The following is a 122,519-nucleotide window of genomic DNA, read 5'->3' as shown; positions in this document are numbered from 1 at the left end:
TGTCTTCCTTCTTTTTTTCCCAAATTGGTTATATATTTGATGTTTGTATGATAATTCAATTTAATTTAAAAAAATTTAATAGAAGATTATTGAATGGCTGGAAATAATACTGAGACTAGGAGATTTGATTAATCGAGATTTTGAAGCTGAATTTTCAATTGGTTTAGCTAGGGCCTCACTTCCAGGTATTTGAGGAATTCATTATATTGCTTTTACATTCCAAATGCAAAGCAATGACTATAATATTGATTTAGTATGTTAGTGATTTGGCCATTTTGCATCGACACTACTCTTTAGTTTTCTTTTATTAAGTGGAGATGGATCTAGTTAGTAGATATAACAGCTTAATAGTATTGTTGCTCTATGTTTAGTCTTGAAACTTCAAACGTGGTTGTGTTTGGTTTTGAAACTTTCCACTTTTGTCTATAACAGTTGTTATAGAGTTGTGAATGAGGTTGTTGATTAGAAGTCTCCTTCAGTGTGAATTTGACTTGTGAATGAAATTTGTGTCCTATTAAATTCGTAAAATCAATTGTTTCCCTAATTCATATGCTATTTTAGAACTATGAGTGTTAAGTTCATAGATAAAGAAAAAATTGAATAATAATCAACAAAATTAATTCTGAGCCACTGTGACTCCAATGTTTCCATTCATTACCCTTTTTTTAGATCTGTTTGTCCGCTGTTCATTTCGAGTTTTGCTGGATTGAGAAAGATAGATAGTCAAGTTTTTTTTTTTCTCTCATAGTGTAGAAGCCTAAGCAAATCCCAATAAGATATCAAATCAAGTATCAAAAATAAAATACCAAAAACATAAATAAGGATCAAAGATAAACGAACTACAACAATTCATTACTTTTGTTTTGTGACAAAGTTAATGTTATTGAAAGAACGAATATGCTTTAACGCTGAATGTTATGGTCCAATACCAATGTTATTAAAATAATATTTTGTTTCAATGATTCTATTTTTACTTCATGATGATAAATAAAGTCAATATACAAAAACTAAACCAAAAATAGAGTATGTGGTAGAAACTAACCAAAAAACAAAGCAAGTTTACCTGTTGGAAGGGCAAACCATAATTAGTTCATTCAACTTGTCTTGGTGGCTGAATTTATTGGTAGCGTAACTTTGATAAAAAAAAAAGGTAGAGATTCAAAATGACACCATTCTCTGTTTTGCTGGATTTTTTTTTCTAATACAACACTCTTGTTGCACTTCATGCATGATGCATAACACCATCCATGATTCTCCACGATTATTCTTCCGATAGTGCCAATAGTAACACAATTTGTTACCTATTCAACCATGTAATTATAATAGTCGTTGGCTAGATCAATTAATCATGTCAAATTAAGCAATGGAGAATACATATAATAGAGTACCGTGGTAATGTCATTGATTTCAGAGAGACTCTTCACCTCTGCTTTATAAAAGAATTTTTCTTTCTTTGAATATTGTGATGATCCAGAAGATTGTGACAGACTACAATCTTTTTGTGAAGAGCTTTGCGTTAGAACCCCAATAGGCAAGCTAACACAAAGTAGGATAAACACATATTCATGATAACTACATGCAAAGAAAAGATAGCCCACAAAGTAACTAATCTTTCTTTAAATTATTGTATTTCAGGTAATGATTCATAAATCAACAACTTTGAGCTTTGCCATGTGTTAGTTATTGTAATTAGGTAAACTCTTGTCAATTTAATAATAAGAAATAAGTTAAAAAATTAAGTAAAAGAAAAAATATGACCAAGCCACCATTTTAATATAAAAAAAACAAATCAAAAGTGCAAAACCTTGCGCCTCTTTGATGCGAGCGTGTCTTAACATAATAACTAGTGTCTCCATACCATCAGTCTCTTCCAAATAATTAACCAATTGTAAACAAAGGTCATCCTAAAGAGTACAGGTAACAATTTGACCACTATGATCAAATAAAAAATTTAATTTTGTAAATCTCATACTAAGCACGTAAAGGATAATAAATAGATAGAGATATTTTTTGTACCTTAGATCTTTCATTTTAATTTTGTCAATTTCCATGTCTTTAACCCCTATTTTCTTATAAGGACATGAATCTTGTCAATCTGCGAGAACAAAAATCATAGTCCAAAGGTAATAATCCGAAAACAAATTATTATAACACCATACAATATCTATTAACAACATAAGAAAGTTAAATAAGACAACATTTTCATCCATGATAATCATTTCAGCTTGTTCAGATTTATCTTTAGTTTCAACAAACCACATGTTTATGATTCTAATGGCAAGCTTCAAGGTATCATTTGTGTTATCGATGTCCCTTATGAAATCCCTACAACGTGCCATGCCTGGAGAAAATAAATAAAAAATAATCAACAACTAATAACAATCATCTATCTGGCACAATCTGGCAAGATGATAAAACACAAAATCAGCTCGTAAATTAGTCTTTTGTGCAATACCAAAACATATACAAAAAATGCTCACCTTTTGTTTTGTAACTATTTTTTTTGCAGAAAACCAAAATCACCTTTCCCACCCAAAGCACGATCACCAAATGCAAAACGTATCTAAACAGAGAAGTGAAACCAATCATGTACATCAATCAAAAGAAAAAGAGAGAGAAAAATATCTAAGGAAATGAGAGAGGAAAAATCTAAAACTATGTATTAATCTATTTTTTATCAAAATCCAGAGGTCAGGGCAAAAAACCTGTTTTTACCACTAAATTTAGTGGTTGTTTCATTAAGTTTCTATATAATGTTGTGCATTAAAATTTTCAAGATTAAAAAATTATAAACGGTTGAAGATTATGCAGATCAAAGACATATGTAGGAAGAAGAATCTAGAAGATAAGAAAGTGAATTAACTGATCATGCAACCAGCGAAAAGCTACTACTGGTTCTGCTTCTTTAATGAAAGTTTTTGTATAATGTTGTCCATTAAAATTTTTAAGATTAAAAAATCATAAACAATTGAAGATTATGCATATCAAAGAAGACATGTGTAGGAAGAAGAATCTAGAAGATAAGAAAGTAAACTAACTGATCGTGCAACTAACAAAGAGCTACTGTTGTTTCTATTTCTTTACTGGGACTAATAAAACCCTCGATCCGCAAGAAGAAAATGGATGTGAATACCTAACTGAGCTAAGAGAGAAAATGCATAATAGAGAGGGTAAAATATCTAAGAAAATGAGAGGAAAAAAATGTAGAACCACACCAAATACTAGATATTGACATAGGAAAAATCTAGAACTATAGGAAGACACTCCTTGAATACTAGTGATATGTACTTTGAGTGCTACTTAGGATATAATATGAAAGGAATCAAGTGATGTGTACTTCCAGTACTGTACTATACATGATATGCACTTTCACTTTTCTTGAGAAAGAGGTAAGAAGATCAATAAGCCAAAAAGACAAAAAAACCAAAAAAGTTGACACGTGTCAAGTGAGGGCAGAAATATATTTTCATTCGTCTACAACTTTCATATATATTTAATAGATAATAGAAAAAAATTAATCAAACAATACTCGAAAAAAAACAAACGAATGCTGTGTCGATTAAAAATGTACTGTATTTTTTCCTGTTAGAAAAAAAAAGTGGAGTATTTTAAAGCAAAAAACATGCTAGTAGTTGAGCGACACATGCATGCATGCGGTGCAGTGAATGATCATTCAATTCAATAGTAGCAGTTACAGTATCATCATCATATCATAACGCAGACAAACTAACAAACCGACGTGCCTCGTAACCGTTCCTCTCCACCACCTTCCACGTGGCACCCACCTTCATCTTTTCTCACGCCTTCTCCTTTCCCTTCCCAATTAAAAAAAAAAAGCACTCTGAAAATCCCAACATCAACATCGCCATCGCCAACTCCAAACTCTTTTCATAAACTTCCCAAACAACACATCATTCATTCTCCCATGGCGGAAGCAAACACTCGTCACCACCGCGCAACCTCTTCTTCCAGTGACATCTCAGTCTATTTGGACGCCGACCACTCTTCTGTTCCCGCTGCTTCTTTCGGTAACCCCTTCCTCCTTTCGTTTCTCGAGATCGCGTGTTATTATTTTTATACTATATATGGTACGATATGATATGATGATGCAATTGGATAAATGTGGAATGATATTACTTGATAGTGTAGAATAAGAATGGAAAAAAAAATAATTCATGTGGTTATGTGGATTGGTTTCGTGTTTGGATTGTTCTTACGCAGGTCCTATTGACAGGAATCCATCATCCTCTACGCCGCCGTCGTCGTCGCGGAACGCCGCCGCTGCACCGGCTAATCAAGTTAACGATAAGAACGCTGCTGCTGCTGTTGCTAAAGTTGTTGGTAGGAGCAAGGGAAGCAGTGCAATGGCGCTTGCCAAGTTCCTTGACGAGAAAGTTCCCTTCAGGGAAAAGGTTTCACCAAAATCACTGTGTTGTATATCTATATATATATATATTCTTCGAATTTTATGCAATTGAGAACTCGCAGTAGGAATGTTGTTGTTGTTGGAAAGTTAGGTTTATGCATCTATTAACTTGGACAGTAGCATGCTGAAGTGTAATTTTATAGGTTTTTTTTTTTTTTGTTTTTAGTCCTTGTAAGAAATTTCTTTGAGCTTTTTATTCTTGCAATGTTTGCAATCACTTGCTTTGGTTACCAGCGCAACTTGTCATTAAAAGAAATTAATATGTTTTACATCCATGCTAGTATGGTGGCTTTCTTTGTTTTTAATTTTTGTTAGATATAGCGGGTTTCAGGCTGCTGTAATGATGAAGACCAAAATAAGTGCTGATGAATTTGTTGTATTCTTAAAAATGTGCGTGATTGAAAGTACCTTGATGAGAAAGTTACCTTCAAGAAAAAGGTTTGACTAGATCACCTAGTCGTATTCTTAAAGTTCTATGTGATTGAAAACTCTCCATTTTTGTTGTTGTTGGGAAGTTAGATTTATGCATCAATCAAATTGGAGGGTCTTAACAGTGGCATGCTAAGTGCAGTTTTGTGTTAAATGGGGTCTCAGTTGTACATATCTCTATACATATGTAGGTTGCTTAGTATGCCAACAATCATTCTGTATGCCTTGCATCACCTGATGCTACTTCGGATGATTTCTATGACTTCAAAATATTTAATTTAATGTTCCTAAATTCTCTGCAAGTATTTTTTTTAATCCTTGAAAACGGTTTGCAAATGTGGTAGATGCAATGGATAAAACAGGCTTCCATACTTAAGGATGACGGTACAGTTGGAATTAAAGTTCCAGGAGCAGGAAGTAATATTGAGCATGATGTTAAATGCAATGAATCTTATGATGAAATTTACAATGCAATACACAGTCAGGATATTCAGCCTATTGAGCCACTTCAAATCGTAATGCTTATAGTTGGCACACGGGGAGATGTCCAGCCATTTGTTGCCATGGGGAAGCGTCTTCAGGTGTTTTGTATTCCTGGTCTCTGAATTATTTGTTTTATACAATGAATATAGGAGTATATAATAGAATATGAAAATATTTGGTGTATAATTTTATTGCAGACTCTCTATAGAGGATAGAAGAATGCGTTGCACATCATTACTTTTTTTTTAGCTTTGGGATATAATTAGGGTTTGAAATGTTTAATTTTACTCTCGCAACATCTCAGAATAATAGAAATTATGTTATTAGTTCTTTGTGCTGAGGTTATATATTCAAGGTTTCAAATTGTGGTTAGGCTTGCAGTGTTTTAGAGTGATACAGAGTGATGAAGTCTGCAATTTTAAACCTAGCTTATATTAATGGCAGGTGCTTTTCAGAAACATTTAAAACCATGATATTCTGGACACATTTTATCAGTCTTGATCACTCCCTGATGCAGTCTTGATATTTAAAACAATTTATTTATAGTGAGCCCCATGATGCAGTCTCGATATTTCTTTATTTTTTTAATCATTTTCATTCTCTCCTCCTTTATAAGCATAGTTTTTTCAACTTAACTACTTAAGTTAATTTTAATCCTATGTAATGCAACCTAATTGAGGCTGGTGTCTTTTGCAGGAAGATGGCCACAGGGTTAGGCTAGCTACTCATAAAAACTTTGAAGATTTTGTCATGAATGCAGGCTTGTAGTTTTACCCTTTGGGTGGAGATCCCAAAGTTCTCGCTGGTTGTAAGTGTTCCTTGTCTTATCTAGAAGATGATCTTTCTAGATCCAACTTGCTTTAATGACATCACCTGGTAATGATCAGTGACCACTGGAACTATCTTTTATTAGTAGCTTGACCCAGCAGTCTAACTTGAACTGCAGATAGTAGGACTCCATTTGTAATTTTCTTTATAAATCAAATCAAACATAATTAATTAGATGAAATATACAGTCTGCTTAACCAGTGAGCTAGGTCTCATGGCACCCCATCCCTCCTTAAAAAGAAATGTCATTTATGCTGTAGATATTTGTCAAAGAGGCATTCCCAAAAAATTTATTTAAAAGGAAATGAAGATATCTATAACTTGAATAGAAGGTAAATGGAAGAATTAATGTAAAATCAAGAAATCAGATTTACTCCTCAGAATGAATGATATAGTTTTGCACATATGCAGGTGAGGGGATGCTAGTACCAGTTTTTAAATATAAATATTTGTAGGCTTCTGATGAATAGTGTTTCTTCTCTGTTCATGCTTTCAAACTATTTAAATACATGATTTCTTCAGATATGGTCAAGAATAAAGGCTTCTTGCCATCGGGACCTTCAGAAATACATATACAAAGATATCAAATCAAGGATATTATTAATAGTTTGCTCAATGCATGCGACAGTCGTTACCCAGAGTCTAATGCCCCATTTCAAGCAGAAGCGATAATTGCCAATCCTCCAGCATATGGTTAGATTTTACTTAAATTTAGTTTTCCTTTCAATTTCATCATGTTATGCCTCATAATAATTATAAATAACATTGAAAGAGAAGTCTTTTTTCATTGTAATTAGAATGTAATTCAAATATTTTATCAAGAAATAAGAGATTGCATAGTAAAAAAAAGTTCAACATCAAACTTGATGTCCCTTAAACTTTAAGGATTTGTATCCTCTGAAGTGCTTGGTATGTACAGAATGGTAATCTAACAATTCATTATAACTGTGCCTATATTGTATCTGTTAATCCACCAATAGTTATTAATTCAACACTTCATAGAATAAAAGTATGCCATTCATTTTAGAGGATCACAATCTAAAGTTTAAATTGTATTTGTCATTAGAAATAAAAAATCAATGAGAAAGAGAAAATGAGAAAAAGCTTGAGAGAGAAAATCAGGAAACTTTTTTTTCCTGAAACTATCAACTGAAAGAACTAACTGAATCATACGGGTTCTGTTACATTTACTCTGACTACTTAACAGATAAGGACAATTAGACTGACAAGATCAGCATATTGGAACTGAGTATTACCCTAACATTTTCTAATTGTAGTTTGGGTAGACCCTAGGAAAAAATAAATATAGAAACATTTCTGGAAGTTTTTTTTTTCTTTTTCTAGTGTGGTTTGGCAGCTTGTGATACTGATGAACACCTTACAAGGAAGCCTCTCTAGAGTGGCTTTTTAGTTGGTGTCAGTTTCCCACATCAGGGTCTTGTGAGACCATAAAGAGCAAGGTTTCTGGAGCTTTATGTTGATTGAGTTCGAAAGTATTAAATTTGAAGAGTGGGCCAAGTCAAAGGCATAGTGCGCAAGAGTGTATTGGCAGCAGCAATTTTCAGGTTTTATTGATTTGTTATTCTAGGGAAATTTGATGGCTAAACAGCTAGATTAGCTATGGTTTTGAGGATTACATCATTTCATTTGATTATTATACTGAAAAGGGTGCACTAGTTCAGCAAAGAAATGGGAAATAAACTTATGGGACTCTTTAGTGGTTGTGAAAAGTGACTCATGTCAGAGAGGGGAAGAACAATATCCTAGTTTTCTCAAGCTGACATACATGATTTAACACATTTTAGACTGAACAAGAATTTCCTCCTTTATGTTACTAAGTCCCAAAACATGGAAACTACTGATAGCAAATAGAAATAAATTTCACTGCAGAGGAATAGAAATGACTACAAGTCTAGAAAACTATCTGTGGGATTATTTGCAGCTATTATGTATTACTAAGAAATATTTTATGTTCTTTTAACATATATGAACTTATGCAGGGCATACTCATGTAGCTGAATATCTAAATGTTCCACTTCACATATTCTTCACAATGCCATGGACGTAAGTCTTGTTTCGAGATATGGGCTAATCCTGCCCTTAATTATCTATATTTCTATTGAGTTTTGTCCTATGTGTATCAAGCTTTGACTTGGGAATTAGGATAGTTCTCAGTATTGCATAAAGAACAGATAAGTAGATAAATTATAGGATATTTTTTATACTTTGATTTTGCATGATGATGTTTTACTATATTTGCAGGCCTACTAGTGAATTTCCTCATCCTCTTTCCCATGTTAAGCAACCAATTGGCTACAGAGTGAGTTCTACAGTCTCTGTTAATCTGAAATTAGTCTATCTATTAAGAGGAATGTTAGTGACACTGTCTAACACAGTCTCTATGTTTGACTGAAATTAATTGGAAATCACCAATTTTGGTGGGTCCCACCACTAAATCAAGAGAGAGAGAGAGACATTAAATGAGAAGTGTGACCCACCAAAGTTCATGATTTCCCATAAAGAGTGTAGCTAGCATTCTTCATCTATTAATTTCCCTTAAGATGTCTAAGTTATTGTTTTGCTTTGTGTTTTGTCTTTTGAGTCATTCAGCTCTCATATCAAATAGTTGATGCTTTAATCTGGCTTGGAATGCGAGACTTGATAAATGAGTTTAGGAAGAAAAAGCTGAAGCTAAAGCCTATTACTTATCTAAGTGGATCTTACACTCACCCTTTTGATGTGCCCCATGGTTATATATGGAGCCCTCACTTGGTCCCTAAACCAAAAGGTAGATGTGTATTTATAGTGTGCTCTCACATTGTAGTCCTTGCTTTTCCATTACTGATATACCACTATAGTTGTATGCAATTGTTATTACAATATGTAGGGTTGATGCATACTGCTACAGTGCCACATAATCATTATCATCTCTCATCAGCATCTCTTTCCTTTCCAGTTTTTTCTCTCTCTTTCTGACCTGGGTTTTCCTGGACTCTAGTTGTTTTTTGAAGGATGTTGTGACAATCTAATTGTGTTTTACTTGATCTGCAGACTGGGGACCTAAGATTGATGTCGTTGGATTTTGTTTCCTTGACCTTGCTTCAAATTATGTACCACCAAAATCGCTAGTAGATTGGCTTGAAGAGGGAGAAAAACCTATTTATGTTGGATTTGGTAGCCTTGTGAGTTTCTACGTTCATGTGTTTAGGTCATCTGATTACCCTTTGATGAATCTGCAGAATACACTATCTAAATATAACTTTTCCAATTATGTGAGACTCAGTGGTTTGTTCCCTACTCAGACATTGAATCAAATGTGCCTTACCTTTTGATATTTAATTTTGTTTTGAAAGCTGTCTATGAGAAGGAAACTTGAGGCATCATTTTTTTCAGAGTTGTTCCAAGAAGAGCCCATAACTTCATATTAGTTGTTCCAAACTAACTCCACTTAACGCACGCTCTAGAAGTGAAAATAAAGACTTGCATTTCATGTATTTGCCAAAAGCAGAGAAATGAAACTGGAGAAACAAACCTCTATTTTTATTGAGCTATAATTCTGCATTTGATTGTATTAATCATCAAAATAGATGTGTGCCATTATTAAACTCTGCAACCTCTATTCTAATGTAATTTTTTGGTTGGAGTATGGAACAGCCTTTACAAGAACCAGAGAAAATAACACGAATTATAATTCAAGCACTGGAAGAAACAGGGCAGAGAGGTATCATCAACAAAGGCTGGGGTGGTCTTGGGTCTTGTGAGTCATGATTTCTACTTTAAACATGCCGTTGGTATACTATTTTTTTTTTGCTTTGATTGTGAAACATGTAGTAATTTTTGTTTCTCAGTGGCAGAACAAAACAAATCTGTGTATTTATTGGACAACTGTCCACATGATTGGCCGTTTCCCCGATGCACTGCAGTGGTACCTGCTAAATTTTTCTCAGTAGAAATACTATTTTTTTTTTTTATTTAAATTGAATTTTGCTTTGAAAGTTGCAAATCTCAGGTACATCATGGGGGTGCCGGAACAACTGCCACGGGTCTTAGAGCTGAAGTAATGTATCGTGAAATTTGAAAATTTGAAACTTTATTGTTATATGCATCTCACAATATGATCATACCTATTCTACATTTTTGTAGTGTCCGACAACTATTGTACCATTCTTTGGGGACCAGCCATTTTGGGGAGATCGGGTGCATGCTAGAGGAGTAGGTCCTGCACCCATCCCGGTGGATGAGTTTACATTTGATAGGCTGGTTGATGCCATACGCCTTATGCTGAAACCAGAGGTAATACTTAACTGTGACTACGGATCAGAGCAGTTAGTATTATGAATGTAGTATATAAAATGTGTTTCGTTTATACATTTAAAAAAATATTTAATACCATAATTAAACAGGAAAAAGCATTTTTAATAGTTTATGCTTATCGAACTTCCATTTATTTACTGGTATGAAGTCGGAGATTAACAACTGGAAGTGGTCTTAACGACTTTAGTTTCAGTTAGTTATTTGTAATTGTGGTAATAGGTGCTGTGCATTCATTTGCCAACACTTTTTCATTGTCATCCTGGAAGGTTTTTCGTTTGTTTTTTTACTCTTGCTGATATATGCAGGTGAAAAAGCGTGCTGTTGAACTTGCTAATGCCATGAAAAATGAAGATGGGGTGCTAGGAGCGGTTAAAGCCTTCTATAAACATTATCCGCCCGAAAAATCAAAGTTCGATGACGCCAAGTCCAAGCAATTAGCCTCCACAGCCGAACCCAAACCAGTTCATAAATATTTCTCTATACGAGGATGCTTTGGTTGCTCTAAATCTTCTGGATATAAATAGCTTTCTTCATGCATCGACCATAAAAAAAATGCATACAAAAAAAAGCTGTCTTCATACAGCATACTTGTCCATGTAACCATGTTCGTTCTTTTGGTCTAATTCTGATATATCAGCAATTGTGAAAAGTAAATTGCCCCGGTGATTTTGTTGAGTTTGAGCTTCACCAGAAGCATTTCTGAAGGTTCCAGTATGTCAAGAGCTTGCTACTTTACTTTTTTTCTTCTTTTAGTGTAAGGTTTGTATGATAATACCCCTCAACATTAACCAGTGTTTTGTAGAATATAACTAATCATCTTCTTTGCAATATTTTATGGACAAGAAGTGTGCAAACTTGTTGGGTTATTTGTGTACTGGCCTTTTCCAAGAATTATATCCAAACCATAAAGTATTGGTTTGTTAATTTCCTCCACCGGTGTGTATATGTGAAATATCCCAACTCTGATAACAAGTTGAGAAAATCAACATGAAAATATTATCCCTTGATGAACAAGAAACAGAAATTTCCCGTTCTATGTATATGTCAAGAAAAGAACAAGATTAATGTTACACTTATTTGTAGACGATAAAAAGTTATTTATGGTGAAAATGGTTTATAATTGTTATTTTGTTCATAGTTACGTGTGCTTAGTTAGAATTTACATAAATGAAATTATATAATTATGTTTTATTATTTATATACATATCTAAATAAATTTTTAAAATAGTTATATCATTAGATACACATCATATCGTTGAATTGGAAACATAAGTTATAATAAATCCTTTGACAAAGTCTTTAAGTTTTACAAATAAAATTTTTAACATATCTATTACCTGTGGATCATAGTATTCAAATAATAACTCCCCCCCAAATCCAAATGATTAAACTAACGTACATACTACAATTTTTTAGTAGCTATTTCATTAACAGAGTAGAAAATCAAAATTATTTTGTGCAGCCTCTTCTCATATGTATTTAAAGTTGTATTTATATATTTATAATTTGTGTATTTCAACCTTTTCAATAAGAACTGTAAAGGCGTGAAGGATTTGAAGTTTAGTTCTCTTCCTTGCGAAAGGAGCGGGGTTGGGGGGATTGTTGGGGACATCAAGCCTCACCTTACTACATATTTCACAGAAGCAGCTAAAAGAATGTAAAGAATACTACTTTTTTTCCCCCTTTGCACTCATTGTATGGTTTATGATTTGTTTATACACCAGCAATTAGGACTGAGCCTGATAAATTTCTCCTTTCTGACTTACTTCATCCTGATCAGAAAGGCTTATGGATGGATCCACTTCCATAGTTGACATCTGTAATGAGGGCACAATAGGAGGTTTTATTCTGTGTGTTACAGTCATCTTCAACCCTTGTGTTGTATGAATTGTAGCTCCAGTGGTCATCTCAACCTATGAGAAACAATGATTCAGTCAGATTCTAGTAACGTCATGGCAAGCCAAGTTGCAAACCAATAAATGGGGATGTGTAGTTCATTCTAATATCATGTTTGATCATCGTTAACCTAAAGCTTTATTAAGAAAAGTTCAGGCAATCTTTAAGAACATCGTTCTGGAGCTTAAAGGTTTTGCTAAAAAATTTAAAACAATATCCTCAGACTTCATCAACGCTTGAAAATATAACAACAAACTAATAAACTTACTGGAGGAGCTCCAACTGCTATTTGAAAGTTGAACCGTCTCATAAGCATTGCAAGTGCTACTACCGTCTTTACAATAAGCATCACAGAAGCATACAAACATAAATAATCATTAGTATGCGCCATAGCATTTGCTCATTGTAAGTCTAAAGAAAACTGAATCTACTCGTAATTATAAGATTCTCCTACTTGATCATCGGCAAATATCATATAACCAAAATATTTAACAACATAGCAATGAACATTACCTCGTATGAAGCAAACAAATCACCTACACATTTCCGTGGTCCGCCACCAAACGGAAGATATCTGAAAGAAAGAGAATAACAGTATTACTTGCTTGTAAATTACATTAAAAGATAAACTCTTGGTCTAATGTAAGACAGCATCCCCCTTAACATGAGAGGATAGAAGTCATACAAATAGATTAAATCTAAACAATATACTTGAAGTTTTGATTTGTCTCATTAGGACTTGGTCCATCTAATGCCCATCTTTCAGGTTTAAACTTGTCAGCATCATCCCATAGTTTTGGACTGCGATGCAGGTTCCATACAGATATAAAGATATCTTCACCTCTGCAAATAATTAATGATACAAAAATCACCATGGATCAGAAAGGAAGATGTATTGAGAGAAAACAATTATACTATATCTCTTGAGGATTCCCTAAATTACACTGACATCTTCATCAGAAAAGTTTGCCTTTGGTTTTTCACCTGTAGAGAAGCCTGTATAGCTTAATACGTGTGTGGATAAATTTTAAAAGAGTTTAGCTATGAAAATTGAAAATAGGGAGGTCAGTTTTTTTCTCAAGTTGAAGTGATTTAATCAAATCTTTAGGAGGTTAGTGTAATTTACTCTATAACCAGGAGCTTTGAGTTTACAGTTGTGATTAATGCTAAAAGAAAATTGAAGATGAAACAAAAAGAGTAAGACTTTTAAACAAGACAAGAAAATTGGCAAAACTATTAACCAGCCAATCAAGACCAAATTTTTATTGTAATTACCTCTTTATAGGGTACTCTCCAAGAACATCATCCTCAAGAGAGCGGCGAATTAACACAGGTGGTTGTGGGTAAAGCCTCAATGACTAACAATTGAATATATTTATAAAAGTCAATTAGTAGCGCTATAGAATATCGAGATGAAACATCATGAGAAGTGTGCCATCTTTATACCTCATTGATCACTCGGGTTGTATATTTGAGTTTCTTCATGTCTTCAATAGTTGGATATCGATCTCCAAGTACAGAGTCAACCTATGAAAAATCATGTATTATTAGATTCTTCTGATCTGGAAACCCAATATGATATTTTATACTAGGTTGAAAGTTAAGGGCCTGTTTGGTTTCAAAAAATGTCTTTGTTTGCATTTTTAATTACAAAAATGCACCCTATCTTCAGTTTGTTTTCTGTTTTCAAATATTTGAATATGAATCAGTAAAACAACTTTTTATTGTTTTTACTGTTTTCTACACAAATCTTTGAAAACAAACAACAAAGTGACATTACCATAATTAAAAGTGAAATAGAAATCACTTTCTCAAATGAAACAGTCCCTAAGAATCTCATGAAACCTCTTCTTGGAGCTTGGACACAACTCTAGGCTCCTGCAGGGAACAAAAAAGGAGAAGAAAAAATTCTTGTATTAGTCATTACTGCATTATAAATTGATTATTCACTTTACTGACTACAAACAAACAATTTTTAAGTGTATTCATCTCAATCCGGGGTTGATGAGAAGAAATAACTGCAATGTTCTATTGAACCGTAGCCACGTCTTTATTACCTTGGATAGAAGATAAAAGGTCCAAGTTAAAACAGCAGCTGATGTTTCATGTCCAGCAATGAGCATAGTCATTAAGTCATCACGAAGTTGCTTACTTGACACCTACAAAGAGTCACTATTTCATACTTTGCAGTCATCCAGTTTTTTTATTAAATAAAATCATTTGAGATACGGCTAACATACATCATCTCCTGATGCCAACAAGAAGTGTAGAATACTTGGATCTTTTTCATTCATGTACTCCTCATGAAACTGTAACTCTTCTTCATCCACCATTTTCTGAAAATGATAATGGAAAAATATATCAAACAAAGAAGAGTTATGATGAATCACAGAACTGTATTTTGATGTAAGACTGGCCAAGAGCAATAATATATAAGCACATCCATATTCTGGGTAAACTACCAAAGATTCCAACCTATGCTCTAAATATCTAAACCATAGAAGTTTTCCTAACTAACTCATGAACAGAAATGAAAGAATAATCAGATGTCAAGTGCTTCAATTTGGATGAAACTTAAATAATGGAAAATAGAAGAACAAACATGTGATTCATTTTAATGATGGTCATGTTAATCACCAAGTGATTCCTCGGAATTTGACTAGTGCTAACAGTTTAGGAATCAAGCTCTAGTACCAAACTTTAGAATAGAAGATAGTGCCAAAGATCGTGAAAAGATTTTATTATGATGAACATAAATTTATAATCATAGGAGGTGCAAGAATGTAGACAGCATATCAATATTTACAAGTGCCTTTCTGCAGTGGCATCACATACTGCATACCATCTTATGTGAACCTATTTTGAGAATACAAGCCTGTGTCCCACGAATGACAAAATTACCTTGCATATTGCTATCAAATCATCAAGAGTATCATTGATGAATTTGAGAGCTGCATTAACCTTCCTTAGACGTGGTGATATGTCTTTCCATATTGGGATCTCCCAGACTGGAATTGGAGCAACACTTCGATCTTCTGCTTCTCTCAGTACAGTATAAACAGCCTGATATAATTAAATTAAGTGCAACAATATGAAGCTTGTACATAAATAACTTCCTTGGTATGAGCCAATTGTAAACTGAAACTGTGGACTTAGTAAAATACACAAGGATAAGGGAATATTCCAAAAACTATACCTCAACTATACCAGTGTCATTTGATAAACTATCAAAATCATAATTGAATACTGCCTTGCCAATGATGTCCAAGGTCAATCGAGAGAAAAGTGATTCCATCTCAACATCTTCTCCATCGGATGCAGCAGCATCTAGCTTCTGGCAGAGCCTATCTGAAGCTTGTCCGAAAAGGCCAATCATAGCTGCTACATACTATAAGCACAATTGGGAAATGAAATCAAAAACAAGATAGAGATGCTGTGGCAGAGATTTAAGCAAAAGTGAGAATGATGTAGTAAGTAGTAACAAACATCTCTCAAAACCATAAAATGAATATATCAAAATATGATGCTCTATGCTGACTATGCATATCATGTCATAAATGACATTCTCCAACTTAAGAAGGGAACCCTTTAAATCATGACTTTAGCAGCCAAGAAATCTATCTAGGATATGATTCAAAGTGACTATAAATAAATCAGTCCAAAAACACTAGAATACCTTCTGGTGCAATGCTGGAACTATGGCACGACGTCTAACTCGCCATATTTCACCATCGGCTGGGATGAGCCCTTTCCCCATTACAAAGTCTAGGATCTCAGCCAAGATACCCTGCACATGAAGAAGTACTAAAAATAACATGCAAGTACAATGTACAAAAGAAGGCCAAGAACAGAAAAGCAATTGTACAGCAGCAGTCATTGTTGAATGTTGAGTTGATTACCTTTGAATAAGACTTTGAATTGTCTCTCAATATGTGTTTTGCAATAGAGGGATCTGATACTATTAGAAAGGACTGCAAGACAACCAAGAGCAAAACTCAGTTATCCCCTATACGGTGCCCTTCTGTTCATTGATAAAGTTTGGGGTTAAGGGAGTTTCTCCCTTTTCCAATGCCATGGAAAACCATAAACATAAGATCAAGCAAGTCAAAGTGTCAAACCCCATTGGTATCACACAAGGTTTTAAAAAAGGGTCTACAACCGCAATTTCGACCTCAACATCAAGGTTCATGGGGTCTCCATAACCACAAGGTGACTGCAATTGTGGCCACATCTACCCCATTTGCTTGCTATTTCCCTCAATATCAAGGAACATAATGAAGCCACGACCGCAATTTAAAACCTTGCTATCCCACATAAGGCATTGTTTCCAAAGAGAAATAAACTACATTTCAGCTGAACAACAAATAAGAAAAACAGAACTAACCTTTGGTCCAAAGGTCAACCTAAAAATCCCACCATATGTGAGGTAAAGTTCATACAAGGGAATGAAGAAGGCCACACTTCGAATAGCTTTGATTGACCCTTTTGCCTCAGGAATTTTGGGTTGCAAGCCACCCCCTTCAACCCAACCAGACAAAAACTCCAGAACTTCATTGGGCGCCCCCACCTTTGCCAAGCCCTCCATTATTGAAAGTAAACTATATCAAACCCAACAGAAAACCAAACAAATAAATAAACAAAAACCACTCTTTCACTATACCCAATTCAAATTACTCACCACACTAGAGTTAGACCGAAATTGAAGATACATGGGGATGCTAACAACCACCCCATCATAGTATTAACACAAAAGTGAAGAAAAATTCCTACGAAAAAATAAAATTTTGAAACTTTTAAAGGGTTTTTTTTATGCATACACAGATTTCTGCCTCACGGTGAATTCCCCTGAGGCAATCTTAGCAGACAATGCAGCTCGTCGTTTGTCTTCGAGAATGCGCTCCACTTGTTTTACATCTTCATCATCCACCGAATTCGGGTCTCTGTCATTCGAAGATGAACATGTAATCACAGAGGAACAAGACCCTCTCTGTGTTGTTATGGAACATGGAAAACAAGAAGAAGAAGAAGTGAATTTGAGTCCGTTAATGGAAATCTGTTTGGCATGGAAGCGTTGAGTGGAGATTGAAAGAGGAGGAGGAGCACGAAGAAGAGCAACGTGGGAAGCCATGGATGGCACCAAAAAGTGTTGCTGTTGTTGCTGAAGGAGCAGTGGACAACAGATAAGTGTATAAGTATAAGTGGTTAATGCACTAACGCAACATAACACAACACTTGATACTGTGTCTGTGTACCGTGTGTAAGCTTCTTTTCTCCGTGTAATCTTGAGTAACCAACGATGAACAACTTGATTAGATGCTATTTCCGGACTCTTGTCTTGTTCTTTATCTTCATTTTTTCCCCGTCAATAACTACGGTTATTTTCGTACGAGAGTATCGTGACAAGAAAATTCGTATCCGTGATTACCTGTTCAAATCCGTTTCCACTTTGACGAATAATATTCAAGTTGATTAGGTATAGGTTTGGGTTCGAGTTTTTCCCGTCGGGTACGGATACAAGATGACTAGATCCGTTTTGACCCCGAACCCGAACCTGTCCCGCCACTTAGAATCTTTAAAATTTTTGCATAATTTAATCAAAAGGCATAAAATTTTTATTACTAGTTAATTTTATTTTAGAATTTTTACATAATTTAATATTATTTTCTTAACAATTTTTGTAGACAAATATGCTATGATAAATTTATAGATATATAAGTGATTAAAAATAAATGTTTAACAATTAATTTATTTTTTCTAAAATTAAATTTTTAATATTTTTTTACAAAAAAATATTATTTTTCTAATTTGAATTAGGTATGGGATGGGGTCGGGAATACCCGATACCCGACGGGTATGGGGATGAGATAATAAACTTTAACCCGTCGAGTATCAGGTACGGATACGAGAATATGTTGGGGAGTCAGGTAAGGGATTAGGGAGACAATACCCAAACCCGCCCTGCCCCTCCCCTCATATATATTATCAATCCGTGTGAGACTTACCGATATGGATCACTAAGAGAGTTATGGATTACCAATCCCTAAGCTCCATACGAATTGACGGGACTTATAAGTTACGACTTTCGTGTTATTAGCACATTCAAATCAACTTAATTAATAGGTCAATTATCTTAAAAAATAATTAACGTCAATATATATACTACTAAAATTTCTAATGTATATTTAATACACATATAAGTTTACATAATAAATTTTGTAACAATTAATCTTGATCTAATAATGTATTTTTTTTTACATATAAATTTTTATTAAATCTATATGTAAACTTATGTTTAAAATTTATATATCTAAAAAAAATATTATTAGATCAAAATTAATTATTATAAAACTTATTATGTAAACTTATATGTGTATTAAATATATATTAAAAATTTTAGTGTTATATATATATCAAAGTTAATTATTTTTTAATATAATTGATCTATTAGTTTAGTTGGTTAGAGTGTCATGCTAATAATGCAAAAGTTATATGTTTAAAACATGATTTGAGTCTTAAATATGTAGTTACATTAAATATTTAGAGAAAGAGTTTTATCACCATAGTGATCTTAATTAATTCAAACAGAATTGACTCTGATGGAGGGTATCTATGGTCTAAACAAAAAAAAAAATTAATGTAACTTGATTTATGTTGAAACTTGTTACGTTTAACAGAAAACAGAGAAATAGTTTTCAACTCAACTTCAATTTGCATGAAAGTCATGTTAAATTCAAATATGAAAATGATTTGTCGAACATGTACGCACAACTTTCTATGAAGCTTAAGCCTAAGTTTGGTTGGTCAAATGTAAAACCAGATACATCTTAAGTGTTGCATCAAGTTTATTACTTGAAATATTAGTACTTTGACAAGTTAGTCAATGAAAATAGTGGATATCATGATTCAAATAGGATTAACATTATATTCTTATAAGAGAATAAAAAAACTATTTGATAGAGTATAATGAAATACAATAAAAGTGAATTGAGATAAAAGTTTTAAATTAAAATACATGGTAAAAGCGCATCATCTCGTTTTACTATTCATTTCACTTATTTTTAACTAATTTTCACTACAAACAAATGGGGATAAATGGGTTGGAAAAAGAGTTAAGGAGATAAATACTACATGTTCGGGAAGTTAGAAGAAAATGGTGTGTATTATTACAACAGATCTAAAATAAAGTGATGAATGTAAAAAATGCAAACAATCAATTTGGTTTTATGTCACAAACGTGTACAATAACATTTATTTTGGTTATCTTTGGCAAAATTATACGAAAAATTAGTTGAAAGTTGAAAAATTAGCTGAAAGTTAAAAAGATATCCAATATCTTTTAAGTTAACTTATTAAATCATAAGTGTTTAGTAAAACTAGTTGTTGAAATAGTTAAAAAATGTAAAAAGACACACATAACATATTTTAAAAAAAAAGTAATAAGAAAATTAAATAAATACTTTAAAGATAAAAAATATAAAAAAGCTAGAAATTAGAAGTTAGTATTTCAAAAAATGATACTTCAAGTAATATTTCAAAAAATGTTAAAAGTTACTAAAAATATTAAAAATAACATAAATAAGTTTTTCAATTAATAAAAAAAGATAAGAACTAACGGTCGGATATATCATTTATCTTTTACAAAGATGGATTGAAAGGTACCAAAGTAAAAAGAAAAAAAAAGGCCTTCTTGCATATGATTTTTATTGACTTAAAAAAAAGCTTATGAGGAAGTGTCAAAAGAAATACGGTGAATTAATAACAAGAATCTATATTTATGTAGTGAAAAAACAAGAATCTATATTTATAAATAACAATTCAGTTTAGGATTCTTTAAAAAAAATCAGTTTAAGATTTTCTCACCTTCTAATAAGAGAAATCATCGACCTGGTAGAATATGTAAGAGAAGACAAAGAATAAAAAATTAAGAAAATAACATTTTTGTCAATAAAGGTGAAAATAACATTTTTGTCATTAAAATAGAAAATAAAGAAGGAAAAGGAACAAATCTTTGAAAATAAAATAACATTTCCCAATTAAAAGGAAAATAAAAAATAATAATATTTTCTCTAACCAAATACAGTAATTTCTTAATTTTCTAAATAAAAATACTAAATATTAAAATTTAACATTCCCTATTTAACTTTTTCCTAAAAACTTAAAAGCATTCTCTATCAAACATTGCCTGAATGCCTGAAAGGGTTTTGTAGGGTATGGATTAAAACTGAATCTTATTATTAAAAGTGCATTTACATATAATCCTTCACGTTCTTGTGGAGTGAGTGTAATGGATTTGCGTTAAGAGGGATTGGTCCCTGTGATTCTTTCACAGATATCGTGAAGGTGACATGATTGTTGATCACTATTGCTTTTCATTTTCGGATTCTTCCCTTTGATGTCGTCTAGTATTGCTATAGTTTTTCTTGGGGCCCTTTAATTTGCCTCTCATGTGCACCAAAATGAAATATAATCCATTACTTTTATGAGTTTAATTTTTATGTATTAATGTTAAATTTTTATACTGTTAATGAGTAAAAATTATATGGTAAATATGACTTTGACGGTATTTTTTTAAGTTACGGTAATTATTGTTACTTAATATATAAATTTATTATACCTAATAATTTGTGATAATAATTTATGATTGAATAATAAATTATATTATAAAAATTATTTATAGTACGTGCGAGTCTATATTTACGTTATATTTATTTAACTGTTGTTATAGGCTTATAGCCTGTTCATTTTGATTGTCAGGCATAACATTATAAACTCCTTCCCTCCCCTCACACCCCGTGTTCTCTATGAATTTTCTTTTAATCTATCATTTTAGATATCTTTAATTATAACTTAAATTTTAGTATTTTTAAATAGAAATGACCAATTATTATTTATTATAAATCTAAAATATAATTTATTTGCTCAAAAATATTTATTTATTATAGATTTTAATCAATCCTACGCCATTATTAGTAATATATATATATATATATATATATATATATATATATATATATATCTTACAGGACAATATTGTTATATTATTTAATAATGTAATATTTTATATTTTAAATCAAAATTGATTTTAAATATATATCATTATTAGCGCGGTAATAAACTTTTCATATGTCAAAAACCAAATATTATTAAATTTAATTAATTAATTATTGAAATTTCACTTTAAGATTAAGAAATAGATTAAAACAAAGTAAAAAAATTTAAAAACAAATATTATCACTCTAATGTACTTTAACAAATAGACATTTTTCAAGACAGAGAACAAGAGAATGAAATGCTTAAATATTTATTGATATAATTGAAACAAAATGAGTTTTTGTTGCAAATCAATGGCACATGGGAAGAGAGACATATCGATCTTCTCCATATTTGATGTCATGCATAACAAAATGATATTAGTATATAAAAAAAATTAAGGTGCCTAAATGGGTACCCATGAAATATGATGGAGGTGGCAAATATGATTAAGTGGTGCTTAAATCAGTTCTTTGAGTTCATGTTCTGCTTCACTGTCTCTGCATTATCTTTGACGTATTCAGCTGATTCTTTAGTCTTTCCTACGACATTGTCTGCAGCTCTATTGGCTGTGTTCTTAGTGGATTCCCATGCCTCTTGCATTGTCTGCTTTGCTTTATCAGCCATGTTTTGAGCACTTGCTGACATCTGACCAGCCATCTTATTTGTCTTGTTAGCCATCTCGTTTTTCTTGTTAGCCACCTATTTAAATATTAAAGATCAATCATAATAACATTTAATGATACGATACATATATGAATTAACTTTTTAGTATAAGTGTGAAACATTTAACAAATTAAGTTTTAGTATTGTAGTGTATTCCTTCTTTCAATTTGACTTTATTTTTTTTCAACCACATTATCATAATGCAAAATATTCATCCACTTTGCCGATGAGTGAAAAATTTGACTAATTAATTTTATTGAAATTTATATTTTTTTTATTATTTTTATATGCACAATTGAACTCAAGAGTCAAGAACTTATTGAAGAAATCCGAGTTTAGTTTCACCCTCATCAATCACTTGTTGATTAATTAGACTTTCATTGATTTAATGAGTTAGATATCCTATAAATATTTTCTAGCTCTACCCATATATAAGGGTGACCATGAATTAATATATTGTCAGTGGTAATATTACATGTTCCGCTGTGGAGTAAGCCTTGTCTTGAGCTTCGTTCAAACTGTTAATGACTGTTTCACTAGCTCCTTGTGTGGTGCCTTCAGCAGTTGCTGGGCCTTCTCTAGGAACCTACAAATTAAGATAGTAGAATTGTTCAATACAAAAGATTTTGGAAAGAATAATATATAAGCTGGAAAATATAATAATATTAGACTATAAGTCATATTCAACTTTCTTTTCCCATTTTCTTCCTCAAATTAATTAATCACAGAGACATATAGCGCGCGCACATATGTATATATAAACACACAAAATTGAATTATTTAATTACTTGGATAGGTCTAGGGGTAGCAGCTGCGAAAACCCTAGGATTCCAGGCACGAGACCTAGCAATTCTTGCTCCAGCATGGCCAAACTTAGGGAGGGATGTGACTAGGGTGAAGCTTGCCATTGTCTTGTCTCTTGAAATTAGTTTCTTTCTTTTCTTTGTCAGGGAATTGTATAAGATTTTGTTGTATTGCAAATCATTATGAATATGTATATATAGTGCTCCTCAGCGGTTAGTTCGGGTGACAAGAGTAATTCACGCCCACTAGTGGTAGAAAAAGAGACTCATGATCAATGGTCTTAAAGACCCAGTCTTATAGCCAGGACAGTTAATTAATTAGCTACTTGTAAGGAAAATACATTACCAAAAAGACAAACTTTTTTCTTTTACTTCTTGGAAAAAAAGAAGTAAAATCAACTAGTTCGTATATATTTTTGTATGGCGTGACTGCTGGCGGTATAATTTATTAATTTAACGGTAGGATTAATTAATTTATTTTGTATTGCCTCGACAATTTTTCATGCAATTGGTTTTGCACCAAATGGACATGTTATATAGCTAGTAGTAACCTTTGGGTGCTTATGAATCACTCAAAATCGTGAAAAAGATAAAGGTGGATATATAGCTAGTAGTTAACAGATAAGATTAAATGCCATGTAAAGTGTGGTGTTTATGGATTTCTCAAAATCGAATAGTTGTTCCCAATTGTCCATAAATTAACACAAACCTTTTTAATATATTTTTTTCTTTCTCATTCACGATTTTTAAAATTTTTTCTTAGAAGTCATCCTTTTTAACACTTTGAAGTCAACCATGTTTAATTTTAGATTTTTTAAGTTGTGATCACATAAAAGACGTATCCTTTTGATTATATAGGACATAGTATTAATTATTTCATTTAAACTATTCTCAACTATCTAGCCTCAAACATGCATGATATTTGGAGCTCTCTCATTCCTATATTTTGATTTATTTGTGTCTCTCCTTTCATCATTATCACCCGAGATGTTACAATCCTTATCAATCTTTTTGAGGAATGTTTGATACGACTTGCTTTGAAATATGGGCAAATGGTATACATTCACTTTCACCATTCTAAGAATTCATGTTAGAATGCCCTAATAGACATGGGTCAATTGGTTCAACATAGATGTGGCTCCAATTTGGGAACAATTAAGAAGAATCAATTTAATTAATGCAGAAAAGCAATGTGGAAGCTTTAGGAAAATCCGCACAAGGTGGAGAGAACTGGTGACGCAAGTCCAACCACATGATTTAAACTTCTCTAAACTATATTTGTTCATACTTATTCTTAGGTACATTGGAGAGTCCTTGTGTTAGGTTGGGGCCTCATATGGAAACTAGCTTCATCGATTTGATCACAACGAGAAAGGATTGAGGGCAACAATGAAGACATGAAATTTATCAGTAAATAATGAAGATGATGGCTTTAAGAAAAGTTTGGCACCTAAGAAAAAGGTATGAGAAGTAATATATTTACAAAGCTAAAGATCTTCCCAAGACAGCAATATTCAAGTACCAAAGACTTATGCACCTATACATGTTCAAACTATAATTAAGTAATTAGTAATTACTACTCTTCAGAATCGTCACAAAATTGCCTAACCAACCAGCAACCATGATCTAATATGGGTTGCTCTTTGGATCTTTCATTAATGTTACAAGTGGGCTTTGTTAGACTTTAGACAATCATTAGTTTTACAAGTGAGTCTAATTGAACTTAATCAAACATCATTGTAACATTTCATATTGTATTTTTAAGATTGTATTCTTATTCTTATTTATTATTTATAATATATGTTAAATATTTATTATATTTTTAGGTTTATTTTGTACCAAAAATATTACAGATCTATTATATTTATAATCTTAATTACGTAAAATATTTTATCCTATATTTTAGTCCTTCTAATTTGAAATTGCATCACCTTTTGGTCCTCAAAGTGGTTTAAATAGATTTTTTTAACCATTATTAATGTGTCAACATGTAAAAGTGTCTTTATTTTAATAAAAAAAATCAAATTATATTAAATTGCACCACCGTTAGTTTTTAAAAAAAATGTAAAAACATAAAATTAATTATAAACAAATTGCATCCTAAATAATTTTGTGATTATTATGTTATTATTTATATTTTAAATTATATTAAATATTCATAATATTTATAATAATAATAATGTTAATAATAAAATATTAGCAAAATATCAAAATAGCGACTATGATTATGACACTGTTTTTTTTTTTTTTTCAGATTTCATTTTTCTATAATAGAGAGTTCTATTATAGAAATTTCGATTCTACAATAAAATTGGATTCGATACTATACATAAAATAAATATCTATATAGATAGATAATTTGAAACAAAATCAATTTAAATATATTACATAATAAACAATTGGTATTTAGCCACCGAAATTTACTCTGCCGTTGTTTTTCCCATTGTTAACTCTTTCAAAGATGGAAAAATAGTTGGTTGCTGAGAAAATAATGCTCGGTCACCAAATCGATTGCTAGAATGTCAAAACTACTTTAAATAATAAACCAGTTTGCGACTGAAATAGTGACTATCGTTTAACCACCGAAAGTTTTGATGTCAAGAGTAGTCGTTCTTAAGTGCAAATGATGTTTTTTCATTCTGAGTGGCTAAACCGGCCGTGATTTGTAACTACAAATTTTCTGTCGCTAATTTTGATGACTAATCCAGAATTTTATGCTCATGTTCTTGAAATCGGTCTAATATAATTAGCAACTCATGAACTTGCCTGGGACAACCCTAATATGACTTGCCAATTCTCACATATGGATGTTCTTGCGTATTCTATTGAAGACTTTGAAGCATTTGTGGTGAAGAGGTTAATTGCTAATGGAAAGTCGGCATTCAAGAGGGCTTTCTAGTTATAGGTTATGGTAATACCTCCCAAGGTGTACACAAGAAGAAAAAACCTGACGAATAAAATGCACAATATTGTGAAAATAAAGATATACAACGTGACATTAAGCCAAAAAATGTTCTAGGATGAGATAACATTTTTTTTTTAATCTTTACACTTCAAAAGATTACTCTTTAATTATCAATTAGAAAACAACCTTTTAATGCATAAAAAAGGATACAAAACATTTCAGGTAAAATTACAATTTGAATATCCGAAGTCTAATTTTGTTTCAATCTTTAATTTTGTATATATTTATTTCTTTTTTTTAGCTCAATTATACCCTAAATCTAACATTATTTAAGATACTATCAAGAAACAATTTAATTAATTGAAATATAAAAAAATAAAGATATATAAAATTAACAATTGGACTAAAATTGTAAATTTTTTAAAATATAAAACTAAAATTGTAAAAAATAATAAAAGATTAAAATTGCAGATGAAGAAATAAAAGAGGACCAAAATTGTAATTTATCCAGCTTAATTTTTTCATATCAAACATTATCCGCTGGCTTAAGCTTGGTTCTATCTTTTAATTTTTGTTGATTTAGATGATGTGTGGATTTGAGTTCAAGATAGTGATGATTAATTATGTCTTTACTATGATTATTAGGTGTCTAAAATGAATAATAAAGCAGGGATGAGTTGGCTACAAAGGAGCATATTACAACAGGGCGTATGGACTGATAATTGCTTGATTTGTGTGCTTATATGTATTTAACTATTTATTAATGCATCAGGTAATCGCGAGAAGTTGGATTCAGATTGATCGCATAAATGACTGAACCTTGGCAGAGGAGCTTCCATTCATATATATTTTAGGTCATGAAAAATTAGATGATTATGAGAAATTTCTAAGAATTCATAAGCTTTTCAAAGCACACTTGTTAGTTAATAATTTTGGACTTGGTACTCTAATGTGTGTTCAGCGATTACCTTTGGTTTTAAAATTCGTAGAACGATTTCATGGTTAGCTTTGTTTTGATTATTGAATTTATTTGGAACCCTAGGCATCATTTGATTAAATAGATTAGTCAAGCTCTTTTTCCATAATTTTTTTTATTAGATTAAAGTTTATTCGTGAACATGATTGTGCATCATATGAAATAAGATAGAAGAGTTTGTTTTCGTCTATGATTATAAATGCTTTTGTGGAAAATAATCTAATTCTATTTGGAAATATCTATAACTCGAAACATTAGTTATTAAATGCATAGTAAAATAAGTTGTCATATTTCCATTATCCTAAGGATAATAGTTAAATAATCAACAAAGAATTTTTTTTTTTATTTGAAATCATGATAGATGTAAGTTTGATTAATAAAATTAAATGCTACATTTTCTAATAAAATCTGTTCATTTTTTATTTCTTAACTATTGTATGAAGGGACAACGATTAGAAAAAAAGGTACATTTATAAGGTTATGATTGACTAATTTTTTTAATTAGAAATTGCTTTGAAGTTAAAGTTTAAAATAAAAGCTTTAATATAATAAAGTGGAACCTATTTGAAGTTAAATGTCTTTTTATTAATATGGATATGCACCACGCCCAGTTTACAGATAGGTAAAGGAAAAACTCATTTAAATTACCTATGGGTAATTGGGTACCCATATATGCATTCGTCTTCTATCCGTGGCAAGATTTTACTACTGGATATTTGAGGGTACATTTCTTTAATCATGCCTACCCCCCACCCCCGATCTTCCCACCACCTAGCTTTTTTTGTTTGTTTATGAAATTTGTATTTTACCTCTCCCCTCAAAACCCAATTTCATACCTCCATTACTACTTCGGCAACATTCCATATATTTATTTTTTCACGTATCACGGATTTAGCGAAAAAAAATATGTGCTATATATTCTTTTGACAAGAATCACAAGATACACAATAAAAAAAAAAACGGAGGTGCAAAGATCAAACATGAGTGTGAATATTATATCACCTAAAACTTTTTTTCTTCAAAATTAGACTGAAACTATAGCAAACCCAATTATATTTTGTGTCGTGTTAGGCACCCCGACAATTATAGTTTATATTGCATGAAATGTAACATAAACCTAAAGCCATCCATGGCTTATTATTATCCACAATTAGAACACCGAGACACAATTGGGTTGCTATAGTTTTTCGGTTTATGCATGGCCTAAACCCAAATTGTAAAATGATATTAGAACCTCAAACCCTATCCCCCCAATAGTTGTTGTTAAACCTATCTGGCCACCAGCTATCGGGTGGTTAACAAATCACTCGCAAATGTTGAGTCTTGCAAACCTTACACTTAAGAATTCCTATCCTCGACATGAGGGTTAAGTGTTAGACATCTCACATTGACTAAGGATGTAGTCAAGATAGTATTTGTAAGTTTGGAGACAATTCTCATCCCATGAGCTAACTTTTGGAATTAAGTTAGAGGATCAAACCCAAATTCTATGATAGTATGATGACAATAGAGAATAAATGAGAATCAAGTTATTGGTCTCCAAATATGACATGGGTTTGCAGAACAATTCGACTCGTGTTCTCAAAATTGTTTCCTTGCTATTTGTGATTGAATCTCTAAACATGCAAAGCATTTATTCTATCTTTTAGAGAGGTTATAAAGAAACAAAGAAAAATAGCAGACTCAGAATTCTGTTCAAAGACCAATTATTGACAAAGCAAGACAGAATTTATTCAATTGTCACAAAACCAATAAGTATTATCATCATTTTATTCAGCCTTTAGTCTGTGTCAGGTAAAATGTAAGCTTAGTTCACTACAAACTGGAAAAAAAAGGCAGCTATAAATTAGTTAAATAACATAAAGAAATATAGAAGCCAATAAGGCAATAACCTTCACTCCTACAAGAGTCCTCAAGTTCAGGAGCTTTAACCAGATCTAACTGACTTCCAGAGCTTGACCCACTCTTCCATGGCTTGAGCAGCCTCTGAAAACATAGGATCAACCTTCCCCAGGTGCTCCTTCACTGTTTTGGCCACCTCGACCACGCAAGCCTCTGCTGTAGTTGCTGATTGTGGCAACCTTAATGACTGAAAGAAAGGAACAACATCCTCCATCAATTTCACCCCTTCCCACTCTTTCTTCAAGCTCTGTATTGCATCACCCCTTTCTGTTCTCCAAACATAAGGTAACCCACTTTTCACACCAAGGCCTAGGTGATCACATATAACTTTCACACACATTCCACACCATATATCTTCCATAGTTTCCCACCTCAATTTCCCTTCCCCTGCCAGCCTCAAAGCCGGGACCAATGCTGGACCAACAGCTTCACGGTTAAAGGCAATGTTGATTCCACTCACGGGCACCATGGCTCTCGAAGGAACAGTCAGAACTGCATCTACATATCGCAAATTCCTCTGCCCTGGCTTGAGAGCTTGTGTTGGAGCATCAAGGTCAGCCAGATTGAGCCATAACCCACATGACAGAGCACAATCAACCCCACTTCGCAGGCTGAATGGGTACCCACGAACAAAATCTGCACCCTTACAGAATGGATCATACAGTGTATTAAAGAAGAAGGGGGTGGCAGGAGTCTGCAGGTTCACAATATGCTGAGCCACAGCATCCACCAAAATCCCTGAATTATCTTTTGCAGGAACACAATCATCATCAATGCAGACAACATACTTTTTCCGTGAAATTAGGAAGCCAAAATATCTACAAGCATAGCCAGAGAAGCGAACAGAAGTGGAAGAACCCACCACTTGCTCGATCTGAGACTTTGTATACACATCCACGCTGAAGCCTACAGGAATTTGGAGTTCCTCCTTGAGGTCAGGATCTTTTACTATTATCAGGTGAAAGCGGGAGAAAATTGGCCTCCATTCATTCATAAAAGTTGTAAGATCAGAATGCAGTGCACCAATCACAATGTCCACTTCATTATCGTTGATAACTGCTTGAGACATCTTGCAAGGTACAGACTATCTTACAAACTAAAAGTCTGATTTTGCCTCAGAACACCCTGTACATAGATATTCAAAGGTCAGAAAAAGAAACCTATGTCACTACGGGAATAGCTACTGTATGTATTAGATAAAATCATAAAATAACTCACTGGTGGGAAGCACAGGGGTCAAAATATGTTGGATATTGAGTGCCTGAACAAATGAGAGGACTTCATCCTTACCAGTTGCTATAAAAAGTCTCAGAACTTTCTCAGTCAGCTTCCCAGCCTTCAATATTCTCTGTCCATGAAAACCATGTAATGCAATGAGGATGCTGAATGATAATGACAGAATAAAACTTCAGGGTAGGATGAAAGAGCCATCACTCATATTTATATAGACAACAAAAGGATAGAAACCAGATCCATAATATTTGACATTCCCATCCCAGTTATGAAACATGATTCACAAATTCCACAAAAACCAAAAAACTTGTTAAAAAAAAAAAAGCCTCACTTGTTTAGTCCAGTTAAGAACCAAAACAACGTTTACAGCAACAGGGAAAAACACACTTCAAAATTTGATATCCCGAAAAAGAAAACAGGAGTTAAAGGAAAATCGGACTCTAGGAAGTCCCCAACCAACCCTCATCCCCCAAAAAGACCAAACAACATAACTATCAATTCAATCTTGTACCAGTGAGAATTGAAATTTGTTTCATAATTTGCTTAACGTGAGTCCTTGGAATTTTCAAAAAGTACAAAACTTAGATGCAATTTCTTATGTACTTTCGGTATTATTCTCTAATCAGAATTGGAATCCCACCTCTATGATTCATGCAATAATGGTTTCTATAAACCAATAACATGGGTAAAATAAAATCAAACTAAGATTTTGATAGGAGAACATAGGTAAAATAACTATATCTAAGTTTTTTTTTCCTTACAGAAAATGATAAGAAAAGAAAGGCCAAAGAGCTTGCAGCTGCATAACCTTTCAATGATACGAATGCAACAACAACAACAGCAATTTACGAGCAAACCTTGATTTTTACAGAAGATCTAAAGAAGAGGCGTTAATAAAAGCAAAAGGGCATGTCGCAATCAATCAATCAATCAGAATCAAGAAAAGATGAATAAAGGGCATGCAAGTACAACCATAGTTAACTACGAAGTACGGTATTAGAATAAGAAAGAAGAGAAAAGATAAGTAGTGGTACTCGCCAGGAAGAGGTCGAGGAGGATGTGATCAGGGACATGGGAGAGATCGGAGATGTCGGAGAGATTAAGAACCGCAGAGTCAACCGTGAGAGACAAGAGCGATGGCGGTGTTTTTGTTTTCATTCATTCACTTCACTCATCCCTAAATAATAACAATAAATTATGGCTATGGCTACTATTGCGCCCTCTCTCTCTCGCTCATTAAAGAATTGGTCCCAACACAAGAAGGAAGAAGGGGCACCAGATCCTTGAATATCTCTCTCTCTCTCTCTCTCTTGTAAAACACGAAATTGATAATAACAAAACAAAAACAAAAAGAAAGAAAAAAAGGTTACGCCTGCTTCGGCTTTTCTCTTCACTCGCTTCTCTCTCACGTGCCATGTGCCGTATGCCAATAATACAATACCTCCGGCTTGGGCCTTTTTCATAATTTATTTATGGAGATGTGATTTGAGAAATTCAAACCTTCCTTCATTAATCAATATTTTTGACAAAATCATTTATAATATTTTTTAAGTAAATATGTTTGATTTGCAAAAAAAAAAAAGGTTTAAGACGAAAACTAATTTTCAAAAAAGTTAAACGACCAAAAACATAATTTATAATAAACTCTAATAACAGTGATGGGAGGATGAAAGTTAACAATGACCATTTTGGAGTTTGATTCCATGTGAATATTCCTATATCCATATGGCAATGCTAAACGAAAGTCAAGTAACAATTCCCAAAGGTCATGGTGAAGACCAATATAAAATTTGCAACATGATCTTTAATAGCTCCTCCAACCACAACCAGCTTGTCTATTAGCTCTTCAAATTGCTCCATAACAATTTACTTTAATCCAACCCATTGCAAGAGGCTCCCAATAAATGATGGGGTTTTCACTATTAACAGAAGCAATAATAAGTTACGAGCTTTCATCACCTCTTTGACATCACATTGTACCTTGTGAAACCACCCCAATGGAGGAATGTGAATTATGTGATTTGCTGTGCAGAACTGATTTACTCATTTCTATTTGTCCAAATATAAGACACCATTTACGCTCTAGAATCTAGATGCTCATTTGCTTGCGAATTATTGGTGAGTTGTTGAAGCAAATTTTCATCATAGAAATATTGGTCAATTTCATTCTCTACCAAAGTGTGTCAAATCTCTTTGGAAAATAGTAATATCTAGGAGTATGCATACTTGTTTCCATTCTGTTAGGGCACCTAAGACAATAAAGGTTTGATGTCATGTGGTTTATTAGCTCTTTAAAGGATCTGTAAATAAGCAATTATAGGCCACCTTCCAAAGAGAAATGTTTGTACCTATCAGAACCTTTACAATGCCAAATTAATTGGTACTCCGTATATATGAAAGCTCTGGGATGATAATTATGACTACAAATAATCTCATAGAGAGAGTATAAAGAGAATATACCATCCTTATTTAACTTCTAAGCAATGGAATCATCAACGTTATTAGATGAAGGAGGAGCAAAGTGGAATTACACTCATTCCTGTTTTCCTTTGGTTCGGAGTATTGAGGAATTTAACAGGATATGAGGACGTTTTGTTTGGAAGCATTTGCTCAAGCAGGGAACTAAGTTGCAGATGTTTAATCTAAATTTGGGCACTCTCTAGATAGGAATATCAAGATTTTTTTCATTTCTTGTCTTCCTTTTTGTATATCGCCTTTTTTGGTTGATTTTTCTTCAACCGTGTTCCCGCATGATTTTTAGTGCCTGCTTGGGGATTTTCTTTTTTATTAAAAAAATAAATAAATTGAGTAAGAGCTTAAATTATTCTATACACAATGTGCTAGTGATGTTATTAGTTGTGATAAAAAGAAATGACAAGTATTGGTGTTGTGTTTAAAATAATTGAGTGTTTAAATATCATTAGTTGTGATAAAAAAAATTTAAATATATTTTTAATTTTTATGTATACTTAAAATTTTACGTCCTGATATTTAAAAGATTTTATTATAAATCTTACAGTTAAATATTTGATAATATGACCGGTAAAAAATTATTAGTATTTATTTAAAAAAAACATTTTTAAATATATTTTTTATAACTAATGTATACTCGAATTTAGTGTAATTCCACCATTAAGTGAGAGATGCCTTTGTTGCTGCAGTTTTATAAGCCATACTTGGACTTTCTAACTATACCTATAGCTTTCACAGGCTTTTAGCCTTTTACATTCCTCAGGTAACTTTAATCCTTACATGTTGTGTTGTTAGTATGTTAATGTTGGATAACATTTTTTTTTCTTCTCTAACTGGCATTTTTTTTACTGGTTGAGATTTTGGTCCAAGTGCACTTTCTCTTTAAACTCTCTTTTCAGTGGATAGGTGACATCTTTTATGATGTATTCTGACAATTTACGATTCTAGACCATACAAAAGAGATGGTTATTCATGGATTCAAAGACTTTGGTTCTAATAAAAAAAAAAAAAAAAGACACTCACTGTATATTTTTATGAATAAAGTTGCACTTTGGAACTATCTTCTTTCTAAATCACCTGACATGTGTAGACACTGGAGGTGTGGTTGCAGAAGATTAAAGAGACCTAGACTTTGTTTTTTAATATAAGCTACAATATCCTTACAATCCATCAGATACCAGTCATTTCTTCTAGTTAATCTGAATATCGGATTAGTGAAGCAACTTGAACCAGCGTAACTATAGTAGTAGATAGAGTTAACTTTCAGCAACATTTTAAGTCCAGTGCATTATCATATTTTGAAACCAAAGGTGCATGTTGTGGTCACAGTTTCTGAACTCACATTTGTAGGTTAATTTCCCTGGTCAAAGAAAAGGGGGAACTTTCAGTTATAATATTTTCTAATAATTTTCAACAAGATTAGTAAATTGTCACTTCATTGCTGCATTCCTATTGCATGTCCCATTTTTCAATCCAACTGTATTTTATGGTAAGCATATTCCATCTCTTGTCATGAAGGTTGTAGTAATATTATACTCTAATATACTCTTGCAGGGTAGCCAGCTCTATTGGGTTACCAATAGTTCATTAACCCTCATTCAGGTAAGTAGGAAAACCTTGTGCATCTTTTGGTTATTTTAGTTTGGACCATATTGTACTATAACTCTTGAAGTTGATCCAACAAACAATAAACTTTGCAGCAAATAACTCTTAGACATCCTGCTGTCCTTGCAAAGTTGGGGTTACTGGACAATAGTCCAAAGGGAGCTTCTGAGGAAATTGGTGCTTCTAAAACAGCTCCTTCACCAGGGTTACAAGATAATATTCCAACAGCAGCTATCAAGGAAACTGTTTCGCCTGAAAAAAATCCTCTGGATTCACCTGAAAAGTGGCATAGAATACCTATAGAGGAGATGTCCCCAAAAGAACTGATTACTGTGAGTGAATAGGAACATTAGAATATATGACGTGTGATATATCATTAAAATCAGATTGGCTCTTAGAATGTGATTATTTAATGGTTTGATTGTTTACAGCTTGCAGTCCTATTTTTAAACAGTGATGATAAAGAAAGTGCAATTCCCTTACTAAAGTAAGTTGTCCTTTTTAGTTTGTTCAGAGCGAGGGGAGAAAAATTGGAAAGGAGATGCTTTGTTATATTTTTAAGCTTTATCTCTGGTTGATGGTGCATTATATTGAATTCCATCTACAGACTAGCCCTTGATAAGGACCCTGAATATGTACGAGCTTTAGTTTTGATGGGACGGGTTCTATTGCTGAAGCATGTAAATGATGAAGCTCATGAGTACTTCGAGCGTGCAATATCGAAAGTATGAATCATACCTGCCAAAATGTTGTTTTTAATTTGTTTTGCTGGTTTATCTATGTCAAGTATTTGCAGTTCGTCTGTGAATTATGATGTGTTGTTGCATTGCTCTTTTCGTTTGTTTCTATCAGATAATTCTCGTCTCATTTCACTTAGTTTCTGCTGTCAACCCCTAATTATTTTCTGATATTTTTTTTCATTAGCTTTCTCTTGCGGAAGAAGTTGATCTTCCCAGAGGGCTGGAATTGCCTGCGAACGGCAGGGGAAACACATTGTTCTCTGAGAAAACTTTTGTCTCACAGGTTTTTGGATATATGTTAAAAGAAGGCTTGAATATGCATCTGACAGAGGGAATCTTTAGATACCTTGCGAGTCGAATGCATGCCCAAACCTGATACATTATGTTGTTACCTGAAAGATAATTGCACCTCTATTCCTAACTATTGGCAGGCAATATGATTGACAATTTTAGAAGTAGATCTTCAATGGGATTTGCTATGTTTTTCAATTTTCAGTATGGCAGGGAAAGAGCCAGAAGATCCAACTAGCAAAGGCTATTATTTTGATGGGTTAGTATTGCTTTCCAGGTACAATATAGGTTAATTACCTCGATTTAGTGTTGAAATTTCCTCTCCAAACACTGCTATTTCTATCTTACTCATTGGATTGGATTTGATTTGTTGGGTATGCAGCACTCTATTTGACTCGGGTCAAAAGGCCGAAGCTGCAAAGTACCTACGTCTTGTTGTTGCTTATAAACCTGGTTATAAAAAATTCTTGGAACTGTGTGAAAAAGATGATGATATTGCAAGTGATCTTACCCGTAGTAGGAGAGAACTCCAACTTCAAATTTTATTTCTGATGTCTGTAGTTATTTAATGACAAAGCAACAAAGTTTTACCTATCATTTGGCATGTTTGGTTTACAATTTTGAATTTATGTTTTGATCATTCATCAGCTCAGATTTCAGCTGTGACTCAATATTTAATAGAAGATTGTTTCATCATTGAAAGAGCAATACATCATTAGTCCCAATCCTTATAATTATAAAATACAATTTTAGTCCTTGAAAATATATAACAGCTATTTAATTGTTGATGTTACTAATAGACAATGGATTTTAAAATTTGATGATTTCAAAATGAAATTTGCTAATAGACAATTACTATTTTTTTAAAATATTATATTAGCACCCTATAACTTAAAAAGAAAAACAAAGTTGTATCTTCTAAACATGTGCTTCCTAAAACATAAGCTATAGTTTTCATGATTGCTAATATATTCTTACGTATTTTTTAAAAACTTAATTTAAGGTATATTAACCGGCTATAACTTTGATTTTTTTAAAATACATTTAATTGTATAATTTGTTAACATATTCTTTCTTAAAAGTTAAAACTAGTGTGTATTAAATTAACAAATCCCTTTTAAAATATATACATATTAATTTAAATTTTGTTTTATTTGCAACAATAAATGAAACTTAATTTTTTATGCATGATATAAATCTTTATCACAATATACATTATATTTTTATTATTTATTTTAATCTATATTCTGCTTTGATTTCAATTCTTTGTATTGTTATTGCATTTTATTATAATACAATAATATATTTTTTGATAGATGCTCCAAAAAAATTATTTTTTGATAGAATAATATCTTTTATTATTATTATTATTATTATGTGTCACTTTGCTAAAATTTATAAAACGTGGTGAGCGGCGGCTAATAAACACATAGAACATGATAATCCATCCCATTGCATATTCCAAAAACCAGTGGAGAGGAGACGTGTGTTCCGGAACAAGTAAACAAACCTTGACTGTTTTGAAGGAAAAGAAAAAGACAGAAATAAGAAGAATCTTATAAATATTTTAAAATTTAAGTGTAATTTTTTTACAATATCAATTAAATAAATAAATATTTATAAATATATATTAAAATCTATAATAATTTTTTAAAAAATACTCAAATTTAAGTTAGAAATAAAGATGTTGAAAATAATAGATTAAAAAAATAAAACTAAATGATTAATTTTTTTTGTCAGCTTTATGCACTAATAATCAATATTTTTACACTTTAAATTATTGTAAGATAATCTTTTTTAAAGATCAAGAAACTTATCATGATAGATTGTGATTGAGTGATTTTATAAAAAAATTTACATTGTATAATATTTAATTATAAATTATTATTTGAATTAGTTTAAGATAAAATTAATAACCTTACCGCACACATAATTATAATTATAATTGGATGGATGAGTGTGCAAAACTTTTTAATAAGTCTATAACTCTTTCTCCAGAAGATATTCATTAGTAGCACAGGGAGTGCATTAAACAAAAATTACAAAATAGCAACCAGATATACTGCTGCATCTCCATTCAGTAACAATAATAGACCAACCAAATGTTGTCCGATCCCAGTTGTTATAGCCGAAAGATAACATCTAAAACTAGTTTAATTTTGAAGATGAAGAATATAGGCACTTAAAATTAGTTTTTGAAATTCTGTTATAATTTGTTAAACTATTTATTAGATATTAAAACAATAAAAGATAATATCATAGAGAGAATAAAGTTCATCACCGCATGATATAAAATTATGATGAACCATCGAGCGCATATAAACAGAAATTTCTTTATTAGTGCATAACACTTTTATTCATTTTTTATAATACCATTCAATTAAAATTAATTCTCGATTATAGCTTTACAAAATTTAAAGCACTTATATTAAAGATTAACATAAAATTTTGAGGCAAAATTCTAATTCAAACAAGAGAATAACATTAAAAGTTGCATCAAACTTTTATAAAACAAAAAGGAATCATATTTTGAATAATATGTGAATATTGGTATTGATATTAATTTTTTATATGATCGTAATAATAAAAAAATATTAATTTATTTTTTAAACTATTATTTTGATCTTTGACTTTTTTGTACACTTACAAGATAATTACACAAGTTCCAATTTTTCAACTAGTTATGAAACTAATCATAAGGTATTAGCTCAAGATTTAGTCATTTAAAATTTTCATCCCTTTCAAAAAAAAAATTATTTCAAGGGAATAAAACTCTAATTATTTAGATCTTAAAAAACTCTAATTATTTCCTACAAATTCAACATGTTGTCAACTGTATTATTCTAATTGAGTATTTATTTATTTTAATTATAAGCAACTTTTAATAATTTTATACAAAATTGCATGTATTTATAATTTTGTTGGGGTACATCTTATTAATGTAGCCGTGTCCCACTTATTTAATTTTCAGAAGGATAGATACTAAATAAATACAAAGATTTCAACTCATCCTTAAAATTAAAACCACAAACGAATACAAGAAAGCATGATTACCACAGCAAGAACAACAAAACAAAACCCAGCTAAAAAGCAACAAGTCAACAATAAAAATAATCAATTCTTTTCTTCTCTGTCTCCAGCTCTCTTCTCTCTCAGCACAAGCATACCATAGCCTCTGCTTAACCACGAAGAAACCGAGACAACAAAACACACTTTTTTTTCTTTTTTTTTTCCTCCGTTTCTGCCCTGTTCTTTCCACGCTGTTCTTCACCCTTTCAACCAAAACATGATCCACCCCATTTCATGTTTCCTCTTCCAACCCTCAAATTCTCCATAAAGTTCAACTTTTTTCGATCCTTTCTCAACTGGGTCAATCACAACACCAAAAGGGTGTCACACCATTAGATCTCAAATTCTTCAGCTCTAATGGCGACGTGCCCTGCGAATTCCTTCAACTTCAACACCACCCTCTGCGCGTGCACCCCCGGTCACGTGCTCCAGCACGTGAGGAACACGTGCGTGCTCTACGAGGGGAATTCAACAATCCTCACCGACACCGGCGTCGACTACTACGCGCTGAGCTTCCCCGAGACGCTCTTCGCGTTCGACAGAATCAAGAAGTTCACGCAGTCGCAGGCGGTGTTCTTGGAAGCCACGCTCGTTATGCTTCTCTCGTGGCTTCTGTTCTGCGTGTTTCTGAGGTGCACGAAGCTCGGTGATGGAAGGAACGTTTGGTTCAAAATCAGGTGGTGGATCAGTAGGTTGGATATTTGCTTCGCCACAAGGCACTGGCTGGTTAGTTTTTTTTTATTATGTGGTCCTCAGTATCCATCAGCTGTCAATAACTAATTTTTATCTTCGGAGGAAACCTATCTAACCACCTTTAATGGATTATTATCTCGTAATCACATTTTTTTTCATCCACCAGCCTCCAACTCCAGACCTTGGTTTGTTTTGTTTGGTTCTGTGTTTTTGGTTTCGTGAATTGTGGTGATGGTTTAGCTTCGCAATCCAACTTCATCCATGAGTTTGTCTTTTTTAAGGATATAATTTAAATGTAGTGATTTAGATATTTTTGGTGTTCTTTGCTTATCAGAATTAGAGGCCGCCATTTAATGCAAATATTTATTGAAATTGGATTCTCGATTAGTTTAGGCATACAAAATTTAACGAAATTTGCTCTTACTTAATATCTGCAATTAATCTGGAAAACATTTCACACATGTGATTTTTTTTTAAAAAAATAATATGAAATTCTAATATATTAAAACAAGTAAATTCCATTGTTTTGTAAAAAAAAAAAAAAAACACGTAAATCCCAATATGGATTTCATTAGATATTAGAACTTTGCAGTATTCTTTTTTTTTTTTTTATAAATATTATGATATGTGAAATGTTTTTGATGTCATTGATTAGTTATGTGTCAACCTGTCAACTAAAGAGATGATTGGTGTGATTAAATTCTGTTAAATTTTAGATGTCAAACACTCAAACTTATGAAGGAATCCAATTTTAACAACCAGTAAAATTTTAGGGAATAAAATCAGTTTTTTCTTTTTCAATAAGAAAAAGTTCAGCTGATTTAGGTTTCGAGGACTCACTGGGTCAGGATAGACCTCAAGCCTCATTGAGCGCTTGGAAGTATTTTTATAGATCATTCACTAACAAAGTCCTCGTAATGAAAATTGAATTAGCGCCCTTTTGTTATATGAGTTTCTTACCAATTGGACCAACTTTTGTCAACTAAAATCAGTTAATTAGAAGTATGGGACTGAAATTACACAAATGTAAAAGGGGACTATAATTGTATTTAAGTCTAAAATATACCAAATGCAAAATCTTTATCATGCAAACAACCTCAAAAACACATATTTTAGCCTGGCAATAAAAAAGATGATTTTAGCCATTTTTTTTATATCATTTATTGTGTATAAAGAAGGTCTGTTATGTTATGATTATAACGTCCTTGATTGGTCACTTGGTGTCATGGTGGACACAACGGATAAAGAAAATTGAGGCCTTCGTTTTGGCTGATTTTATTCTTAGCTTAAATATGATTAAGTTGCTTGATATATGACTGAATTTTGTTTTGGTTTCTAAAATTATTTTTCTTTGTTGAGTGCTCGATATATTGAATTTTTTTTTTTGAGTTCTTGTCATCAGTTAAGGGATGACGTAGCATCATCACAATCTTTAATAGTGTTGGAAAGATCAATTTGAAAGGTGGCACATCATCCCTTAACTAATAACAGGGACTCACAGAAAAAAATTTCAATATATAGAGACTCAAAATAATGAAAAAGTTTACTAGGGATCTAGAACAAAATTCGGTTATTTATCGGTGACCTTAAACATATCTAAACCTTATTCTTAATTATGCATGTCGTGCCAACAATTTTGTAGTGGCTGACATTTGGTTGGATTCACGTTTTCTTCTAAGTTTCTGGCATGGCAAAAAGGCTTCTGTTTGATTCACGTGTATGACTAACAATGTTCAATAGTTATGATTGCTTGCGGCTGTTCCTGAAGAATCAGCATTGCAACATAGGCATGCTCCCGTAGTCATGTGATTGTTATCTGTTGTTTTAGTGCCATAACATTATCCTTCTCTTTCCATTATGTTCTTACCTACTTACTCATCAGAGGAACTTAAAACAATAGGCATATTGTTATTGAGTTTATGTATGAAAAATGCTTTATTGGGTGCCATTTTTTGTTCCTTGTAGGATGATCAGAAAGTGGTCACTAAACGCAAAACAGAACTTGGTGGAGCTTTCTCCATAGCAAGTTGGATACTATTTATTGGTTTGTTTGCTGCGTGAGTCTCTATTGCCTTATGTCGCCTTATTGTTAGGATATTTAGCGAAAATCTTTCATTTTGATTTTGAGTCAAGTCTCAACCTTCCATCAGGTTGCTGTACCAGATCATATCAAAGAGATCAATTGAGGTGCACAATGTAAGAGCAACAAATGGACAAGAGTTAGCCTCTTATTTCAATGACATGGAGTTCAATATAACAACTGTATCTAGTATGAGCTGTGCAAATCTACGTAATCTAGGTAATGTAGTTACTGGGAATCCTGGCTTTATCGACCAAAGAGTTGTTCCTCTGTCGACTTTAGCAAACTACTCTTGTTACAACTCAAGCACGGGGCCAACTGTAGTATTCAAGTGTAAAAATTGCAAGGTCATCTATGATCACATGTACATTTCGTGGCAGTTTGTTGATCTCCCCAATAATCCTGCCACTGCTGTTGGTTTTGAGTTCAAACTCACTTCAATGGATATTGCTAAGAAACATGTGAGTTTTGTTAGTGGAACATTAAAGAATGGAAGCAATTTCGATAATAGCCCGGTTACATTCAGAGGGAAGCAATCAAATATTTTGAAATTCAATTTGTTCCCTCGAATATATCATAATTTACATGAGCTAAAGCTCATACAGCCTTTATTTCACGAGTTCCTCCCAGGTTCAGCTTCTCGTGATACAAATGAGCTTCGAGCATCCCTTGAAAGTTCTACCGATGGACTAGTCAACACCACATTGTTTATCAATTTTCTCTCTGATTATGTTGTGGAGATCGATAAAGAGAATATTTTGGGTCCTGGTAAGTACATTTTGTGCATGTCTGCAATTATTGTAGTAAGTTATATTTAGTTTCTTTCCCTTCCTCTTTGAAGTACTCAAGTTGTATGTTTCTCATTTGTAGTCCTTCTAACTTCATTTATTCACAAACTAGATACTATCAGCTTCTTCACTGTCAAGTTCAACCACTGGATCCTTGAATATCTAATTCCTTTTTCATTCTATATCTCAATTTCTAAAATGAGAATAACCTATATCTACAATCTGAATTGTTAAATTATCAACTTGTCGAACTAATAAGCTCTACGCTTTGTTCTGGTCTAGGCCTAATCAATATCATATCTTTGCTAACCCATTTGCGGTAATATCTGTTGTTGCTTCATGTGCAGTGAGCTTCCTTGCGGACCTTGGTGGCTTGTATTGTATTAGCATAGGCATCTTTTTCTACCTGTTGATACAGGTATACTTCTTATTCCTTTTTTGATATTATTCAGTTATGATTCCTTCATACGGACTGTATGCTGTACAGTGGTTTAGGTTATGAGTCTAGTAGGACTTGATCTTTCTATATAGTAGAGCTAGGCTGTGCTCAGGATTATATGTTCAACAACATAACGTCAGCATTAGAAACTACCAGTTCTTGATTTCAACTTACATTAGTGCTTGTAATTTTTAATTCATTGGTGTATGGTTGTTAGAATTGCATGTTTCAATGCAATTCAGCAACACAGTGATTCAAATCATGTGATGAATTGCAAACAACTTTGAACCATGCAATCATGCAGTCCTGCATGAATCAGTGTGCTTCTGTACCACCCATATGAGTCACATTTTTTTTTTGTCTGATTTTCTTTCACCACTTCTCATCAAATAAACTTACCCTATGTTTGGAGAAAAGAAAAAAATTGAAATTTGAATTTAAAGGAAAGGAAAGTGGAAGGAAAGAAAAATTTAAATTTTTATTTCTATAAATCCAACTTTCCTTTCCTTTTTCTTTCCATTTTCTCTTAATCCAAACAAAAGAAATTGTATCGTTATCCCTGTTTTCCTTTCTCTCTATTTTCTTTCCTTCCTACCAAACATACCATTAAATTGTTGAATGAAAAGGAATTGGAGCACTACAAAGTGTATTCTATTGCTGCTTTGTTTTCATTCTTCTAAAAAAAGATTCACACGGTCAACTCACTTTATGTACACCTTATTTGACTGTATCATTGCTTTGTGTTTGCTCTGACGTATAACATACGGCTTATAATTTTGTATTGTGAGACTTTATGCTTAAGTTGTTCTGTCAATTCTTAGTTTAAAAATATTACATTGAGAACTATATATCAGTTATATGATATATTTCAAGCTTTTTTTGTTGTTTCTTTGAATCTTACAATTCAATCTGAGTTATGATTTATGATTCAACAATTAGTTTGGCTATTTATGTGAATTGCAATTTGATAACCTAATTAGAGAGCATAGTTGTTTTGTGCCTGCCTATTTGCTAGAATAAGAGATGCAGTGTATATCCTAATTAGAGAGCATAGTTATTTTCTTATGTGAATTCTCTTTTTGTACTAGTTTACTTTTTATAATTAACATTATTTTCTTGTAAGACTGCACATTCTATATTTATTTCTAACAATGAATCATAGATATGTGATTGTTATGGATTCTAATTGCCTTTATATCATAGCTTCTTCATACTTATATTCCATATTGTCATAATCTTCTATTGAATTACAGTGCGAGTATAGGATAAAGAAGCTCAGAAATGAAGATAGCATTATGCGCAGAATTAGAAATCGGCGTAAAGCTCAAGAGCATTGGGACAAAGTAATTTATTTGTCAACTTCAAACATCTTTTATATTTCACAGTATTTTTTTTTGCTCAATTTTATCCTTCTTCATTGTTGAGTTGTATTACTGATATTTCCTCTTTTAATCAGCTGAGGAAATATGTAATGTACACCTACGGCTGTCCTACAATAGAAGACAACTACAATAGCACTGGAAAGGAAACAGATTGTGGTGGATGCATGTTGCATTCAATTCGTGGTAGTGGTTCATCACGTAAACGAAGGCTGAAAAGCAGAAAAGATTCTATAAGTTTGTACCAGAAACCTAGCTTACCTGATATCAAGGTAAAGCTTTTCACTAGTATCTAATTGTCAAATTATGTTCCTTTTATCTCATCTCATGACAAGACTCCTCATTTCACGTGTCATCTATGTATGTAATCTAAGCTATGTAGTTAACATGATTGGTTTGTAACTAGTTTTTCTATTAAAAAATGGTTGAACCTTGGCATTTTTTAATATCTTTCATTGTTTTGTATTCCAGTCAGTGAGCTGCAAACCGCTTGGATCCACAAATGATTCCAAATTGCATTCAGAGAATATGACAAAGCAGCAGAATGCTGGTTCATGCAAGGATTCCCCTCAGTCTCAGTCTCAAGAATCTTCTATTATTGATGATAACTTCATTCCTCCTCTACCTTCACTAGGTACAAATTAACTTGAGTTAATACCAGCTTACTGATTAATAGTCGTTAGTGTATTTTTAACATGATATATTGACCACCATACTTATTAGATGATACATGACACCCTTAAAAGGTTTACTTATTAGGCAATACACATGACATACTTAAAGGCAATCTCTTATTATTTATTGTTACTTTGCTAAGCTTCAAAAACTGAACCAAGTCTTAGATCCACTTTCTCCATCCTGTCTTCCAATTCCATGACTATGCACTGCTAAGTGCTACATCCGTTGTTTGTGATGCTTGTTTCTACATTGTTCGAATAGCTGCTATTTAATGATTTTGCATAACTTCTTGATTTTCTTAGTTTTGAAAATTGTTTGTTGGTGCTTTTGCTACCTCTCATACATTAACTTGTATGCAAATGCAATGCAGAAATTAAAGGTGGCTCTGAAATGGACTTGTCCGATATTCAGAAGAATCTAAAAAATTTGTACGAGTATAATGTCATGCTAAGGAACAAATTATTAGCTGCACAATCTCTGCTCAATTCTTCCTCAACTGGGCACACTTCTTCAGTAAACAAGGAAACTTAGGTATCTTTTCAAACAAGAGTCTTTATCGGTGTGCACTGGTCAGATTTGTTCCATGATTTTTACAACAAGCATGGATGTTCTACAATGGAAGTTGATTCTTGATTGAAAATGAAAACTGACCAAAGGGAACTAAAGATTGTGAAAACTTTGCAAAACACAAATGCAAGAATGTGGTGCATGGACCTCTACTTCTCCTGGCCAGATATTCCTTCCTACATTTAAAGCTACTAAGCATTGTGATCCACATTTGTTTGAGAAAAGGGATTTTGGTTCTTTCATGTTGATTTTCGGTGTCAATATTCATTTCACATAACCTTGTACAGCTATTGATTTGTTTTGTGCACAGTAGAGTAGCAGTAGAGTAGCACCCAACTTGTTCTTACAGGCATTATTGTTGTGAATGAATAGTCCTTCAGAACGTAATCTCTTTCTCTCTCTCTCTCTAGAGATGATAAAAAAATTATAAACATGGATACTTATAGGTAAAACTCGTTAGGGTTAGTTTTGGATAGCTTAATAGGAACTTGTGAGTAAAAATGATTTTCTTATTAATGGAGTGGGGGCGGGCAATAAGGTGCTTGTGTTCGTACTTAAATGCTTCTAATTATCAGTTTAAAATTTAATACAAAAACTAAAACATGTTTCAAAATTTGTTTTGAAATTTGAGGTATTAGAATTTTTTTTAAGTATATATATATATATATATATATATATATATATGTGAGTATCATGATGAGTATGAAATGGATTTGCCTCCCATGAAGTGATGGGAGATATTACAGTACTCATACTAATTCTATACTATTGTCATCCCTAGATACAACCTCTGGCATCCAAAAAGAATGTTCACTTTATTGGTTTGGAATAGACAGATAGTCACAGCTATTTGTAGGGTCATCAAAGATTCAAAAGTTACATTGAGTGATAATAATTAACGTTTATTTCAATGACATTGGAGCTTGGGCGGGTGGATTTTAATCTTTTAGCTTAGAGTATCCACAATGACAAATTATATCATCGGTTTTTAATTACTTTTGTGGATCTTAAATCACATCAATTTTAAGAATTCTATCAACTTTTTACTTCAACAGTAAACTCACTAAGAGCAATTTTATCAACAATTCATGACACAGTTCGTCAGTGAACGAACTTAGCTTTCAAGCGTTCGACTATTGGAGTGCCCTCAATGCATTCGCCAATTGTACAATTCGTTTGTCACCAAGATTAGGTTCTTAAAGAGAAGGTTGATATATTATATTATATTATATATATATATATATATATATATATATATATATATAGAGAGAGAGAGAGAGAGAGAGAGAGAGAGAGAGAAAGAGAGAGAGAGAGAATGTGTGTGTACAGTGAGCAAGTTAAAAGAAAAGAGAGATTAAATTTTTTAAAATAAAAATAAAAGATAAATTGTGTTGTGAAATGACCATGGCTCTAAGTTACCGTTTGCTACTTGTGTAGCTAAAAATTGAACGTTTCCTATCCTATAAATTGGTCAGGAGCTACAATTTTTTACCATTGCAATCAATAGTGCCAAGATTTAAATGCTATAAATTGTGTTTCAAAGGGTTGTAACGTGAGATGAGCAGACCAATTCAATGGCAGATATATTGTACAAGTTATGACCAGTGTCACGAACAGTTGAGCTACTTACCTAAGAGAATTCCTATCTTGTCAGAATTAGCTTCTAAATTGAGCATGACTCTTCCTCATTGGGGTTTGGATTTTTCCCATATATTATTATAGGCAAAATTGATCTCTTATTTGTCTTAGAATTCAATTTTAATTTTTCTATAATTTAATTCACGAATTTAGTATTCTAATTTTTTACAATCTCATTATTTTAGTCTTCAATCCCGAAATTAGACGATGATTGTTAATTGCTTACCTTGACCGTCACATGTTGCTCTTTTATTGGACACCGCCACTTGTCACATTGGAGGTTGACGTTAATTAGGTGCACCTAATCAACCTCCAATAAAAGCGCAACACGGGTTGCCAAGTAACAGTCAATGTCCAATTTTTGAGTTTTGGATTGAAATAACGGAATTAAAAAACTGAGAGATTAAATTCGTGAACTGAATGATAAGACCAAAATTGTAAATTTGGGATAAATAGGGAATCAAATTTGCAATTTTACCATTAAATGATGAAATCATAGAAACATGTCAAGAGAGACGCCGCATCCTCGGTTTGCATGTTTGGAAAATAGCCTTTCAATGATCGTGACACTTGTACCCTTTCTACTTGACTACACTAACCTACCAACCATAATTCAGGTTAAGAATTTTAAAATCAATGAATATGAGAAATACTAGCAAAAACGCTCTTTCCTTTGGGTAAAATTCATCAGATTCAACTAAATATATGGCTTTTATTCCCAAATTAACATGACTTAAATAAATTTTAACCAATAAAAAAATAAAAGAAAGAAAATATTATAGAATGCTCAACTAACATTGCTCTTTTTCCTTTTGATAACCCAAATTCATAAACCAACCAATTCAACAACCATTTCCATCCATACAAACATAATTAAGGGTAATTTGTGACTTATCTGTTTTGTACTCAAATACCGGGATCTTTGTATTGCAGTAATCATAATAGGCAATTGTGGACACGAAATGCATCATACAATTTATTTGGTCCATTGTAACTGAGCCACAGTATAACTTTGGGGGACGATTACAAAGTACAAACTTGGGAAGTCCTCCTCATTCCTTCCATAGCTTCAGGACAACATTGCCTTCTCCAACAGCTCCTGCAATTCCCCCTTCTGATATGCATCTGCAGCCACGCACAAAAAGTGAGAGGAGGGCAAGTATTTTCTAGAAATCTAGTGATGGTAACAACATGATATCATGATCTAATGTGAAAAAGATAAACCTGATAGCTGATTCTTATGCAGTCAATTATAACAGCAATGAAGAAAGATGGGGGGGGGGGGGGGGGGGGGGTGGGACTATTTGAAAGGAACATTTAATTTTCTTCAAACTAGTTCAAATTGATTGCTAGGAAGAGAAGAAATCTGGGTCTAACTCAACCCTAAAAGTTAACTCATAGAGTGAGGGTTGCCCTCACCTTATATGCTCTATCTTGACACTATTTCTAGTCAATGTGGGACTTGGGTTTTTTTTTTCTAATTCACCCTCTCACGCCCAACACTCTTTGGTGGACTTGGTGTGTGGTCCTTTTGAATGGATCTAGGATAGGCTTTAATACCAAGAAGAAATCTGGGCCTAACTCAACCCTAAAAGCTAGCTCATAGAGATTAATGTGCAGTGTACTCTAGCATTTTGTAGGTATCATTTTGGCAATAGCTGATTATAAAACAGTGTCTCTCTGTCATCGAATAATACAATCTTTATCTTTATCATGTTACATTTAAATCAACCAGGTCAGCTCTGGCATATTTATTTTTTATTTATATCAACCAATTAATATGACTCTTCCTTTTTAGGTTCAAGCTAGTGAATTTTCAATCTCCAAAGAATGAGAAGGAAGTTGTAGTGTAGGCTAATCCCAAAAAAAAATATTGGACAAAACTTAGACGCAATTTATCATGTGTTTTTGGTGTTGTTCTCCTATCAGAATTTAGTTTTATCTTTGTAACCTATGTTAACCTTTAATGTAAACCTGCATTACACAGATTTTTGAGGTGAAACTCCAACTTTGAGTAGAGAACAACACCAAAAACATCTAAGGAACTGCATCTAAGCTTTGTCCAATAATATTTCCATAAGTTTTAAGATGTTAATTACTAGTAGCAACTTGGTCTTCATATTTCCTAGGTCAAATGCAAAATCTGAAGTTTATTATAGCTCTACCCTTTAACTTGTCTATCTTGGTTCTCTTATTTATATCTACTAATTTACTATCCTTGCTGGTCATTATTAGAGATATAACATAAACTATTGACATGTCTTCATCTAACAGTTTAAGCTTTTGCAAATCGCAAAAGCCAGTTCATGACAAATCATGTTTGAATGATTCCATTATTGAGGCAAATAAAATTTTACGCATCAGAAAAACAAGGTAACCACAAAGGAAAAATTAACTACGTATTGAAAACATAAGCCCAAGACACATTACATACCAACAGTGATATCACAGCCACCAAAAAACTCTCCTTCTATGTAGACTTGAGGAAAGGTAGGCCAACTGGAGTACTCCTTCAGCCCTTGGCGCAACAAGTCATTTTCAAGCACGTTTATGGTTTCAAAAGGCACATTTAGAGACTTCAATATTTGCACCACTGTGTTTGAGAATCCACACTGTGGAAAATCTTTAGTTCCCTTCATAAACACAACTACTTTATTTGAAGCAATAACTTGATCCAAGGTAGACTTCAATTGAGGAGTCAATGCTGAAACAAACCAAAACCCAAAGTTATAATTTTTTCTGAAATCATAAAAACAAAAGACAACCTAAATGCAGTTCTCTGAGTCTATTTGATTTCCTTTTCACCTTTTGATTTTAAAAGTTGTTTTTAAAACAATTTAACATTACTCAGCACTCTATTTTTCATCCAAAATCTATAAACTAATGTATCCCGGTGTCAGAAGGCTCCTCGCTATGTAAAAGTATGGGGAACCCATGATCAACTGATTACCAAGGCACAACTTAACCGCAGCACTAGGACTCGCCCACCAAAATCTACAAAGTTTAGAAAATTGTTTCCAAAACAAGTGTTTTAAAAACCAAAATAATTTTTTAAAATAGAAATCAAACACATGCAAAGCGTTTTTGTTGCTGTTCTCGGATCAGGATTGGAGTTTCACCTCATTGGCTCGTTGTCAATTAGTGCAAACTTTTAATATGCAAATAAACCAGATAAAACTTCAATTCTGATTGGAAAACAATATAAAAAACAGTGAAGTAACTGCATGTTGTCCAAAAAAATGATAAAATTGATACCTGGTACATAATTTATCATCATTATTATTTTGATGATAAAGGGGGTACTTAATTGATTGAATTGAAGCTATTCCCCGAAAGTTGAAGCATGCAATTCATATGGGAACCATGAAGATTGGAACTTTAGCGTGTTTAAACGAAAACCCATGAAAGAAAAAGAGGGGGCAGCAGTAGTACCCGAGGAGCATCGAACGGTTGTGGAAGCGCGTTTGAGTTTGGGTTGGAAGTGGAGGTTGTGGGTGAAAACAAGAGTAGAAGAGAGTCGAAGAGACAGTGTTGAGGATGTTACTGTTACTCCTCCAACGTGGGAATGGAATGATGATGATGCTCTTGGTTGCAACGGCAACTGCAAAGTCATAGGCTTAGCGCAGTAACACCACGACATGTTTGTTTCCGCTGCCTTCCAAACAGAGAACACACTTTGCTCCAGATGTCTTAAACTCCTTCACTTCCACTGCTCCCCTTTTTGTCTCAACTCTCAATAAAATACCGTCTCAATAAATCAATAAATCAATAGATTGATGAGAAAAAGGGATATGCACTTAATTTTATCATCACATCAATCATAAACTATTATTAATGATAAGATAGTTAAATTTTATAAATTTATCTTAAAAATTATGTTAATTATGATTTATAATTAAATGATATACTAATATCTTTAAATATTTAATGTGTTATCTTAAAAATTATGTTAATTATGATTTATAATTAAATGATATACTAATATCTTTAAATATTTAATGTGTGTGATAAATTTATTAATTTAGATAATATTTTATTTTGAGTAACAAAAGATAATTATTTTAATAATTTTATTTATTTATTAATTGTGTAAAAAAATATATGTGAAAAATATATAAAAAACTAATTTCCAATAAAACTGAAGTTATAAATAAGGCCGTGGAATTATTGCACATTTATTTTTAACAAGATATGTTACTTTATCAGAAAGGCTTCTAAAACTTGTATTTGTTTAAATTATAAATAAAAAACTCAAATGGGGCATTTTTAAATTTAAGTATAAATGTAACAAAAAAATTGTACAAATTAATCCATTAATCTTTATTGTTACCATTAACAATTAATGGTAAATTTGGAAAAAAGAAAATATAAGATGTTATCTTATTCACCAAGGTGAATTTTAATCTTATCACATGAGATCGATTAAAACGACTCAGTTTATCACATTTTCTTTACCCTTTTGTATTCCTCTTTTAATGCTGAGGATGTATAAATGCTGCACAGAAATCATTTAACCACACAATTCATCTGAAGTCTTTTTACTATTGTTCTACCACTTCATCAATGCCTTCAACCAAATCCAACAAATGACCAATTCATCTCCTCTTGAAACACACCAGTAGGCTTCCATTCAGAGACATGTTACAGAAACCTCTGGTGTGGTCTGATTAGGAGGGGGTGAAAATTTATTGCAACTGATAGAAATGAAAGATGAGAGTAGGGAAGCCACTAGATTAACACTTGAGATAAAAAGTTATGACTTCCTTCAATTACAATTGTTGATCTAATCCAAAGGTGTAAAGAGAAAAGCTAACAACACATTCTATCACATCCTTTTATCTCAAGTGTAAGAACTACATTTGTGTGAAGATACATACTTTTATTTGATCCATTAAATAGGGTGTAAGAACTACATCATTTCATGAGTCTCACATGACTTTCACCAAATAAACAAAGTGGGTTTAGAAAGTATATCAAAGTGTATTGCTATAATTCCTCATGATATATATTCAGTGTTGCCCTGGTCCAAAGGGGTGCACGGTGCACCGTGTCTCTTAACTTCTGAGTATATTCACCTAGTTCATTTTCACTCCTATTAGCACCGTCAATAGCAAAGAAGATAAAGATGCATTGTTTTAAGGATAAAAAATCAGAAATCACTTCAACAAAGCTCAATAGCTTGGTATAAATGGAATGTAAAATTAAGAGTTTGGTATATCCCCTTTCCACCAATAAAAAGAAATTGGTGTAGTTAAGAAACAGAATCAAATCAAATAAGCTATATATCTTCATCTGTTGAGATGTCAATCCCCATCAGTGACAGTTTTTCACACAGTGAATTGACATTCTGGAAATGTACCCCTCTGATGCCAACTTCAATTGCTGCCTCCACATTTTTTTGCCTGAGACATTAACCATATATATCATACACGCTTTAAATAAATCAGAGCAAGAGTTTTCTGATTAGCCAATTTAAATAAATTCCAACTCATTAATCCACCACACATTTCATTTACTTTTTGTTTCGTGATTTTGTCACACAACAGACCAATTCTGAAAGATTGCCACTCCTTTCTTAAGAATCATTAAAAGAAAAGGATTAAATATGTTTTTCAACCCTATAAATATGACTTTATTTAGTTTTGGGGTCCTTAAAACAAAATTCATTATCGTTAAACCTCATTATTGAGATGGCATGTGATGTCGCATGACTAGGTGTATAACTGTATCACGCTATGACTACATGGTGATAGAGACCATTTGAAAACATTTTAAAATTGAACGAGGAGCAAAATCAAGGAAAAAAATTAGAGGACTAAAACCACAGAGAATCACATTAAAAACATATTTTGTGGCCCAAGAAATCATTTTCACAAAAGATTAAAAAAAAGATTGTGACAGGGAGGAAAAAGAAATAATCTGCTGGATCACAAATGTCTGCTTCTTGAGAGAGAAATTGATATTGGATGCCAAGATGCTAGAACATAAAACACACATACATGCATATAGACCTATATATGAATGTGGAACAGATAAATGATATGATACTGTGGTTTCATTCTGATAAATGATCTAGTGTATAAAGAGAGAAGGAACCTGTCATCTACGAAAATACAATTTGTTGGGTCAACTTTAAGATGCCTTACGACTTCCTTATAGAATTCAGTATCAGGCTTCCTCTTTCCTGAAACACATAGTAAATGAGTCTATATTATATAAGGTTAGCATAACAGGATAGTTTGAATGGATGATTTAACCCTCACACACAAACAATAAAGCGTAAATAGGAAACAGTAGAGAATCATGACTTTGTTTTGTCCCACTAGAATCTAGACATTATCAAATGAAAAAGATGATCAATATAAGAGGCATAAAAATAGAGAAAGGGAGAGAGATTGTGTATTATACCAAATGCCCACGAACAAAATGTCCACGATAAATATTTTGATAGTTTTAACTTGTCTTCAATCAACTGGTACCTACAATACAAAAAATTCAGTAGGATGCCATGAAAAGAAAAACACAAATCACAATAGAAAAATAACTGTCTTACCATATAGGATAATTTGTAAAAGCATGCATCTCATAGTTATTTTGCTTTAAGGAAAGAAGCAACTGTTCGCTGCCTTCTATGTACGAATATCCACTTCTCATGCAAGATTTTAGGCCTGTCCAAAAATTAGAAACACACATGCAAGTCAGTAGCTTTATCAAAAGGAGCTTGAAGCACAGGAATGATGCATTTGGACTACTTTAGGAGTGTTCTTATTGAATTTCAACAACTATTACAACTTCCAGGACAGACATTAACTGTTAGAAATCCAGAAGGACAAGAACATTTTTTATATCAAAAGTAACAAAAAAGCTAACACGTTCTGGACTGTATATGATACTCCAGACCACAAACCATCGCCAATTTTCAGCTCATCTGAATCAGCTTGATCTTTAACTAAAAATCTCAAAAGTTCTAATTAAAAAAAAGAGAGAAAGAGAGAGATTTTTAATGTATTAAAATTAAACGAAAATATATATTATGATAAAGTTATGCCTCTTTAATTCAACGCAAACATGATTAAGCTCTACTTAGCAACAAAATCTTAGACCAACCAACCTTCCAAATCAAAATCCCTTCCATCCTTAAAAAATTTTCTTGCTAGCTCCATCTGGAAGAAAATGAGACAAATATTGATAAGAAAACTGTTGTTGAAGTAGAGACTGTCAAACTATTCTAAGTTCTAAGAAATTAGAAAGTAATGAATGAAGACCGGAGCAATACAAGCAATGTGGTTGGTTGGATGAAAATGGAAGTTTTTTTTTTTTTACATAGTGACCTTTGTCTCCTTTTTTCTTGAACCAAACCAACAAGTGAAACCTATCCTTCCCTCATCTCCCCTCCTCTCCATTAAAATCCCTCACCAACCCTTCCCTCATTTGAATCACATATCATGCGATTAGAAGATTCAAAATGGCCCTTTACCCAGATATGACTACATAACATGTTGAGGAGAAGATAAGCATATATTACATTTGACATAACGCTTTGTCAACCCCTCAAACACCCCCATGTGCAATTCAATTCAAAAACCAAATCCCAATTCAATTTCTGCTAATTGCTTTGACCTTTACACATACCACGAAAGAGGGTTCATACTCAAAGTTCATTCTTTTTACCTCGTCAATTAGACCCTTTTCAAACTCAATCCAAGCAGTGGGGTGCTTGCAATCTATGAGTTCCTTCAAAGACATTCCGAAGAAGGCAGGGACATCTTGGTAGAATGGGTCACGAACAAGGGTGTCCATGATATCAAACAGCAGAATCGGAAGCTTCCTTTCGTTGGTGTTGGTGTTGTTGTTGTTGGTCAATGCCATGCTAGTGATTGAATGTGAAAGCGAAGGTTTCAATCTGAATTTGAGACACAAATGTCTGGTGGGTCTTGTTTGGAACAAACAACAGATTGAGATTGAGGGTACTCCAACTCCTCCCATTAACACCATTTTCGTATCTCACTGTAACTCATTGCATCATGTTGCTTTCACTTCCTTTGTTCTCTCTTCAATATTCCCTCTGGTTTTCTTGGCCATAATAAACCATTTAGTTATGTTTTAATATTTTATTAATAAATTTCGTGTATTTTAATAATTGTTTTCTTTTTTGTTTGTTTCGTTAAGTTATCATGTCATCATGTGTACGATGGATGGTGGTGGTTCAATAATCGACGGACCATACCATCATTGGGTCATATTTGAATTTTCTAGCCTAAATTACTTTAGATCCTCTAATTTATTTTTGATGTTTAATTAAATCTTTTAATTATTAAGTGATTCAATCCAGTTATTTAATTATTTAAAATGATTCAATTGAATCTTTTATGTTAATTAGGTATTAACGTTATTAACATGTCATCTATGTGATAATTGTTGTTGGTGAATTATTAATATTAGCAACGTGAATTTGCGACCATTAGAGGAGAGAGTGACCATTAGAGGAGAGAGTGTCTTTCCCCCAAATTGTGATAACTTAGAGTTTCATTTTTGCAAAATTGATTTCGCAAATTCTTGTTGTTGGGTTGGCTCATCCACTAGTGACATTCTTACATGAGTCATAGTTTAAACCAGCATTCGAGGTCTAGTAATAATAATGGGAGTCAAAGATTTGTCCCATTTTGTAACTTGGACGATGTTGCAATTCTATAGTGCACAACAAAATATCTATAACAAGTCATGTTATCCTATCATGCACAATGTTAAGTCACAAAGAAATATTTGCATTCAATTGAAATGTTTAACCTTAATGCATCCAAACATATACATGTTCAACAGACTTATGAATGTGAATTCATACAATCTTAACTACAAGTTAAATCTATATCAAAATATGTAGGTAATCGTGCTCCCATTAAATATCATTGTCACATACACACACACACACACACACACACACAAAAAAGAAGTAACAAAGATATTCATTCATGCATGTCCTACTTAGCATGATGGCAGAGCGGAATTTTATTGTGTACGACAAGATATTTATATCAAATCATATTATCTTATCATGCACAATATTAAGACATATATGCAAAAAAAATAGAGCAATTCTCACTTAGCGTAATTGATTTAGCTAAGCTCATTATCCAGAAAAATTTTAAAAATCTCATAAAAAACATTTTGCTTAGCGAAATCAAAGGCTAAGTACAATAAATGCACATGAATGGCAAAATAATGGACAAAAGGCAAACACATTAAGCAATACACTAACAAAAAAAAAAACATTATCTTTGACCATGACTTTAAATAGACGATGGAACAAACAATTTTCTTCTTTTTCCCCTAATTGCATCAATAAATTCTACCCAAACAACCCTCGATCTTCATCTTCTTCTTCTTCACTACACAGTCTTCTTCTTTTTCTCGTAATTGCATCAACAAATCCAAACCAAACACTCGCACAATCTTCTTCTTCTTAGCAACAGAATCTTCTTCTTTTCTCAGAGAATTTATCTCCCTCCATCTAGTTTTTCACCACAAAGCTGAGTAAAATTTCAAAATAATCCTAACAGATTCACACCGTGGGTCTAAGAACCAAAACAATGTCATTTTGTGCCTCATTGAAACGATGTCGTTTTGTGCATAAGAATTCACCTATTAAAAAAATGACACATCATTTGTCACTTTAAATTGCACGGTTAACTTTAACACCTAACTGATGGAAATGATCTAATTGAACAATTTTGAATAATTAGAGGATCCAATCAAACCATTTAATAATTAGATAACTTAATTGAACATTGAAAATAAATTAAGACAATAATTTAGCCAATTTTCTATTAGTTTTTTTTAATGACTCTTGAAATTTTATTTCCAGTCCTTTTTTATTTTTACAAAAGTACTTTTTTGAACTTTGTATTTAATTCCCGAAATTAATTTTTGGAATGTATTTAATGTATTCCAAAAAGAATTCCTAAAATATTTACAAATTTCTACAACTATGACAGTGTAGTTAAAGAAATGCAACCTGATGATGGCCTGATAATTCTTTCGAAGTGTAGGCTGAATGTTTATAAAACTGATTTTAAAATGAAATGATTTATATTTAAATGCTTTAATTTTAAAAACAAGCTAATAATAAAACTTAATATTTAGTCATTTTTTATTTAACACAAAAGTGACTTAATTACTTCCATTAAAAATTAGCTCTGAATTTAAAACCAAATATTTACTTAAAATTACGTTACTCAGTAGTATTTCAATATAATTTTAAATAACTCAACGTGAATCCAAACATTCACTAAACATGTTTCATTTTTAATCTATTTCCTAATCGTATGAAATTTGGTGCTTGTCACATTGAAAAAGAGACATGACATTGCATGCATGCAAAGTGCACAAAATTTGAACCGTAAATAGTAAGTTTAAGTAGATCCAGTACCAAAAAACTTTCCTGCATATGATCAAACTAATTACATTACATCTAATTTGTTCCTCAAATAAAAAAGTTAAAACATAAAAAAATATAGCAAATATACCACAGCCTTGTTGCCTTACAACAATTCAGAAGATGCTGCCCGAAAGTTTCCCCTTCAAGTAAAATTCTTGAGATACAAAAGAATAGTATTACAAATCAATTTGTCAATAAAATCACAAATGTAATTCATATATCATAGATAACGGGTCTTGTATTTTAACATGGTCACTGCCACCGTAAGAAAAGGGCGACTAGCACTAAGATTAACTCTTTCGCCATTCCTTCGGTTCCCAGGCAATTTGGATTACATGCCTGATGATGTCCGGTTTATCCGCTGAGCACCTAATTTTGGAGCAGCAGGTTTGGCTCCCCTACCTCTCCCAGCCGATAAGGGTTTGGCCTTGATCGTGGGTGCTGGAGCAGCAATGGCCGCCCAAGGATCATCATCATCAGTTTGAGCTGATTTCAAATTTAAAGGTCTTGCAGTTTTTGGCGCAGGAGCTGCTATAGATCCCCACAAATCATCATCCTCATCCTTGTTCAATTTTGGTGTACTTTTGGATAGCAAATTTGAGGCTAAAAATAATAATAATTAAAAATAATAATTAATACAATTCCTGTATATAGGCAAATTACTAGAGAAATTTCCTGGAAATTGTCAAAACTTTCATGTACAGATCACAAGCTACATAAAATGGCAATAACATCCCTAAAACACATTATGTATTTTCTTCAGTAATACTATAAAAAATGACAAAAAAGCTCAGTGCATTTCTTAGTGAGGTCAGTAATTTAACAGAAATGCCAACCCAACATTTAGTGCAAACTGCAAATTTGAATTAGGAATTCATACACTCACATCAATCACTTTGTGGATTGTCATTAATTTTAGGCATAAAACATGCGACAGTTTTTCAAGTCATTCTGTTCTGGTTTGGCATAACCATAGATGATAACTCTCAATCAGACACTGAAATTATTAATAGTAACTAGTAACTTGTAGTCATGGAAATTAATACCAAAATACTAACAGAGAAATAAAAAAATACCTTGCTTTGTATGTGAAATAGGTTGAGAAACAGGCCGCCTTTGAGCTGCTTGAATGTTTGCAAGAGCTGGAGCTGGCTTTGTCTCCTCAAGCGGTTCCAGATCATCCCACCCATCCCTGTCACTTCCATGCTCCTCATCAATTCCATTCTCAAGTTCCCCCCAGCCATCTGTTGATGTAGGAGATGTAGGGACAGGGTGTTCAGCCAAATCTGCAGTAGAGCTTACATGGGCTGCTGCTGTTGATGGTGTCTCTATACCTAATTACTCCCAAAAAATAAATGAAATAAACATGGGTAAATGTTGGAAAAGTGTACTTATGGAAAGAAGCTGTCCTAAATCCTAAATTAAGCAAAATGAATTAAGGCATCTTCAACAGATCAGATACAGAAACAGAATTAATAGCTTTGCATCTAGAAAAAAAGGATATGAAGATGATGGGTGATATGACATCTTCAGTTATTTCTTCACCCATGTTTTTTCTATTTTTGTTCTTTTCTTTCTCTTCAATCAACAGTTAAAATAAAATTACATTAATACAAAATCATATCTCTACTAGCTATAGTCAGGTGATTCAGGCAAGATGAATCCTTAAAAAAAATGTGACATCAATTTAGTCACTCAAACATGAAGAGTGACAACAAAATCGTCCGTATGTTAATGGACTGTAAAAACACTGTTTATTCGTCCATTGATGGAGGGACTAATTGATGTCACTTTCCCGTGAAAAGGAACTAAATTCATGTTACTCTCAATGATGACTAAATTAATGTCAACTTTCTTTGGAGGACCAAATTAAATTCACCTTTTTTGCTTGATAGAACAAATTAAACTGAATTTTCTTGGGAAGACCAAAATGATGTCACACTCACTTGGATCGTAAGGGTTTACTTTTTCTACAAGCTCTTCATTAATGAAACTAGAGAAATTGACATATAGTCCACACTGTCAATGTCATTGTTTCCTATGTTTTGTTATAGATTCACGGTTAGGATTAGGCATACCTGCAGTGCCATTAGAAGACGTCGAAGTGATTGCAGTCGAACTTGCAGAAGCAACTGGAGCATGATCAGAAGGTTTACCCTTCAAGGTCAAAGAGCTCATAGCCCACCTGAATGGTGACAAGGGTTAAATCAGTACCAATTTATTGATGAAAATGTATATATTATGGGAGGGTAATTGATAAGAACAAATCATAACTATCGTGAGCAATCATGCATTATTAGATACGTGTAATAATAAATGTCATGTTGGCAGTTATGGGTATATAAGTTAGGAACAACAAAGTATTAGAAAATGTGATAGATAATAACTTATCCTGAATTAACAGTTCTGTATTAGAAGTAAAAACTTGAGAGATTTTACACATAAAAGCTATTTTCGAATGAAAACTAAGCTATTCTAGACATACTACACTGTGAAATCTAACATCAGAAGTTCATATGATTTCTCTCTCTCTCTCTCTCTATCCATTGCTTAACATTTGAATTTTCAATCACACAAAGTTTGGACTGACTCACCCAAGCAAACTAGCATTTCCTGGAACAGATGAGCTTCCCACACCACAACTGGTATCTGCTGCATTTGTCTTTAACAGAAAATAGAAGAACACCAGCATCACATTAGATGATCATCTTCATAATACATTAGTCTATATAATGATGCTTTCTCAACATGAGAGTTTTGTTCTAATAGAAGATCTTTTTAATTAAAATTTGAACAAATGATATTAGTAGTGGGGGATAAACATATTATCAGAGGTGAAGTCTAAGAGATAGGCATGTATACACACACATATAAATTCAGCCTGCACAACTAATTTCTTCTAAAAGATATTATACATTACACGCTGGCTGATTTAGGAACCATGATAAGCATCAGAATAATAGCCAAAAACAATTTCAGAGTATACCTTTTCATAATGTTGCTTTGCTATCTGCAAAAATTGATCAACAGCTTGAAATGCCTTAGTTCTAACATCACTGTTTAAACAATGAAAAGAACAACATGCAACCATTGTCTCAATAAATGACCAAATAACCAACAGTACAAAAAAATGATCTCTATTTAGAATATAAAGACAAGAAACAACAAACAAAGCATCACATAGCACATGTATAAATATATAAATATATGTACAAAAGAAGATCCACGTGAGCATATCAATATATAATAAATAGGGAAAAAAGGGAATCAAGCAGCAATGAATTACAATACAAAAAAGATGAATCAACCCCCTAAAAATACTAATTAATGGGGTAAATTAAGTCACTGAAATATTCCTCATCTTCACATGGTAAAGGAATTACAAGGAATACAAGCTCATAGTGAGATATAACCTGTCAGGATCAATTGTGAGCACAACAACATTAGGAAGAATCCGGGTTGCAACTTCAGTGATGTCATAGTAGGAACTGGTGGCGCATAAAGCCATAATGCCTGAATGATAAAAATTCAAAATTACGTAAAAGAATGTTGGAGGAAAAGTGTAACAATGAAGAAGAGTTATAGATACATGCATATGGTTCTGATACCTGCTCCTCTAGCAGGTGGAAAAGTATCACGTAATGCACGGACTGTAAATGCATTAATCAAAACTCTTTTTCTTGTCTGCAAAATAGCTTCCATGTTATTTCACCAAAGAAAAATATGCTAACATTATTAAATAAAGCACAGCACACTTTGAATTTCAGAGCACATTTGGAACATACTCCTTCATTTAAGTAACTTCCAATATTGCCTAATAATATGGTAGTATTTGTTCTAATTGCTGGCTCTTCATCAACCTACAAAAAAATGCAAATGGTATACATTTTATATGTGGAAAACCATGAAAGCATGAACATAAAAAAAGCAAATAATAGAAATAAAAATGCAGATATTTTTCCCTGAATAAAATGCTTGCATACCAATCAAATTGGCAGTCAGGTTATCAGTAAATTTTGAGAGATAAGAGATGTGAACAACATACTTCAAAAAAGGATCTATGTCCTAATCAATACATTATAAAATTTTAATGGGACACTTCAAATTTTTGTGTCTCCCATATTGGTCTCTCATGTCCAAGATTCTTAGAAACAGTCTAAAACAATTTTTTAAGAAAAGGGCAAAAGAGTTGGTTGAGGAAGTACCTGCAACTTTGACAGATACTTCAATAATGACCCTGACATTGTCCTTTGAGACAACTGCAATTATGAAACAAACCACATTTTAACAAACAATTGTGCAGTGAAGTTCACCAAATAAATAGACTATAAAATTTGGGAAAGGAGGAGGAAAAAAATAAAGAAAAGGAACAGTACAGGAAACAAGCTCTAAAAAGTACATGATACTTTAAGAGTCAATCAGAATTTGATGACCATTTAATATTACAAATATCAATCTAATGTAAACTATGCATCTCATTGAAGTGCATTAAACATCCTTAATGTAAACCCAATCTTACAATTATTATATTTGAGCATCGTAGAAAACATTGTTAAAAAAATGCATATTGAAGTGGTAAGATAAACCAAAGAGCAATAAAAGATCTGTGCTATTTCCCCAGCTCTGACACAGCTTAGACCTCTGTTTTATTAAAGACAATAACTTACTGAACAAAGATAACAAAGATAATGTTACAAGTGTCATGCCTCCCCTCAAGCAGATTTTTCTTCTATGTAAGTTTGACAATAATCAGGTCAAACATGCTATACAAACACAATTAGCTATAAATGTTACATGTATCTAACATTCCATTAACACCAGTAACACTTTTATATTTTAAAAAGAAACCAAGGCAAAAGCAAAACCCATTTATATCAATATATAACAGACATACCTTTGGAGCCAGAATTAACATAGACTTAAGAGTCAGTTCCCTGAGAAAAGCAGATGTATCGGAGAACCCAGTAGCAACATGAGGGTAAACCTAAGAATTTCAAAGTATCCACATTGCCAACATGAATGTTAGTATATATTGTACAAAAAGGAATTGTCAAGAACAAAAAAAAAAGTAGAGAAATCGGGTGCATACTTGCTCATCAACAGCTTGCGCTGATAACGACTCTCCATATTGATCAATATGTTGAAGAAGGGCAACTCGTATAGCTCGATCATTGGAGGCAAAGAGTTTTACAATTGTTGGAAGTACCTAGATATGAATATTGAAATCCAATAAAAGAATGGGACTGAATCCTAATTATAAAGAGTAAAATGGAGATAAAAGTATGCACTGTATGGAAGGGAAAAGAAAATCATTGGCATAAAAGTATGAAATTATAACTTACCTTGACATTAAACTCCTCAGCTGAAAGCCAGGAACCCATTTTCAACAATGCAGTCAAAGCTGAGGCAGCAGCTGAACCAAATTCAAGGGCAGAAGCTAATAAAGGAAGTAACTGTGAAAAAAAAAAAAAAAACATAAGAATCATAAAAAAATTGGATAACAAAGGTGGATCCGTCTATAGTTTATAATTAGAAATTCCACAGAAATATACCTTCTTCAACACTATCTGGCGAGGAAGTTGCTCAGCTAAATTTGGAAGCTTGCGGAAGAAGGTGTCTCTCTCCACACTATCTTTCAAACTGAGAATTTCCATGAAATGTATCGTGTCTACCAACTTATTTTGAAAATATTCTGCATATCCATTATTGAAAAACTCAAACTATTAAAACGGATATGATTGCAGAAAATTATATCAAAGGCAAAAACTATGAGTCTATGACAATCATCAAAACAAGAAAGGCAAATGTTTAGATAAGATGAGTTACATAGAATAATAAAGCAAACTTTCTTGTTTACAGGTGATCATGAAGCAGAAAAATCCCCATCTATATTATATATCAAGGAGCACTCACCGCTGTTTTCTATAAGCTTTGATGTATTTAATCTACGAGAGGGCATGGAACTCAATAGTCGTTGGTAATCTGGAAGCAGAGACTAGACAAAAAAAAAGTAACATATAGAGATGAAAAATGATTTTTTCAAAAGAATAAAACATAAAAGCAATCAGCAAACTAAAATATCCTTTAATTTCTATATAATAAGTCATAAAATAAAATAAATAAATAAGAGAAGCTGCTGACCTTGGGAATGGAACCAATGTTGCGTAACTCCTCTGTTTTGCCCAACCTCAGTCCAGAGAATACCTCATAGATTAGGCAACCTATAAAATTATGATTTTTAAATATGTGAGAGAGGTATACATAGAAAGGTAAAGACAAAAAATATTCAGTGAACCTACAATATCTGTCCAAGTTGACATAATTTAAACTAAAACTACTCACTGTCCCAGAGAAAAGTTAGCCAAGTTCTTCCAACACATGAAGAAATTCTTAGAGAAGTTTCATGTGAAAGAAAAGTTTTTACATTAGTAAATATTGCATTGGGAAACACATCCAAATTTTCAGGTTCACATGAATGAGATTATCAGCAAGATAGCAACAATTATGCAAATGCAGAATATAAAATATTTCTATTTCTTTCCTTGATTACTGAATTGGCATTATGATCCCTTCTCAACAACAGGTGCAAGTAAAAACATCCCCAAGCCCAAAATATAAGTGGGTCAAGGAGGAATTCTACTAATTGCATAACAAGAAAACCAGAGAGTGATTGGCAAATTTATAAAACCAGATATATATATAATATAGTCAGAGTGGGGCCTGTTTTTAGTCATAGATTGTTTGGTTATTAAATAAATGCTGAAAAATAGTTCTTATCTGAGCTAAATATTAGATAAAACCAGTCCGATCCAACACTCTTTGTTTCCCTGTTTCTAGTCCATATTTTCCAAATTATCTCTCTTCCATTTCATATTCCCTTTCTCTATCTTTCAGCTGGATTTAAGGATGGTTATTGGATAAGATATAGTTACAGGTACCAACAATTCATCCAATGCCCAATTATTGGTCCCTATAACTTTATCCAGATAAACATGCTTACTTTATTAACTTTAGAAAATCGCAAACTTTGACATTTATATAAATAAATTTAGTATTAAAATTAGTTTTGAAGTAGTTTTAACCACACTATGCCTGATCAAAAACCGAATTATTTTCACATGGCCTTCTGTAACCAGTACCATCTAGCCCCATTTTAAACTAGTTTTAAAAAATGCAAAAACACCCCCTAGTGTAATTTCACAAACTAGAAAACAATTTTATTTAAAATTCTCAGTGGAACTACCCAATACTAAATGAGAACAAATTGTAAAATATATGTTGGGGTCATGTGACTAAATTTGCAAGGGGAACTGAAACTTTAAAGGTAGAAAAAAGACACAAAAATAGCAGATTGTTCCCGTGTTCTATTGCACCATATAAACCAATTTGCTATCACTATGAACTATCATCAAAAGGAACAGAAAACAACATACCCATGCCCCAAGAATCAATGGCCCATGGAGGAGACTTCTTAATTGCATCCCAGTCTGATTTTGCCAACTCCATTGGTTTGTATTGTGATCCAACAAGCCATGCATATTGCTGAACAGGAAGCATGAAAACTTGTGAGGACAATTTTGGTTTCCCTATTCCATATCCTTTATTTTAAAATAAAGAAGCCCAGATCAAATCATTACAAGGGAGTGTCCATAATATCAAATTTGTCATAAATCTAATTTAAGTCTTATTAAGTTAGAGATGGCCAAAATTGGAGAACAAGTTTTAGTTGACAGACTCCAGTCTGTCAAAGTTAGCATGCCATGGCCTTTTAATCTCACAGACTCACACCAAGAAACTTTTACCCTCTAAAGTGAAGTAATTATTTCACTTAATGTAAATTCAAATAGCAATGCCAAAACAAACGAGACAATGTTTTGCAAACAAACACATAAATTTACCAGCATTTGGCCAGAAGACGCTTCACTGCTCCCATCAAACTCCGATAGAACATCCAAAGCATGAAGCTTCCAGTCCAAAGTTGGTGTGACAACAGTACTAGCCATGCAAATGTTGCCATGAACCTGCAACAGATAAAACATGTCAAGATATATTTAAAAAATAACAATAAAACAAAATAAAAACAATAAAAAAGCTCATAAATACTCACAAGTTTACAATCATTATTCAAGAAGCTCACAGCTTTAGCTATTTGATGAAGACCCAAAGCATAATATTCATCCCTACATAGCCCAAACAAACAAGTGACTACCACTGATTACTCAATTCATGGACCAATTGATACTTCAAAGTCAGTCATACAAGGAAACATAAAAGGACGTCACACATCATGTCAGGTGCAATTTTAAAACCTAATGCATGATATTAATAACTCAATTGATAAATGAAAGTCACTAATACGAGGGGAAAAAGAAAGACACAAGTAAATAGTGACAGTGTAAATAGTTTACATTGTTATACAATCACAATTGAAATGTATGATAAGTTTAGTGACTTTTATAATAATTAACTTTTTTTGGAAATGTACAATAATTAACTTAAAGTCATATTTACCATATATTCTGATTGGTTGCCAGTGTAAAAAAAATTATATGGACAGTGGATAGTAATTGAACTCAAAAGACACTACGCTTTTAGAACTCCATGCATGACACTACACGTTTAAATCAGCAATTACTCAATTGATACCTTTGTGTACCTTCAAGCCCTAACTCCTTGATCTTCTCAGATAGCGGCATCACAGGCTCGGTCACAATATATATCGTGACCTTAGGAGAACCCGCATCGTAAGTCTCAATCTCAGCGCTGTGAAGAAACGACAAGATATTCGGATGCCTGACCTGAAAACCAGCAACACCACAGCACAATCAACAAAACGACAAAATCCACAAAACCAAATGAAACATAAATAAATGAAAAATAAATCCTAAAGTTAAGAATCAGAGACTAACTCACAGTTCGGAGACGCTTGACGCCGTTGCGCGCGGCAGCTAAGTGACCGTCCTGAGCATTGGAGCCAGAGAGTGAGAACACCGAGACGGGAGAACCGTCATCCTGAGACAGTGACGACGTGGCAGTGTTATATACATATTGGAATAATGACATATGAACACCTAATTGACACTCTGCATTTGACTGTGTTTCTCTTCTTTTCACATCATATTACCTATTAATTCCATACTTGAATCTCTATCTCTCTTAAGGTGTAGATTAGATTTAGATGTTATATGAATATCATGAATACCTACACAGTTATACGCCTAATTCACACTCTCAGTCACATCATGTTGCTTACCAGTAATCACATCATTACTTGATGGATCATTTTTGAATATAGAGTATGAATTGGAAGGTGGGAATTGTGGTGGAGTGAGTGTACCTTGGAGGTGCCGCGAGAATGAGTCCAAGAGCCCCAAGCGGAAGGGTAAGGTTCGGCGATGGTGTAAGGGAGATCCTTGACGCCGGTGCCAGATCCGCCAACGACCTCTTTCAGGAATTTGAACATGCTGAATAGGAATCGGAATCGGAGAGGGCGTTAACCACCGACGCTGGATGATGGATGAATCTGATCCGGTGTTTCGCGGTCTAGTGGTGGTGCACAGGCGAGACCGTTATTGCGTTGCGTTGCGTTGCGCTGGTGGTGGAGCCAAACTAAAATACCCGACACACATCTTTTCTATTGTCAACCAGACTTCAAAAAATACCAGCACCAGCTCAATTTTTCACATTATTGGGAATAATGGAATATGGAATATACACTTACAAAATCTGGAGGTTCATGCTAGATAAGCCCCTCTCTTTCAGACCAATACTCATTTAATATTTCCCTTTTCTTACAAATTCTTTAACAATCAAATATTATTTTTTTATTTCATCTCTCTCATTATAATTATCATCTTATTGTTTCACAAAACAAAAATAATCATCTTGCAAAATTATGCTATAATCATTAATTCACTTTTATTTTATTTTATTTTTAGCCCATATCATTAATAATATAAGATATGTAAATGGAAAAAACTAAGTAATGATATATTAAAAAATTAAAATAATAATTTTTTGATATAATTTTTTTCTTATTACATGATGATTATTTTGAGACAGAGAGTACAAATTTTTGCATTTAAAGAATTAATTTTAGATTTTAATTTGTATGTATTTATTAGCAATATATATATATATATATATATATATATATATATATATATATATATATATATATATATTTCCAATTAATTAGAATTTATTATTGATATGTAATTAATAAAATCATTATACATGTCAGGTTTAGAAAAAAGTTAGGAAAATATTTTTACAAATTTTAATGTATAATTTTAAATTCTAATATACAGAATGAAGAGATAATTTGTTTTCCTAAGGAGTAAAGATATTTTTGAGCTTTCTCAACTAAAATTTAAAATACTTTTGATGAAAAGCTCTTAAAATTATTAAGTAATTTATTTAAAAAGAAGAAAAATAAAAACAAATAAGTAGCTTTTGAAAAAGCTATATAAAGCAACTTATTCTCAACTTATGTGGAACATTTATTGGGTATTACCTTCGAAACAAGTAAATGATAGTGTAATTTTTTTTTACTATTTATAAATTATAATTTTTTTAATATACCGTGATAACTATAAATTTGTAAATAAAACATTATGTTGATATGGGTATAATTGAGCCTGGATATTTTAATCAAGGTTTCAAATTCAAGATTGAAAACTTAATATGTGAATCTGACTCAACAATGGATTTGAAGATGATTTCCTATGGCGTCTCTATTACTCATCCGTTTGCAGCTCTGGTTAACAGTATCGATCATATCATATTGTCATAAGGATTGGTATCTCTTATTTGGGCATACGTTAAGAGACGGAAACTTTGTTGCTGACACTTTAGCTAAGAGAGGAGTCAACTTTCATGAATCGCTTTTGATTCTCAATGAATATCCCCAAGATTTGCTTAGTCTTTGTTTTGCAGATTCTATTGGTGTGCCCACTGTTAGATTGCATTAGTTTTGGTTTTTGTTGTTTGCTTTCCCATGTATCAACAAATTCATTATCCAAAAGAGAGACCTCATAGTTTTTCAGATCTTCCAATTGATAAAGGAGTTGAATTCTTCACAGTTATAAAATAGTAAAAAAAACAAAACATATCTAAATTTTTGGGTGTCTTTATTATTATTTTTAATAAGTTTTTTTTATTCAATATGTCTTTATTATTTTGATTTTTTTTATCTTGTTTCCATCACATATGAGATAATTATATTGGAGCCGATAGGATTAGACACTAAAATCTTTTTCTAAATATTTAATGCAATTATTTATACATAATTCAAATCCAAAAATTTTAATTAAACTAAAAATAACTTCGTACAGTTAATACACGCATAATATAATAATTAGACATATATGAATATACATGATGAAATCACCTTAATTACTTTAATAATTTGGCTTCATTATTTGCTTTAAATATATAAAATTAGGGAATCTAACTGATTTGATTGATTAAACAAAATAAATCTCATATCTGGTGAAACGCACGTTTTATTATTTCTTGTATATGAAATAATAAAACAGCCTCCCACTTCAGTTTTATAAAAACACGAGACTCTTTCCCTCCTCCTCTCCAAATTCTCTTTTCTTTTAAATAACCCACCCCCATTTCTCAAATCCCCCCTCTTTTTTTCAATTTTTCATCTTTCAACCTTTCCCTCACTTCATCCATTGTTTCCAAATTTATCAAATTTATTGTATCCTTATATCATTCTTAAGCACGGGAATATGATTCGAGTAAAAAGCAACATCACCCATTTCTTTTAATTTTTTATTTAATTTGTTTAAGGTAAAAATTTATAACTCATTGTGTTAGATCATTATTTTATAACATAGTTTAGTTATGGATTATGTGAAAAAAGGTTAAAAAATTAAGTATTTGGAGATTATCGTGATTTTCTCAAAACCCTAAGTTTGCTAAATTTGAGAATTTTGCCTCTCAACAATTAATTGCATTCTTTTAAGTGAGTATTTAATCTACTTAGTGGCATTCTTTTTAATTCTTTTAGGAGAAGTAAGTAAACTTCAAAATATATATTCTTTTTGTGATCATTAAAATTTTAGGAGTAGTTGAGAATAAAGGAAAATATTTATTTTCGCTTGATTGAAATTTATTTTTAGATTTTTTATAAGGTATTTAAGAATGAACGATGGATTATAGTTTATTTTATTTATTGTGAGTTCATAATTGATTGTCGTTCTCTACCATGAAGAGATAATGTAGCCTGAGTCAATTACTTATAGTATATTTATATTTGTCGTTCGCTACAACGAAGACATAATGTAGCTTATGAGCCACTAATTACTCATAGTATATTTGTATTTTCTGTTTGTTACAATGAAGAGATAATACAATCTATGAGTTGAATATCCATAGTTCCTAAAGATCTATCCGCTACAATAAAGAGATAATGTAGCCTAGGAGCTAAATGTTATAGTTCTATAATTATCATTCGTCACAACACAAAGAGATAATGTGGTCTATGTGCACATAGTGGAATGAAAGGTTGATTATAAAGTTATTATGCTTGAATACAAGTTTATATGTAGTTCTAAAATTTTTCAAGGGAATATATAATAGTTTCGACAAGCAAGTTGTATTTATTTTGATTTATTTAATGTCATTTAAATAACTTTTGAATGTAAAGACTCGTGATATGTTGTGTTCTTCTTCTTGTTTGTTCTGTATTTTATGTTCTCACTAAGTCTTTGTGACACTTATCCCTTTATTTTATTTTATTTTCTAACAAATAGTGGAGTAGTTGAATTCCTGAGATTTGCTTACTTACTTAGGAATTTGATTATCTTTTGGTAGACCTCCATTTTAGATGAAGATTTTTTGTTTGTGTGACTCCAACTATAGGAATAAGGGTAGTAACGGATATAGAGAATTTCAAATTAAATTGATTCTCTCTTATAAATATGTTGATGATGTAATTATGACACTTTGATGATTAGTATTTATGACCAACATCATTATTAATTGATATTTTGAATATGTCAAGGATTTATGTTGTAACATGTGAATTTGATATCTAATTGTTGGATCTGATATATATTTATATATAGATTTGTTTGGATAGATTATATGTTATTCAATGACATAAGTTAATAAGACTAAAGAAATTATAATGATCATGGTCCAAGAGTGGATTGTGACTTGTGTGTTTGAATTTTAGTTTGATTTTCTAGGGATAAAAAAACTGTGAATCTAACAAAATGAAGACATAGAGTATCAGGATGAGCTTGTAAATTCCCTTTGTTAGATGTAAACAAAAAAAAAAAAAAATAGTTACGTGTGGGAGGTTGGGTGAGTGAGAGCGACAAAGTATAAACCTTGATGAATGATGATAGATAGCCATAGCCCACACATAGCGTTGATTTGTCTTCTTCGCTTCCCAATCCCAATCCAGGGTAACTCCGATTGATACTTTGCTCAATAGAAAGATAGAAAACAGAATAAGGTCTCCCCCAACACCAAGCAACAACAACAGCAACCATCTTCCACGAAACTCACTCTCTTTCTTCTTCTCAAAATCACTGGTCATTACCATTTGACCATCATCATCATCACATCTTTGAAACTCTATAAACCCCATATGAATCACATGCTTTCCACCTCGTAACATAATATATTATTCATTCTTCTCCCTTGTTTTTTCTTTCTTCATTCCCCATTACCATGGTTTCCCTTTCCACCACCCCTTTTCTCCCCTTCACTGCAAAAAACGCTTCTACTAGATTCCCACCTCCCAATTCATTCTCCCGCAACAAGCAACGTAGTAACAGGGATCACAGGAAGGTTGTCTGCGCCTGCATCGCACCTCCGCAGAACTTCAAGAGCCAGGACTCTTCCGCCATTAATTTCAATGTAAACGTCTATAATTTGATTTCATTCCTATTGTTGCATTGCAAGTTCCTTCTTTTTTTTTATTCAATGATCACGTGTTGTGTCCTTTTTTGTTGTTGGGGTTGGTGTTGAGTGAGTTTAGCTTTCTGGGTAATCAGAAAGTTTTGTTTTTTTTTTTGTTTTCCTTTCTTCCTTCTGGGTGGCTGACATCAAGGTTGTTGCTAGGGTTCGTCCAAATCAGAACAACTGAGCACGGCGTGGGATCATGAGGATGATTCTGATGTTCTTATTGAGTGTAGAGATGTGTATAAGTCTTTTGGGGAAAAGAAAATCTTAAATGGTGTCAGCTTCAAGGTAAGGATTATGTACTTGACTATTGATACTATTTAGATAAACCTCTCTATAAGCACTTACAGAAAATGCAAATAAGAATTGAGCTTCTCTCATAACTTAAAACCAATTTATACACTTAAACTTTTATAGAAGCTCTTTCATCTAACTTATCCAAAAGATGAAGTGCATAAGTTGATTCTAACTTACGAGAGAAGCCAAATTTATTTTACCCTTTTTTATTTCTCTTAATAAGTGCTTTTAGAGAAATTTATACAAACAAGGCCTATATCCTTTGGCGATTTTGGTTTGCCCTTTTCATTGTTTTCTGTGGAGTGTGTTATCTAGCATGAAATGGTGAAGTAATGAATGGTTTACAACAATAACAACCAAGCCTCGGCCCTTGTGGTAGGGGCTGTCACATGAAGCAAACAACTTTGTTGAACTCTATTAGAAACCATTATTTTGATAAATTCATTTAGGCAGGTCTTGCTGATTCAGCAATTGTTAAATCTTTTTGCTGTTTTTTTTTTTCTTTTTTCTGACATAATGAATAGATTAGACATGGTGAAGCTGTTGGAATAATTGGTCCTTCTGGGACCGGCAAATCTACAGTTTTGAAGATTATTGCTGGACTTCTTGCTCCGGACAAAGTACCTATCTATTTAGAATTTTGAGTATGTACTTTTAATTTCAAACAGTTGAGTTCATTTCTTGAATGCTATTGTTGTTAAATTGACAGGGAGAAGTATATATTCGAGGTAAAAAGAGAGTTGGTTTAGTAAGTGATGATGACATATCTGGTCTTCGGATTGGATTGGTAAGTTTCAGAGTATTATGCAATATACTAATTCTTATTTTGTTTTCAACGTAACTTATTTTTTTTAATCTGTAAATAGGTTTTCCAAAGTGCAGCACTCTTTGATTCTTTGACTGTTCGTGAAAATGTTGGTTTTCTCTTGTAAGATGCAAGCTTAACTTTGCCTTTGAAACTTAAGTTCCTTTTTGACATCATTGTTTAAAGGGTGATATACTTGATTGATTAAATTCATTTTAGTCTTCTAAGATTCTTTTATTTTTTTTTTGTTTCTGACCTGGATAATTGTTCAGGTATGAACACTCAAGCATGTCTGAGGACCAGATATCAGAGCTTGTCACGGAAACCTTGGCTGCAGTTGGATTGAAGGTATGCACATGGTTCAAAACCATTAACATTAGGCAGCAGATACTGCATTAAAGGGTAGCAGTAGTAGTATACATTTTCTTTCTGCCATTGAGAAAGTTGCTTCATACTCATATTGCTGGACTGCTATTCACACTCTTCTTTCTTCCATTCTAGTTGCATAGCCATTATGTTTTACTCACAGACTAACTCCTCACCCCCTTTTTTTTACAGGGAGTTGAGGATCGGTTGCCTTCTGAGTTATCAGGTGGGATGAAAAAGCGAGTTGCTTTAGCTCGATCTATTATTTGTGACACCACAGAGGAATCAAAAGAGCCAGAGGCATGTTAAGCTCCCAACCCTCCCTCTGATTAACAGCTACGTCAGGCTGTTTCTAAGCAGCCATTAATTAATGTTTGAAATTCTTACTAGCAGATAGGAGTGTCTTAGAACTTGTATTTTGACTATTTTCTTGGTTCTGTATGCTTCAAGCATAAGTGGGTCATTAGTTTCAACTTTCAAGCAGTGGTACCCAGGAGGAGGACAGGTATCACTAGGCACTCCTAGTCTCCTAGGCTAGACCACATGGGAAATGAGTAAAGGGAAGAAGAGGGATGTGGATTCTGACAACCTTACCTACATAGCAAGGAGGGTAGGAAGGGGAAATGGATAGAAGTAGAGTAAAGGGAAAGAAAGGCAGGGCCAAAAACATCCAGTCATTGAGTAGTTTTGGGACCTTTGAGCCAGGGTGTGCTGACCCTTGATGTTATGCAATTCTCTATCATGTTTTATTATTTTTTGACTGATTCTGATTGATCATATTGCACCTAGATCTTCCTCTTAGACATCTCTAAATGTTAACACCTTGGTTCTGTATGTTGTTAGTATGCAAGGCATGGATCCCCTTCTTGGCTCTTTTTTTTTTTCCTGTACAAACTAAATTCCCTCAACCACATGCAGTACTTGTAGTTATTTTTGGCCAGGAGACTATCATTTGCATCTATTGCACTAGATACTATTTCCTAATCAAGATCATATGTTCAAAATTTTAGTATTAGTTTGTCTGTGCTAATCATTACATCAAAGGAGAAACCAAGTTAAATAGTGATAATCTTACACTGAGTTTCATATGTAGACATACCACTTTGTGTTAGTTACTAAAAAAACTATTGTTGATGTCTTAAGTTATATGTATTGTAACACAAAACTTTCCAACTATGAAGATGCTTTTTGAAATCTCATATGATATAACATTTACTTTTATTCGATCAACATGTACCCACCTCTTCTGTCTTTTCTGTTTATAAAACAAGCATTTTGCACTTCTGTACAGGTGCTCTTGTATGACGAACCAACTGCTGGACTTGATCCCATTGCATCTACTGTTGTTGAAGATCTGATTCGCTCTGTGCACATAAAAGGACGAGATGCACGTGGAAAACCTGGGAATATTGCATCTTATGTGGTTGTTACTCACCAACATAGTACCATTAAAAGAGCCATTGATAGGTAAGAATATTTTCATAATGATTGCATGTCTTCCTGTCCCCTGAAGCCTCTTAATTTGCCCAGAATTCATGTGTCCTGATATGCAAAGTTACTTCATAAATACAGATTGTTGTTTCTACACAAAGGAAAGATTGTTTGGGAAGGAATGACTCATGAATTTACAACTTCAACTAATCCAATTGTCCAGCAGGTTAGTTTTGCTTTGTAAGGGTTAACAATGAGTTGTTTCTGAATGCTTTTATTGTAGGACCTCAATTTCCTTATGGATGATATTTAAATATACCATTTAGATAGACTCATAAAAGAAAAGACTACTTTTCTCCTCTTCAAACTTCAGATCTATTGTCCATGAGAGAATGGTCCCTTGTTCACATTATTTCAAGATCTTGTTTTTTACATAATTCTGCCTTGATTGAATTTGTTGCCTCTTTTTCCTTTATTTTATATTTGCGAGGGAGGCTAGTATTTTTCATTTGAAAATCCTTTCTTTCCATGTTGTCCAAAGGTTTCAATCACTTTTCAGGAGTCACCAATCTTATTTTATATGATCTCACATTAATAGAAGTGTGAGCACAATCTGAAACTGAAAATGAGAAATACTTTCTGGTCATACAGACAGAAACTATAAAATATGCAAATTGTTCGTTCACTTAAGATACCATGGAACTAGGTAGTTGGAAAAGAATTTGTGCTCAAGCCAAATTGTGGTGTTTAGAAAACGATGGATAAAGTGAATGATAGAGTGGATGACCAGAAACAGCGATTAATGCTTCTGAAAGTGTATCAATAAAAATAATAGCCAACGGATGTTAGACTCACTCATGTGATTCCATGAAAGTAAACTGGACATGATGACAATGTGTAACTTGGTATGTGTTTATGGGAAGCAGATCACTCGGTCTTGTGCAAGATTGTCATACCATTGAGCTATGCCAGATAGTTGGATGGTTGAACTAAACTGAACTTCCTTAAATTATAACGCTTTCCCGTGAACTTTTATTGTTTATCACATAATGCAATCATCTCTAAACTATGATGTTAATAACTGTTGGTGTTATTTTTTGTTTTGTTGTGGCAGTTTGCATCCGGGAGCCTAGATGGTCCTATCAGATATTAGAACAATACTGCAATTGTAAACTAGATAACATATGGATTATGGCTGGTCTTGGCTACTACCATGGAGTGTGCAGATAAGAATGAGCATAAAATTGGTTGCAACAAGGATTAACGGGCTTGTCAAGTTTTGGTATTAAATTCCAATTTGACTTTTACAGAATTGGCCGTCTTCATTGGATTAGAAGCCCCCGGCAAGGGCAGCTTTTTTTTTCTCCTTTTTAAGTTAGAGGACAGCTTATTGTTACTGATGACTAAATTCATTGCCAATAGAAGGTGCATATTGCTTGCACACCATATGTTGGAAACTTGAAATGCTAGATTGTGTTTTGTAAACAATTCAATTATAGTCAATAAATCTTCTTCATGATTTTGGATTTTCTCGTCTGATTTCATTTCTAAACAGTGTCATATTCCTTAATCCTTCCATATATTTTGTACACTTTATCAAGTCATTTTAACTACTTAAGTACTAAATAATTCTTGTATCTTTGGTGTAATACTTTTATTTTCATTAACTACTTTTAATTTTACTTTCTTAACGAATATCTCAGAACATTCTTTACATTCTCCCAAATATAATTACACTGTTCGAGTTTGTAATGAGGAGGCTTGGTAAACTAGATAATTTTTCTAATTTTTGTTGAGCATGCTTGGCATTTGATAACAAAGCTAAGGTGCTCAATTACCTCTTTTCTGTTCTCAATGAAAAGATTTCGTGAGAATTTCATTTAAAATCACAGCACTAAGATGAAGGCATGAAGACAGTAATACAAATACAAATCTTAGATTTATGAGAACTACTCCATTTATTTTGTCTGCACTTACCACTCCCCACTACTCATCAACTCACATTCTTAAGGTAAAACACTTACAGGGAAAACTTGGTTCCCCACCTCAAGAAAGAGCTGGGTTAATCTAGAATGATACAAGTTCTCTTCACGTAAACATGCTTGCAAATCTGCAATTTGATGTCCCAAGATCAAAATTTCACCATAACTAGACCAGATATCAATCAGGCATGTTCCTTGCTGACCCTTCACCCACCTGATTATGAATAATGCATGTGATGATGCATAATAAACTTGATGCAACCAAGTTCCAGCAAAAGAGAACAACCATCAGAATGATGAGGGACTCGTCTTTACTTGGATCAAATTTTCATCATAACCATCCATTTTTTTCTTGGCTGAATGATGCAGGACTAGTCTTCACTCAGATAGTTAAAGCCAGCGTTATGAGTGTTCTTTAAACCTTGTGTTACTCATATCATGGCATTTTGATCCTGCAATTCCGAGACACTTGTTCAGTAATCACGAGAAAACACTTGTGAAGCTGATGGCCAGATAGTATTCCCAGTCACGTAAGTGTATGTTTACTTGAAACTGAGAAGACAGGTACCACATTACAAAATGGAATTTACAGGAGATTTGTATGTGTCACAAGCATCAAATCAAACTTTTGTTTGGAGAATGTAATTTCTTGCCCGTGCGGAACAGAAGAGAACCACAACACCAAAATCAAAACTAACAAATGCACTGATAAAGAAAATCCCCACAGAAATTGGGTCATCCATCCTATCTTCCCTAAAAGTACTTCCTTGCGCAGATTGAGTCCTTCCATCATCACATAATCCACTGGAAGATTCCATGCACAGATCTGGATTTCCAGCAAATGCACCAGGAAATCTCCCATACCCTTGCTTCTGGGGAACACATCCAGAAAAGCAGTTGTAGGAAAGATTCAAAATAGACAGATCTTGAAGGATAGAGATGTTTCCTGGGATATGTCCTGACAAGGAATTATGTGACAAATCCAAGGCTTTCAAACTCTGCATTTTCTGCAACCCCGGAAGCTGTCCGTAAAGAAAGTTGCATGACAAATTCAGATATTCTAGGCCAGATAGACCAAATAAGCCCCTTGGAATTTCCCCATGAAGCGAGTTGCTGGATAGATCAATTCCAACCATTGAGGAAAGATCATAAGTGAAACTGAGTTGATTGCTATCAGAAACAACCGCCGAAACTCTGAGTTGAACCTTTCTTGCTGCAACCAATGGCTCTTTAACAGTGACATTCCTAGTGTTAAATATTAAGCTACCCTTAAAATTAATATCCGGTATGAAGCCAGTAAACTTGTTATGCGAGAAATCCATCATTTCTATTGCGTTAAATGTGAACAACCAACTAGGCAGATTTTCACTGAACTTGTTCTGAGCAAGAGACAAATACCTGAGGTTTGTCCATTTGGTTATTGCATCATTCAACGATCCAGAAAGCTCATTGGAACTAAAGTCTACAATCTCCAAAGATTTGCATCCAGCCAAAGTGAGTGGGATAGCCCCGGAAAACCTGTTGTTGCTTATATCCAGTATCCTCAAGATATCCAACGCATCAAACTCCGGTTGAATTACACCAGAAAGATTGTTGTTGTTAAGTATCAGAGCATACAGCTGAAAGCACCCAACAATACTGAATGGAATGGTTCCAGACAAAGAGTTGTGTGAGAGATCAATGACCTGCAGATAAGTCAAATTTCCAATTCTAGCAGGAATTTCTCCTGAGAGAAGATTGTGAGAGAGAAACAAGGCCTGCAAGCTTTTCAACTCAGTAATTTTCACAGGTATTTCACCAGAGAACTGATTGTGAGAAAGGTCAAGAAGAACAAGGCCAAGTTTGTCAGTAGTCTCAGCAATTTTACTGGGAATAGGACCAGATAAAGCATTATTACTCAAGTCCAAAACAAGAAGTTTCTCTGAGAACACAAGCCTAGGATATATTCTATACTTCAAATGGTTCCCTGAAAGGTTCAAATGAGTCAAAGCTTGAAAAGAAGCAATACAAGCAGGCAATCCCCCCGCAATAGAATTGTTGGACAAATTCAACACAGTTAGAGACTGAACTGAAGCTGCAAAGCAAGGCAAAGTACCAGCAAACTGATTGGAAGCAAGATTGAGCAAAACCAAAGGCTGTTGAAAATCAACCAAATTACCAAACAAGAGATTGTTCTCAAGGTCCAAATACTTGAGGGACTTCATGTAAAGCAAGCTCTCAGGTATGCCACCACTGAATGAACAGAAACCAAGATGTAACTTTTCCAGATTTGCAGAGAAGTTACCAATCCAAGCAGGAAGTGGACCCCCCAAACCAGGGTTCCCACTGAAAACAAGCTCAGTGAGGTGCCTGAGCCTCATGAAAGAGTCTGGTATTCCACCATGAAACCTGTTGTGGCTGAGATCAATGGCTCTTAGGTTAAGCAAGTTTCCAAAACACTCAGGAAGTGGGGCTGTGAAGTTGTTGTGTGACAACCCCAACTTGTTGAGGTATGAAAGGTGGCACAAACTGGGGTGGATTTTGCCTGAAAGGTTCATGCTAGTTAGGTTGATGGAAAGCACTCTCCCAGTTCTGCTGTCGCAGGTGATTCCACTCCATGAAGTGCAGTTGGAGCCTACCCAGCTGGGCAAACTCTGGTTGGGGTTTGGCAGAGATGACCTGAACAGTGAGAGTGAGATTCTGTCTTGTGGGTGAACATCAATTGAGAGAGAAGGGGTTGCAAAAAGAAGAATCATACAGAGGAGTGTGAGGGGTGTGGTGTGTCCCATCACCATGAGAGTAAAGGTGCAATTTTTAGGGAGGGGAAGAGAAGTTTGAAGCAAAAGAGGAACTGGGGTGGCAAAGATTTGGAGATTAGAATGGAAACTTGATGAAATGGACAGAAGAGAAGGGAAAGAGGAACAACATCTTACACATTGGTCATAAGTTGCTTGTGTCACGTTGATAAAGTGAGAGTGCAACAGGGGGAAAGGATGGTTTAGGTTAGATCAAAAAAATAAAGTGGCTTTGTTCTGTTGTGCTTGCTTTGCCTTCCCTCGCTTTCTCTCTATACTACATAACACTTCACCCCCTTTTTAAGTTTCTCATGTGCATCGGGGTAGAAATAGGTCCAGATTCTTTTTTCTTTTTCTTTTTGATAGGTTATAGATTATGTTATTTTTTAATTCAATGGGAGATTAATTTTGTTTGTAATTTGTGGTTATCAGCGACCCAAAAAATTTTAGACACAGTAAAAATCAAATATAAAATTTTTAAAATGTTAATTGTTTGGTTTAATAAAATATTTGTGATATTATACTAATTTATATTAATTTTATATATTAAGAAAGCTAGATATATTTATCATTCTTCTAAATACTTTTTATATTAAAATATTAAATTATAGTGCTCTACAACTTATTTTATATTTTCTTTTTAATTTTTTAATCAATGTCTAAGATTACTGATTAAGAATAGCCTTAAAAAATAATTAAGGTGAAAAGATTCTCTATATGATGGAGCTCACCACACATGGACACACACATGACACATCCATCCCCTGTGTCTCTCTTTTTTATTTGATAAATTGAACCTCCTTTTGTGAGTGTAGTGAGTGTCTCTCTCATTCATTCTCAGGTCCCAACCGCATTAAGCGTCTTTGATCCATCTTCTTCTGTCCCCGAAAGGACGTACCCAAACCAAATCGCCACATATCAAATGCTAAGCTACGCGCCCTTTTCTCAGTGACCGATTCTTCAGTTAACTCTCTCTGATCCAATTCAATTGAATGGGCCTCAACCTCTTCGCTCTCCCTCCATGGCAATGGCAAACTATTTCTCTGCTGTGATCCTCCACCGCCATCCCATCACCGCCCTCGATCTTCTCCTCATCTTCCTCCACACCCTCTTATAGCTCTCACCCGACAAGAGTAAAAAAACCCAACCATTTTTTTTCTCTCTCTGGTTTCGAATTTTTTAAGGATATAAAAACTAGAACAAAATTCGTTTTTGATTGTGATTCCTGATACCCTTTTGGATTCTGATGGCGTCGGTGTTCGTGTACCACGTGGTGGGCGATCTGACGGTGGGGAAGCCAGAGCTGGCGGAGTTTCACGAGAGTGAGACGGTGGAGTCTGCGATTAGGGCGATTGGGGAGTGCCATGAGGGGACCATACCCATTTGGAAGAAGAGATCTCAATTGGGGATTGAGAACAGTGACATGAGACAGCAGAGGTTTGTTGGTATTCTTAGTTCCTTTGACATAGTTGCGTTTTTGGCTAAGAGTCAGTGTTTGGAGGATCAGGACAAGGCCCTCAAGACTCCTGTTTCCGAGGTTGTTGTTCATAACAATTCCCTGCTCAGGGTTGTTGACCCTGCAACAAGGTATGATTTGATTGTAGAATTTAATTAGAATACACTTGTGTAAATTATATTGTTATCCAATTATAGATTGTCATATATGATAAGTTGGTTGATTTGCTATTATAGAGTAATTAGTGTATGCATTGACAGTGGAAGAGTTTTTACAATCAGAAATCGTCGTGAATGGAAGTTTTGTTGACCTTAGCAATGATTACTTTAACAATCAATCATACCTAGTATGATTTCTGATTGATTGGTTTAATTGTTTAACAGTGCATAGAAATTAAAGTCATAATAGTATCTATTTTAAAACTCGTATTTAGCTAGAGTTGTTTGTATGGGACTCTATGAACCTCTCTATGTTGTGCTTGTTGGGGTGATTTGAAATTGTAGTTTTTTAGTGATTTGTGCCTAGTGACGGGAACTTGGCTTTGCTTTAACTGGTGTGGTGTGGGCTATTTTTGAGTTTGTGGATTGGTTTATTTAGTAATAGTGGCAGTCAATGTTAAGTGCATGATTTGGCCATGCTGATGATAAGAATGTCAAGTTACGTGGGTGGTTTGTGTTTGTTTTAGAGATAAAGTTTGTGATTTATGTACCTATCAAAGATGAGATGTCTAGGAAATGATTGGTGCAAAATCACTTTTGTTTAGGCATGTGGGGATAGAGGATTGCATCATCAGCATCTTTGTTCCCCGATGGCATATGATTCCATCCAGTTACAAGAATTTATACTTCCCAAAATGTGAGGGAATTTGACATTCCTTGGTAAATTACTTGATTACTTGCATTCTTATGCTTTGGTAAATGCCCTTGTATCGTATACTCTCATATGCTTAATTACTTGATGACAGCAATGGGATGTTAGATGCCCTTGTATCATATGCTTTGGTATCTTATACTCTCATATCAAAGACATCTACGAATGGAGGATGCCTGAATTAAATACCATATATATCCTTAGTTTGATCCTGTCATCTTGAGTTCCATATAGATTCTTTCGTTAATGTGTACGTGTATGGCTTTCATCTGTTCATTACAGAAGGAACATACAAAGTTTACCAGATATTTGAATTCATGAAAATAATGCTTTTTTTTTTGCTAGTTACCAAATGCTTCAAGGGGATAGGGGTTGGCGTCTGATGTATGTCAGTCACCCCGTCTACCTGTTTTATTGTGATTATCCATTATTCCATTTTTATGTGATAATTGTGATGGCCTAAATATGTGATTATCCATTATTCCTTTTTTTAAGAATAAAGGTGAAGCATTTTTCTTGAAAAAAACGTGTGATGTATCATTGTATTTATTAGATACTGGGCAAAGATAAAATGAGATAATTGAAACTTTTAAAGTGTGTATCTACTATCTAGTGCCTTGTCTTTTGCTAATATGTGATCAATATTCTTCCTTGTTATGGTAAACAAAAACAGAAAATAGGTTATCGGGTGTTTGTCAACCTTAAAAGACCTGATAACTAAGTATGTTGAAGCTGGTTTTAAAATTTGTATTTGTAATCGCGTAAAATTTGACAAATAATTATTGTTTGATTAGTTTGAGTTTAAACTAGTTCAGAACAAATTTAATAAAAAGTTGGTTTTAAGCTAGCCAGGTTACATCTGAATCACAAGTTTCCTCGTGTCCTTCCTCCAGTCCATTCTATGCTTACATTTTTCAGAAATTCAAAATAGTCATTGAAATTTAATAACATGATATGATATTAAAGTATGTCAAAACCAAACTTAGGCAAGCAATATATATCTTATAGCTAGTTTTAATTTATAACCAGTCTTAATTTGAACAGTCCTTAACCAATTTTCTAATTTGACAAAAACACCCTTAATATCTTACTTTACTTCCTCTCATTAAGGTTGATAGATGCGCTGGACATGATGAAACAAGGTGTGAAGCGTCTGCTTGTTCCAAAGAGCGTAGCATGGAAGGGCATGAGCAAGCGATTCTCAGTTATCTACTATGGCAAGTGGCTCAAGAATAGTGAATCTCCTGGCAACAGCAGCAACAATCTACCACTTAACATGAATCGGAGCCCCTCAACTTCCATCACTCCTATCCGTGATAGGTACTGTTGTCTCTCTAGGGAAGATGTGCTCCGTTTCATCATTGGTTGTCTTGGCGCTTTGGCTCCCCTTCCTCTCACTTCCATTGCTTCTCTTGGAGCAATTAATTCAAACTACAACTATATTGAATCTTCTACTCCAGCCATTGAAGCCACTCAAAAGCTTCCTCAAGATCCAAGTGCAGTTGCTGTAATAGAAAGCACGTCAGATGGTCAGTGCAAGATCATTGGAGAAATTTCTGCATGTAAGTTATGGAAATGTGATTACTTATCCGCAGCATGGGCTTTAGCAAATCTCTCTGCCGGGCAGTTTGTTATGGGAGTTGAAGATAATGTCACCCCAAGGTCACTGCCTCAGTTCAGTTTAGATTTAGCATCTGGAGAAAATGATTTAGCTAATGGTGGGGGTTCAAGGAAACCAAGGAAGTTTAGTAGCAGGAGTGTTGGGTTCTTCAGCAATACTGCGAGCCATAGCTTTGGTTCTAGGAGCATGTATAGGGGTAGGAGTGCACCTCTGACATGTAAAATTACTAGTTCATTGGCTGCAGTCTTGGCTCAGATGCTATCCCACAGGGCAACTCATGTCTGGGTGACCGAGGACGAGAATGACGAAGTTTTGGTCGGTGTTGTCGGATATGCTGATATTTTAGCTGCTGTAACCAAACCACCTACAGCCTTCATTCCTGCTAATAGATCTACAGAGGGGTTTGGAAACGAAATTCAGTGTTGAATTTTTTGCTTCAACTTTTTCAATGTGTACTCTTAGAAGTTTGTTTCTTTGGTGTTCAATCATCTCATATTATACTACAGATGAAAAATGAGTTTGGGTTGTTGGTTTGTACAAGATTGTGTTAATTTATAATAATAATAATAATAATAATAATAATAATAATAATGAGTAATGTTTTCATGAAGTGAATAGCTACTATCAAAGGTATAGTATGTAATGAGCTAAAGAAATCGGTTCATCCAATGCGATCTTGGCATTGTACCAATAGCTTAGTTTAGGGGTATAGTTGCAGTTTTGTCCAAACATTAAGTGAAGGTATATAGGAGATACCTTATTGAGTAGAATATTAGATTCGAGTCTTGTCGAAGAGTTTTGTCACCTTAATTAACTCTACTAATCAATTAATCGGAGTTTAAAGTGGCTTCTTGAGAGCTTTACAAATGAACAAGTTTATAGTAGTTAATTGAGCGGTTTTCAATCTGTCAAAAAAAAAAAAAAAGCGGTAAATTATCTTTTTCATTATATTGGATTAGATTTTGAATTTAACTTTAAGTTTAATTACTCATTTGATCCATATAATTTCATGTTTATATAGTTTCATTATTTATACATTTTAGTCCTTATAGTTTTAAAATGATTTTTTTAGTTCTTATAATTTATATTTTTTTTTATTTATTAGATTAGATTTTGAAAATAACTTTTTTGTCCTTATAATTTATATTTTAATTTTTTTTAGTTTCTATAATTTTAAAGTGATTTTTTAATCTCTATATTTTATATTTTATATTTTTTTATTTTTTACTATCAAAATATGAGTAATATTATCAATTATAATTAATTATAAAAATATTAGCAAACAATTCGTAATTAATTTATCGTAAGATAATTTGTAATAAAAAATAGTTGATAATTTATAACTAATTTGTAGCTAATTATTTTTATATATATTTTTTGTAATAAAGACTAAAAGGTAATTAAAATATAAATTATATAGACTAAAAAGATCATTTTTAAACTATAGAGACTAAAAGATAATTAAAATACAAATTATAAGGATTAAAAAAACCACTTTTAAACTATAGGGACTAAAAGAAAATTAAAATATAAACTATAGGACTAAAAAAATTACTTTCAAACTATAAAAACTAAAAATTACGAATCATAAAATTATAGGGACCAATGAGTAATTTAACCTTAACTTTAAAACCCAATTTAATCATATCGAAATCAAATGTTTGCTTATATGTTATTTTTTTATTATTTATGGAATTATTAGACCATGTGTCGTACTTGTATTAGTATTCTTTCTGAAATTATAATAATTTGTTTTTTGTCTTTTTCTTTATATATATATATATATGATTTCATACTATTTTTATTTTATTTTACAAAAAAATAATAATAGTTTTTCTCTTGAAAATCAATTTAGTTGATTTGCAACACCACTATGAGTTAAACCCACGGAATTAACCATTACAATTATGAAGAGTATTGCTGGGCTAGGCAATGCTTTGCTGCAGATCTGTCATTGAAAAATTCGGTAGGATAAACTGTGGGGCTAATAATTAATATTACATTATTCTTCAAAATTAGTTATCCACTTTGAATCACATGAACTTACTATTGAGTTTATGAAACTAATATAAAATTGTTTCAACTTAAGTAATGATTTTGAATTTTAATCTTGAACACGGAACTGTACTAAATATTAAAAAAAAAAAAGCTGTGACATTTATAATAATTTAATCTGACTTAAATAAAATTATCTCTAATAACAAATATATGAGATTTCTAACGAATAAAATATATTGCTAATAATATGGCTAAGTAGGCGGTGCGTAGAGGAAAATAATGTAGTATAAAAATATAGTATTGTCTTTAGTGTGCTGGTTATGTCTTGCCAAATATTGATAATCGCAAATTTTGTGGCTACATGTTATTATTGGGTGCTTGTGAGACGTTACCTTAATTATTTTGGGTTCCACATCAAGACAAGTATTTTCTGCGATCGATTTTAAAATAATGGTCAAGCACCTAGCGAGCGTCATTGAATTGCATGTAAGCTTTTATTTGGACAATCCAACGTGTGATCACAAGTGGAAGTGGAGTCTAAGAAGCAATTACAACGAAATTCATTCATGCAAATGGCCCCACATGCCATTTTAGTGTTGGGGCTCATAGTAAATACAAATAGTCGCCAGAAAAACAAAACATTCTACACCTGAGAAGTGAGAATGATGTATTTATTTATTAAATTTATCGATCGGTTGTTTAATATGAACACTAACATGTTTAATTTTAAATTTCATTTGCATATTAAAACAATGGCGTGCTAAATTTGGTCTTATTTAAGATCTTTTTCTATTATAAATTGTAAAACCACAAGTAATTAAACAATTTTGATTTCACACACATATTATCTAGTACGATTGTCATTTACAAGATTCCAATGCTCAAGTGACTATATATATTCGCTAGAGTAATTACTGGTGACATTAATTTATACGGACGTTGAGGTTGCATTTCTGGTGATTTAACAACTTTACTCTCTTGTGTTTGGTTAGATGAATGGTTGAGACTATACGTACTAAGTAGCTTATGTATCAAGTGGTCCACCGGTGGACTTGTTAATTTTACCTACTATAAAAGGTCAAAGTTACCGGTTAATCTTTTATATATATTTAAATTCATTTTTTAGAGAATTTAAATTAATATTTTTCATTAACACCAATTACTTTTCTTTGTTTTTTCATTTTCTTAAATCATTGTTTGCACCATCTGCTCCCTCCCTTTTTCCGATCTACACAAGTGGCTACACCAGCCAAAAAAAAAAAAGTAATAATCTCATTTTGATTTCCATAAAAAGAAGTAACAACGATTTCTCTGATTTCAGATTGCATTAGCTTTCCAGCAACTCCATCTTCTACCAACCATGCATAATGACTAATATCTAAACGAGACCCATATTGACTATAACCATTTAATTTGTTAAAAAAATCTCAATTATTGAGAATTTTAAACAAATTGAATGGTTATAGTCTCGTAAAATTGGATGAACAAATTGCATAATGATATTAAAATCCCAAAACTCAATTATAGTATACCCAACTCAAATTAAAATTAAACTCAAAACATTCCAACTCTAATTAACCATTATAAAAAACAGAAACCGAATCCTAGGTATCTCGCAGAGGTGGCTTCGACGGAGAGAAGATGAAGTTGTTGTACTCGGATAAGAAATTGTTGCTGGAGATGGAAGGTGACGTAGTGCATCTAGAAAAAGAAAGTGAAAGAGGATTCAGATTTAAAAAAATTAAAACTTTTAATTAATTATTAACTACTTAATTGTATAAAAAATTATTTTTTAATAATTAATGAAAATATATGTTGGCCGGTAATTGACTTGTTATTGTAGGTAAAATTGCATAATGCACCGATGGACCACTTAAAAATTAACTAGTCCACCTTAGACAGGCCCATATATCAAGTGCTTCGTATGTGAAGACATCCATTTTTGTATAAGAGGTGATGAGTGATTTTTAAAAAGTTGGTGCTAGATAGGTTTTTGTCTTTTTGGATAGATAAGTGTGTGTTAAGACTTCTAGGACTATTGGACTAATATTTTTTTTCATTCACAAAAACAAAAAACTGTCATTAGTCATTACGATCTTGTTCTGAATTCTGATTGCTATGAGGCACCAAGAGGTATTATATTCGCAAGTGCATTCTAGCCTTTTCTTGCCTTTCAATTCCTAATTTCTACTTTTGGTGATGGAGATGCTAGCTAGGTCTCTTAGAGGTTGATGTAACAATCGGGCCCTCAGGGAAAGAAATATAAAACTATATATGTGTCTATATTTATACATAACAGCTTATACTAAAAGAGAGTTAATTTATAACATTATATCAAAATTTCTACAACCGTATGTTAGCAGATGCTGTAGAACTGTCTTCATTAGATAGTAATTTCTTCTGTTTTTCTTTGTTATTGTTTTTTTTTTATGAATTCTTTGTCATTATTTCTGATGTATAAAAAAAAACTCTCGCGTATATAAGAAGTATACGTTAAATAATAAATACAAGATATACCAAAAACAAAATACAAGTGAAAAACATAAAATAAGTTTATTCTTTTCTATATTTGCTCGCGCTAAATTTTTCAGTTTTTTTTTGTGTTCTTAAATAAAATTGTATACTCTATATCATTAAATGGAGAAATATTTGCATTAGACATACTTAGTCACATACTAGAGTTAACAATTTATTGGCACATTAGTTAACTAATTAATAACTACTTGTTATATAGTTAATTAATAATTAACATTATTAATAATGTATTAAGTATTTATTAATAATATATGGACTTACTTTATACAAAGAGCATGTAGTTAATTGTACTGTAGTTTTTGTTAAAAAAATATAACAAAATATATTTGTGTTTTAGTGGATGAATAATAAGTTAAAAACTAAATAATGAAAAAGGAAATAAAATTCTGTATTTTCCTATGCAAATTTTTCCATTAATGTATTCTGTCTCACTTTTAGCATTAAAAAATATATAGCCAAAAATAGTTGAAGGCACACCATACTGGAGCAATGGCTCTCCGCACTAAACGCGACGGAGAAAGCAAGTTCAAAATTATACTATCCGCACTAAAAACTAAAGAAAGAAGAAGAATTCTGGACATCATTCGATACTAAAACAAGAATATTATATTCAAGTAGAAAGTTGAAGAGATTGGATGTTCAAACAAAATGTAACACTCATAATCTATTTCTGAAAAGAGAAAAATAAAAGAGAGACAAATGATATAAATGTAATAAGTATATAATGTGATAAAAAGAAAAAAATAAACAACATACAATTAAGAATGTTAATAAGGTATTTGTAATATTTAAGTGTCAAAAAATTATTATTATTATTTAAATTATATCAAATTCATGGTAGATGTTAATTAGTATATATATATATATATATATATATATATATATATATATATATATATATATATATATATATTAATTTTTCTTATGTAAGGTGGTTTTCGATATCTTTAAAATTTGCATATAACAAAGATCTTTTGGTCGAAGTTAGTTCCACCATATGTTATAGGTTTCAAGGAACATCTCGTAAAAGATATGCTCCATATATATGAAAAAAAGTTAAGAAATCATCTTAGATGCGTGCAGACTATTCAAGCAACAAAATTTAAATTTCATGTTTTGTCCACAAATGCATGCCTCAGCTTGACTAAAATTCTATTCCTTCCTTCAACAAAAATTTAAAGCAAGGAGTGCGAATGGTTAACATCTTAGACGTACGTGATCCAATTTTCTCCACTCTCTATATATTTTCCATATCATAAATTTGATTCCGTGATACGTTCAACGTTAACATATTCATAAATTAATTTACACCCCAAATTATGCTACACGTACGTTCTCTTCTTCCTTCCCTTGTGTTTGTTTCCATGTCTCAGAACATAAAAATAAATTGTGCAGTTCGGCTCTATACAGGAACCTTTGTCCATTTTAATATTCCATTACTCAGTTGTGTTTTACTTTTTCACGATGGATCATAACTCTGCATAACTCTGATGTTATGTTTGGAAGTAGGAAAGTGGAAGGAAGAGGGAATTAGAAAAGGAAAATAATCATTATTTATTATTATTATTATCATTATTTAAAAAGGGAAGAAAGGGAAAAAAAAAGTAGACCCATTTATATTTTTAATCCTTCCATTTTACATATATTTGACTTTCTTTTTTTTTCTCGTTTTTTCAAATATTTTTTTTGTATAGAGTATAGACTACATTGCATTTTTTTTTATAGAATATAAGCCTATTTAAGACTTATAAGATCACTTTAGACGAAAAATTATCTCAATTAAATACTCAAAACTTAATGTACTTGAATTCTCTACTGCAATATTGTCTCTACAATAATAATCTTCGCCATTAAATTTAAATCTAATGATTATTAAAAATAAGAGTATATAAAAGTATTTATATAATTAATTTTAATATATATATATATATATAATATCCAAAGGCAAACTTAACAACCGGTGAAACTAGTATTATTTTGTATCGATTGGTTTACAAACTTAGTTTTTTTATTAAATAACTTACAAAATCATCTCATTAATTTTTATTTTATTTTTCACTTTTCTTTCTAATTCAAAAGTGCCTTAATTAGGCTTTGTTTGTTTTAAAAAAGAAAAATAATATACCAAAAAGAATTTGTATTATATTTTATGAGACTTAAATCTCTTATATTCTATTTTAATTCAAAAATTTATCTTTTTTTTTAAATTTCTTTCCTCTAAATCAAACACAACCTTAAAACAAGCTGTTGTTAATTTAGATTCACATAGGACAAAATACTATATTGTTTTTTAATGACATGTATGATTTGATATATTGCGATCTTCCTGTACGTGAGAGATGAATTGGAATAATAAAATAAAGATAGATGTGTATACTGTTGGTGATCGACATACATATATATCGGGTACACACACTAACGTTTCAAGGAAAATATTCTAAAGATCAATAGAATTTAGAATTTTCTGACAGAAATTGAATTTATTCTAGGTATGGCACATTTAATTTGTTTCAAATAATTCAATTAGAGAAAAGTCTATTAATTAGGACAAAATCGTACACCTTGCTATTTGAGAGTCAGCTAACTGTTAACAAATGATGAACAAATGGTGAACTAAGGATGAATCAAAATTGTTTAGTTTTAAAAATTGAAAGATATTAAGTTCGCACATTAAAAAAAAAAAAAACTGCAGATTGAAATTTATTGGAGGAATACATTTAAGCCTATTTTTATTTTTAAATTTTCACTTGTTAGTCTGCAAGTGTAAGTAAGAAATCCCTCATTGACGAATAGAGATACAAACGTCTTTTTAGATAACAAAAAATTTAGGTTTAAACACGTTGAGCAACGCATAAATGACACGTTAGATTTTATGTTGAATGAAGTGTTTTTTTTTTTTTTTAAATAATGAAATGTTAAATGGCCCAACCTTGCTCCTCTCACTCTCTTCCATCTGTCTATATATATAATTTTCTCATCACTGGATATATATTTTATATATTAGAGACATATGACTTCTTTTGGGTAAGAATAAAAAAAATATTTAAACACTGATAATTAGATTTTAATACAAATGATTAAGATTAATTTTTATACAATGTTTGGAGTTCGAATTTTAGATTAAAAAAATAAAGTTGGTATTTAAGAGAAAAAATTCGCTAAAAATGACTAACAAATTTTTAATTTCCAACAAAACAGTCCCAATAACGTAATAACCCAAAAAAATATTAAAATTAAAATATGTAAATCTCGTATGTTTTGTTCAAAATTCACGTAATTTTGAATGCAATTAATTGTGTTTGGAAAACTTTAATCCTAAACTTCTTCGTCTCACTTTCTTATTAGATACATCCCATATAATATAATGTGTGACGAGAATCAGTGATTGATGCCCAAAGCACAACACATAACATTCAACTTTTAATTAGAAAGTTTCTCTGACTGAAGTTGAGATTGTTATTGGTTGATGTAGTCACCTTCTAACTGCAAAGAAAATAATATCAGTGACAGTATCATTCACAAGCAGGGAATTTAGGATGCTTGCCTTATTGAAATACCACTTTGTGTAATTGTGCTAAGAATAAAATATATGCAACATGCCAATAATTAATGAAATCCCAAATACTATTATCAAAGGTGGATGGAGTAGTGACAAGCTAGCTGCGCTTCATTCTTTATTCTATGGGTCCAAAATTTCTGACCGCAAACAAAACACCAAGGTGAAAGCAACCACACCTTGGCATGCACTAAGCTAGCTAGCTAGTTACTCTCATGTCAGCCTTCAGGAATCCATATATATGCATGGAATCCAATTCTAAGAGCACGTCCTCCAACCCATGTCTGTATTTCAATATGATTTTGTAAAAGTTCTACAAATGAAATTGTGGCCGCTACGTGAAGGTTTTTAACTCACAGGAAATAAATAGTGACAACTAGTGTTGGAGATCTACATTAATTAGTGATATATAGCTAAATTAAAGTATTCTTTCTATAAGAAATAAGTTTTAGTGTATTTTTACACTAAAACTTGTTTATTATAAAATTTTTTATCAGAAGTAATATATATATAAAAGATAATCTTATGGTATCGAATCTATGCTAAAAAAAAATAGTTGTTGAACCTATAGGTCATATGCTGTCGGATAATTATTGGACCATCTATGTTTAGACGTCCTGCAAACTTTACACACGACACGTCTAGTCATATAACATTTTTCTACCCCAAGGATCGTGATCACCAAACCGTAGTCACGATTGTAATTTATAACCATGTTGTATGTGCAGATTATAGATGGAAAAAAAAGGCTAATACCAGTGCTCAAGAATCTCACATAATGAGCTTTAGAGACAGTAGCTAGCTTAATAGCTTCCACCATCAATGAGGTCATTTCTAATAACATTTGAACTCACCACTTCTAGGTTCCAAGAAAGTAACCTTGCTGTTATTGCATAAAAACTTACCTTCATAAATTGTTGATAAAATTAATTAATATATAGAATATAACAAATGATGTCATGTCATCACTGGAATAAAGTTTACTGATCATTTGTTTATTTCCTTTCCTTTCCATATAGTGCATGAATATTAGTATTTATATTTTAAATGACTTCACTCGAAGAATAACATTATGATTTGCTTATCAGCATTTTGTCCTTTCTTGTAAGTGTATATGCATATAAATACCCTAGATCGATTACTGTTTCACTCAAAATGCATTTTGCTTACATCTAGCTAGCAAGCAAGAACAGAAAACCAAAGTAGTGGGAAGCAAGAACAGTAACCAAAAACAGAAAACCAAAGTGCAGGTCATTTCAATATTCATAGTTTTTCTCGAGAAGTTAGGGGGTTTTTAGGTCACACAGAGAAAAAAAAATGATAGGGTGGGAAGAAGTATACAAAGTAGTGGTAGCAGTGGTACCACTCTATTTTGCTCTACTATTAGGGTATGGTTCACTGAAGTGGTGGAACATCTTCACTAGGGAGCAATGTGAAGCAATAAACAAGCTAGTTTGTTACTTCACTTTGCCACTCTTTATTTTTGAGTTCACTGCTCACATAGACCCTTTCAAGATGAACTATTCGTTCATAGCAGCAGACACCATATCAAAGTTCATCATCATGGTCGTGCTTGCACTTTGGGCCAAGTGCACTCCCAAAGGGACCTTTAGCTGGTCCATAACGAGCTTCTCATTGTGCAATCTCACCAACGCTCTTGTTGTTGGGGTTCCAATGGTGAAGCCCATGTATGGAGCCCTAGGTGTGGACCTTGTGGTTCAGGCCTCGGTTATTCAGGCCACCATATGGTTCCCTTTGCTTCTCTTTGTGTTGGAGTTTTGGAGAACGGGAAGTGAGGGCACCACCATCACCACCACCACCACGTTAAAACCAAGACCAAAAACAATGATCATTGATAATGAAAGTGGAGGAGGGAAAGATGTGGAGGCTACTACTGTAGCTATTGATGTGAAAGAGGAAATGATGTTGGAAGAGAGTGTTACTAGTAGTAGGCTTCCTTTTTGCAAGGTGATGAAGCTTGTGTGGCGCAAACTTGCAACGAACCCTAACTCCTTTGGCTGTGTCATTGGCATTTCCTGGGCTTTTATATCAAACAGGTATGCTTATTTCATAATGTATATTAATCAACATATACTCACATTTTCTTTCATTTCACTTTTACTTCATTTTCTTTTTATCTCTTTTTTTTTTCTTTCTATTATATCATTTTCTCTATAGTCTTTACCTTATCTTTCTTCTTCCTATCCCAGTCTTCCTTCTTTCTATCTGCACATCGATCAAAAATACTTAACATATATTCACTTTTTCTCATTTTATTTTTGTCTTATTTTTTATTTTTATTTCTCTTCATTTCTGTCATCATTTATTAAACTTATCATTTTTTCTTTCTATTTCTTTATATTTTTTTCTATATCTTTTTTCTTCTATAAGCCTTGGTATATCATTACTCTTTCACAAATAATTTTATATCGAATAGGATCCAATTTTGTATACAACCAAAATAAATAATCAATCTTAGGATTAAAGTAAACCTATTTTAGCCTTCCAAAAAAAAAGTAAACCTATTTTAACTATTCTAGTTATATATAGTGAAAATTATTCTTTTCTCAGTTCTAAGCTCACATGCTTCAAGTAGACACAACACACGTGTGTATGCACGTTTAATTACTGCATGTTACATTTATGCACATTGGCCACTTGAAATTATCTATATATATTTCAAATGATCTTTATGTGTTAAGTGTGAAGTGATGTGTGTATATATATATAGGTGGAACTTGGAGATGCCAAGTATGTTAGAGGGATCTATACAGATCATGTCAAAGGCCGGGACCGGGACTGCCATGTTTAGTATGGGTGAGTTATATATATATTAATAAAATTTCGTATAATAATTTTAATAATATGTAAATATAATTTAATGATTGGATCAATAAAAATCATATTTTATATTAAGTTATAAAAATGATATAATAATTATAAAAGTTATATTAATCTAATTTAATCTCTCCAAATATATATATTATAAATATGTAATTCTATGTTAATTAAACTTGGTCAGGGTACTTAGCAAAGTACATTAATGTTTAGATTAGGATCTTGGAAAGTATGTGATGTGTGAATGCATGCAGGTACTTTCATGGCACTTCAGGAGAAGGTGATTGCCTGTGGACCAAGTATGACTATAATCGGTTTGGTTTTAAAGTTCATTGCGGGCCCAGCGGCTACGGCAATTGGTGCCATCGTTGTAGGATTGCGAGGTGACGTTTTGCGAGTCGTAATCATTCAGGTAGTAATTTCATTCATCGATCATCAAACACATACTATAATATCTATATATGTTTTCATTACAAAATCCGTGCACTAGTAATTAATTGGTTTACCTTATGGAAATCATTTTTTTTAACATACCTACTAGTAATTAATTGTTTACTTGTTTATTTTATGTGTATGTGCGCTTGTGTGTTTTGGTAGGAGAATTTCTAGTCACAGATGTCACGTCTTGTTAACTCTTCACAAGTGCAACAACTTTTTAGAAATTAAAATACTTGATATTGATTTGTGACTGTGACCACTGACTACGTACGTACCAAAACATTCTCGAAAGATCAGTGAATGCTGATTAATATTCTTACATATATGAAAAAGAGGGAATATGGAGCAGACGTAGCACACACTATATATTGTGAAAGAGCATGTCATTTCTTTAATCTCTTGTTTTTATAAAGCATTGTAGCGTGTGACGCCAGTGCATGTAAACGAAAATTAGTTAAATAAATCATTTAGCTGTTCAAATTTTTATTGCATTATGCGTAAACATTTTAGAATAAAAATAGAAAACTTGAAAAATAAGTTTGACATTCATTTATGAAAAAACAAAAGCAAAAGAAAAGGATTTTAATTCTATTAATTTATTTTATTCAATATCTGGCGCAGGCTGCTGTGCCACAGTCCATCACATCCTTCATTTTCGCCAAAGAATATGGATTGCATCCAGAGGTCCTCAGCACTGCGTAAGTTTTCGTTCTTCTGTGATGATAATGTACAGAGCAATTTGTGGTGGCTTTCAAGTGATTAAAAGGTTAAATTTTATGATTTTTAATAAATTTTAATTAATAAAAAAATGTGTTTGAGAATGTGTTTTTAACGTTATTCTTAATAAGATAAGCACCTGCTTAACGTACACGTATATGCTTAATTTAGTTCCTTGTAAACCTTGAGGTGGAGTCATTAATTTGAACCATTCCATAAATAGTTACAGTAAGACCACTGGATTATCTAATGACTTGCATGAAAATCTGATTAAGAGGAAGTATTGTTTTCCTTCCACAATATAATAAATAATAACCATATATGTATGCTCGCTTCTTATAGTTCTTTATATTGGGTATATATTTGCACGATTGCACTAAGTATGTAATTAATAATATATATTGTTCTTGCAGCCATTATCTGTAGTGCATCGATCCTCCTAACATTTTTTATTTTCTGGTTATATATCAGGGTGATCTTTGGTATGATTGTTTCACTTCCCGTCTTAGTTGCCTACTACGCAATATTGGAGTTTGTACATTAAACAAGAGATGTTAATTTTCAGAAGAAGAAAAAAATGTCCAAAAAGGATAATTCAAACTATATCGAAAAAAAGGAGAGGATAATTCAAACTATTTTCTTTTCTTCTTAGTTAAACTGCATCTGTAGCTACCCAATTGTACCAATTTACGTTGCTCGTACGTGTTATAATTTGTAATTTAGTCTGATTTTGATCCCTACTAGCAAGCCAGTCGATTATATCTCATGGAATGTAACACAAAGTCACAAACCTTGAAACCATCCATGTTTTGATGCGTGGCCTATTATTATATATCTTCAATCGATTCCTCAGACCAACATATATTATTCTCTCTCTCTCTCTCTCTCTCTAATTCTGCATGGATTTAGAATGCGTAATTGCATTCATAGATGTCTAGATGCCTTTGATCCATTTTAACTTGCTTGTGGTAGAATTAATTCATTTAACCTTGGCATAATAGCGAGACACTACTATATATGTCGCTTCTTAGTATCCTAAGAGAACACTATTTTTTTAAATCTAAAAACAACCTTTTGCATTTTGCTTCAATAGTGATTTTTATTTGTTTATCTAAAAATTTAGGAGCTAAACAATTATTGAATGTATTGGGACCTTGACAATCACTGAAATATTATGATATTTTTAAGTTGTTTGGAAATTGAACTAAATATAAGAAGTTAGAAGTTGTTTGACCAATGGAAATTATTGATATTAATTTTTACTAAAATGTGCTAGTCTAAGAAATAAAACAAGGTGCACCAATTTCTCCATGTTGGGCCATGACAAGCATCTTGGCTAGACTGTGAACATTTTGACCCAACCCAACAATACAAATAAAAAAGGGGATTGCTATGACTTTGAACATTTTCTTGTTTAGGCCACGAGAGTCATGTCAAGAAAATAATATATACAGCCACGCATCCTATTCATAACTACGCACGTCTGTATCCATAACGCATATTGATGGTGGAAGAAAATAAATTAGACACTAAATTATTATTCACACGGACGAAGACAACGTGAGCCAGCTTATAGTTTTATGAGAATTTGATGAATCATTCAATGGGACTTTATTATTATAGTAAAATAACATATATAGCTTGAACTAATGCGTTTTTTCTTCTGTTATTTTAATCTATGGTATTGACTTAACAGAAATTTGTTATCGTTATTTTAAAAAAATTCTGAAAGTAACTCAGAGTGAAAGGAAAAGAAGAGAAAAAACTAAGAAAAAATTGCTTTGGTATTTTTTTTTCATGCGCTAATTATCTTAGCAATAACACAACAATTTTGGGGCATCAATTTCTATAGGATCAATTCGTGTGCTTTGGTGTTCTTTTCATAATTGTGCCCTTCCAGCATGAAGAATTAATGAATTGGATTGCAGCTTCCTCTGAACGCAAACATTAAAGGGGGGAAATTAAATGAAATTTATTATGACGTACATTCATGAAATTTATTTTAATTCTTAAAAGAGTAATTGACGAATTAACGTGAGTACCTCTATAAACGATCTCTTTTAAATTTTAAGGTCTATCATGACCCTGTTGAACCCCCAAAAATAAAAATAAAAATGAGCAGTAATTAATAAGAGAAAGATATCTATTTCTTCTCAAAAAAGAAAGATATTTATTTATTTCTAATTGACTCACCTTGTTTTTGTTGAGAAAACCTCTAACTGGATTGATCACGTTTGAATCCAACTTGTCTCTTTAAGGTAAGGTAAGTAAGGCTTTTGTTACCTTGCACAGTCACCATCTTCTTCTTCTTTTTTTTTTTTTTTCCTTTTTCATTAAGTCGTTTCAATAACAATTCTACTGCACAATGTTTTTTTATTATTATCATTGTAGTAATGAGATTTTTACTATTTGGATTCGGCAAATCTTCATATTTGGTGACTAGTCGAGTAGACAGTTTGATATCTAGAGAACCTTGCAAGGATAAGTAAGGTAAGAGATAAAATTTTATCTTTCTTATAGTCCTTTAAATCAGAAAAGATTTATCACATGAGAAAATGTATATTTTTCCCTAATCATGTTATCTAATGCGAGAAATTGAGATGATAGATTCAATTTCATCTTTATAAAAGGAGAAATTATCAAAGTAATTCAAGATCATCACATCATTCATAGTCTCAACCAATAATTATGTGAGATATAAATAATTTAATATTTTAAATTTATTAAGATTCTTTAAATTAAGGAATAACACAATTAATTATTGTTAGATAATTACTAAATATATCTTTAATTTTGTAAATATATTTTCTATACTTGTTAACTTAAACGTCAAAGTGAGAAACACCATCGTACGGTTATTCCAAATTCAATAAGAACATGATTTGAATTTAATATGTTTATTTGAAAAATATAAATATTTTAATATCATATTATAAAACATAATTAATAAATATAAGCGAGGGGAGGGGGTTTACAGTATCTCTAATTTAGAGTCCCATTCTCTGAATTGCAACTTTTAATTTATGATATGGGTATAGCAAAAATAATTATTAAAAATACTCACGTTTAAATATGGTATGTTGAATTTGGGTATTATTTATTCACATTTAAGTTTTACCAAAACCAAGAAAAGTATTTATTAATTAATTATATATTCGAGTGTTCAATTAATCAAATTTCATTTTCTATTTTTAATTGCTTATATTGTTAATGAATTTGTAAAACAAAGATGAGAAGAAAATATTGCCATCTACTTTAATTAATGAATTGTTTTTTTTAGAGAATAATAAAATTTTCATGCATATTGAATTGGATTTTTTTTAATGTTGATTGCTTATTTCATTTATTAAAATATTAATGTTTTTTTGACAAAATTATACTATTAATGATTAAATCGTGTACAAAATAATTATGCATAATAAATGACAAAAGAACAGATGGAATAGATGAGGATTCAAACTTTGACTAAACAAATACATATATTCACATTATAGTATAGGGATGGATTTTCATTATTAAAAAAATAGCCAAAGATAAATTATAATATAAGTTTTCTTATGATAAAATTTCATTGAATAAATATTTAATTAATCTTTTAGTATAAAAGGGGTTGATAATAAAGTTTTTTCCGGCAAAAAACAAAAAAGAATTAGGGGTTGGTTTTAGACCTCTCACCTGCCTTTCCCTTGTAACTATAGTTTTAAAATTCTGATGTGGATTGAACCAATAAAACTTTTGAGTAATGATGTGATTAGTTTAACCAATTAATTAATTTATAGTTGAAGTACGATAATTAAACCACATAGTAATGTTCAATTAATAATTATGGATATTAATGAACCTCTCTCTCTCTCTCTGTTTCTCTAATCTTTTATTTTTCAAGTTAAAAGAATAAAAATATACTATTAGTCAACCAAAAGGATATTACACGGAAAAGAAAACCAAGTCAATTAACCAACATGGACGATTCAATGCATTCATATCTCATAATCATAATAACCTAATTAATTACAAAAATATTTTCCTTTTTGTAAGCTTAAAGGGAAATTAATCACATGCGTTAATGTAATGTTATTACGCCACAACCACACCCCCACATTATACATGCCAGTGATGCAATCGCCAGTTACGGTAATGAAGAAACAGATTCCATTCGATTCGCAGAAAAGAAAACTATGAGAAAAACATTTTACTTTGGCACGTCAGAAAAAGAAAAAAAAAAAAAACATATTCTGTTACATTAAAAGTCACAACAACAACCTTAGTTTTTCAAAATAACACCCACACCATAGAAGATCATCGTGCAAAGTAAACCTATTTTCATGTTTCTTATCTTTCTTTATCTCTCTCTTATCAACTAACTATATCATTATCCACTAAACCAAAGGTAACTTATCCTTTTGATCAATTCATCATGATCGTCTCTGCCACTGATAAACTAGTTTTTTTTCTTTTTCAATTTGATTTCCATTTTTAATTGTTTTTGGTCAACAGATTATACACAAAACAAAACTGAAGGTTGTGCTTTGCTCTGCTTCTGAATGAAGAAAATGAAAACACATAGTCGTGTAGGCTACTTTTTCCTTCATTCATTTATTAGTATAATTGAACCAATTCTTGTTTGCATTCGTAATGTTTAATGTTTATCAGCGTTGTATGTTCTCTTGCACCGTTTCATCTGTTTTTACTAATTTTGTTTTGGCATATAAATTCGTCTCCGAGTTGTTGTTCTTCTTCTTCCTTTTAATTTGTTTAGCAGAACCATGAATTTTGTATGCGGCCCTTACAATGCAGGGTTGAAGATGTTGAAATATGAAAATATCATTATATTTATTAATTTATTATTATTATTACTTATTCATGTAGCCTTTTTTTTTCTTCCCTCTTTTCTTGTACCAACCAGGACAAGTTGGATGCTGATTCAAAGAGTAAAAAAAGATCATGCCTCTGTCGAATCGTTCCAGTGGTTTCTTTACTTTGTGTTGTTTTGCTTTTCTCAAGTTCATTCTTTGCACAACGCTACAACGAGGTATGTAAATAAATCCTTACCTTAGGATAAACCGGTGAAATAGTTTTCCTGCATAGTGTTGTTTCAAAATTACTATTCATCTGCCAAGTGAGTTTGGTTGACCTGGTTGACTTTTTTTTTTCGCCATAAGTGTAAATTTGGGGGTCCAATCCATGGATCCTTTGGGGATGGATGTTTGTTGATCAAATAGAAAATTGAATTTGAATTTGACTTTGATTAAATAGGGATTCGGATTCCTCCAAAATTTGAACATGTAATATGATAGTTTTGGTTTTATACTGCAGAAACTATTAAGATGGAAAATGAACACCAAGAAATTGGGAAATGACAATTGCAAGGTTCATTCTCTTACTCAGCACGTAAATTAGAAAGTATTTGAGCCATTGATTATCTACTGTTTGGAATGTTCAACTTTGATGCTTATATTTTGCTTAGTAGAATCAGTGCAGGCCTGGTGGAAATCATGCATTACCTGAAGGCATAATCTCCAACACTTCTGATTTGGAAATGCGACATTTGTGGGATCTTCATATGACTAAGACAATAGAGGTGAGTTTCAGTCATTCATGACCACTCAACTTATTGTCCTGTGACCTACGAAGATCGATCATATTATTAGGGTCATACATTTTCTCCTTGGGGAATGTAAATTTGTTTGTAATATTTGTATTTGGTGTGTCAAGCTTATGCATGATTGTCACACTATTGTTTTCACTTTGCGAAGTGAATAGTGTTAAAAAGAACTTGTCTGTTCATCTGCAGTGTTAGTAAATATACTCAAGCAAGAGTCAAGAATAATCTATTCAGATATTCTGCTTTCTTTTATCAGGAGAAAATTTGCATTTGCATCCTTACATATTCGAATTTTGTGAGCATAAGCCTACCATTAACTTCTACAATTTCTCGCTCCATATAGATATTTAAGTGTAAAAATATTGAAGTAGGCTAAGTAGTCTCTTTAATGGAGTTCAACTTCAGTTTGCATTCTCTTTCATGCTATTCTTTTCCTAGTTATTTTTCTTTGCCTCTTGTGGTTATGTATTTTTACTTGGGCACATTTGAACAGAATAAGGAAAACACGTCAACCAATTTGTTTGCAATGGCTGTTGGGATAAAGCAGAAAGACCTTGTGAACAAAATGGTCAAAAAGGTAATTTCAAGGGGTGTTTTGTATAAATTGTTCATTACCAATGTTCTATTTTGATATGTGATAAGTGCTGACTCTTTCTACCCCAAATTGCAGTTTCTAGTAAGTAATTTCGTTGTAATGCTCTTCCACTACGATGGCATTGTTGACGAATGGAATGACTTTGAATGGAATAATCAGGTCATTCACGTGGCTGTAGCCAATCAAAGTAAATGGTAGGGGACCTCATGTTTCATTACAATGAATAATTTAAAGAATTTCAGTAATTCAGCTATGCTAAAAACGTTTATTCTTGGACACGTTTTTCTGACTAGGTGGTTTGCCAAGCGTTTCTTACACCCTGACATAGTTGCAGAATATGGTTATATTTTCCTGTGGGATGAGGATCTTGGAGTTGAACACTTTCACCCTGATAGGTATGTTCAATTTATTCTGTAAACATATAACTGAAGTAAGTACAAACTAAATTTGATTATCTATATCTACTATAATGGGTATGATCCTATTTGATATCCACTTTTTTTTAACATTTTTATCCTCAATCATTAGAAATTATTGTACCATTTTAACATTCAACTACAGCTATAGTTTTTAAAAACAAATCACTACGTAAAAAAAAAAAAAAAAAACTATACATACAGTTAACTTCCAAGACCAGTCCGGGCACGAAGTGCCTATTTTGCCCTAGTAGTGAATTAAGTAGTTAAAAACTAGTTGTTATAACTTTTAAATAATTGAAAAGGTTCATACACTAGTACAACATCTTTAGGACTAGTGGCTGATATTTTATACTTGAATGATTTTAGGTATGTTTCTATTATAAAAAGTGAAGGACTGGAGATATCACAACCAGCACTTGATAGTGAAAAATCAGAAGTACATCATCAGATTACTGCACGTGGGAGGAGGTCAAATGTGCACAGGTTCTACTGTTTACCCTTTTTTTCTGTTGTCGACAATGATTTTGTTTGTATTATAAGAAACATAATTTTTTTGTCTCATCACAGTAGCTACAGTTAACTAAAGAACACAAATAGTTTCACCTTTATGAGGGATAGCTGGTTCCCATTATCTCATTAGTTAGACCATAGGTTACCATCAGAACTTAATTTGCATTCTGCAACAAGTACTTCTAGCTTTGTTTCTTTTGTTATAAAGGCAGTTAATAGTTTAGTTATTTAGTGCCTCTTTATTTAAATTTTGGTGGAATTGATTTTGGTAAAATTCATTTTAAACTGTTGAATCTGATTGAAATATATGTCCAAATTAATTTCATATATAGTTTTACATTAATTAGAATGCATGTCACGGTCTAGGAAATTGGTTTTGCTTGTAAATAAAACAGGTACTGAAAACATAGGAAGCGGACACTTCTGATGAATGTCGTGTCCACGTGTTGCACACGTGTCCAATGCCGACACACATCGGATATACTATGGACACCATGTTAGACACGTGTTTGTGGTGTCATTTTTTTTATTTGGGTTTGGACACGCTGCGGACACTTCTCCAAACAACTGACACGCAATGGACACCTCTCTGGATATACATCAGACACTTATCTGGACACACATTAGGCACATTTTTTGTTTGCCCCATTCACACAGCAACATCTAAGCTGGTTTCGAGGGTCCAACACCTCCTGAAGAAGAAAAAGAGAAGAAGAAAACACTTGGAATTCGAAGACCAAGCTACCTCCTAAAGCAAGGAGAAGGAAAACGATTCTGATAATTTTCTCATGTCTCGCAGAAGCGCTATTACAATCATATATATAGTAGATACGACAATTCAAAACGGAAAGATAAGCAAATAAGAGAATATCCTAACAGCATAATATTCACATTATTCTCCACTACCTAAGGCACTATCTAGAAGATCCTAACTTACTCCCTACCACGCGCTTCCTTCACGTAGGGTGCATGCTCCATGCTGCACTTAATCTTTTACTAAGCTTGGAGTTGTTGCTTTTCCTTTTGGGCCTCATATAACTTGCTTCCTGCAGACCCCTTTGCTTCCAGCAGACCCTTAGTGTTATTCGTAACATCTTGCTTGGCTAACTTCGCATACGTGGTCCCTTTGTTTGTCACTTCGTCTTGTTTTTCTTTTCTAGTTTGTTGACTTTCCTCTCATTTCGTGTGTTTCTGGTACACCACTTGTTCATCTTGATATAAATCTTAATTATCAGTTTACATTTTTGTCATCATATATATATATATATATATATATATATATATATATATATATATTTTATTGTGTTCTTGTGTCTTATGTTTTAAATTTTAGCCGTGTTTCAGTGTCCTTGTCCATGTAGTGTTCCATGTCCGTACTTCATAGCTGAAAACCAATTACCTGATTTAAATGGGAGTTCAAATTTTCCCAATCGTGCTTATGAACTTCAATTGATAAATCATATCATTAAATTATTAAATAAGTTTTGAAGTTGATACTTGTGTCTATATTGAGTATGCTTTTGGTCATTGTGCGAGCAGAAGGATTTACAAAAGTGGTGTTAGTGGAAAACGTTGTGATGGAAGTAGCACTGCTCCTCCTTGCACAGGGTAAAATTTTTGTGGTAACTTCTAATTTAATGTGGAATCCTTTTATATTACTATAGTTTAAGAAAGGTTCACCAATTGTTTCAGGTGGGTTGAAATGATGGCTCCTGTTTTCTCAAGAGCTGCTTGGCGTTGCATTTGGTATATGATCCAGGTGCACCCTTCTCTCATTTTAATGTTACTGCTGAAGAATTACTATAAACATTGCTTTGCTAAGATTACTTTATTTATTCACCATTCATGGTTTACTTTATTTTACAGAATGACTTGATCCATGCATGGGGTCTAGATATGCAGCTAGGCTACTGTGCTCAGGCATGTTAAAAGCTCCTTAATTTCTTGTTTCAGTTTGATGAGTTCCAATTCTACATGTTGAATATTCCCCTGATGACATAATTCTCGTTTATTTTTTTACTTTCCAGTTTACTGTGATCTTATTTATGGTTATTAGGGTGATCGAACAAAAAATGTTGGTGTTGTGGATGCTGAATACATAGTCCACTATGGTCATCCTACTCTTGGTGGCTTAGATGTGCATGAGGTCAGAAATATGGAATCTCTATACCAAAGTTTTGCATTGTTCAATTCAAATGCTTGTACTCCTAAAGTTTTCAAAGATTATCAAATTTAATATGTATTGTATATGGAACGTGTGCCTCTAATTCTACTGCAATTTATCTGACTTTGCAGGTTTCATCTCGGACAAAGGATCATAGAGTTGATGTAAGTCTGTCTTGTCACAATTTTTTAGCCCAAACCATTGGCACATGCTTAAATTTTACTTCTGTTAAAATCACAATGCATTTTTCTGTTCCAAAATCACTCATCCAGTTAGATTCAGAATCCATTTTTGTGATTAATTCTTTTTGAATGGACTTATGCTAGGTTGTTTGATTGGGAAAGAAAAACATTTTTTTAATTCTAGTGTTATGCAGGCACATTAGCCCAATGCAAATATCTGAAAGACATGGAAAATGACATGTTTGGTTTATTGAATTGAAAACCTTTATTTAGGCACTTGTCACCTTCAATAACAATCACCCTCTCTAATGTCATTATCTGCCTTTGCCAGTTAGCTCAGATAATCATTTGTTTACCTCTATAAGTAAGTATCTATTTATCAGATGATAGTGATGTCTCTATGTATATATCATTTTCCTGTGCAAAAAAAAAACATTTTCCTTTATGAGGAGATTTTTATGTTAAACAATTGATATTTATTCCTTAATTAGTACTTTTTGTTACTCATCTTTTATGTTTTCACGAATTTTATCACTCATTTTCTGAAACAAAATTATAATGTAAGCGGCAAAATGCACAAAATTTTGAAAACTATGTGACAAAATGCGCCTAAACAAAACATTAAAAAGTTAAGTGACATAATGTACAAACATAAAAGAAGTTGGGTGACAAAATATGCCAACACATATAAAAATAATAATAAAATGTACAACTAAGTCTTATATCCAAATAATGTCGATACTACTTACTAATATTATTTTGTATATGGTGCAGGTGAGAAGACTGTCTTACCGTGAATTACAAGTTTTTAGAAAACGATGGCAGAAGGCAGTTGAGGAGGATGAATGTTGGGTCGATCCATTTCAATAACAAATACTAATAGTCAAAATTGTGTATAGATTTTATGAAAATACACAAATATGTAAAGAGAAGCAGATTCAATTGGCAGATAAAACAAATGTTGATCATGGGGAGGGGAGTAGTTAAAATAGCCTATAGGAGATTTTTTTAGCATCTCAAGGGCAAGCATGACTTCATGGGGAAAAATAATTCACCTCAAATTGAGTTTGGTGCATATTTGTTTAACCTTTCATTTTTTTAATAGTTTCCCAAATGGAATTGTTTATTCTGTCCTTTGCTAAAATTACGAAATGTTCTCCACCTTATTCAAATTTCTACCACCCTATTTCATATTTTATATTAGTTGTTTGTAAAAATAATTTAATTAAAAATTTATTTTAAAGTTATTATTAAATTTATTATTGTTTAATTATTAAACAAATGCTGACCTTGACCTACTAATAAAAAATCCATTAAAGAAAATAAATATTTTCTGTCCAGAAGATATTCTTACATTTACTGTCTAATAATTCTGTCTTGATCAAGATTTTATCCGAAGAAAGATACATGTAAGAAACCGAAAACATATTTAGAATTTATAAATATTTAAAACAAAATATTTTATTTAAATTTATTTAATATTTTTATCTATTAAAAGAAAACACTCAATGCTTTTAATTATGAAATAAAAAACTGTACTTAATACTAAATTTTATAACCTGAAAAGCATTTAATATTATTCAAGAGAGAGAAGATATTAATGATTTTAAAGAGAAAAGTACTTTAACTTTTCCTATTCTAATGACATACATATTTATAATTTTAATAAACTAAAAGGCATACAAATATTAAATGTTTTTAAGTTAGTGTCAAGTAAAAAAAAACAATCTTTCTAACCGGTACCCTAATTACTTGTTAAGAAATTAAAAAGGAGTTTTTTTGGGAAATTAAATTATATGAAAACCCATTTAAAAATCATATGAAAATACATTTTCATGTATCTCAATAAGAAAAACTTTTCTATTTTACTTATTCCACCGCTTTCCTAGGGACACTAGTTAACATCTAAAAAAGGAAATATTAAATATTTGATATAGATTTAAAGGCATTCAATATTTTATCACATGATAGAAAATTAGTAAATTGTATACTTAATGACTTTTAACTACAGAAAAAATTGAATTTTCCATTGTCATTTCACAATTTAAAATAATTTAATATTTAAAATATTAAATAATTATAAATTTTAAATGTAAAAATAAATATCAAATGAAAACAATGAAAGTTGTGTCTTGATAAAAAAAATTAAAAAAACTTACATATCTCTTTAAAAGCATTTAATAATTTTCTCTTTTAAAAATTATTGAATGTTTTTTAAGCTATATAAAATATTTGTATTTTTCTTCTGAAAAGCACTTAAAATTTGTTTGTCTTCTCATTGATTAAATAATAATTTTTTTATCATGTGCATGTTGTAGAGGTTAAACGATTTTTCTAGCTAAAACTGTCAAATAAGTTGCCCTACTTTATTTTTAAAACTCTTATTTTTAAGCTTTAACTTTAAGTGACTTTTAATAATAAAAAAATTGAGTCTACACAAAGTTTTATTAAGTTTTTGCTAAACATTGTCCCTTAGTACAGTGGATAAGCAATAATATATATATATATATATATATATATATATATATATATATATATATATATATATATATATATATATATATATATATATATATATATATATATATATATATATATATATATATATATATATATATATATATATATTACAAATTAAAACTACACCCATTGTGATTTCCAGTAAAACTTTTTCTACGTACGTAGATTATTTAACTATAATCCTTAGGATACTGGAAATATGGAAAAGTTCGTTTTTATTATGTTTCGAGTTATAAATATTTTTCAAATAGAATTAGATAGATAATTTTCCATAAAAGATATTTAAGATCGTAGACAAAAAAGAAAACAGAAACTCGTTTATCTTATTTCATATGCGCTCCACAGTCATGTTTATGAATAAAATTTCATTTAATAAATAAAAATATGAAAAAAATTGCTTGATTAATCTATTTAACCAAATGGTGCCTAAGGTTCCAAATAGATTCAATAATCAACGAAAAGCCAATCACGAAACCAGTCTACAAATTTTAATGCCAAAGAAAATCTCTAAACACATATCAGCAACCAAGTCCAAATTATTAACTACTAAATGTGCTTAGAAAAGCTAATTAAAATCTCAAAAATTCTCATAATTGTCTAAATTATCATGACTCAAAGCATAGATGAATGACAGCTCCCTTGTCAAGGTGAAGTCATTGCTTGAGATCAGTTCGAACCCAACCTATCACCATTACCTGACACGTGAAGATATATATATAAATAAGAGCACAATTCAAGAAATTAAGGGCTTACACTTGCACCCCGTGTTTATAATATCATACACAACAAATATCTCAAGCGTGCGTGTGTGTGATTATAGAATAAAATACTTACCATGGTTGGCTGCATTTTCTAAGGACAAACATCTCAAATGGGGGTCCGAAGCTAATCCACGCAGTGCATATGATGGATCATAAAGTGTGTTTCTTATAGCCCTACAATGATGATAGAATAGAACATAGAATTAGAAATCTTAAGCGTTCATGTTTGTATATGTTTTTTCTATAATATGTATGTTATGTTAATAGAATATAGAATAAAAAAAACTTACCATGGCTGGTTGCAATTCATATAGGTAAGGCATCTTAAATGGGGATCCACAGGTAAACCGCGCGTATCATATGATGGATCATAAGTTGTGTTTCGTCCAGCCCTACATTGATGATAGAATAGGATAAAGAATAAAAAATCTCATGCATATACCCTTGTGTTTATGATAGGTTTATTTTGTTTCTTTATTTATATTTTAAGTTTTTTTTTGTTCTCTTGAATTTAAAAATTTTCATTTTAGTCATATTTTTGTTAGATCAAAATAGTCTTTTCATTTAATTTGTGAATGGTGTTAATTTTAACTAACATGATATATCTCACATTTTTTACGTATCACTACACTAGCATGATACACTAACAGAAGGATTAATTTGATGTAGTAGATAAATTTTAATACATCATTATAGATATATTGAAAATATATCAAAATGTGTCCAAAATCCGGGTTCAGTGGAGAAATTCAACTTACCATGGTGGGGAAGGGTTTCTACTGACTTGACCAGTTGGATAAAGTGAGCTACTCAGTTGAGGCTCTTCAATTGTCATTCTCATCTAGATTCAGAGGAATTCATCATAAAAATTTATTACTTAAATTTGAAATAGAATCATTCCTAAAAAAATATATATAGATAGATCAATCAAGTGAGTGCATGAAACTAAAACAAAAGTACATTACACTCTTTATGTGTTAATGTGTATGTTATATAACGTACCCTTACATTCCTTGATGATGATGACTCTCCTATTTCATAGGAATTATGATGAATGCCCAATACTCCTCCATGTAAAGTCTGAAACACAATAGACATTAAGGAAAATGATATAAAACATAACAAAAGTCACATTTTTAAAAGGATTTAACTGTATGATGTACATGCACAAATATTTTTGAGTTGGTTTCAACACAACAATTTGTCATTGGTTCTTCATATGATTTTTTAGAACTAGAAAGTTTTTAATTTTCCTCTCAGACAAAGAGTTCATATTTCAAATTATTAATACTCAAGAAATAACAATTTAATTTATAGCAACCTAGCTAATTTTCTGCCATATGTAACTTTTTTTTTAACATTGCAATTTTATGACAAATGTAGAAATCTTTTGAACATTCTTGTTACAAAAATATTTATACTTTTATGTGACCAAAATATTGTTGGACATAAGGAACATTTTTTATGGGGTTTAAGGTTTATAATATATGCTACATAATTGAGGGTATATCTTAGAGTGGAGTTTTGGGAAGTAGAGAAAAAAAAGGGGGATTTTTTTTAAATTAAGGGTGTTATGTACTATTTATAATATATATATACTTGGCCCAATTATCAAATCCATCGAAGTATTGGATCAATTAGTCACCGCTAGAACCATTGAATCATTTGTTGAACTGCATTAGTGGTTATATATTAAAAGTTTGTAAAAAAATCATAATATCCTAATTTCGTACTTCTAAAAGTTATAAAAAAAATCCATATTATATCTAAAAGCTCACAACACAAGAATTCAATCAAAAACATGTGGGACCATTAGTTCACTTAAACAACTTTAACCAGTCAAATTATCGATTAACTAAAAAATCAATTGAGTTACACCAAGTCACACTAGTTATGTAACATTTTCATCAACCACCAACTCAGATTGGTTATATGATTGGGTCACAATTAGACCAATTTGATCAGATAATTTAAGTCAATTTTTAGAATATCAAATTAATACATTATGTTAATTTACCATTTTTATTTATTTTATTTTTAAAAAAGTATTAAACTAAATAGTATTTATTAAAAAATTCTCTCTTTCCTTTTTTTAATAATATATCACTCCTAAACATATCCTTAATTTTCAAATGTAGAAACTTTTCTCTTTAATATTTTTCTCACAGACATACACAGACACATGGAAGCATGCATAGCTGATACTCTGTCACCTACATGAATTATGCTGTTAAATTAAAAACAAGTTTCTCACCTAACAGAAAAATAAAATGACCATGTACCTGTGAAGTGTTTGGAAATTGATTTTGCACAGGGGACCCTATCCTAACATTCCTCAAGGATGACTCTCTTATTCCATACAAGTTATGATGAAAGCCTGATAATCCTTGTTGCAGAGTCTGAAACAAAACATTAAGGAAAAAGGATATAAAACATAACAAAAATAACAATTTTAAAAATATTCAATGGTATGATATAGACATCATGCACAAATATGTTTTAACATTGGTTTCAACACATTAATTTATTATTGGTTCATCATATGCTTTTTTAGAACTAAAAAGTGTTTAAGTTTTCATCGCCTACAAGGGATTCGTATTTAAAATGATTTGTCAAGAAATAACAATTTTATTTATAGCAACATAATTTTCCATCATATAAATTCTTTGGGCATTGTAATTTTATGCATATGCGTATTTCTTTTGTAGCAATACTTATTATGAAAATATGTATACTCTTGTCATTGTAATATTTTTGGAATTAATTTTTTGTGTTTTTTCATAGTCTTTCCTTGATATGTGATAAACTAATTTATCAATATATAGGCAAAATACTTGAGGGTATATCTTGGAGTGGTGTTTTGGAAGCAAAACAAAGCTAAGGACACTAATTTTTTTTTTTATATTAAGAAAGTTTTAGACTAATTATCAACTTGATCAAGATCAACATGTCATTAGTCAAATCACATGAAACAATATATTTTTAAACAATTCCTAAAAATTTATAATATGTAAATTTCATACATTCAAAATTATAAAAATTCATAATATACCTTGAAAATTTCCAATTTGTTTTACAACGTACTAGTTCATAAAAAAAATTTCTAGCTACTACGTCACCTAAACCGGTTCAACTAGCTAGTTGAGTTACCAACTCACTTGAAAAGTCAAACGGGTTGCATTTGGGTTTGTAACATTTTCAATCCAACAAGCAATTCAAGCCACTTATATAACTGATTTCTTGTCAGACCAATTCAACTAGTTGGTCCAAATCAATTCTTATAACCTTGATTAAGATATTAAATATATACTAATTTATTTTATGACCAGGGTCCATACATATTGTTAGTGTGTGAATATCATAGAATCCATTAATCATACAACTAGCACAAAACCACAATATGTTGTAAAAAAAAAATAGAAAACATATTTGAAAGATAGTCCTTCGCCTAGATTAATTAAGTTAATGGATTAAAAACAATTTTCTCAAAAAGAAAATATAAAATAAATTAGCCATATACCTGTTGAGTATTTTGCAATTGAGTTTGCATTGGGAATCCTCCTATAGTATTAGGATAATTGGTATATCTATTTATAGGACCCAGCACTTGTTCAAATTGTATCTCATGGATCGGCTCAATAAATGCAGATGTAGGATTCCTGTTTATACATCTGAATTAAAGGCATTAACATATAAAAATAAATGTTAAAATAAGATGAACAAAATAGTAAGGCTAATTATTCTTCTTCACAATCTTTCTACATAATTATTACAAGGAAATTGTGGACAAATTTTCTAGAAAAATTCAAACATTTAGAGAGGATATAAATGAATTGTTTTCTCTTTATATGAATTAAAACAACTATTTAAATTATAAAATAAAAAAACTTAAATATATTTTTTGTCTCTCAAATTTTAGTTATTTTATTTTGGTCCAAAATTTTAAAATATTTTTAGTTCTTCAATTTCAAAAAATTCTATTTTTAGTTCCTCAAAAATAAAAGTGACCCAAATTTGAGGAAACAAAAACATATTTAAATCTAAAAAAAATTAAGGGAGGCAAAAGTCGAAACCATCAATCTTCTTGAGAGATGGCTATTCATGGGAATTTTCTATTGTAGAGTCAAGAGTTTTTTTTTTTAATAAACTGATATTTTGACAACAACAAAAAAATACCTTTCTATGGTGCCCAATATTTCTTTTTTTAAGACATTAAATGAAAACTCAAAAGCTTGGAGTTATACTATCCTCGAAACTCTACTCTCAAACATAAATCTCTACAATAAGTGAAGGGATGAAGAAGGCTTCAACAATTTTCTCAATTAAACCAATAAGTTGCAAAACAGGATAAGAAAAACAATTAAGCTTTTATCACCATCAACAAAATATATGTATTTCAAAACACTTCAGATAGGCATCAAATACAAATTTACATATAATTAGAGATCTTTTAAAAAAGATAAACAATAAATATAAATTTGACATATACTTCTGTCTTTTGTGGCACCAAATAAATTTTCTAAAGGAATTGAAAGAAAAGTTTAAAAATTTTATGTTGCAACAATTCTTAACTTTAACATTTATGGAAAGCAATATATGCATTAAGCAAAGAAGTAAATAAGGTTTCAACTTTTGTAATCATATAAGTAATTGACAAGAAAAAAAAGAGACATACCTTCTTCCAGGCATTGTAGCAATGTTAAAAAGACAGATGAAATGAGGAAGATATGTTGTTTTTTACTGTATTCATTTTCGATAGTTCTTATTAAATACTCTTCAACTTTGGTTAGATATTAATTTTTTTGTCTTTTATTTTTATTTTTATTTTTAAAAATATGAATAAAATATTATACTCATCCTTGTTTCACCATCAAACGCCTATTGAAAATGGTCAAACTCTGTAGCCAGCTGTAATACATATGATCTTGTGTGACCGGCCAACTCATATTTGTTGCATTTTCTATTTTAAAAACCTAATAATCATTGTAAAACCGTCATTAGTTACAAAATCTCATAATAACTCTATTTCCCACCATTAATCATATTTATCTTGAAACCATGTCCACATCATCTTCTAAATTAGAATAAGTTAAAAGATGAAGCAAAGTTAGTGAATAATGTTTGATATGATGAATAATGTTTCACCATGAAACTCCTCTTCAAAATGGTCAAACCGACGGTGAAAATCTCTGGTCAATTGTAACACATGATCTTCTGTAGCCAACTCATATTTGTTGTATTGTGCATTTTAAAAACATAGTAATCATTGTAAAACCGTCATTAGTTACAAAATCTCATAATAACTCCATTTCCCCACCATTAATCATATTTATCTTGAACCCATATCTAAATCATCTTTTAAATTATTGAAGCAAAGTTATTGAATAATGTTTGATATGAAGAATAAATAATTTAGACATCCAGAGGATGAAATTGAATTAAAAAATAAAAGTTAACAAAAATATTGACATGAAAAATAACTTATAGAGAACAAAAGTAAATAAACAAGTTAAAAGATCAAACTAGCACATAATTAAATTTAGAAGACAAAAATTATAATTACCCAAATTGTTGTATTTGTATATTTTTTACATATATTTTAACTGGTTTTTTTCTAATTGATAATTCAATAGTGATCTTTTGAAGTGTAAGGATCAAGAAAGAAAAATTATCTCATCAAATATTTTTTTATAACTATAAAAAAACTTTAATCACATAATTAAAATATCTAATTATATAATAAATTATTAATTTTTGTCATTGAATTAAAAAATCTTAATGTTTTAAAGAAATATCATTTGTCTACATCACATTGATGTCATAATGATATTAGAGATGACAAATCAGATTGCTTAATCCAACCACATTGAACTAGAGTTTAAAATTGGATCAAGTTAAGTCGCCCTAAATTTTACCTAACTGATGAATTTAGTCTAGCCTAGTCATATGTCAGGAAAGAAAAAAAAAACATTTTTCAGGCCTTTATTTAAGCAACCTTGTCTGGCCAATAGAGTAAATCGGGTTGAGCCAAGCATACTTAATATTTTAGGACCTTTATTTGAGCCATAGTTTTAAAAATTGGATTGGACCAACTGATTTGATAGGGAGCATATCTGTCATACACGTCTTCAACTATGCATGTTGTCCCACGTATTTTTAAAAGATATATATAGTGGCAATTTTTAGTTGTTATTATTTTAAATTAATTATTTTAAAATTTTAAAGTTAATGAAATACTAACATTTTTATCGGTAAATGAAAAAAATAATCAAAATGAAATTCTTTTTTATAGATCAAAATAAAAACTTTTAAAAATATAAAGAATCAAAATAAATTTTTTAAAATTTAATGTGTTAAAATAAAAAATATTAAAACATAAATGACCAAAAAAAATAACATTCAGTCTTAGTTTAAAAAGGAACAACATGCTTAAAATGTCTACATCTAGAAGGTGAATATGTTGATTATCTAAGACTTAAACCTAAAATTACTAATCAAGTTTAAATAACTCTGGATCAATTTATATGCGCACTAAGTAGTTGATGTTGTATTATTCGATCCCGAATTATATTCTTTTTTATTTATTTTGTTATTATTTTTTCCTTGAACACAGCCCGTTGGTAGTTATTATAGCTTTATATTAGAGCATTTCAGTCAAATGATTTTTTTAGTATTCTGATTAGCTCAATTAGTCTTTTAGTAATAATAAAATTGATTATGAAAAAAAACTCTTTTTAGAAACTCCATTATTAATAGGATAAATAGTCACTTTTGTCTTTGAATGTGTAATTTGTTGACAAATATGTCTTTAAAAGATGAAAATATAAAATTTAGTCCTCAAAAGTGTAAAAAGTACGATAAATATATCTGGTCGTTAACTTCTGTCCGACACCGTTAATAAAATAGCCTACGTGGCACAGATGAATGAATTTTTCACTAAAATGATTACCAACGTGATCATTTCTAATTGTCAGCATAGGGACATATTTTTCATATAATTTTTTTTTTTACTTTTCATTTTTCGATTCCGCAGACAAATGGGTCCCTAAAAGATGAAAATGAAAATACAAAATTTAGTCCCCGAAAGTGTAAAAAATGCAACAAACATATTCGGACGTTAAAAATAGATTATGACTAATTATTATAATTTTGAAATATTTATAATGATTGCGATAAGATTTTGGGAGAGCTATATCGCACTAGTAAGTGTATATTTCCGTTATATAATTTTCAAACTTCACCAATGGTTGAGACATGCATAAAATATTATCAATGAAAGTTAATTTTTATTATTATGGCGAATTCTTGTTACTTTTCTTCAACTACAAAAAAAAAATCAATCATTTGGTTGTTAATTTTTGAATAAATGCTATCAACACAGGAAAAAAGGAAATTTTACTGTAAAACAATAAGAAAATCATTGTTTTTATTTCATCAAACACTATTTATTTAATTTTTTAATAATTTTTTCATAATAAAATATGAATGTCTATTAATATATGTAATGACATCAAATTACAAATTATAATAATAAAAGTTTATTGATTTTTAAAAAAATTTTAAATCATACACAATTATTTTTTATTGACTGGTCATTTAAAAAATCATAACCTTAAAAAAAACATTCTAAAGGAGGTGATTGTTTTTTATAGACTAAAAGTGTCTTTGCAATTACAATTTTTCCTAAAAATTATTCATGGATCTAATTTAACTATAATGTTTTACAATAAGCATTTTTTTGCTTGAACCTTTCATCAAGCATGGGAGCGTAAAAAATTTATTTATAGTTTATAAAACGAGTATTCTTTTTTCTTTAGACTCAATTTAATTTACGAGTTTGTTAAAAAAAATTGTCGCAATCATTATAATTTTTTTCAAATTATAATAATTAGTCACAATCTACTATTAACGTTTAGATATATTTATTACGCTTTTTATAATTTCGGAGACTAGATTTTATAGTTTAATCTTTCAAGATGCATTTGTCAACAAAGTGAGAAGACAAAAAGTCAACAAATATTATATAACAAAGATGTCCTTATACTGGCAATTAGAGATGATCACGTTGACAATTATTTCAGTGACAAATTTGTCCCTCTGTGTCACGTGGACTATTTTATTAACGGTGACGGACGACATTAATGACCAGATATATTTGTTGTACTTTTTACACTTTCGAAGACTAAATTTTATATTTTCATCTTTCAAGGACGCATTTGTCAACAAATTATACATTCAAAGACAAAAGTGACTATTTACCCATATTAATATGATAAGATATTATTTACTTTACAACATTCTTTAATTTCCTAAAATAATATGGAGTCTCAAGTATCTTTCGTTTTGTCATGGGTGAGAGACCACATATGTCCTCTAAGGTTCTAAATCATTGAATCAAAGACTAACTCCACTTACAATACAAGACTGTCATTAACTTAAATTTTTTTTACACAAGATTGATTTTGCTATAATATATCTATCTACCTCTTTTGTTCACCAACAACAATTGACAAGTGATAAGTGGTAACAATTTATGTCTCTAAATTACATGATTTAAGTTTGAATTTTGATTGATCATGTGTAATAAATCATATTAAAAAAAATCATTTTATGTGAGTTTATTGTCTCCAACAAAAATTTGTCACTTTTAACATAAATTTGTATCAATACCATGATGAGCAAAAAAAACTCTACCTCTTCGATCTAGTGAAATTATTGGGACTCAAGATACAAGATTACAAGCTGATATATGCATTTTTGTGCATTATATAATATACCAAATTAAAGTAACCAACCCATTTAGTAGTAGTTCTTTTATAAAAAAAAATATTATTCAATAAAAAACGGCAGTGGTGCAAATTATGCTTAAAAACAAAATGCGAAAATGATAAACCTTTCAAGTCTAGAAAAGTACCAACTGGGATCAGATCCTTTTATTCGAATCAAATTTAAAGCTTTTATGCAGCATTGAAGATCTACCGGTAAACTATCAAGCAGATACGGTTTTTTTTTTTTTAACTTTCCAGTAGCTTAAAGAAAGTATATCTGCAGCAAAATAGAAATACCAATATGGTGAAGTACATATTTTGCTCGGTATGTGCTGCAGAGAGAGTAACTATAGCTCACATTGACTCACCAATCAACATAGATCATGTAACCAACAAGCAGACTCATAATTTTTTTTAAAAATGGAGAAATTATGATTCAGCCACACCCCATACCATTTGATCCTTAAAATATGCTTTGAACAGCACATGGGTTGTAGCCCAGATGAGGTCAGAAAGATTCCCAACCAATGTTCACAAGACTCAGATGCAACTCCAACAAAGCCTACTACAGCCATACTCCTCATCCTCATAAATTTACCAACAATAATAATTAATATCCACGCTTTATAAACATTATAGCATTGCTAGTATTAGTATTATACAAGAAATCTTACAAATGCAGCAACAACTTAACAAAGACCAAGTCTCGTAGTGTTAATGCATGGGACTAGTCAGAGCAGTGAACCACAACTTACAAATAGGCAGAAGTAGGTTTGTGGCAAAGGCTTAATTGCCCTACTCCAACCCAACCACCACCCACCTTAATATGATACATACGGTTGGGTACACCAATATGCATTAATATCATCACATCCATCTTCACTCCCAACAATTAAGACCCATCAACACAGGAGCTTTTCACCAAAATTAGCACTCCTCAGTGCCCTCTATCTAAAGGTGAGTGAAAAGCTAACCCATCTGCCCCCTATTGTCTCCCTCTAAGGGTGCCCCGTTTATCAATTCTGGGACCACCCTAATTGATAGGCATCACACAGATCCTTCTTCATATGTTTTATGGTCCATAAGCCACCTTTTTTACTTTGCCTACAAGTTTGGCTGTAAAATTTCATCTGTTGCATCCAACTAGAGTAGTAAAGATACAAATTCATACACCAGGAATAAGCTTTTATGAGTACTACCAAGATAAGAGGTTTTAGTTTAGGAATTAATGATACACTGAGAAGAATAAACTTTTATGACTACTACCAGCATAGGAGGTTTTAATTTAAAAATTACCAAGTCTAAGAATGTAAAAGTTTTTTATATTGTCATCTAATCACACACCGTCCTGTATAGTAAGTTAAGTTTGTTGACTTTAATAATATCTACCTCAAAAATCATACTAATATTTTACTGACACTGTAAGCTTGTTAAACTCTTAATTTAATGAGGTAACAAGTAAATTTAATCTGAGCCAGAGATACCATACCATGAAAGCTACTTTATGCTCCAAAAGAAAACAAATGCTTGGGGGTAGTGAAGGTAATTGCAGGATGAAGAAAGGTGCAGTAGTAGATACGAGAAATCAGCATTATAATATTCAATAAAAAAAATCCCTCAATAGTGCAATCTGCATTAGAACATTTTATCGTTAAAATAAACAAATGAAATAATTAAATAAGGAAACCACAGGTCGCCTTAACAAAATGAGAATAAGTTGTAAAGTTGAATCATGGTCCAGGCCAAACGACAGCCTCACTGAGCACTTGCATTACTATAATCATTCAAAAAAGTGAAAAATTATCATGAACCCCAGTATCTCCACGTAAAGGGACAACGTTTTCTTGATTCCCCATGTACTACATATAATTATATCATATATTGCTATCCTGACAAATCAGACAATGTGCTATATCTTCAGGCACCCCTAACAAATCCCAGTAAGCACTGCAGAAAGCAAAAAATAATTCCAGGAAATAACAATCCCCAAACAATAATAATAACTAATAGTAATAAAAAAACTAACCAAGAACAGATATTCTTAACTTCACTTCCCATTCACACTCGCAACATAATTAACTAAAGATAACCCTCAATTTTTTTCCAATTATTATTATAAGACTATAATAGGGGGAGGGGACTAAAGATGGCATCCAAAGCAATTACAGGTCTTTGGTGTGAATGAGCAAAAGCCAAAAGGTCTATGAGGAATGTTGCAATTGATGGCATAGCAACAAGGAGAGGGCAAGCACATCCCTTTTGCTCCACCACAGCAGGTGCACAAGGCACATATCTGGAAGCTTCCAAGTTTCCTTCTGCTCTCATTCATCACCATCATCATCTCCATCTTCCCAGCCTCCACCAAGGGCACCATTGGAAATGACCCATTTGCCTCCTAATCATAAAAAAAAAAAAAAAAAATCTTTTTCAGTTTACAGCACTGCCCAAGAGAAAATTCACAGGAAACATCACAAAGGGTAACAGAAAAAGTAGCTAGGACGAAGAATGAAATTGAAAAATGAAAACTTTTTGTGTGTGTGACTGAGAAAGAGAGACGGGGGACTCACATGGACCAAGCTTGCCTCATTTGCTAAAATGGACACAAAAATGAGAGAGATTATGAGGCCATGAGCAGGCATCATGGTTGGTTGGTTTGTTGGTCACTGACAAGTGCTTCTTACTCTTAGGTTTGTGAATGGAAAGGGGATGGTGATAATCTTGTATTGTGTGGACAAGCTTCAAATTGGTGTATCATAAATGTGTATTTGGTGCCTACTTATATATAAAAATAATGTAAGAGCTTCGGCTTGGTTTGATAACTAAACTGAATAGCTGGTTTTGCAGATTTCACAAGGAAAGAGTGAAAACAAAAAAGACTAGGGAAAATGAAATTATATGAGTTGGGAGTTGGAAGACAGTGCTAAGAAAGAAAGGCAAGGAAAAGAACAAGGGTTTCCTTTGAAAACAGAGGCCACAGCACAGAGAGTGACCCTTTTGGTTTCAAGAGGTAGTAAAGAGAACACAACAAAAACACAGAGACAGAGAGAGAGAGAGAAAGAGACAGTGAGATTTATTTAATCGAGAATATCAAACACTCACACACACTCTCTTGAGACTCTCAGTCTCACTCAAGTAAAGTGTAAACACCCTTTCTTTTCTTCAACCCATTTGTGTGAATGTCTGTAAACCTAATAAAGGCAGGAATTTTATTAAAAAAAAGTAGTGAGCAGTAAAATAAGAGAGATCTTAGTCTGAGTGGTACTCAAACTCTTATTTTTTTTATAAAAAAAAATTGGGTTCAAACTTTATAGATAAAAAAACCATGATGAAAAGGAAATAATATTATTAGAGATAATCAATCAGATTTTTTAGCGACAATTAATTATAAAAATCGATAAATAATTGGTACCAATAACATTCATAATATTTAAAAAAAAAAAAAGACATTGGTGCTGTAATAAAGAAATAGAACAAAAGAAATTAGCGTGGACTGTGGACCTCATTATATTTATTGGGTTTGTGTGAACAGAAGCACAATATATCTGCATCAGGCATATGGGTCTTCACAAATTCTCTCATAAATGGATTGAGAGGATGCAATTTGGCACTCACGTAGAGGGTTACATTGGAAATCACGGTTTGTATACGATGGTCGGGTGGTCCTTTGCTAATAGTAATAGGTACTATTAGACATAAATGTGTACTACTACTAGTATTTTACGGCATCTATTTCTTTTAACTGTAATTTTTAAAAGAAAAAGTATGTCTATCTATTTACTATTTTGAAATTTTAAAATTATTATTATTTTAAGTATACCACTGTATAAAAGAGGAATTTTTTTTTACAGATCTCATGTCTACTAAAGACGTAAATAATTTATTAATGTTTGTGTTCGATTTAAAATATAAAAATAAAAGATAATTTTTTTAGTTATAATAAAGAGTAAGAAGTGGGGGATTCATATAATTTCGTCTCTATTCCTTTTTTTTTCTTAACAAATATGTTCATTTCAACTGAACAAAACCAAACATATTTGTCATTTACATGTCTCAACCAAAACAGGGTTATTTGTCACCTAGAAGTTGATAACTCCAATAACATTATGGAAGGAGAAAAATGGTTTTCATTCTTTTTATTTATTGACAAATATTTATTGTTAGTTTATTAATTTTTATTAGTAGAAGTATTAGAACCTAGGATCTCTCAATCCTGTCCTTTCTTTATCACCACACCAATATTATATCTCCAAAAATGTTTTTCATTCTAACTTTAAGAAAATTGTCTTTCCCATTTTTATTTCACAAACTATTATCATATCAAGTGTATGGACACCTTGCATGTTTGTAGAACCAGTAGTTGACAACAATGTCATTTAGCATCGACTTTTGGCTGAAGTTAAGGACGGATATGCATATAAGATTGTGCGGACAATTGTCTCCACAAGATAAATTTTTATACTTGAATATATTTAATAATTCTTATTTTTTCCCATAAAAAAATCAGTGTCGTCCCAATAAGATAATTTATTTTAAAATGGATTGATATAAAAAGTTATAAAAGATAAAAGAAAAAATAATTTGTACTAATTTTACCGTTTATATTCTTATTTTTTTTATAGTATTGAATATTAAAAATCATACAACATTTTAAAAATAAAAAATGCGTAGAGATCAATTGTACCAGGTAGAAGCTTAAGTTTTTTGTTTTACATAATATGTATTTTGTAAAAATTATAATATTTTTTATAAATATATTATAAAAAATATCCCCACCAAGAAAAAATCTTAAATCCGTCACTGGCTGAAATTAACTAACAAAAACTAGTTGATAAAGAATCAAGAATATAATTTACCAATTTATTTTTATCTTCATCAAACTGGTTGATGATGTGCTAAGTTATGTGATTCTCAATGACAACGGTAGGAACTAGAATGAAAAAAAATATATAATTACTACAAATGGTAATAGTTTTGCTCAAAAAAATAATGAAAACATAATTAACCCGCATGAAAAACAATCCTTATTTGGACTCGCTAACTATTTGTGCTTTCACATGAATTTGAATTTTCAACATTTCATAAACCTCTCAACTATTTCGGTTTGAAATTTGGTTATTTTATAGTAATTAGTAAACGCATTATGTGTGCTTTTGCATAATTTTATTAGAAATGATAAATATACAGACAAAAAACATCATAAAATACTCACAATACATTAAGGAAAAGTTGAGAACTTTTTGACTTAGCGTAAAGTATTATTAATGAATAAAATTTTCTCGAACACTCTTTAAAGGAAAGCTTTTGTTTGCGCGTTGTGTACCTAATTTTATACTCGTGGTTCCAGTAGAGATATCCATCACTGATATGTGTACTTTCATTTATTTTTTTCTCCTTTCAAGTATAATAGTAGTGTTTGATTAAGATGAGGGGGTTCCACTTCCACATGTCACCAAATATAGAAAAAGGAGAAAGATTAGCAGATTTATTCCTTAGGACATACACAGCTTTAAATTCTTACACGCACTAAATTAGAGGCAAAAACACAGAACGGTTTAAAGAGAGTGGCCAGTGAAGGGGCAGAACAGAGCTGACAACTAGGAAAAAAATACCAATAGCTAGAAAACAGTCTTATCATATTTGCTTTACAACGTTATTGTGCAGCATCTGTTTAGTGTTATCCATGGTTTTAACTTTAAATTATATTTTCTGCAAAAAGAATATTTTCCCACAAAAGAAAAATCCAATCTAAACCAATTTTCCCATTAAAAAAATTATCCTTCTGAGTAGTTCAGATTTTTAGCCCAGGTGACTCGCCAACCAACTAAATAAATGCTGTGTATCCCACAGAAATCTTGCGTATTTCTGCGGGTTATTAACCAATGAAAGCTTCAAAAGTTGCAACACATGCAAATTGACTCATAGCCTGTTTGGTTCCACATCCACAGGTACTCATATCCGTGACATGCAAAATCTGAAGCTGCTAGTGTTAGATTTTAGGTCAACTATAAAATGGACGTGGTTTTGAACGAAATTGAAGCTAATCCAAACATGGTATCACTCACCAAGAAATATTAGGACGTAAACTGGGAATCAATTATTGTGTGTTTGGAAGAATCAATTATTGTGTGTTTGGAAACTCATCCATAAGCCAAAAATCACGTCCATGCCACCCAAAAATATGAAAGCTATAACCATTAATTCCTTACTCGAAAAAGCACATCAGGAATGTCGAACAAAACACATTAATAATAAAAACAGGTCAATCAAACAAGTTCTTTTATTTTTACTCCCTCCATTCCTATTTATAAGATTTAAGTTTAAAATAATATTTATTATTTTTTTATAAGACTCGATCTATAATATTTTTTACATTAATTATTTTTAGACTTTGAAAAATTCCTCATTAAAAAAAGAGAATTTATTAAACTATTAGAAGATAAAGAAACATTGATGACATTGATAGTTTTTGAAAAAAATTATAAATTTAAGACAAATTTATTATTTTAAACTAAATTAATAACTTTTCTTAATCTTGATGGATTAAATAATTGGCCAAGTCTTATATATCGGAATATCAAATAATTGGCCAAGTCTTATATATCGGAATGGAGGGAGTA

At 31.8% G+C, this 122,519-nt stretch overlaps 15 protein-coding genes and 2 long non-coding RNA genes across 27 annotated transcripts; 7 read left to right on the top strand and 10 right to left on the bottom strand.

Moving 5' to 3' along the window:
* Positions 1–1,937: 1,937 nt before the first annotated feature.
* Positions 1,938–3,262, bottom strand: LOC121172785 (uncharacterized). Its single transcript, XR_005886431.1, has 3 exons — positions 3,039–3,262; positions 2,481–2,563; positions 1,938–2,341 (listed from the first exon to the last, which is right to left on the bottom strand). It is a non-coding gene; the product is annotated as an uncharacterized lncRNA (long non-coding RNA).
* A 475-nt stretch (positions 3,263–3,737) lies between these two features.
* Positions 3,738–11,345, top strand: LOC100816386 (sterol 3-beta-glucosyltransferase UGT80A2-like). The gene is made up of 14 exons (NR_163579.1): positions 3,738–4,028; positions 4,222–4,412; positions 5,200–5,436; positions 6,035–6,146; positions 6,689–6,859; positions 8,167–8,230; positions 8,429–8,486; positions 8,777–8,954; positions 9,218–9,348; positions 9,821–9,923; positions 10,015–10,091; positions 10,176–10,223; positions 10,310–10,459; positions 10,786–11,345. It is a non-coding gene; the product is annotated as a sterol 3-beta-glucosyltransferase UGT80A2-like (long non-coding RNA).
* A 609-nt stretch (positions 11,346–11,954) lies between these two features.
* Positions 11,955–17,687, bottom strand: LOC100791400 (protein LUTEIN DEFICIENT 5, chloroplastic). Its single transcript, XM_003534479.5, has 15 exons — positions 17,194–17,687; positions 16,761–16,974; positions 16,276–16,347; positions 16,053–16,163; positions 15,573–15,764; positions 15,278–15,439; positions 14,617–14,712; positions 14,434–14,535; positions 14,222–14,254; positions 13,823–13,903; positions 13,652–13,734; positions 13,088–13,219; positions 12,890–12,950; positions 12,645–12,710; positions 11,955–12,393 (listed from the first exon to the last, which is right to left on the bottom strand). The coding sequence occupies exons 1-15, from the start codon at positions 17,502–17,504 to the stop codon at positions 12,208–12,210; spliced, it is 1,902 nt and encodes a 633-aa protein (XP_003534527.1). The 5' UTR covers positions 17,505–17,687; the 3' UTR covers positions 11,955–12,207.
* A 10,806-nt stretch (positions 17,688–28,493) lies between these two features.
* Positions 28,494–31,250, bottom strand: LOC100815848 (uncharacterized). Its single transcript, XM_006587754.2, has 3 exons — positions 30,930–31,250; positions 29,877–30,006; positions 28,494–29,783 (listed from the first exon to the last, which is right to left on the bottom strand). Exons 1-3 carry the CDS (start codon positions 31,047–31,049, stop codon positions 29,755–29,757), a joined length of 279 nt encoding a protein of 92 aa, XP_006587817.2. The 5' UTR covers positions 31,050–31,250; the 3' UTR covers positions 28,494–29,754.
* On the bottom strand, positions 28,684–29,727 carry LOC121172616 (probable UDP-arabinopyranose mutase 5). Its single transcript, XM_041005509.1, has one exon. It carries the CDS (start codon positions 29,725–29,727, stop codon positions 28,684–28,686), a length of 1,044 nt encoding a protein of 347 aa, XP_040861443.1.
* A 1,124-nt stretch (positions 31,251–32,374) lies between the features above and the next one.
* Positions 32,375–35,568, top strand: LOC102661649 (ALBINO3-like protein 2, chloroplastic). Its single transcript, XM_006587752.3, has 8 exons — positions 32,375–32,443; positions 33,918–33,965; positions 34,064–34,300; positions 34,400–34,455; positions 34,576–34,693; positions 34,893–34,963; positions 35,205–35,276; positions 35,382–35,568. The coding sequence occupies exons 1-8, from the start codon at positions 32,375–32,377 to the stop codon at positions 35,566–35,568; spliced, it is 858 nt and encodes a 285-aa protein (XP_006587815.3).
* A 2,421-nt stretch (positions 35,569–37,989) lies between these two features.
* Positions 37,990–45,079, top strand: LOC100815316 (uncharacterized). Its single transcript, XM_003533538.5, has 8 exons — positions 37,990–38,794; positions 40,727–40,818; positions 40,912–41,609; positions 41,977–42,047; positions 43,322–43,411; positions 43,525–43,719; positions 43,919–44,081; positions 44,496–45,079. Exons 1-8 carry the CDS (start codon positions 38,426–38,428, stop codon positions 44,654–44,656), a joined length of 1,839 nt encoding a protein of 612 aa, XP_003533586.1. The 5' UTR covers positions 37,990–38,425; the 3' UTR covers positions 44,657–45,079.
* A 2,155-nt stretch (positions 45,080–47,234) lies between these two features.
* On the bottom strand, positions 47,235–49,990 carry LOC100305724 (uncharacterized). The gene is made up of 3 exons (NM_001248888.2): positions 49,763–49,990; positions 48,765–49,034; positions 47,235–47,455 (listed from the first exon to the last, which is right to left on the bottom strand). The coding sequence occupies exons 1-3, from the start codon at positions 49,968–49,970 to the stop codon at positions 47,400–47,402; spliced, it is 534 nt and encodes a 177-aa protein (NP_001235817.1). The 5' UTR covers positions 49,971–49,990; the 3' UTR covers positions 47,235–47,399.
* A 1,450-nt stretch (positions 49,991–51,440) lies between these two features.
* Positions 51,441–54,382, bottom strand: LOC100790345 (uncharacterized). Its single transcript, NM_001255247.2, is given in 6 exon segments — positions 51,441–51,732; positions 52,427–52,514; positions 52,739–52,809; positions 52,884–52,998; positions 53,442–53,493; positions 54,002–54,382. Coding segments are annotated over 6 exon segments (774 nt in total). The 5' UTR covers positions 54,326–54,382; the 3' UTR covers positions 51,441–51,608.
* Positions 54,383–56,753: 2,371 nt separating this feature from the next.
* Positions 56,754–66,522, bottom strand: LOC100789813 (N-terminal kinase-like protein). The gene is made up of 21 exons (XM_006587751.4): positions 66,103–66,522; positions 65,679–65,777; positions 65,412–65,563; positions 64,873–64,945; positions 64,664–64,786; positions 64,199–64,307; positions 62,907–62,986; positions 62,679–62,760; positions 62,318–62,457; positions 62,108–62,218; positions 61,855–61,971; positions 61,660–61,749; positions 60,971–61,024; positions 60,551–60,625; positions 60,374–60,449; positions 60,179–60,278; positions 59,752–59,821; positions 59,360–59,427; positions 58,844–58,950; positions 57,842–58,099; positions 56,754–57,368 (listed from the first exon to the last, which is right to left on the bottom strand). The coding sequence occupies exons 1-21, from the start codon at positions 66,226–66,228 to the stop codon at positions 57,097–57,099; spliced, it is 2,382 nt and encodes a 793-aa protein (XP_006587814.1). The 5' UTR covers positions 66,229–66,522; the 3' UTR covers positions 56,754–57,096.
* Positions 66,523–70,073: 3,551 nt separating this feature from the next.
* Positions 70,074–75,122, top strand: LOC100789283 (protein TRIGALACTOSYLDIACYLGLYCEROL 3, chloroplastic). 2 transcript variants are annotated; one of them, XM_003534475.5, is made up of 10 exons: positions 70,075–70,652; positions 70,857–70,985; positions 71,519–71,614; positions 71,704–71,781; positions 71,861–71,922; positions 72,072–72,147; positions 72,358–72,465; positions 73,457–73,632; positions 73,738–73,822; positions 74,711–75,122. In XM_003534475.5, exons 1-10 carry the CDS (start codon positions 70,464–70,466, stop codon positions 74,747–74,749), a joined length of 1,038 nt encoding a protein of 345 aa, XP_003534523.1. In that variant the 5' UTR covers positions 70,075–70,463; the 3' UTR covers positions 74,750–75,122. The 2 variants fall into 2 exon arrangements, with proteins under 2 accessions (XP_006587813.1, XP_003534523.1); XM_006587750.4 differs by lacking the exon at positions 71,519–71,614 and having other exon boundaries at positions 70,074–70,652.
* Positions 75,123–75,513: 391 nt separating this feature from the next.
* LOC100814791 (receptor-like protein CLAVATA2) lies at positions 75,514–78,666 on the bottom strand. The gene has a single exon (XM_003533537.5). The coding sequence runs from the start codon at positions 78,350–78,352 to the stop codon at positions 76,199–76,201; it is 2,154 nt and encodes a 717-aa protein (XP_003533585.3). The 5' UTR covers positions 78,353–78,666; the 3' UTR covers positions 75,514–76,198.
* A 413-nt stretch (positions 78,667–79,079) lies between these two features.
* On the top strand, positions 79,080–82,836 carry LOC100788752 (CBS domain-containing protein CBSX6). Its single transcript, XM_003534474.5, has 2 exons — positions 79,080–79,939; positions 81,789–82,836. The coding sequence occupies exons 1-2, from the start codon at positions 79,599–79,601 to the stop codon at positions 82,723–82,725; spliced, it is 1,278 nt and encodes a 425-aa protein (XP_003534522.1). The 5' UTR covers positions 79,080–79,598; the 3' UTR covers positions 82,726–82,836.
* Positions 82,837–91,514: 8,678 nt separating this feature from the next.
* PIN5A (auxin efflux carrier component 5a) lies at positions 91,515–95,233 on the top strand. Of its 2 annotated transcripts, XM_003534473.5 has the most exons (5): positions 91,515–92,445; positions 93,120–93,205; positions 93,481–93,638; positions 94,286–94,362; positions 94,853–95,233. In XM_003534473.5, exons 1-5 carry the CDS (start codon positions 91,706–91,708, stop codon positions 94,923–94,925), a joined length of 1,134 nt encoding a protein of 377 aa, XP_003534521.1. In that variant the 5' UTR covers positions 91,515–91,705; the 3' UTR covers positions 94,926–95,233. The 2 variants fall into 2 exon arrangements, with proteins under 2 accessions (XP_003534521.1, NP_001276122.1); NM_001289193.1 differs by lacking the exon at positions 94,853–95,233 and having other exon boundaries at positions 91,706–92,445; positions 94,286–94,366.
* A 3,148-nt stretch (positions 95,234–98,381) lies between these two features.
* LOC100814260 (uncharacterized) lies at positions 98,382–104,997 on the top strand. 8 transcript variants are annotated; one of them, XR_005886429.1, is made up of 16 exons: positions 98,382–98,768; positions 98,876–98,949; positions 99,285–99,410; positions 99,695–99,748; positions 99,849–99,959; positions 100,477–100,560; positions 100,654–100,772; positions 100,872–100,973; positions 101,364–101,480; positions 103,047–103,115; positions 103,200–103,266; positions 103,374–103,427; positions 103,535–103,653; positions 103,803–103,835; positions 104,185–104,217; positions 104,628–104,704. XR_005886429.1 is itself a non-coding variant. In XM_041005162.1 (16 exons), exons 2-15 carry the CDS (start codon positions 98,923–98,925, stop codon positions 104,215–104,217), a joined length of 1,086 nt encoding a protein of 361 aa, XP_040861096.1. In that variant the 5' UTR covers positions 98,415–98,768; positions 98,876–98,922; the 3' UTR covers positions 104,628–104,821. The 8 variants fall into 8 exon arrangements, 6 of the variants coding, with proteins under 6 accessions (XP_040861096.1, XP_014617876.1, XP_006587812.1 ...); XM_041005162.1 differs by having other exon boundaries at positions 98,415–98,768; positions 103,564–103,653; positions 104,628–104,821; XR_001382872.3 differs by lacking the exon at positions 104,185–104,217 and having other exon boundaries at positions 98,405–98,768; positions 104,628–104,821.
* Positions 104,998–106,839: 1,842 nt separating this feature from the next.
* LOC100787685 (uncharacterized) lies at positions 106,840–111,900 on the bottom strand. Of its 2 annotated transcripts, none has more exons than XM_003534472.4 (8): positions 111,810–111,900; positions 110,655–110,805; positions 109,417–109,533; positions 108,137–108,214; positions 107,893–107,975; positions 107,425–107,526; positions 107,208–107,308; positions 106,840–107,068 (listed from the first exon to the last, which is right to left on the bottom strand). In XM_003534472.4, exons 1-8 carry the CDS (start codon positions 111,821–111,823, stop codon positions 107,040–107,042), a joined length of 675 nt encoding a protein of 224 aa, XP_003534520.1. In that variant the 5' UTR covers positions 111,824–111,900; the 3' UTR covers positions 106,840–107,039. The 2 variants fall into 2 exon arrangements, with proteins under 2 accessions (XP_003534520.1, XP_006587811.1); XM_006587748.3 differs by having other exon boundaries at positions 110,655–110,793; positions 111,810–111,880.
* Positions 111,901–117,635: 5,735 nt separating this feature from the next.
* LOC100787156 (uncharacterized) lies at positions 117,636–119,074 on the bottom strand. The gene is made up of 2 exons (XM_003534471.5): positions 118,470–119,074; positions 117,636–118,297 (listed from the first exon to the last, which is right to left on the bottom strand). The coding sequence occupies exons 1-2, from the start codon at positions 118,542–118,544 to the stop codon at positions 118,043–118,045; spliced, it is 330 nt and encodes a 109-aa protein (XP_003534519.1). The 5' UTR covers positions 118,545–119,074; the 3' UTR covers positions 117,636–118,042.
* Positions 119,075–122,519: the final 3,445 nt, after the last annotated feature.

The sequence above is a fragment of the Glycine max genome, chromosome 9 (genome assembly GCF_000004515.6).
Source record: "Glycine max cultivar Williams 82 chromosome 9, Glycine_max_v4.0, whole genome shotgun sequence".
Lineage (NCBI taxonomy): Eukaryota > Viridiplantae > Streptophyta > Magnoliopsida > Fabales > Fabaceae > Glycine > Glycine max.
The sequence above is the reverse complement of the archived record's forward strand: the minus strand, read 5'-3'. Positions and strand labels throughout refer to the sequence as shown.

What these genes read in the sequence shown, in the direction of transcription:
- LOC100791400 (XM_003534479.5), bottom strand. Translation starts at nt 17,504, where the DNA reads ATGGCTTCCCACGTTGCTCTTCTTCGTGCTCCTCCTCCTCTTTCAATC. An exon ending in GGTTGACCTTTGGACCAAAG is followed by an intron (nt 16,348 to 16,760) that starts GTTAGTTCTGTT and finishes GTTGTCTTGCAG; the next exon opens with TCCTTTCTAATAGTATCAGA. An exon ending in ATTTGATAGCAATATGCAAG is followed by an intron (nt 14,713 to 15,277) that starts GTAATTTTGTCA and finishes TATCATTTTCAG; the next exon opens with AAAATGGTGGATGAAGAAGA.
- LOC121172616 (XM_041005509.1), bottom strand. Translation starts at nt 29,727, where the DNA reads ATGTCTCAAGCAGTTATCAACGATAATGAAGTGGACATTGTGATTGGT.
- LOC100815848 (XM_006587754.2), bottom strand. Translation starts at nt 31,049, where the DNA reads ATGAAAACAAAAACACCGCCATCGCTCTTGTCTCTCACGGTTGACTCT. An exon ending in TCCTCCTCGACCTCTTCCTG is followed by an intron (nt 30,007 to 30,929) that starts GCGAGTACCACT and finishes TTTCATGGACAG; the next exon opens with AGAATATTGAAGGCTGGGAA. An exon ending in GACCCCTGTGCTTCCCACCA is followed by an intron (nt 29,784 to 29,876) that starts GTGAGTTATTTT and finishes ATCTATGTACAG; the next exon opens with GGTGTTCTGAGGCAAAATCA.
- LOC102661649 (XM_006587752.3), top strand. Translation starts at nt 32,375, where the DNA reads ATGGAATCATCAACGTTATTAGATGAAGGAGGAGCAAAGTGGAATTAC. An exon ending in CCCCAAAAGAACTGATTACT is followed by an intron (nt 34,301 to 34,399) that starts GTGAGTGAATAG and finishes GATTGTTTACAG; the next exon opens with CTTGCAGTCCTATTTTTAAA. An exon ending in AACGGCAGGGGAAACACATT is followed by an intron (nt 34,964 to 35,204) that starts GTTCTCTGAGAA and finishes TTCAATTTTCAG; the next exon opens with TATGGCAGGGAAAGAGCCAG.
- LOC100815316 (XM_003533538.5), top strand. Translation starts at nt 38,426, where the DNA reads ATGGCGACGTGCCCTGCGAATTCCTTCAACTTCAACACCACCCTCTGC. An exon ending in TTTTCTACCTGTTGATACAG is followed by an intron (nt 42,048 to 43,321) that starts GTATACTTCTTA and finishes ATTGAATTACAG; the next exon opens with TGCGAGTATAGGATAAAGAA. An exon ending in CTCAAGAGCATTGGGACAAA is followed by an intron (nt 43,412 to 43,524) that starts GTAATTTATTTG and finishes TCTTTTAATCAG; the next exon opens with CTGAGGAAATATGTAATGTA.
- LOC100305724 (NM_001248888.2), bottom strand. Translation starts at nt 49,970, where the DNA reads ATGTCGTGGTGTTACTGCGCTAAGCCTATGACTTTGCAGTTGCCGTTG. An exon ending in AACCGTTCGATGCTCCTCGG is followed by an intron (nt 49,035 to 49,762) that starts GTACTACTGCTG and finishes GGTTTGTTTCAG; the next exon opens with CATTGACTCCTCAATTGAAG. An exon ending in TGGCTGTGATATCACTGTTG is followed by an intron (nt 47,456 to 48,764) that starts GTATGTAATGTG and finishes GCGTGGCTGCAG; the next exon opens with ATGCATATCAGAAGGGGGAA.
- LOC100789813 (XM_006587751.4), bottom strand. Translation starts at nt 66,228, where the DNA reads ATGTTCAAATTCCTGAAAGAGGTCGTTGGCGGATCTGGCACCGGCGTC. An exon ending in ACATTGGTTCCATTCCCAAG is followed by an intron (nt 62,761 to 62,906) that starts GTCAGCAGCTTC and finishes TTTTTTGTCTAG; the next exon opens with TCTCTGCTTCCAGATTACCA. An exon ending in GGAAATGCTAGTTTGCTTGG is followed by an intron (nt 58,951 to 59,359) that starts GTGAGTCAGTCC and finishes GTCACCATTCAG; the next exon opens with GTGGGCTATGAGCTCTTTGA.
- LOC100789283 (XM_003534475.5), top strand. Translation starts at nt 70,464, where the DNA reads ATGGTTTCCCTTTCCACCACCCCTTTTCTCCCCTTCACTGCAAAAAAC. An exon ending in CTTCCGCCATTAATTTCAAT is followed by an intron (nt 70,653 to 70,856) that starts GTAAACGTCTAT and finishes GGTTGTTGCTAG; the next exon opens with GGTTCGTCCAAATCAGAACA. An exon ending in AGGAATCAAAAGAGCCAGAG is followed by an intron (nt 72,466 to 73,456) that starts GCATGTTAAGCT and finishes ACTTCTGTACAG; the next exon opens with GTGCTCTTGTATGACGAACC.
- LOC100814791 (XM_003533537.5), bottom strand. Translation starts at nt 78,352, where the DNA reads ATGGTGATGGGACACACCACACCCCTCACACTCCTCTGTATGATTCTT.
- LOC100788752 (XM_003534474.5), top strand. Translation starts at nt 79,599, where the DNA reads ATGGCGTCGGTGTTCGTGTACCACGTGGTGGGCGATCTGACGGTGGGG. An exon ending in GTTGTTGACCCTGCAACAAG is followed by an intron (nt 79,940 to 81,788) that starts GTATGATTTGAT and finishes CCTCTCATTAAG; the next exon opens with GTTGATAGATGCGCTGGACA.
- PIN5A (XM_003534473.5), top strand. Translation starts at nt 91,706, where the DNA reads ATGATAGGGTGGGAAGAAGTATACAAAGTAGTGGTAGCAGTGGTACCA. An exon ending in TGGGCTTTTATATCAAACAG is followed by an intron (nt 92,446 to 93,119) that starts GTATGCTTATTT and finishes ATATATATATAG; the next exon opens with GTGGAACTTGGAGATGCCAA. An exon ending in TGCGAGTCGTAATCATTCAG is followed by an intron (nt 93,639 to 94,285) that starts GTAGTAATTTCA and finishes TATCTGGCGCAG; the next exon opens with GCTGCTGTGCCACAGTCCAT.
- LOC100814260 (XM_006587749.4), top strand. Translation starts at nt 98,923, where the DNA reads ATGAAGAAAATGAAAACACATAGTCGT. An exon ending in TGAACAAAATGGTCAAAAAG is followed by an intron (nt 100,561 to 100,653) that starts GTAATTTCAAGG and finishes CCCAAATTGCAG; the next exon opens with TTTCTAGTAAGTAATTTCGT. An exon ending in GTGGCTTAGATGTGCATGAG is followed by an intron (nt 103,654 to 103,802) that starts GTCAGAAATATG and finishes CTGACTTTGCAG; the next exon opens with GTTTCATCTCGGACAAAGGA.
- LOC100787685 (XM_003534472.4), bottom strand. An exon ending in CATCATCAAGGAATGTAAGG is followed by an intron (nt 107,976 to 108,136) that starts GTACGTTATATA and finishes CTCTGAATCTAG; the next exon opens with ATGAGAATGACAATTGAAGA. An exon ending in ATGAATTGCAACCAGCCATG is followed by an intron (nt 107,309 to 107,424) that starts GTAAGTTTTTTT and finishes TCATCATTGTAG; the next exon opens with GGCTATAAGAAACACACTTT.
- LOC100787156 (XM_003534471.5), bottom strand. Translation starts at nt 118,544, where the DNA reads ATGATGCCTGCTCATGGCCTCATAATCTCTCTCATTTTTGTGTCCATT. An exon ending in ATGAGGCAAGCTTGGTCCAT is followed by an intron (nt 118,298 to 118,469) that starts GTGAGTCCCCCG and finishes TTTTATGATTAG; the next exon opens with GAGGCAAATGGGTCATTTCC.